Source organism: Petromyzon marinus, chromosome 54, assembly GCF_048934315.1.
Source record: "Petromyzon marinus isolate PM22_M1 ecotype Great Lakes invasive population chromosome 54, UKy_Petmar_22M1.pri1.0, whole genome shotgun sequence".
Classification (NCBI taxonomy): Eukaryota; Metazoa; Chordata; class Hyperoartia; order Petromyzontiformes; family Petromyzontidae; genus Petromyzon; species Petromyzon marinus.
Genome location: NC_133720.1, coordinates 3,943,756 through 4,064,443, shown reverse-complemented (window position 1 = coordinate 4,064,443; position 120,688 = coordinate 3,943,756). Strand labels below are relative to the sequence as shown.

The following is a 120,688-nucleotide window of genomic DNA, read 5'->3' as shown; positions in this document are numbered from 1 at the left end:
TTATCACCGTTGTCGTTATCGTCAGCAAACATCTTGTGTTATTGATTTAACCCGGGCTGCAGAGTAAACACTCCTTAGAAACAGATTCAAACAAGCTTGCGAAAGACGCATCAACAAATTGGTGACGCTGCAAAAATGAACGTGAGCGTGTTGGGCCCACGTCCTGAAATCGGCGCTTCAATTTGCATTGCAGAATATTCTTGCTTGTGACGAAAGTTAGGCGATAAACGTTTGCCCCACCCACAACTGGGTCTGTACCTCAAAACTTAACCGTATTGAGTTTTGAACATCACAATCGCCGCATTGATAATGTGGCGAATGCTGTACGTACAGAGCAAAGCTCGGAATCTCGTGTCTTGAATTGAAAGTGTGCTTCCAAACGTACACAACATTTCTGAAAAAGAAGAATAGGTGTTACCCTTTCTGGAAATGAAACAGGTGGTTAAGACGTTCAAACACCAAATAAATACACTTTGCAAGGTATCTATTTAGTGGTAGCTATTTTGCAAGGTATCGTTTTTATTTAAAACAATTATTTAACACCTGTATTATTACTCTTTGGTTATTTCGGTAAAGTCACGTAGTGGGTATAGAAGAAAATTTCATCACAACGTTTCGGGCACAACACAAGCGTCCGTCATCAGGTGGGAAAGCATGGCCTGCTGCTGAGGCAGACTGTTTTAAAAAAGTTTTAAATGAGTGTAGCTTAACGGTCATAAAGAAGTGGGCGGGGCTAGTTATGTTAATGTGATAAATTAGCATGTGACTGTAAGAATGGAGAGCGGCCTCCTCGACGAGTGCATGGAAGTGGCTATGTTAATGTTAGAGATTAGCATGATGTTAATGTGAGATCGAAGAGCGGTGCAATCCAAAGGCATGAGAGTGCAATCCAAAGGACACGTGAGCATGAGAGTGCAATCCAAAGGGCATGCGAGCATGAGAGTGCAATCCAAAGGCATGAGAGTGCAATACAAAGGACATGTGAGCATGAGAGTGTAATCCAAAGGACATGTGAGCATGAGAGTGTAATCCAAAGGACATGTGAGCATGAGAGTGCAATCCAAAGGGCATGCGAGCATGATAGTGCAATCCAAAGGACATGTGAGCATGAGAGTGCAATCCAAAGGACATGTGAGCATGAGAGTGCAATCCAAAGGACATGTGAGCATGAGAGTGCAATCCAAAGGACATGTGAGCACGAGAGTGCAATCCAAAGGACATGTGAGCATGAGAGATCTAAGAGAGAGACATAGAGAGAGACACACACAGGGAGTCGGAAATAACAGCTGACATCGGCAGGTAGGATGGAAACATCACAGCCAGTTAAGACTTTACCTGTATTATTGCCAGAAAGGGTAAACCCTTTACTTTTTTCATACGTTGAGACTGGTAAAAAAAAAAGGTCCCACGATACTACGCAAAAATTATTCCACGAATTGTCCCGATTAAATGACTGCGTGGTTATTTATTCACTGCCGATAACGCATCTTGACAAAGCACTCGCTGCGGTGCTCTGGATCTGCACGAGTACGCCAAGGTTTTGTGCTTAATCGCCCATTCAGAGAGACCGCCACCGCATCTCGCGTGTAAATCTTTCCCTGATCAAATCGGGCGGCAGGAGCGCGGCGGAGTCGTTGATTCTCGTGCCTCAGAATGTTCCCCCGGGTTCGATTCCCGACTCGGGCTCGTTTTCAAGTGTGTGGGAAACCAGTCCGGTGTACAGGAGATCGGGGGTTCGATCCCGACCCTGACGCCTGCTGCTGTATATTTGGAGTCTGTGGTGTCTCTCTCTCTTCCGTGGTCGCGCGGATTTTTTTCTCCACATTTAGAATCAACATCGCGCGTTTCGAGTATATATCGCTGCTACAAATTCCCACATCATAAGCCACTTCTTTGAGCTATCATTTGTGGCCAGGTCACTTCTGATAAAGAGCTGTATAGCCCAGCAGGGCGCTTACATGGTGAAATAAACAATAGTGTTTGAACAGTAATGTTTTTTTAGAGACGCAATACCGTACATCCATTTCGCAGAAAATACCCGGTTAAATGAGAAAAGGGGTAAATTTGCTATTCAGGTCATTTGTCGAACCATTAATTCCGCTCATTATCAGAATGACTGCTGGCGCTTCGAGTGATTGCGGAATAACTTATGACGTAATTACGGCACTGAAGCTCGGAAGGAATGTAATAATAATATTTAGTGATTCTTACGTCTAAGCCAATAAGGTGTATCACAAATAGGCACAGTTCATGTAAGGTTGATTTTTGCATTTAGGGAGTTAGAAGGCTGGGTGGGAGCCGGGCGGACGGGGCGAAGAGAGAGAGAGAATGTGAAAAAAAAACATTTGAGGAAGTGATTAGATTAGGCTTGATTTATGGGAGATTGAATGAACGCTTTCAAAATATTTCCTGTCCTATTCATTCATTTCACTCTCTTAACTATTATTATAATCTACTGAAAGGGTACGGGAAAGTAAATTCGACGCTGAGAGCCGGGTCGGCGTTGTGTGTGAGCCGGCGTTTATGTGGCAGTGGGTGTGGGGGGAGTGATGACGCACTGATTTAGAGCACTGTGTCGTGACCCTGTAAACCAACGTTGCATTCCCTGGCCGCCACAAAGAGCTTCATAGCTCATCGTATTCCTCCAGTCTAAATATTCTGATTCTCAGTATAGCTTGACCGTGCAATCCACTCCCACAATATTAGCTTATGCCCTGCAGAAAAACAAGAAAATAGATATAAACCACAACTCAACGCAATCGACAATAACACTGTGGCTTTCGATGGGAATGCATGTATACAATAGGTGGCCATATCAGGCAATCTTCCTGCTTCATAGCACATGACTCGAGAGGCCAGGGAGATATAGAGTGGGTAGCATTGGAGACTGCACTGTGCATCATGAGACCCTTATGAGAATTACAATGATTTTAATTTTTCCGATGAACAGTCGTAAATGGACAGAGGCATAGTTACATATTCATAGATATTGAGTCACAGAGAAACCATTCAAAAACAAACAAAAAAACCATGAAAACAAAATTAATGTTTAGTTTAATCGAACGCAAATTAATACGTGTAAGATACTACAAATAGCTAAATAATTCAGCGGACAATGTCTCCACATATTTACCTGTCCACATAAAAAAAACACGTGAAAGTATTTCTTACACAACCTATCAGCCGCCACGCTCTTCTGGGAGTGCAGAATTTCAGCAGCATCGTCTCAAGACAAGCAAAACTCTGGACTGGCTTTGACAAACGGTTGCCTCATCAGCAGAGTCACCCTTGCTTGAATCAACGGTGGTGAGCTCTCAACCTTTACAGGCAAGGACGTGAATGGGGTAATGTTGTCTGCTTATTCATTTGACTCTATATATGTGCCCAGCGTTTTGACAGTACGAGTAACATAGAGCAGAGATATCAGTGGCACTTCTCATTGCAGCTGACGAGGTCAGCATGAGATGGCAGAGTGGACAGGGAGGGGCATGGCAGGAACACACAGCTCCAGATGAGGAATAATCTGGGCCCTGGGCCAGTGGCTGTATTTAGAGTCTTCTGCAAATCCGCAAATGGCAAGACAAAACAAATCCCATCATAACAGAATAATGGTGCGGGCCGGAAAACCATAGATTTTTCAAACAACACGCAGAAATTAGTTCCAAAAAAAGGCACACACGTGCTATTTGTACATATGCAAAACAAACGCCATCGGCGTTTCCCTAATCATAATAATAGTTTACATTTGTAAGGCGCATTTCGTCCAAGGATCCCAATGTGCCTTGTATGGAAACCAGGAAACGACCAAAACAACAGGGAAAAGGCAACTTTAAAGAGGTTAGTTTTCAGGGGCAGATTCAAATAGCACTAAATAATTCTGATTGTCTTATTGTCAGAGGCCAACGCGTTCCATAGTCTTGGAGCCGCACTGGCAAAAGGCCGATCACACCAAGGAGCGGAGCCTTGCCCTCGGAATACTAAGATGAAGAAGAAGGAGCTCAGAAAATCTCAAGGACCTCATTGGTGGTGTATAGAAGTGGATCACTTCCTGTAAGTTATGTGGGGCCTAACCCATCGACAGCCATGCAGGTCAGGCAGGACCTAAAGAAGTGCATCGTGGTCATCTTGTCTTAGATCACCATCAACATATATTACTGCAAAAGTTAACTGACTGCAGCAGGCATAGACAACCGTGATTAGGACTAATTAGGACTAATTCGGACTAATTAGGACGATAGTCGCAAATTATATCACTGCTGCAAAGTCTGCCTCTGGCAACCATAGAAGTCGGCGTTTCGTCATCGCAAGGCCCGCGGGCCACGGGCGTCCCTGGTGGCCTTGAGTGCGTCCACTAACGTGAGGCCCCCTCCGACGATACATAGATGGTGAAACACCACCCTCCCCTACCCCCCCATCATGTGGTCAAACCCCCCCCTCCCACCCCCCCATCATGTGGTCAAACCCCCCCCCCCTACCCCCCCATCATGTGGTCAAACTCCCCAATGGTTTCAATGAATGCGTGGCGGCGCCTCACACGGATGATGTCTTATCGGCAAAAGTGGCCCCCTCCGAAAAAGAGTGAAGAACGCTGAATATAAGATGCGGAGTTCCCCATATCCGCACCATGCCCCCCCCCCCTCACTGGCTTGTGTCATGGAAACAATCATCAAACCTGTAAAAGATGAGAAAATTGAATGATGGTGCAGGTCGGAATAAAAACCCGTGGGTTTCAAACCACACGCTGATGCGTGTTCGAGACACACAGACATCGCGCATTATGCAAAAACAAATATCAGCAGTTCCTGAAGAACTGCATTCAGGAACCGCTCATAGCTGTACTTCCAGGTAAAGCCCATTGAGCTATGTAGCTCTTTGACAGAAGCGACATGGCCACAAATGATAGCCCAACGAAGTGGTTCATCACGCGGAAATTTATAGCAGCCAAATAATTCTACACGCGTGACGTTGATTCTAAATGTAGGAGGGAAAACCGGAGGACCCTGAGAAAAATTCACGCGATCATGGGGAGAGAGACACGCAAGCTCTAAATATACAGTGGCGGTGTGCTTGTTACACGTGTTTCTCCGTGTTGCTTGACGTTTGGAGTCTTTATTCAGCACCGTGTGAGCTTGTCTCCCTGCCTTCATGTCCTCTTAACCTCCAAATCAATCGTACATCCCTGGGCGTGCATGGGAAACATGAACATCGTTATTATGAATGCATAATTCATGGTACGAATCAATAATTCAATGGCCTTTATTACATCCTGAGGATCCATTCGATACGAGCTTGGTCTTGTGCAGGAATTGTTTTGGGTGAACGTAGGTACAATATGTTAGGGACAACCCAGCGAGCATGCCAACATTGACCCATGGTTGGCATGCCAACGTCGACACATGGTTGGCATGCCAACGTTGACACATGGTTGGCATGCCAACGTCGACACGTGGTTGGCATGCCAACGTCGACACATGGTTGGCATGCCAACGTCGACACATGGTTGGCATGCCAACGTCGACACATGGTTGGCATGCCAACGTCGACACATGGTTGGCATGCCAACGTCGACCCATGGTTGGCATGCCAACGTTGACCCATGGTTGGCACAACGTTGGCATGTGGTTGGAACCTTTGGCCCAATGTTGTCCCAACGTTCCATGTTTACTAGAGGTTAGCTTTTTGTTGTTGTTGTTGTTTACAGTAGAATTTTCACATATTCATCTCACTGGGGACTGAGGATGAGATGATTATGTGAAAATGTCAAATATGTGAACACCATTATAAATTGACAGTTACATCATGTGCTTTTCAGAATCATAATGTTTATTTATACTGGGGGAATCCGATGTGCTATAAAGCTCCTTCTCACAGATGTCGAGTTGTAATGCACAAGCTGCTTTAAACGCGGGTGGAAAATACGTGACCCTACTTTACAAAGTGAGCGAATGTACGTGCACGAGATTAAGAATGCATGAGCGTGCGTGAAACAGTCGGCATTGTGAACATCGCTAGAAAATGAGAGTTGCAGGACCGATGCTGCACAGGGCGTGGGTGCTTTATTGGTTGGGGTGCTTTTGTTTGACACCGGTGAGCATCGCTACCGGGCTGATATATTATAACAATAATTTTGTGTTAAAATCGAATTAAGTCCCTTTTTATTCAAAGATAATGTATTTGCAAAATCGATGGGCTGGATGACATTGCATACGACCTCCCCACCCCCCCCCCAATTTAATCTTACTTACGAGCAGGCCACAAATCTACGCGTCCTTTATATTGTTATTTCCGAATAAGTACATTTTGGGACGCCGTGGATGAGGTACATCTCCAAACAAGCTACTGCACATGTCACGGACTCCCTCCAATCGCAGTCAGTCACCATCTGGACGCCTATTGCCAAACGGAATCTGCTTTGGTGTAACGGTCAGCACCCTGGACTTGTAACTGCAGAGCTCCGCCGATACGATTCCACCTCCCGGCACCACAGTTAAAGCGACGGGAACATTTCTTAACAACCCTCCACACCTCCTACCCCCGGCAGATCACGTACGGTGGGGTAAAATTTGTGGTTTACGCTCAGCGCTTTGAGATCCTTGATGAGAAGCGCTATATTAATGAGGTCTGGCCAGCGTGGAGGAGTAGGCCAAATACACTCTGCAGGGGCTTCCTAGAGAGCTCCCTCGAGTATGGAGGCCCATTCCGCCAGCAGCGGTGACAGCGAGACATTTGCAGGGCTGTGCCTTTGCCATTTTTTTTAACCCGATTTCAACTCTCGTTAATGCCGTTACCAATTTGTGTGCAATTTAAATCACGTGATCTGCTTATGAACGTTTCTGAGTTATATTGTCGTAATGGTAAAACGCATTCCGTGCTATGTTTAATCAACGTCAAGAAGGCGTCTCTCCCTGATCAATTGAGAGAGGATAGGATGTGTGTGTGTGTGGGGGGGGGGGGTGATGTTCATCCCAATTGGTGGAAATTCCACATTCCCATTGTGGAGCTTGTCCAAAGCAACCCAACCACCGTCGGGTTTCATCTTTCAATATCTGTTCTTTTTTTACAAATAAAGTTTCGGCTTCAATATTTTTGCTTCTATGCCACCCCCCCCCCCCCCCATGCACCACCCCCCCCCCCCTTTAGTGTAATTGTGCCATCGGAATGAGATGAAAAATTTATTCGGAGGTCTCAAGGATCAGCTGGACGTGTGTCACACGCATCATCGGAGTCGGGATCGAACACACAACCTGCTGCATACCAGGCGAGGGAGTCAACATTGCTGGAGGAATATCACATTTAAAAGGTGCTGTGTAGAGCTGCTTTCGTGCAACACTTTGCACTCCGATTGTACGTGTTTTCTCAGGGAAAATTTAGATAATTTGCGCGCGGCAAATGCTTCCGCGGATTTCTTGATCGCACGTTTTAAATGTGTTAGAATTCGACTTGTTTTCCAGCTAGAATTCTATGCTCACATTTTAAACGCAGACGTTCATATTTCATTCTGCATTTTTTGTAGCATAAACAAACGAGCGTCATTGTACGTTTAATGATTTTAAATGCAAACGTTTGAACGTACAAATTAAAATGAGAAACCGGCCCTTAAAAATCAAAATATCTGAAAAAATGTCGTCCCAAAATTACCCTTAGCACATACCCCAGTTTGGGCAGGTGCACTATTTGTATTTTTAAAAGCTCCTTTTATGAAAAATATTCATTTAAAAATCCCTTTAAAAAAATAACAATAGTTATTTGCGTGTTTACCACGGGCCTTTGACAAATTTTGAGCCATACGAGTGCTTCCGTGCCATTTGAGGCCATCACCTGCAGAGACGACGATAACAATGACAATAATAACGTTTAAAAAAAAATCTGCGGAAGCATTTTTCGTGCGCAAATTATCTATTTTTTTTTGGGAGAAAACACGTACGATCGGAGTGCAAAATATTGCACCAAAGAAGCTATACAATTATTAAATGGCCACTAGAAACGTGGTCACTTAATCCCAAAACTGGCAAAATAACATTAACTGAAATTGACAAATGAAGTTAGAGCTTACGTGGATTTTAACAAATCATTGTGCATTACTGCCCTCCTCGGAGAGGCCATAATAACAGCACTAAGCCGAGCAATTTTCTTCTGTAAGGGAATTTAATTACATTCAATTACGGACGGCTGTTTTTCAGCGGTGTATCGGTGGTCAATAGAGGCATAGGTAGGTAGGTGTATGTATGGAGAGATGATGGTGCTGGGGGGGGGGGCATTTTAGGATATTTTTTGGGCGTATGGCCAACGTGTTCCTGACATTTTCTGGCTGTGACCTGAGCTGTCCTTGCCCCGGGGGGACCGGTTATACAACGCAACAGCTTGCCAAACAAATATTATTGTAGCGTGAGACTCGCGATCTCACCTCTTCGCGTTCGGCTCTTTGTCAACCCACCGCCGGATGAAGGGCTGCCCCCGCGGCATGTCAATCGTGGGGGTCGTTTGGCCATACTTCACCACGCCGGTCAGTGGCGGGTTGGTGAAGTGGGTGGGTGGGGGTGGGGGGAACCCAGGAGCGGTTCAGGTATCGCTCGCCGCTGTCAGCCGGCGAATCATGTCGATGAATCATTACACGGCTAATGGGGACTTGCATGACAATGGAAATAAACATAATAGATCACCGTGTGATGCACGACGGCCCAACATTACAACAAGAAAATTGTCCGTAATATACTCTTTGGTTCTATTCGGTAAAGTCACGTGACTTTACCGAATAGAACCAAAGAGTATGGATGCTTGCAGTCACGAAAGCTTTAAATCTAGAATTGTCCGCAATATATCAACATTGCTACGGGAATTGTATTAACAAAAAAAAACGATTATTATTTCTGTAACAAAAAAACTACTCCCGTGTCTCGACGAGTCATCAGCAGCTTAATCAATAATCGATGGATTTTCTTTGGAAACGCTGGCCCTGGGAACTGTGGTGATGCCCCATTTATAGATAGCACACGAAAACGATACAGTGAGGAATTCACGCTGGCAAAGCTTCCCGCACGGCAGTCTCTGCTGGCTCGTTCAACCCTCGTGATTCTCCCCAAGCTCGAAGGGTACGGAGGCCTCTTCACCCCCCTCCCTCCCCGTCGCGCACACGGCATCCAAAGCCGCCTGTTGAGAATAAATGAAGAGGATCGTTAGAGATCAGCTGGGGGGGGGGTAATCTATACGCGGGGATGCCCTCTCCGATTCATCTTTGTCACTTTAATGTTCATAACCCACACACCTCCTTCTCACCCTCTCATGCAGCGCGGTCTCGTAGCGCGTTCCCCGTCGGTGGCTGTGGGGACGGGGGAGGGGGCGCCCTGATGGCAGCTGTCCTTTTGAGATACAAGGTGAACCCAGAACATGGCCACAAGGCGAACCCAGAACATGGCCACAAGGTGAACCCAGAACATGCCCACGAGGTGAACCCAGAACATGGCCACGAGGTGAACCCAGAACATGCCCACGAGGTGAACCCAGAACATGCCCACGAGGTGAACCCAGAACATGGCCACAAGGTGAACCCAGAATATGGCCACAAGGTGAACCCAGGACATGGCCACAAGGTGAACCCAGAACATGCCCACGAGGTGAACCCAGAACATGCCCACGAGGTGAACCCAGAACATGGCCACAAGGTGAACCCAGAACATGCCCACGAGGTGAACCCAGAACATGGCCACGAGGTGAACCCAGAACATGCCCACGAGGTGAACCCAGAACATGCCCACGAGGTGAACCCAGAACATGGCCACAAGGTGAACCCAGAACATGGCCACAAGGTGAACCCAGAACATGCCCACGAGGTGAACCCAGAACATGGCCACAAGATGAACCCAGAACATGCCCACAAGGTGAACCCAGAACATGGCCACAAGGTGAACCCAGAACATGCCCACGAGGTGAACCCAGAACATGGCCACAAGGTGAACCCAGAACATGCCCACGAGGTGAACCCAGAACATGCCCACGAGGTGAACCCAGAACATGGCCACAAGGTGAACCCAGAACATGGCCACAAGGTGAACCCAGAACATGCCCACGAGGTGAACCCAGAACATGGCCACAAGATGAACCCAGAACATGCCCACAAGGTGAACCCAGAACATGGCCACAAGGTGAACCCAGAACATGCCCACGAGGTGAACCCAGAACATGACCACAAGGTGAACCCAGAACATGCCCACGAGGTGAACCCAGAACACGCCCACGAGGTGAACCCAGAACATGACCACGAGGTGAACCCAGAACATGCCCACGAGGTGAACCCAGAACATGACCACGAGGTGAACCCAGAACATGCCCACAAGGTGAACCCAGAACATGGCCACGAGGTGAACCCAGGACATGCCCACGAGGTGAACCCAGGACATGCCCACGAGGTGAACCCAGAACATGGCCACAAGGTGAACCCAGAACATGGCCACAAGATGAACCCAGAACATGCCCACGAGGTGAACCCAGAACATGGCCACAAGGTGAACCCAGAACATGGCCACAAGGTGAACCCAGAACATGCCCACGAGGTGAACCCAGAACATGGCCACAAGGTGAACCCAGAACATGGCCACAAGGTGAACCCAGAACATGCCCACGAGGTGAACCCAGAACATGACCACAAGGTGAACCCAGAACATGCCCACAAGGTGAACCCAGAACATGGCCACAAGGTGAACCCAGAACATGGCCACAAGGTGAACCCAGAACATGCCCACAAGGTGAACCCAGAACATGGCCACGAGGTGAACCCAGAACATGCCCACAAGGTGAACCCAGAACATGCCCACGAGGTGAACCCAGAACATGACCACAAGTCTGCCAGCGGTGGAGGGGAAGGAGAGGAGGATGTGTGGCTAGGGGGGGGGGGGGGGGCGGGGGGGGGGTTGATGTTCCTCTGTGGCTGTCCAACAAATTTATTCGCGGGCAATGTAATCCATACAAATCCGGAGGAAGAAGCCGGCGCACGTGATCGAGGGGATAAGTAGCGGCGGCCAGTGTTGTCTTGTCAACGGCGACATCCACCTGCAGTCGTGACCAGGGCGGTTCGCCGGGGCTGGGATCCGGGAACCGGGGGGGGGGGGGGGGGGGGGAATGGGCTTTGGGTTCCTTGAAAAATGTTTTTTCTATTCTTGATTGTTTCGGTAAAGTCACGTAGAAGGGAAACAATGAAATAATAAAAATGATAAATAATAAATAACTTATTCTTTTATTGTTTCCCTTCTACGTGACTTTACCGAAATAACCAAGAATACGAATCCCCGCAGTCACGAAAGCTTTAAATCAAAAATGTGTGTGTTTTTTTTTTCTGTTTGGTGTTTTAACAAATTAACACAAACTGTTTTATTGCCAGAAAGGGTAAAACCTATTCTTATATTTTGACCCTGGCAAAGGAGGTCCCACGATGTGGCTACCCGCCTCGAGCTCTTCAGTGCCCTGATAGTGGCATTGTCTTTGTGCTGTTCGCCTTTTGGCGTCCTCTGGTCTAACGCCGTTAGAGACGAGGCTCACAAAGAACGCTGTCTCCGGTGTGGACCAATCAGTTTCAAGGACAATGCGTCATATTATCGGAGTATGTTTTTTGTTTGCATTCTGACCACAAGTTTTGTGGTTAATGCAGCCATGATGTCTTGTAAAAAGGTTTCAGTTTGGTGTTTTAACATCTTAACACCTGTTTTATTGCCAGAAAAAAGGGGAAAAAACCTCTTATCAAGGCTCAAAATAAATCTGTCTCTGGTGTGGACCAATCAGTTTAAAAGACAATTTATCATAAACTACCAGAGCATGTGTTTTTTTTTATTTGCTGTTACTGCGTGTTAATGTGGTTAATGCAGACAGGATTCCTTGCAAAAGATTTCTGTTTGGTGTTTTAACATCTTAACACGAACTGTTGCTTTATTGCCAGAAAGTGTAACATCTATTCTTACGCTTTGGATATGTCAGCGCTGTACTCAATCCGGGGTGGGGGGGGGGGGACAACGCTGATCTCGTTAGTGACGACGTTAGTGACGACGTTAGTGACGACGTTAGTGACGACGCTGCTCTCGTTAGTGACGATGTTAGTGACGACGCCGCTCTCGTTAGTGACGATGTTAGTGACGACGCAGCTCTCGTTAGTGACGACGCCGCTCTCGTTAGTGACGACGTTAGTGACGACGTTAGTGACGACGCTGCTCTCGTTAGTGACGACGTTAGTGACGACGCCGCTCTCGTTAGTGACGACGCCGCTCTCGTTAGTGACGACGCCGCTCTCGTTAGTGACGACGTTAGTGACGACGTTAGTGACGACGCCGCTCTCGTTAGTGACAACGTTAGTGACGACGCCGCTCTCGTTCGTGACGACGCCGCTCTCGTTAGTGACGACGTTAGTGACGACGCCGCTCTCGTTCGTGAGTGAGCCACGCCGATGATCGGCGACAGCGGATCGCTTCGGGCAAGTCGGCGCACTCAGAATTTTTGTTCCATTTTTGAAACGCTTGCTGTCGCGCGCGGGAAGGTCTCTCCCTCTCTCTGTCTCTGTCACCGACGAAACGAGGCTTGTGGGGGAGCAGCTGCGCGAAGCTTGGCTCACGTCTCACGTCCCACCGGTGTTTGCTCCGGAATTGCGGCCGATTCGCGTGATTGGCCCCCTCGGCTTGCCGCTGATGTTGCTAAAAAAAAAAAATCATCATCATGTGTTTGCGGTACGAAATACAAAAAAACCCACGGGTGTTTATGGAAAGGAAGATGGGGAGCATTACGCAATCTTTCCGGTCGTGCATAATATGTACGGCATTATGCCCACGCCTAGAACGCGAGTACACGACATGCTGTCTCTGCAAAGTGCAACCCAGGACCGGTTCACACATCACTCACCACTGATGTTGGCTGTGGCCAAGAATCAGACCTATAATGCCATCGTTTTTGAGGCTGTACCTGCATTGCAATTACTAAGGCAGATTTAAATTACTTATTTTTTTTTAGATACAGCGTGGTATTTGATGATAATTAAATGTACGTTTAACTTGTTTTCCTTTGAAATAAAAGCTAATGTTTACATTGCGATTATGATTTGCTAGGTTATATATATATATTTTTAATGCACTTATCTCTTATTGTTTATTTATTTTATTCATATTACTGTGACTTGTTGCGTTTTTGTCGGAGAAGCAGCGGCGGCGGCGTTGTTGTTGCTGTTGTTGACGAAACACGATTTAAGAGCTCATTGGCTCACAGGGCAATTGCAAACAAAGTGAACTGATCTATAACTTGATGAGGAGCTTTCGTGACTGCAGGAGTTATTCTTTGTTTTTTTTCGGTAAAGTCACGTAGAAATAAGAAATAATAAAATTACATAATAGCGTACGACGTTTCGATTGCAACACAAGCAATCATCGTCAGGTACAGAAGAGCTAAATTTACGAGAGAGAGGAGACACATAACCGCAGATATATATACAGACACAGATACAACAGGGGATACAGAGAGAGATAGACGGGGGGAGCACACTAAATCAAACAAGGTTTAGCATTATATTCTTAGCTCTTTCGGTAAAGTCACGTTGAAGGGAAACAATCAAATAATAAAATATATATAAAACAATACATTTTTATTATATTTTTGTTATATTTTATTATTTTATTGTTTCCCCTTCAACGTGACTTTACCGAAAGAGCTAAGAATATGAATTACTGCAGTCACGAAAGCATTGCTTGCGTTATATGGTTTCCAAATTTTGCTAAACTTTGTTTGATTTAGTGTGCTACCCCCGTCTATCTCTCTCTGCATCCCCTGTTGTATCTGTGTCTGTATATATATCTGCGGTTATGTGTCTCCTCTCTCTCGTAAATTTAGCTCTTCTGTACCTGATGATGACTGCTTGTGTTGCAATCGAAACGTCGTATGCTATTATGTAATTTTATTATTTCTTTACTGAACTGAACTATTATTTACTTTGATTTCTTTGGCTAATATTTGCAACAATGGATGAGTCTTACAACTTAAAACTAGCTACAGAGAAAGGTCAGCTGACTTCACATTTAGGTTGGCAAACAGGAAGAAAAATAAACAACCCGGAATGGATGCAGGCTTATACCTGAAAGAGCATTATCATAATACTCTCTGGTTCTTTCGGTAAAGTCACGGACGCTTGTGTTGCGACCGAAACGTCGTGTTCTTTTATTATTATTTTTTCTATCTACGTGACTTTACCGAAAGAACCAGAGAGTATGGATTTCCTGCAGTCGCGAAAGCCTCAAATCAAGAGCATGAAAATAATGTTTAGCTTCGTATAGCGTTGTTCATGCAAATTGCATCTCACAATCGCTGAAGAACAAGCAACAACAATTGCCCGAGCTCTGCAGTTCTCCATATATTCAGTTGTTTCAGCCAATTGGTGAGTGTTAATACGTGGGAGGGAACCAGAGCACCCGGGGAACACCCACACGTGCGAGGGGGCAACACTCTATATCCCATACGCAGAGGACAGATGGCATGGGTCCGCACTGTGCTGTACCACCTCTCTCTGGCGAGCCGGTTGTATGGCCACCTCCTCTGTGCCCATGGGAAGGGAGTTCCGCAACATTTGTTCAATCCTGTTACCTATTTGACCTTTTTTTAAATTGTATTTTGCCAGGCAAGGCCCAACTGAGCTACGTATCTTGTTTTCAGAAGCGACCTGGCCACAAATAAACAGCTCAACAAAGTGGCTTATTGTGTGGAAATGTAGAGCAACAGTCAAATACTCTGGTCGTACGTTGATTCTATGTAAATGCGGAGAGAAAAAAAACGGAAGATGCGGAGAAAAATCCACGCGACCACGGGGAGAGAGACACGCAAGCTCCAAAATATACAGCAGCAGGCGTCGGGGTCGGGATCGTACCCCGACCTCCTGCAAACCAGGCGAGGAAGTTAACATCTCCTAGCAACCGTGGCGATTCGCCAACCTCTGCGGCATGCACAGTGGCGGTTTACAAGCATGCGCCACCACCGGCTCGGCTATCACCATACTTAGCCATTATACTGGTAGGAAGCTCCTGGTTACACCACCAGCCCACAGGGGATCATTGTGTCCGTCCGTCGTTCATCCAAAAATGGGAGGGGTGGGGCTGGGTGGGGAGGGGAGGGTGGGGAGGGGCTGGGTGGGGAGGGTGGGGCTGGGTGGGGAGGGTGAGGAGGGTGGGGAGGGGCTGGGTGGGGAGGGGCTGGGTTGGGGAAGGTGGGGCTGGGTTGGGGGTGGGAGGGGTGGGGCTGGGTGGGGAGGGGCTGGTCACCCCGTGGTGCCCTTATAAAACTCAACGTTTAACCTACTCACGTCGGCTTGTTGCCCGCCCTCACAGTCGGGAACATTTGCGGAATACACCACGTGGTGCCGCCGTTGACCCTGGCCATTGACCGAGCAACCCAACGTTCCTACCAGCTCCCTCCGCAGGGATGTGTTCTATCGACTGCTGGCGGCAGAAGGTGGGACCCCGCAGCAGCACCTGAGTCACTGGGGGAAAGATCTGCTGATCGTATCTCTAAAAGTTAATTAATCGAATGTTCGTAAGTAGAGGAGTCCCCGTACAGAGCTTGACGGCACCGAGTCGGTTGAATCGTTGTTGGTAAGATATCTCAAAGCACGTATCCCAAAGGGCGCGAGTGATCGACACCTCCCCTGACTGCCCTCGACGTAAGCTCCCAACGCTCACGAGGTTGCTGTAAATTATGCACCTGGCAAACACATTGCGTTTTATCTGAATTGGCACAACACGGGTGAATAATCATTCGGCAACGGTCATTGTTGTCCCGTTATAATGTCGCGAGACAGTAACGTGGACGATCCACTGCGGGGTTCTCAGAAATGAGAGGCCGGGGTTTAGGGGGTTTAGGGGGTTTAGGGGGTTTAGGGGGTTTAGGGTCAGCGGTTTTCCTCCTTCGGGACACGGGGTGGTGGCATAATTTTCATGACAGAATCCTTCCTGGAGGCACGCCGGAACGTGGCTTTGAGGAACGTTCAGGAAATGTCGCCAAATGTAGGTGACGTGATAGCCGAGCGTAGCGCTCGTCCACTGTTCCAATTCGCACGAGAGCAAAACCGTTCAACCGCTGTGAAGGCACCCGGTCAATTCTACGGTGCGGTCTTCTTTACGGGGCAACGTTAATGTAGCCTGTTGCCGTAAGGCGTGATAACTGCGTGCCGTGTCACAGCCCAAATCCAAAATAGAACAAAAATTGAGAACATTTTAAGCTGTGCACGAAAGTAAGAATAATATTCATGACTCCATAATGGAGGGTTTTTTTTTTGGATTAGATAAATATCAATGTGTCGTTAAACCCGCCACCAGCCGACACAGCCAATTGGTACGGTTTGTCACGTAAACAAATACATGGCAATTCGTTACTAGTTCTGCACACAGGTGTGTTGAAGAGTAAAACCCACAACAACATTGCAATTCGAGAACGCTGACATTTCCCCAGTAATTACAAAAACAACAACAACCTGCATCATCAGGCAACGGCCAGAGTTGCGTGTGAAAAGGTCGGATTAGTGAAAATCTCCGCTATAGTAAAATGACACTCACTCAATGCACAAATACCTGACTGGGTGTGGGCGCATAATTGGCCGGGGTTGATTTGCTGAGACTGTTGGATATGCAGCGTTGTGCTGAATACAAATACGGTCGTGAGAAATTATAGCAGAAAAATGTATTTCGAGACACCAATCCGAGGTTGAACTGAACGCGACTTTTAAAATAAAGAGTTAAAAATGCAAAAACTCTGGGACAAGATTTCAGAGTTTGCGAATGTTTATTTGTTGTTATTTTTTTCCCGTAATAGTTTTGGGTTTGCCCATTTTTCATTCATAAAATGGGATCATAACTAATGAGGTATTAAGAAAAGCAGGAATTATTATATTGATTGCTTTTTTTTACACGTTCAGTCTAGGAAAGGTGTCAGGCCTAAAGATTACTTGTACACTCGCTAACACCCAATGGATTTAATCGCTGCTAGAAAGCGAAAACTCGCAGCGCACATTTTTAGAGATGTCAATTCTGATCATTCCTGTCACGAGCGACTTACAAATGCGTCGCTTGGGTTAAGTTGGCATCGTAGTAGTAATAATAATAATACTCGCTCTCTGCTCTGGCGTCGTTAGTAAGGGAGGATATTTGTGTGCTTGTTCTCTAACCCTAATTCTCAGCCCTAACTTTATCCACAACTCACTTCTTGATAAAATAATAATAATAACATATACCGTATAATACCGTGTACAACGTCGTATCGCTAACCGTTACATATTCGCCAAGAAATCTATTAATCCAGTGAATGCGCAACGTTGGGCCAACTTTGGGCCAACGGTTCCAACCACGTAGTTGTGGTTGACCGGTATTACATGGAACGTTGGGCCAACGTTGAGGTAACGGTTCCAAACACACGTTGGGCCAACGTTCGCCCACCGTTGGGCCCAACGTTCCAAGTGTACTGGTTAATTGCCCACAACCGGCATGATGCTCTATCGACGTGCACGTATGCAAACTTTTCACCTCCAGTAACGCAGCCTTAATCTCCCTTACTACTAAATTATAGTGCAATGTTTTTACCACGTTTAAATAATTTTATTTTTTGTTCCACTCACCTATTTGCTCGTGGTGTTCGTGCTGGGCATGTTTGCTGGATCGGACCCCAGCGATTAAGATATATGCGACGTTGTACCGCGCGACTTAAAATGTTTTATTAATTATGTTTATTGATCCACCCACGCGTCGGGGTGGTGCATAGCGGGACAGGTGGCTCGGACAGACATCCACCGCGGACGCGTAGCACCGTAGCGTCACGTGGGACGTGCTGCGTCAGATCCCTTCTCTTCGGGGAGGGAAGAGGGAAATAGGTTGAGTGGGGGGGGGGGTCCGTCTATTGGCAAGTTGAGTCAAGTAAACTCAGAGTCTCTGGAGTGGCATTCACGAGGGGGCCCCAGATCTGGGTGAACGCCCCTTCCCTATTCCTCAGTTTCAGACTCGGGTGTTCTGAAGCTGATCGGGCGAATAGGGAGAGAGAATAGGGTGAGAGAATAGGGAGAGAGAATAGGGAGAGAGAATAGGGAGAGAGACTAGGGAGAGAGAATAGGGAGAGAGAATAGGGAGAGAGACTAAGGAGAGAGAATAGGGACAGAGAATAGGGAAGTTGTGCCAGAGGGTGGATGAGGGGGCCCCACGATTCTTCCAGGAGCTCAGGGTGGTCTTTGTAACCGAAATGTTAAATGCTTAGATAAGGGTGCGTTCGTGTCTGGTGATACCTTGGGGTTTAAGGCCCAGGATGGAGGATTTACTGCCAGGTAATATCTCGGTGACAGACATCACGTTGTACAGATCGGTTATTTGATCATAGAATGTCCTGATGGTGGGACAGTCCCAGACAATTTTGACATTTTTATTGTCTCAGTTGTCGTCTCTCTCTCTCTCTCTCTCTCGAACAATGCTTGCCAGGTTCTCGTTCCTATGAGGTGGATAAAATATATCACCGTGGGTGCTTGTGGTTTCACGGAAGATGTCGGCACACACTTGTGAAAAAAATAAACAACGATTTCAAACAAGGGACAAGTTGTACCATCTGGAAAAAAAAAATAATCACTCCATCTTGAAGAAAATAAAATGAATGCAATTCATGACACCGGGTGATAATGGCACTGTACGTTGTGTTTTCGGGTTGCACCGCGCATTGTTTGATGTTCGATGTTCACTCCTCATGCTGGGAAGCTTCTTCAGAATTCAATTCAGCTCCTGAGGAAGTTCCAAGCACGTTGAGTGAAAACATCGGACGTCAAACAACACGCGGCTCATTGGATAGCCGGCAGTCATACGCTCGAATGTCATTCGATTCAGACTGAACGGTAATGCTTATGCAAGTGGAGACGTTGCAAAGATTTGTCACGTTTCAATTAACAAATTATTTGGTGATGCTGTCGCTTCTGCGTTGGCAGCAGTGCACACACACACACGATTAACAAAGCAAACTCACCACATTCATCACCAATAATAATAATAATAATAACTCTGACCTTCAAATGAGAAGTATATAATATGCGACGTTTTGGGCAATGGCTCTTATTTTATGTGATCTGCATGAGGGCCATTTTCTGAAATGTCACCTGTGATAAACATTGTTTTCCCTGTTAAGGCAGTGTTATTGACGAATGTGTGTGGAATTCCACGTTTCATTTAGATTGTTTTGGGAGCGCTGAACGTTAACAAATACAGTGAGGGAAAAAAGTATTTGATCCCCTGCTGATTTTGTACGTTTGCCCACTGACAAAGAAATGATCAGTCTATAATTTTAATGGTAGGTTTATTTGAACAGTGAGAGACAGAATAACAACAACAAAATCCAGAAAAACGCATGTCAAAAATTTTATAAATTGATTTGCATTTTAATGAGGGAAATAAGTATTTGACCCCCTCTCAATCAGAAAGATTTCTGGCTCCCAGGTGTCTTTTATACAGGTAACGAGCTGAGATTAGGAGCACACTCTTAAAGGGAGTGCTCCTAATCTCAGCGTGTTACCTGTATACAAGACACCTGTCCACAGAAGCAATCAATCAATCAGATTCCAAACTCTCCACCATGGCCAAGACCAAAGAGCTCTCCAAGGATGTCAGGGACAAGATTGTAGAACTACACAAGGCTGGAATGGGTTACAAGACCATTGCCAAGCAGCTTGGTGAGGTGATAACAGTTGGTGCGATTATTCGCAAATGGAAGAAACACAAAAGAACTGTCAATCTCCCTCGGCCTGGGGCTCCATGCAAGATCTCACCTCGTGGAGTTGCAATGATCATGAGAACGGTGAGGAATCAGCCCAGAACTACACGGGAGGATCTTGTCAATGATCTCAAGGCAGCTGGGACCATAGTCACCAAGAAAACAATTGGTAACACACTACGCCGTGAAGGACTGAAATCCTGCAGCGCCCGCAAGGTCCCTCTGCTCAAGAAAGCATATATACATGCCTTCTGAAGTTTGCCAATGAACATCTGAATGATTCAGAGGACAACTGGGTAAACGTGTTGTGGTCAGATGAGACCAAAATGGAGCTCTTTGGCATCAACTCAACTCGCCGTGTTTTGAGGAGAAGGAATGCTGCCTATGACCCCAAGAACACCATCCCCACCGTCAAACATGGAGGTGGAAACATTATGCTTTGGGGGTGTTTTTCTGCGGGGACAGGACAACTTTGCCGCATCATAGGGACGATGGACGGGGCCATGTACCATCAAATCTTGGGTGATAACCTCCTTCCCTCAGCCAGGGCATTGAAAATGGGTCGTGGATGGGTATTCCAGCATGACAATGACCCAAAACACACGGCCAAGGCAACAAAGGAGTGGCTCAAGAAGAAGCACATTAAGGTTCTGGAGTGGCCTAGCCAGTCTCCAGTCCTTAATCCCATAGAAAATCTGTGGAGGGAGCTGAAGATTCCAGTTGCCAAATGTCAGCCTCGAAACCTTAATGACTTGGAGAAGATCTGCAAAGAGGAGTGGGACAAAATCCCTCCTGAGATGTGTGCAAACCTGGTAGCCAACTACAAAAAAACGTCTGACCTCTGTGATTGCCACCAAGTACTACGTTATGTTTTGCAGAGGGGTCAAATACTTATTTCCCTCATTAAAATGCAAATCAATTTATAACATTTGTTACATGCGTTTTTCTGGATTTGTTGTTGTTATTCTCACTGTTCAAATAAATCTACCATTAAAATTAGAGACTGATCATTTCTTTGTCAGTGGGCAAACATACAAAATCAGCTGGGGATCAAATACTTTTTTTCCTCACTGTATATACAACAGTTGCTGGTCGATAGGATGTGCCAAAAACACTTATTTTTTGTAGAGAGACACGTATACATTTTAGGCGTATTATCGGCTAATTCAGCTCGGTTGGCGAGATGTTAACTCCCTTGCCTGGTATGCAAAAGGTCGTGGGTTCGATCCCGACCCTGACATCTATGTATTTGGAGTTTGCGTGTCTCTTCCCGTGGTCGCGTGGAATTTTTTCCGGGTCCTCCGGTTTTCCCCGCCACATTTAGAATCCACGTATTTGGCTGGGACAGATTTCCACATGATGATAAGCCAACTTCGTTGAGCTGTCATTTGTGATGGCCAGGTCGCTTCTGGAAAAGGCCCTACCTGGTTAAAAAATAGTTTGAAATAGTTTATGGTTCAACATTGTTCATGATTATTTTGTTTTGTGTATTCAACAGTACGTGTTGTGTTACACACGTGTAATGCGTTAGGCTACTTCATTGGTGGAGTTCGGGAGGAGGAGATGTGAGAGAAGGAGCTGGTTAAGGCAAGCTTTCTTATTACATTTAGTCGCATAAAACTACATGCATCGCTATTCCCTGCCGCCTTGAAAAAAAAAACACAACCCTTGTTCCCAGTCAACATGCCAACGCCGGGCCAACGTTGGAAAATGGTCAGAATCGTTGGCGCAAACGTTGGAACAACGTTGAAGCAAAGTTCCATGTTTACCGGGCTCTCTCTGTGTGTGTGTGTGTGCAAAAACAAGTCGACGAACAGAATTGAACGGAGCAAAAAGTAGGAGTTTGACTGTGAACAAAAACTCCCCATCTCAAATATTCACATGCCTCTAAAAAAAATCACACTTCAACAATCCCGTTTTTTGATTGTACGCACAATTTTACTTGTCAATCACATTCAGCTGGGTATCTGCAGTTAACAGCTCTCACCCCTCCACGTACCACCTCACGTTTGAGCATCACCCCTCGCGGAGAGCACGCTTGAGAACTGAAGGACGTCAAAAGTACAGCACCACCATACCCTCTGGGTTATACAACACACTTTCCACGTCCTCTTATTTTCAAGCAAGAGTCCGGTCGGTGTGCGTGCGTGCGTGCATGCGCGCGCGTGTGTACCTGGTGCGGTGTGTAGTAAACATCGCCACTCGGGAGACAAAGGCGGCCGGGCATGGTGCTGGCCACCCCCCCCCGTGTGCCGTGCCGGCCTTCACAGGTGTTACTCGCTAATAGCACTTGCCCCAAGTCTGTTAAGGCTACACGGGGGATCTTTGTCTTTGTGTCCGCGACCAGATTCGTAGCACGTCATTGACGCCGGGACGCAAGAGCGTCGCATTGTTGCGTCGTAGCGTCTCATAATCCGGCGAACACGGCAAACAAACTTCACGCGGGAGGAGATGCATCGCCACGACCGAAACCGCGTTCTCATTTGGCGGTGCGTTTCACGGTTCTCAATCCAATCGCCGGTGTTCTTGAAGTTCAGTTGGGTACTCACTGGGTCACAAAACAAAACAAAAAACACGCTCAGCACAGTCGTCGATAACGGATAAGATCGTGGCCTTACAAGGAAATAAATCCATCAGAGGCAACGTTTCAGGCAATGGGGGCTTCCCTGTTCGTGTTCCATGACGCAGAACCCATTTTGCCTGAAACGTCGCCTCTGGTATATTTTTTTCCGTCTAAGACCACAGTGTTATTGACGACTGTTTTGAGTTTTGTTGTTGTTGTTAATTGTGATTGCGCACCGCTGCCAATGCAGTATCGCCAAACAAAAATGTGAGCTTGGCTGTGTTCACTCCAGCGCTGTCCTCGAGACAGTCTGGTCCCTTCACCTGATGAAGGTCACTTGTGTTGTGGCCGAAACGTCGTGAATTTTTTATTTGTTGTTGTTTTTTACGTGACTTTACCGAATAGAACCAAAGAGTAAACAAAAATGTGTTTAAGTCGGTCACAGCCCCGAGGGCCTGCTTAGCCACACACACGTAGACTCGTGACACAGGGCATACCTAAGCGGTTGTATTTTTGTTGCGTTTAGTTTGTTGTCGTTCCCCCCGCACCTCCAATTTGCACGGTTCTCTACGTACGGTGTGATAGAAGTTCCAACATACACCACACACAAAATGGACTATTGGTGCTGCGTTTATATATTCGGCGTTTTTTTATTTTAGTCAACTCTCAATCTGTGGATTTCACCTGGTCGTGGATCTCTCAATAACATCGTTGACTTAAGCCGTCAAGGATTTAGCCCCACGAATATTAAATGCTCGAGTGACAGCGTTCGACGATTTTTTTTCCCCCACCTGAAAATATCATCAGATCAGGCAATCGGTGAAGTGGGTAAAATCTTTGCAGATTCATCTAGGAGCAGATTATAACACGAGCGCAGCCAACTGCATTCTCGACCAAAGTGACTTGTCCATCTCATACCCTTTGATTCGTTCGGTAACGTCGTGATTGATTTTATTTTCTACCCACGTGACTTTACAGAAAGAACCAAAGAGTATGGATTCCTGCAAGTCACGAAAGCTTCAAAATCAACATTGTTCATCTCAGCTTGAATCTCCGTTTATCCCCGGTACTCTTAAGTTATATTGGTGTCAGCGTTGGGGCCTTGTAAATGGGTACATCTCTGCATACCAAAAATTGCCCTAAGATTGATACCACGGGGCAAAAGTAAATCTGGGCCCCCCCGGAGACCACGTGGCGAAGGACGAGCTGCTAGCAGCGATCAGCCTTTCTTGGGAACGAGGCTGAACATGTTGCCAAGGGCTGGAAGAAGTGGGAGATAACTCATTGCGGCCTCGTGTTCCACATGGGACGAAGAGGATTAACTAACCAACTGATGAACTGGTTGGTGCAGCGATTGTCGTCACTTGTGGTGCTTTCATGATTGTTACCCCACGTAATAGTCAAGTCAAATCTTTGACTAAAAAAAAATCAATATTCGTGAACACTGCATTTGTGGATATGGTAGGAATATGCATGCGGGTATCACTTTTAGCAGGTACGTTTATTTTTTTCACTTACAGTGGTAAGTGTTGACCGCCGTTAATATGTGTGTTTCTCCAATATGCAAACCGAAACAAAAAAAATACTTCTCAATTTGAAATCGCAATTGGCTTAAATAAATAAATAGATACACGTAAAAAGTAACGAACACAGTACACGCAACACATTCACCCAACCCCCCGACTCCCCAAAATATAGGCATCTTGTAATATATTATGATATGATAGTTATTTTACTGTAAGTGATTTTCATGTAAAAATATGACTTTTAAATAAAGTTAGCTTTCGTGCCGGTGCAATAAAAACACATCTCTTTCTTTCCTGCCCCACATAATCACAATTGTTTGTTTCCTGCTTTGTAACGTTTTCGAAAAAAATGCCTATTATTTTAGCTCTTCTGTACAATAATGCACGAATCAGTAAGTGTACAGTACATACGGTATATACAGGGTCTCCCCTGCTTACGAACGAGTTAGGTTCCAGAGGTCTGTTCGTAAGTCGACTTGTTTGTAAGTCCAACCTTACTCCCGTCGATTCCAAACATGTTTGTACGGCATGCACACTGAACACGGGGAATGGCTTTAAAAGCTGTATAATCTCCTCTAGATGTAGATGCCACTGGTTCTTCACGTTCTGAAGATGTAGATGCCATCACCGCCATCTATTGCGCCGCGGTTGAACTTACGACTCTCGGTTCGAACGGGCAACTGGACATTATGTGCTGGACCTTATGTGCTGCGAGAAGGGGGCCTTTACCTGTTACATAACGTGGGACCGTTTTTTGTCCAGTATCAAAGTATAAAAAAATAAGAATAGTTTTGACCCTTTCTGGCAATAAAATAGGTGTTAAGATTCCTCGTAAAAGGTTTCCACTTGGTGTTTTAACATCTTAACACCTGTTTTATTGCCAGAAAGGGTAAAACCTGTTACAAATTTTGTTACACCGTTTATATACTTATTTTTTTGGGGAGGGGGGGGGGGGTGGTGCAGTGTTATTGACGAACGTGCTGAGATTTTGTTTTGGTTGTTATTTGTGATCGTGTACTGCCGCCAACCCAGCAGCAGCAGCAGCTTCATCAAACGAGGTGTTTCATTGACAAGACGTTAAGCCACTGCTCTGTCAGTGGTACATGCGTTGTCCATGATTTGGCCATGTTCGGTATACGAAACAAAAACGATCTCAAACGATGTCAATTAATAAAGACGGTTATTATTGTGACGTTTCGTTCTTTCGTACGGAGATCTATGAATACAATCTGCCCCTCGTGAAAGGGATATTACTTCGTTAAATCAAACAAAGCAATCGACAATCATTGTCACGTGCACTGCTCCACCAATCTGGAAAACAAGCGAAAACGAGGGCCTGAGAGTTGGACGTTGGAGAGCGGCTGAAAAACTTTGCCTGGCTTGCACTTCAAAGGAACGAATAACAGGCTCAACATGCTATTGGGAATGGCAATGTTTAATTCAGGAGTTCAGCCATGAAGGGCAAAGCGCGTGCCTACGTGCAGTGGTGGCACTCAGGCGTAAGCAAAAGCTTAGGGCCCAAGAAACTCATGAGGACCTAGATTAATTTATACATTTAGGGGTGAACCAGATATCAGCTCGAATTCAATTTCTAGCAAATATATATTTTTTAAAAAACCTAACAAATCTCTCTTTCTCACCTCGTTTCCGTCCGTATATCGCTCATCCTTGTCGAATCCAATCTTTGTCCCTGGTCTGCTTCGCTCTCATTTTCACTTCACCTCTGTCCTATTCCATTTCTCGTTTCTCTTATCTCACTGCATCTCTATATTTTGGGGTGCCACGGTGGCGAGATGTTAACTACCTTGCTTGATATGCAGGAGGACGTAGGTTCGATTCCTGCCCCCCACGCCAGCTCACGTGGATTTTTCTCTGTGGTCCTCTGGTTTTTCCCTCCACATTTTGAATCGACGTCAAGCGTTCAGAGTATTTGGCTGCTATAAATTTCCACGCGATAAGCCGATTCGTTGAGCTATAATTTGTGGCCAGGTCGCTTCTGAAAAAGAGCTACATAGCTCAGTGGGTCTTACCTGGTAAAATAAAAAAGTTATATTTTGTCTACATTCATTTACATTCTATACATTCATATCATCGCATTACAGCTCTTAAATCTCTGTATATATATAAAACTCCCATCTCACTGGGAGTTTATAAATTGAAACGTGGGGGGTGGGGGCAGAGGGAGGAGAGCCAAAAAAAATAATTTCTGCTCAGGCTCCCCAATGTGGCATTGTTTCTTTTGTCAACGTGTTCACATCTTCGGTGGGATAATTAAACAATTCAAAACCAAAAAGACATGTTTTACGATGTACGATATATACGTTCACACTGCATCGTTGGCATGCTTGTTCATTTACAGTTCCTCTTCTTTACATGTGTTCAACCCAATAACTTAGACACACACAAAAAACATCAACTGCATAAAAAAAAGTGATTTATCAGACGTGAACTGAAAGTTCTGCATTCACCACTCAATGTTCAGAAAGGGGGCCACGAATTCCCCCCTTTTTTTTTCCTCCACGCTGCATCAAAAACCTGAAAGCTTCGTCTGCGTCGACGATGGCCGCCCCCATCTCAATTGGTGGGCACTTCGGTGTTTTTGTGAGAGCGGAAACTCTCCCTGTCGCCCACTTCATTTCCTCTCTCGGTGGCAACACGACGCGCAGTTTCCTCCCCGTACCCTACGCCAGCGATGGTCCTTATTTCCATCGCCCTCACTCCGTTTCCCAACACGGCGGTGGCGCCGTTCGCTCCGGCCAACTTTTGCCCCCTGTCCTGCGTCAGCCACGTGCTCGTCTGGTCCGTCCTTGGTTTCGTGCGGCCCGCGAAGCCCTCCTTCCTCTCCGCTCTCTGCTCCCCCCTCGAGGCGGCGCCCATCGCCACCCCGCGGGACTCCGCGCTTCTCTCCGATCCCATCCCCCGGCCCTGCCTTGCTCCCTCATCGGCCGACTTCTTCCTCCTCGCCTTCCGGCCCTTCGGCTGTTTTTCCTGCACACCGCTGCCGCCGATGCTCTCCCTGTAGGTGGCGTCGTCCGTCTTGATCTCGATGCTGTGCAGGTGCACAGCGATGACCACCGACTTGTTGCCCATCGCCCTGCCCGGTTCCTCGCAGGCGCACGCCGGGCCCCAGAACTTGCGCAGCACCACGCTGGCCGCCACACGGAACCGGTCGCCCGACAGGAAGAGGATGAGCGGGTCCATGATGCAGTTGCAGCTGGACAGCAGCAGGCACCAGTAAAAGACCTGCGCCACCATCTGGTGCAGGCCGCAGTTCTTGGGCACAAGCAGCTTGACGGCGATGAGCAGCGAGCGCATGATGTGCACGGGGATGAAGCAAATGGCGAAGATGAGCAGGATGACGATCATGAAGTGGGCGGCGCGCTTGCGCGTCTGCAAGAGGCGCGGGTTGGTGCTGGAGCAGAGCAACTTGCGCGCAATGCGCACGTGGAACACCAGCATGATGCCGAACGGCAGCAGGAAGCCGAGCACCATCTCGACGGCGTTCCACACGTTGAAGTTGCGCATGAGCCACGGCTGGTTGAAGCTGAGGCAGCGCGTCTGGTTTTTGTGCTCAAACGTGTGGAAGATAAACGGCATGCCCGCCTGCGGGACAAGCGCAAGGAACCAGAGGGCAACGCTCACGAGCTTGGCACGCATGAGCGAGCGCCGTCGGCTGAGCGAGCGCAGGGGGCGCTCGATGACCTGCCAGCGCTCCACGCTGATGCACGTGAGAAAGTAGATGCTGCCGTACATGTTGGCGTAGAAGAAGAAGACCACCATGTCGCACATGAACTCGCCCAGGACCCAGTCATTGAGCCGCATGTGGTAGTGCACCCTCAGCGGCAGCTGCACGACGAAGAGGAGGTCGGTGAGGGCCAGGTTGAAGAGGTAGATGGTGTAGCTGGTCCACACCTTGACGTGCCACCACGTCACCCAGATGGTGAAACCGTTGCCCAGCAGACCGAGGATGAACTCGAGGATGAGCACGGGCGGCATGACGTTGGGGAGGAAGTTCTCGTCGATCCAGCACTCGTCCAGGTCGTCTCGCTCCTCGTCCGGGGCCCAAACGTCGTCCCCCGAGGTCTGCGGCGACACCATCTTTTGTGACTCTTCGCTCCACTGAGTCTGTGGGGAGGTTGACAATGAGATGGGACGGGTCACGCGTTAAATGAATACACCACTGTTGTCCCATGAATTGCATCCATGTATAATTGTTATACTAAGCCTGCCCTAGGCCTCAATATTCACCAAGTGTTATTGTTGACCTATAACGTGAATTAATCACCTGGGGACTGCACTTGTGGCTCTCATAAATTACATGATGTTGTTGATATCTTATTACGCGGGCACCACTGTGGCAAGATGTTAACTCCTTCACATGGTATGGATGAGGTTGTGGGTTCGATCCCGACCCTGATGCCTGTATAATGGAATTTGCATGTCTCTCTACACATAGTCGCGTGGCCTTTTCTCTGGGTCGTCTGGTTTTCCCCTCCACATTTAGAATAAACATGCTTTGAGAGTACTTGGCTGCTATACATTTCCACATGATGAGCCACTTCGTTGCGCTATCATTTGTAGCCAAGTCGCCTACTGAAGAAGAGCTATATAGCTCAGTGGGCCTTTACCTGGTAAAATAAAAAGAGGTCAGTTTATATATTGTTTTATTCTCTCTTATACAACCTGGGTAAAATATTGTCCCATTATCTATTATATTATTAATTTAGTTATTGGAATGATATCTTACAATCATAACGTCCAAGAAGTGTAGAGGATGTCTCATTCTTCCTCACACACTCGCACCACACAAACAACACGTGTACCTTCCACACTCTACATCACACACACCACATGCATCGATCATGCACACAGGGAAGGGTCGGAGGTCAGGGGTCACTCACATAATGCACACAAGGCACGCTCGGGCAGGGAATAGAGATGGGGGTGTGAGCACTGACGTGCAGGTCACACAATCCAATGGGTGAGTGGTTGGAGAAAGGTGATTGGTGAAGAGGAGGTTTAAAAGGGACTGGACAACGTGGGAATGAGGTTGGTTTGACGACTAGCGTTGCTGTGGTGTACGAGCGGTCACAATGAAATAAATAAATTGAAGTACACCAGCCCAAGTCTCATTTTAATCTGGTGGCAGCAGTGGGATATCTCGGCTCAGCTTGGGGAGACCCAAGCAGAAGACACTCTAGGCTCCGAGGGTGAGCACTGCTCTGAAACGGGACTCGTCCGCTGGCACATCGGCAGGGTCCGAGGCAGCCGTCCAACCAACATGGGCACCTACATCCACCAACCTGGTGGGGCAGACTCACCACCACAGCAGACCATCATCCAGAGATCGGAGGATGGATCAGCTGCTGGAAGCAGTAACGGTGCTGCTTCGCCGGCTGGGGCCCGAGGTGGGACAACGTGGAGGGCCTCTAGCCGCATCACCACCCCAGCAAGGCAGCGGAGGCCTCGTGCAGCCTTCCCAACACCGAGCAGCAGCCAGCGGCGGGCGAACCACCACTGACACCGCCGACAGTGTGTCCTGCGCAGGACCAGGGAGCAAGCCCATCCCACCCTCCGAGCCCCCGTCGACAGCACCAGCTCAAGAGCGGGACCATCCGAATCACAGCGGAGGGCAGCCGACCAAGCAAGGGACAGCAGCAGAAACCGGGACCACCAAACGCAGGTGCACCCCAACCAGGATGACCAAGGGAATGTGGACGGGGCCGCCAGTTGGGCACGATGGAGAAGTTGACGTCCAAAACAGGGGATTGGCGTGCTTTTGTTCGCCGTTTCAAGACAGCAGTCCGAGGACTGAAGGGGACAGAGGAGGAGGCCCAGGCAGCACTACCCACCACATTGGATGTCTCAGCACTGGCTGTGTTCTCCCGGATCCTGCCTGCAAAAAGCAGATCCCTAAAGGTGGTTTACAAGGAGATAGTGGAGGTGTTTGACCTCCCGTCTGGGGCTCGGCAAAAATTCAAGAATCGGCAGCGGGACGCGTCCGAATTGCTCCTGGTCTTCAGAACCGAACTGCTGTTGCTGGCAGAAGCCGCATTCTCGCAGCTTGATGAGCCAGCCCTGGACTCGCTGGTGGCGGAACGTTTCCTTACCATGGCAACAAAAAGGAAGGGGTGGTACTGCCATTGGTGGAGGAAGAAACCTTCACCTCGCTTTGGGTCACAAGGCATCTCCATGCCTAAGAGGAGATGGCGGGACCCACGCAGATTGTGGTGAGCGTCACTGAACATTTTGGCGATGACGGGGAAACCCTGAGCGATCGAGACACCAGAGCCACCAGGAGAGAGGCTTATGGGAGAGAGGTGGTGGCAGCCCTGCGACGACTTTCAAGGACGCCTCGAGAAGCAGCACGTCCGACCACCACGCTGGGCACCTCAGGAGGTGGAAGCGACATTCCTGGGCAGGGGCGAAGTCATCTGTCATCGCTGCGGTCCCGAGGGCCACATCGCTCGTGGATGCCGCAGCAGCACGGTGGGGGTCGGGATGACTAGCCAGGATTGCCGGGCTTCACCAGTGGCTGAGGTGTCAGCACCTTTGCGAGTGCTGACACCTCAGACACCCGGCCGGAATAATCAACCACATGTTCACCTGTTCACGCATCTCCTTCGTCAGGAGGCTCGTCACTAGTTCCCATAGCCGGTCGGGCCCCATGGCTGGTCACGGTCATTAAGTGGCATCGAGTAGCTAGAAGGGTAGTGGTGGCCACAGCCGGAACATGTGCATCTTTGACTTGTAGCCAGAGAGACAGCGTCATCTCGAGCCATTTCAGGATAGGTACATAGCCACGAATGAGGGAAGTATGGGGATCATAGAGCAAGTGGTAGTGCCGGTCCTCATCGGGGAGCTGGAGACACGGGGACTGGTACTGGTCTCCAGTATGCTCATGCTCCTGAGCATCCTGATGGAGGAAGGCTGTGTAGACCATCAGGAGGGCGGTTGTACTTTTTGCGTCTGAGCGGAGAGGGAAATCAAGTTCCGTGGGTTCATGCTCTTGCGCGTACCCCGGTCTTGATCCCGCCAGGTGCTCAGGTCTTGGTGCCTTTGCGATATTGCACCCTGCTTGTCAATTCCCAGTCGGATTCGCCACTTGTAGTGTCTGCGATGCCATCTGTGGCTGCTCACCAATGTTTGGCAGCAGCTGACACGCTCGGGCGCAGCAATCACTCGCTGTTTTTACAAGTTCTAACATGGCTGACACCCCCACAATGGTACAGGAAGGGATGTTGTTTGCGGAGTTGGGGGAGCTCAGGACCTTGTTGTACTACCTCACCAATGTGTTTAGTAAGGGTCCCTATGATGTGGCCGCACTACCGTAATGGAATGCCACATCAATACGAGTGACGCATTACCCATAAGGCAGAATGCCTATAGAATGAGTCTTACGGAAAAGGTGCATCTACAGCGTGCAGTGTAGGAGATGTTGGAGGCTGACATCATATTGCCACCTACGTATCCATGGAGGGCACATTTTGTCCTGGTCAAGAAATCGGACGACACCCTGCGGTTTTGCGTAGACTTCAGATGCATGAACAAAGTCACCTTGGCGGACGCTTACCCGCTCCTGTGCATTGATGACACATTGCATGTGCTCACAGGGCCTACATTTTCTCCACTCTAGACCTTTTGGCAGCATTTTGGCAGCTACCACTGGATGATGAATCTAGACCAAAAAGTGTGTTCAGGATGCCCCAAGGTCTTTTTCAATTCAACTGTCTCCCGATGGGTTTGCAGACAGCTTCTGCCACGTTCCAGTGGTTGATGGCGTTAGTACTTGCGGGGTTACTGTGGGAGTCCTGCCTCATCTATTTAGATGATGTCATTGTCTTTGGTTGCATGTCCGAGGAACACTTGGCTCGGTTGTGACAAGTCTTTTAGAAAATTCGTGCCATGAACCTTATATTGAAACCCTCCAAATGTCATCTGGTTTGGTACTTGGATCATGTCGTTAATGCATCCAGGGTCACAATCGATCTAGAAAAAACGGTGTATGTACGTGATTAGCCCACTTCCACGTCTGTAACCAAGGTCTGCAGATTTGTGGGGTTCAGGTCGTACTACCGCCGCTTTGTCGAGAATTTCCCCACAATTGCTATGCCCTTGCCTTCGTTCACGACAAAGGGACAGATGTTCCATTGGGGCCAGGAGGAGACTGACGTGTTTTTGACGCTGCGCCAGCGTCTGACAGAAGCTCCGTCTCTAGCATTGCCCGATTTTTCGCTTCCCTTCGTGTTAAATAGAGATGCTAGTGACGTGGGTATTGGGGCCATTCTTTCCCAAGTTCAAGAGGGTAGGGAGGTCGTGATCACGTACGGGAGTTGTGTCTTGTCACCGGCCGAACAGCAATATTGTGTTACCCGCAGCGAGCTGCATGCCGTCGTTCACTTTGTTCAACAGTTTCACCCTTATCTGTACGGCCGCGAGTTTACTGTTTGGACGGATCATGCGGCTTTACAGTATTTGCTTCGCATTGACAAGCCGGCGGGTAAAATGGCTTGAAGGACTGCGGGAATATTCATACCGAGTGGTGCACCGCAAAGGGCTGAGACACACTCTTGCCCGTTGTGTTGTCCCGGTTGCCGGCCCCCGTTACGTGCACCTGTGGCGACGGGTCGCCGCTATGTAAGCCTGCGGCCGCGTGTGCCCCCGAGGTTGTAGCCCTAGTTCCTGTCGGGGTCTCGGACCAGGCATGGTCGTCGGCATCAGTTGGCTGCGACATAGGGCTGACACCGGGTGAATGAAGGGACCTGCAGCAGGCGGACACTGCCTTAGCGCCACTCCGGCGGCTGGCTGAGGTGGCGAGAGATGCCGAGCTTCCCACTTCAGGGAAGTTTTTCGTTACGTGGACGGGCCTGTTGAAGCGCTGGCACGTGACTGTGGGCCGCAGGTTTTTGGTGGTGCCCTTCACTTTCCTCACCACATGTTTTAACGATAACACCCTTCATATTCTGAGTCTGAGATTCTCGCCCTGGCCAAGCTCCAGGCCCGCTCCTAGGCTGAGCCGGAGTAACTCGCCAGCGGCAGGCCACCGAAAAGGGGTCAAGAGGTCATCACACTGACCAACGCCAATGAGTGTTTAGGTTTGCTGTCTTCCCCCCCCCCCGCACCTTTCCGATTAGCACAGTTGGCTCCACATGGTGTGAAAGAAAAGTTCAATGTACAGTACACGCGTTGAAGAAGGGCAGAACATTTTTTTCCCTACCCGCCAGATGAAGGAAATCACAGTGCTGGTCACATTAAAGCCTTCCAGTTGGCTGCACTCAGATTTTGTCGCGCTATCAATTTTCTGAAGGTAACAAACGATATATATATTTTTTTTATTTTCCAGCGCGATTTCCAACAGTTCTGCGAGAGGCGATAAACAACGCTTCAAACGATTTACCTCGACTCAAAACATAAAAAGAGCCGGCGCTGTTATTCTGTGTCTGTGACATTGCCTTGACGATTGGCTGGGATGATGTCCCGAGGCGCCTCTCCGCTGTTCTACAAGCGCGGCTCGAAATCTGGTCGCCCCGAAACTAAACTCGCAACACCCCCCATCCCCCCCCGACAAACTGCATCAGTTAATGTCCTGACGCTTGTTCGCGTCGTGCAAAACGAAAGCTGCACTCTCTGCCGCCAATCGCTCCGATCACGATAACAGTGCTACGACGCGAGCTTGCGTCTTCATAGAACGTCCCCCGCTTCGGTAACGGAACGCCGGATATTAACTCAGGGGTCGTGCGGGGTCACGGCTCGGGTTGGGTGTGGTGGTGGTGGTGTTGGTGTTGGGGCGCCAGCGTCGTGGTGACGTCACCGCCACTTAGTGGTTGCTGTTGTTGTTGGTGTTGTTGGTGGTGGGGTGCGAGGGGGCGGTGGGGGTCAGGCAAAGGACAAGTGACCACGTCCAGAGAGACAACTCAGAGAAGGGCACTGAGAAAGGGAGGCGCGAAAGGAGGGTGGGGATTGGGGGGCGGGAACCCCGAAGAGATACAGATTCATTATAGAGAGGGGTTGTTTTTGTTAAACGAGATACAGATTGGCGGGAAAGAGGAGAAGAGGAGAGAGCGTTTATGAGGAGGAGAGGGTTAGTAGGAGAGGGGGGAGAGAGCGTTTATGAGGAGAGGAGGGGGGGTTATAAAGAGGAGAGGGGAGAGAGGGTTTATGAGGAGGAGAGGGGGGGGGGTAGAAGGAGGAGAGGGGCGGAAGAGGGTTTATAAAGAGGAGAGGGGGGGGAAGGGTTTATGAGGAGGAGAGGGTGTAGAAAGAGGAGAGTGAAGGTGTAGAACGAGGTGCCCTACAAGTGTCCGTGTTGGTGTTGACAGGATCAGTAAAGATCCCTGAGCCGGACGGTTCGAGGTGTGCTATTATCATTAACAACAATAACAACAACAATAACAACAATAATAACAACAACACACACGCGTGAACAGAACTCCAGTGTGTGCACACGCCGACGTGCGCCGAGGGGTTCACCCGTGGCAGTGCTCGGTGCGAGGAGGAGCAGAGAGGGGCAAGCAACAATAATAATAATGTTAATAAACTTCCACTAATGTCTCAGGGCGCCTTGTAAGAGAGCGTTCAGGAAAGGCGACGAATGGAATAAAAAACTGATTTTGAAAAAAAAATGACCGAGGAGGCATCGGCAAGGAGAGGCCGCTCGAGTCGCTTCCGAACAAAGGCGGCCACCGCACCGCGCGCTTTCTGTGGCCGTCTGGAACGCTCTTGCTTCCGACATTCGTTCGCAACTGGAGGCTTATGGCACTTTTCAATAATTTCTATTGACGGCTCTTTTTATTTATTTATAAAAATGGGAACCGCTTCTTGTTGGTGTCGTGTTGTGGCTGCATGGCTCTCGCGTGCGTGTGCGGCGTGTGTGGTGCCGCAGCAGCGAGGCCGTCCGGCCGACTCCGTGGCCGCGACGCCGCCACCTCCGAGCGACGGGGCCGACGCTGCTCTTCCCTCACCACCCCCCACATGAACACCCCCACACACCCCCACATAGAGCCCCGAGTGGAGGTCACCTGGCCGACAGGTTTTCACCCAGAAGCCCTCTCATGGGACCAAGCTTCACGGTTTCCTGCGACCAGGGAATTGGGCGACCTCCCCCGAGGCTAACGTACACCGCGGAAAAGTGACTTGGGTTGTAATCACGTGGTCACGACGGGGCTGCTGAGCCACCATAAAAAGGGCAGGGAAGGTAGGGGCAAGTCAGTCGTGTTCTTCTGGGGTCAAGGATCGGAGGAGTCATCGTGCCTGCCACTGGATCGTCCGTGAGACGAGTCGCAGCGCAGCCAGGCCACGTTTCCCAGCGAGGACTACGTGCAGCCTCGCCTGTCCACGGCTTCCTACACCTCGGAGTCGAACCGTGAGTACGCAGGAGAGAGGTGAGATTAAGGGGAATATCCGTAGGGAGAGCGACTAGGGAGAGACGGGACAGATTGTGTCCTAGACCGCCGGGAGATAGGTTAGACCTGCCCTGCTGGCCCACACTGACACGGGTAGTTTAGCTTCGTTATTCGCGGAGAATAAATCGCCAGTGGTCAATAAACCTTGTCGTGTCGTCCCTGCGAGTGCTGAGAGGAGTGCACGGTGCTGTGAGCCTTCTCGTTGTGGTATCCTGTGTTCGCGCACGAGCGTGTATTCTACCCGCGTGCGTGCGCTCGCCGCTGCGTGTAGCTCGTAGTTAACGTGTACGCGAGGTAGACGGGCATCGTGCACGCGAGATGACCCGTGCCGCCTCTGCTTAACGTGTACGAGAGGTGCACGGGCGGCGTGCACGCGAGATTAACTGTATAGCTCGTGGTTAGCGTGTGCGAGAGGTGCACGGGCGGCGTACCCGCGAGGTTGTTCACACAGCCCTTTAAACCGGCTCCGGGGCATCTCCTCCAATCGGCTGCGCGCGTACGAGTGACGCCCCCGCCCTCTGACCCCCGACCCCGGGTCCCGCGCGTGCGATTGGTGCGCGGCGCCGGGCAGGTAGCCGCGTCGAGTTTTGGTGGCTGCGGGCGCGTGAGCGCCTGCGTACGGCGTGCGTAACGTTTAGAGGAGCACGCGAGGGGGAGTGTGTGTGCGAATTGATCCCAGGTGGCTAAGCGCCAGCCCCGAATCATGCCCCGAGGGGCCGCAGCAAAGGGGGGGGGGGGGGGGGGGGGAGTCGGTGAGCAGTAACCCTCCCCAGGATACGGAAGAAGGGAGCAGTGGATCCCAGATCAGCGAGGAGATGGGGGCCAGCCTCCCCGACACGTGCACCTGTCCTGGTGTTCCCAGCACTGACCTCATGTTGAGACCGAAAGACTTCCCTAGGCAATAAAAGCCACGGTCTGTGTCGGTAGCGTAATAACAACAATAATAATAGTATACCACTCAAGGCAATGCATTGCCATCCCGCACCCTCCGATTAGCACGGTTGGCCACGTACGGTGCGAAAGAAGTTCACCATACGTACGTACGTAAGATGGGAGAGATTCCAGGCAAGGACAAACGAATGAATGAATGAATTAAGGGGTGGCCAAGTGCTTCCTGTAACTCCATGAACAATCCCGGACGGAGCCCCCAGAGATGCATGGGACTGGGTATCTGCACACGACAGATGTAGCTCGTACGCCTCAACCGGATTAATCTATAGAAGTGATTCCCTGGTAAACACGGAACGTTGGTCTAACGTCGGCGGAACGTTCGATAATTCCGGGGCTATCGCTCACCAGTGTGCCGTGTGTGTGTGTGTGTGCACCAGAAATGACCTAGCAACCGCAGCTCGCCTATAAATCTCCGGATGTGTAAGCCGAGTAAACACGGAACGTTGGACCAACGTTGATCCAACGTTGGTCTAACGTTGTACCAACGGCTCACCACCCTCATGTCAACGTTGGCCCAACGTTGGCGTGTTCGCTGAGTGAAGGTGCTTTATATATATAAAAAAATGAAACACGATGTTTACTTGGGTGCAGTCACTGAAAACTTCACTCGCAGTTGCGCTTGGCACACGTCCGTGTCTGTTACGTGTGCGTGCAACCAGGGCCGGATCAAGGCGTGGGGGGCTTTAGGGGCTACAGCCCAGGGGTCTCCTCCAGCTGGAGAGCCCCCCCAGAGATGAAGTGAAAAGTTATTTCACTTGTGAATGCTGAGTTGTATTTGTTGTTAGCCTTGTAAAAGTACATTTAAATGTTTCTTTCATTTTGTTTTCCTTTTGATAAATATTACTGGGGGGGGGCTCACAATACCTGCAGCCCAGGGTCCGACAGAATCTCAATCCGGCCCTGCGTGCAACGTATGTCTGTAACTTTATATTTGACTATGAATGGTGATTTTAAAATGTAAAGTTGTCCAAGTCAACTTTGGTTATTGCACATTTATTTGATTAAGTGAGGCTTATGTTTGTGCACTGCATTAGATTACTGCTGCAATGTTGGCTATCATTGATCGAATTACATGCTTTGTTTGTGTTTACTCCGAGTTCTAATTGCTTCCTTGTACTTAGTTTTTAAACTAAACTATTGTTTTTATTTTACCAGGTAAAGCCCACTGAGCTATTTAATTCTTCTTCAGAAGCGACCTGCCCACAAATGATAGCTCAACGAAGTGGCTTATCACGTGGAAATGTAGAGCAGTAGCCAAATACTCTAAAAGCACACTGATTCTAAATGTGGATGGGAAAACCGGAGGACCCGGAGAAAAATCCACACGACCACGGGGAGAGAGACACCGCAAACTTCAAATAAACAGCAGCAGGCGTCAGGGTCGGGATTGAACCCACCACCTCCTGTACACCAGGCGAGGTAGTTAACATCTCACCACCGTGTTTTGTTTCTGTGTGTGTGTGTCATGACCCAGGTCACTATTGCAAACGAGAATATAATTCTCTCTTCGAATTCTCGCCCGGCTAAACAAATCAAAACTCACAACTTCAAGCTAGATGCTGCGACGGAACCGCATTTGTCGACGCACCAAAGGTTGGCAAATCCGCGGGTCCACCCGGGCCACGTTTACGCGTTGCTTGTGAGAGAGATCGAGCCACTCCACCTTGCCAGAAGTCGTTCCCACCTCCCCCATGTCCAATGCCAAGGGATTTGTGGCGCAGTGTGCCAACGACCGCACCGATTCCTCTGTTTCTTTTCTCCACATTTCCGCAGCAATTTCTGTGGAACTGCAGTTTTGGGTTGTCTGCTGCTGCTGCTGTTGCGCTAACGAAGCGCGCTTTTGAGCAAACACAAATTTCACACGAGGGCTGACAGGCACACCGACCGAGCGGACACGGCACACACGTCTCGCGCGCGCGTCCGCAAACACTAAAGGGCCCTCCGTCACCCCGAGTCACTCTATTTTTGTTTAATTTCACCACAAGGTAAAGGCTCCTATGAGCTAGACGGCTCTTTAGTTTTTTCAGAAGTGGACCCTGGCCATGGCAAAAGGATAGCTCAACGGAGCGGCTCATCGTCGCGTGGAAATTTATAGCGGCCAAAGACTCTAAACTCGTGATGTTGATTCTAAACGTGGCCGGGAGGCGGGGGGGGGACCCAGAAAAATCCACGCGACCGCGGGGAGAGAGACCTGCAAACTCAAACTATACCACAGGCGTCAGCGTCGGGATCGAACCCAAGGCCTCCTGTATGTCGGGCGAGGGAGTTGGTGAAGCAAACGCTGTTTGAGACCACCTAATTAGGCAGGCAGGAAACTTGCTGGATTAGGTAAAAATGCATCTCCTTTCCCCTTTGTGCTTCTGAACAAGTGCGTCGCAAGAATGACAGCGCTTATGATGGAATCAATTAATCTAGAGGAGACCAAGAGCAGATTCACAAGGTAGTAGTAGTAATAATATTAATATTTTTCAGCTTTTTGTCAAGCCATTGTGGCAAGGACCAGTTCGGATATCGCTCACCACTCACTTTTGCCCTGGCTCTGAATCGAACTCAGGTCACCAGGTTCACCTCACGGTGCACCAACCACAGATTAAGATACCAGTGCTGTACTTCACTGACACACATATATTGTGAATGTCTATGGACGTGACCTGCGTTTCTTAAGGGTTTCGAAGCAGGGGTTGGTGCGCTGCGCTCTGAACTCGGCAACCTGAGTTCGATTTCCGGCCATGGCTATCGGTGGCGAGCGTGAGATTGGAACCAGTCCTGCACCTCACACCCGACATCCCCTTCACCAACCTGCAATGACTGGCTTGGTGAAGTATGGTGAGCCAACCCCGCCCCCCCCCCCTCCCGATTGACATGGCATCATCCAGCAATTTTATTCATCGTTCCAATTGACAATCGAACCAGGTCCCCACTACCACTGCACACGAGTCACGTTTAAGTTCATTCAACTGTTGGACGTATTTGTATTGTTGTTGTTGTTCCGTTTGAGCGTGATGATTGGACACGGTGTACCCAGACACATCGATGAGCACAGACGGAGGGCACAACACACTGACGCGATATATAAATGAGAGTTAATAACCCTCTAGAGCTGCGGTTCCTTAACCTTCACTGCAGCCTTGCATCCCTTTGGTTCACAATGGTAAATAAATGTACAATGTTGATAGCTGCATCGGGATTGATGAAACAAAGTAAGTTGTAACGCACGTGCTCCGTGCTAAATTTGTGTTTCGACGATTCACCTTCTAAAAAAAATAAAAATCTGGCCGTGTCTCGCACCCCCAGAAAGGGCATCTCGCACCCCCAGGGGGTGGGTGGAGCGTGCACCCCCCGTGTCAAGAAGAACCACTGCTCTAGAGGGACTCTCTCCAGAGCTCCCTCTCAGTGGGGGCCCTTCCGCCAGCAGTGGTGCGAGCAACCAAATTGCAGGGCTGCGCCTTTGCCGTTGAACGACCGCGGCACTTCCGATTGGCACGGTTGGCTACGTAACGGCGCGAAAGAAGTTGAACGCACACCCGCATGCACACATAGGTGCATACGTGCGTTGCAAACCAAGGACGGGTGTTTGGACATCCAAAGCCACGTGCGACGAACGCACTGCTTTTCGCACGTGCAGGGGGAGGCTGCAGTCTGCCCCGATGGGCCAGATGTCACGTGCAGAGGGGGGCCGCGTTGAGTGTTGTGAGCGGCGTTGTGAAGCCAAGTGACCATCATTGTCCACCGTGGCCCTAAGGTGCGCGTGTTAAAATACAGACCCAGTTCGACGGCGCAACTCACAGACGGAAGAATAAACAAACCGCGATCTGTCGTGTCAACGTGAAGTTAATGGGCAAATCAAATGTCCAAATTCTCTCGTTTCACTTGTGAATGAGCGCGATTATAAATGTGTTTTCTTAAAATATCTACCATTTTTACATTGAACAATTGTGCACAGCACGATGGGGGAATTATCGACATATGCAGCACGTGCCCCGAAATATGTAAAACTTGCATAGCACTCGATAATGGACTTGTAATATTTAAATATCGGGTAATGCGAGTGTCATTAACTCCGCACGGGGTCCACGACGGGATGAAGGCAGGAACGAATGAATGACGAATGAATGAGAATGGATTATATATTACGAACTTTCAAACCAATGACCACGAATGGTGTGTGCGTTTAATTGTCTCGAATGACTGTGCACACACCTAACGTGTACACTCAGCGGTGATGGATCACATTCAAGTCGGAGCATCAGGGCTGCCACTATTGTCGTCAAGATTAAGTCAGACGCCGCAGAACGCATTGCTTGATCCATTCAACATTTACCCCGAAAAGGAATTGCGCCAACCGTTTCCCATCCCATCATCATCGTCGTCGTCGTAATAAATCTACTGCTGGATGAAGGCGTCGCCCAAGTCGCCACCATCTCTCACACACGAGCTTATTTCATCGCTCCGTCTCCTTTGGCGGACGTGCTTTAGTGCAGCGGTCCCCAAACTTTTTGGCACCAGGGACCGGTTTCAGGGACCGGGGGGGGGGGAGTTCATCATTGGGTCTTTCCCCTTTTTGAAAGAAGCTCTCCAGCGACGTTTGGTTCTTTACTCATTTTGGCTACTAGGGGGTTAGCGTGCGAGTTTACCAACACCACGTGACTGAGACTGAGTGCGCAGTGCGGGAAAGAGGCGCGGACGGAAGTGGTAAATAATAAAATAATGGAGGCGGGCCACGCGCGGACTCACCGCTCTCACCTCCTGCTGTGCGGCCGATACTTCGGCTGCCACTCGCATCACAATTCTTGACCATCAGCCACCCCCCTTTCCGTGTTCTGTCCGAGCCTGCTCTTTCCTTTCGTCACAGTTTCAATTATTTTTTTGGGTTAGATCGCGTAAATATAAATGAGTCGTTAAACCCACCACCACCCGACACAACCAATTAGTAAGAGTCGTCACTTAAACAGAACATGCCAATTAGTTACTAGTTCAGCACACCGGTGTATTGGAGAGTAAAGCCACGTTTTGGCAGGAATTACCACCAACCTCATCAAGCCCTCGCTTGATGAGGCTGGTTGTCGGGTGGTGGCGGGTTTAACGACACATTGACATTTACGCGATCTAATGCATAACAACCTCTACAATTTTGATGTTTGAATTATGTATTTAACCCGAATATAAGTTCTCATTGGATTCCTCCAGTATAAATACAGATTCTGATTCTCTATCCCAAGTGTTCCTTTTTCTCCGCCCAACGGAATGGAAAGTGCACCAAAAAAAACCCAGGAAATATTAAACGACCTCTTGTGCAGCCCAACAATATATGACAGCGTCCCAAATTAACCACCATTAGGCCCCAACAAGTGAGGGCTCGGGTGAAAATAGCATTGGGATTTTTCTTCCACTGCTCTAAGAAATTTTTGCGGGTTACCTTCTTTGGCAATTCTAGATTTAGGCATTTCTACTAAATGCTAAGATTCCAAAATGTATATTTAACCAAATAAATAAATAAAACTATTTTATCATCGCCATATGTTCTGTATCTGCACAGAAAAGGACATTTAGTTTTGCTCACCCATTGGCTTTCCATAATTACGTTAAACTGCAGCATTTGGTTATGGCTCAGCAAACTCTGACGGTTTAAATTATTTATATCATAATAATAATCCAGACTGCTCTTCTGCAGCACGTGATGGGGTTTGTTGTTGTTGTTATTTGTTATGAACATCTCTCAGTTGGATGGGAGCTACTGCCTCGTAATGCGTCGCATACTGGGATTGCCTCCAGGCAAATAAAGGCAGAGGTGCAGTCCTCGAAACGTCTCCCTCGCTTCACTGCTGGCAGAAAGGGACCTGCAGAGGGAGCTCCCTCTGGAGGTGTATTCGGCCTACTCTTCCACACTGGACCGGGCAAACTCTCTGCGGTGTCGTCATATATACTGCTGGGTGGACAGAGGGACAGATGGACGGGCCAACCTGGATTTGAACCCAGGATTTCAGTGGTGGCAGGTCAGCTCTCCGACCTCCCTGTGCCGTGTTTCAAGACGTGGTTACGTTCTTCATCATCATCATCATTGTCGTCAGCCATGATCAATCCGCTGTTGGATGAAGGCCCCCGAAACCTGTCGCCATGTCTCATGTTCCTGCGACGCAGACACCCATTTTAAATGCTTCACGAACTTCCGCGCCCGGAGGTCAAATCAAACGGGCAACCGGCATCCTCTGGATCGCAGGGCCAGTGTGATAACCGTTACCTCACAGCAACATCCATCATCCCCTTTGCCGTGGGACATTTACAGCAAAGGATGTGTTGTTTGTGTGTGTGTGTGTGCCGAATTCAGGTTTGAATCTGCATGCCATTTCGCGCGGGAAAGAGGGACATTGAACGCAGAGAGAGAGAAAATCGTGAGGCAGGCGAAGGGATGTGGGATTTCTGGATATGCAACGTTACCTTATCCTGTCACGCCGACCCACCACCCCCGCATGAGAATTGTCCAATCAAGCCCAGATCCTTACCGAACGTACGCACATACACACACGCGCGCGCGTACATTTATATGCAAGCGTCTCTGTTCGAACGCATACACAAGCACAGGGATTATTTTCTCACGGAATTTTTTTTGCGACATCCCCAACCACCACCACCACCCCCCCCCCCTCTTGCTGCTTCCCCGAGCCCCTGAAATTGTTTCCGGAGCTAAGCCCCGGACACCTCCATGCGGCTGTGTACGTAAATTTTGCGGGCAATCGATGAGGCAGCTGCGAGGTCTAATGCCCGGTCTCCGACAGCAGCCGAGCCTTTTGTTAATTTATCTGTCTCGTGAAATGGTCACGGCGCGGGCGAGTAAAGAGGGGCCACGGTGGTGAGATGTCAACTACCTCGCCAAGTGTGCAGGAGGTCGTAGGTGCGAACCCAACCCTGACGCCCGCTGTATATTTGGAGTTTGCGTGTCTCCCTCCCGGTGGTCACGTGGATTTTTCTCCGGGTCCTCCGGGTTTCCCCCCCCCCCCCCCTCCACATTTCGAATCGACGTCACGCGTTTAGAGTATTTGGCTGCTATACATTTCCACATGGTGATAAGCCACTACGATAATCTATTATTCGTGGCCAGGTCGCTTCTAAAAAAAGAGTTATATAGCTCAGTAGGCCTTACCTGGTAAAATAAAAAAAAACATTCTTTGGTTCTTTCGGTAAAGTCACGTAGATAAAAATAAAATAAAAATATTAAAAAACACAAATAAAAACCACGACGTTTCGATCGCAACACAAGCGGTCGTCATCAGGAAAAGTTATTTTTTTCTACGTGACTTTACCGAAATAACCAAAGAATATGAATTCCCGCTGTCACGAAAGTTTTAAGTCAAAATACAAAAAAAAACGTTTAGTAATATTTTAATGAAAAATTCGTTTAGATAGCCTGACTTGGCACGAAAGAACCCAGCCAGCTGAGTAACCATTGCCGACAGCTGTACCGCGGGTGTCACAGCTTGTCAATGACGCGTTCGAGCAGCTGTTGGAAGCTCCCTCCAATCAACAACAACAACAGGAGGCGGAGGAGCGACGCTCGGCGCACTGGGCAGCGAACCCAAAGCAGGCTGGCACACGAGAGAGCACGGATGGTTCTTCCATTAGCATGAACAATCTGTTAGCCCACGGCATCCTAGGTCTGTGCACTGACTTCCTGCCGGCAAGCCTTAGCCACGCCACGTGGCCTCAAAGCACACCGAGCCTAGGAAAAAATTGACGCGCGATGGCGTCCTTAGCGTTTGATAGTGAATGTCAGCTCAGTGGTGGTAGCATTCATCCAAATCACATGTATGTACGTGATTGTGACTCGCGGAAAAATATTGTAATGAGTTCAAGATTGCCGGTATCAAAGTATGAAAAAATATGAATAGGTTTTTACCCTTTCTGGCAATAAAACAGGCGTTACGATGTTCAGACACCAAATAGATAACCTATAGCAAGGAATCATGGGTTGCATTAACCACACGTATTCGTGGTGAACATGCAAACGAAAACATGCCCTGATGATAATTATACATGCATTGTCTTTTAAACTGGTCTTCACCAGAGACAGCCTTCTTTCAGAGTTCAAGTTCATTTTTTTGTAACCGGTTGAGGACTCGCGATAAGAGGGTGGGTTTTCATTTTGCTCGGGCGAGCTGGGTCACCAAAGTGGCAAAAAGCGAGAACAAATTAAAGTCAGAACGAAAACGACCCTCGTCTCGCGTGAGCATTTGAAAAATATTGGTAAACTTAAATTCCATGCGGCGCAAATTGTCCGCGCGCCTTCCAGAACCGAACACGGCGCAAATGACAAAAGCTACGCGCGTTATTCTTGAAGCGACAGAAAGACACCGTTTGGTGTAAAAATAGCACGTGCTTATCAATTTTAAGAAATCCTAAAGCTCTAAACAAAATGTTGTGCCACCGAAAATGATGGCCCTGGATTTGATTGGTTTTACTCAAGGAGTGTCGGGTCACCCCAAAGTCCGTCGTGGCTTGCGCTACACACTTACAAAGACTGGACAGCATCCCCCCCCCCCCCCCCATCGTCAGTGAACCAACTAATTGGCCTGTCGTGGTGTGGATGTGCGCCATGCAAAGCAGTCGACAGCCCCCCGCTACTCCTTACGAGTACTGCATACAATACCTTATCCACATTCTCCAATGATCACTGTGTGATGCTCATGTTTAGTGGCAATCCCGACAACGGCAATAACGAAATACGATTCGGATTTAATACCGTGCTCACCATCATCATGATCACAGTTCCTTGCTTTGAGCTCAGCCATCAAACAAAGACGGTCAGCACGTCGCGGTACTTTCAGATGCGCTTCTGCGGTGGTCTGGAAGGCTCTTCCTTCCGATATTAGGAAGCAACTGGAGCTATGCACTTTTAAATCAAGATTTAAAACTAATTTCTTTGAAACTGCTTTTTGTGTTTAGTTTGTTGTCCTTCCACCGCACCTCCTACGTACGATGCGAAAGAATCTCAACATACGTACGTACATACACCACCCATGATCAATCCACTGCTGGATTACAGACCGTCCCTAGGCCACCACCATATCAAACGATCCCTGGGGTGTCATCACCCACGTGGCACTCTGCCCACGAGCCGATTTCATCGCTCCGTCTCCCTCGGACGAGTAAATGCCGACGGACAGCGCACAAGCGTCGAATTGCATCCGCATCACGAGACGCTGCGTAAAAAAGAGCGAGCGTCTTGATCGTACAGAGAGAATGGAGGCGGTCGGTCAAAAAATGGATCATGTCCCAAGTTGCTCTTTAAGCCCTAAAAGGCCACGCATTACACGTTCACGCAAGAGGCACAAAGCCCACAGAATCTGTGCGGGAATCCACTCTTGCCCTGCCTTGATTACTGTAATTGCCTTTGTGGACCTTGTGATCTCTTGGTAGAGACTTGTGCCTTTTTGTGCACGTGGTGGATTGGTAAAACTATAATTGTCACTGGCTTCACATGTTTATCTCTGGTATGTATGGAAATACATTGTGTGTGTGCATACACACAGAGTAAATGTACTGTAGTATTATGATCGATCTCTGCTCTGAAGAAGGGCCACTGTTCGAAACGTCTCGCGTTTTAGATTAACCTTTCCTCTTCAGAGCAGCGTGGTTGACGAACGTGGTGAAGGTTTATGAAAATGTTTGTGCAGTTAGGGAGCAACTCCGATCGCCACGTGTCCCGGTTTGACCCGGACAGTTTGGGAATTGGCGGCTGTGTTTTCTTGTGGCAGGATTTGATTTGTAAGGATACCTCGTGGAATTGTGTTGATAATAATAACAACAACAATTTATATCGTGCCGTAACATGGCAATCCATTACAAGGGCGCTGATTAATACATTGCATTATTACTGTCAGGGCCCTATTTTAAAAGATTAAAATTTCAGGACCACCACTCCATTTGGAAGTTTCTAGATCAGCATTGCCCGGCAAGATTAAATATGCCCAGTACATAAGCACACATCACGAGCAAAGTAGTGATTTACTCAGTGAATTACATTCACCAAACTTCATAATTATCAGGGAAAATAAGTGTCACAATGTGAATTCCTAGGGTCGTCTTTTGAATATTTCGTGACCCATGAATTTGCATCCGTGTGGGCTGCCTGCGTTTATTTTTACGACCATTAAAAAAAGTATACAGCTGTTAATGTGGTGATTTTTTTTACATTCAGCGTTCTCAGTACGTTCGTTGGGGGGGGGGGGAGATTGAGTGGTGGCGCAGTGGTTTAGGACGCTGTCTCTCTGAACCCATCAACCGTTGAGTTCGAGATCTCAGCCACGGCTCACGTCAGTGGCGAGAGCAATATCTGAACCCGGTCCTTGAGCATCCGACTCCACCAAACTGGAATGACCAGTGAGGTGAAGTTTAAAACGACAAAAAAAAACCCAATACACAAAGTTAGTGCATTGGGAAAGATCTCTAAAACATTGTTTAAAATGCTACGTTCGTATTTTTACGACCGAATAATCTAGCGGTTTGTGAGCTCCCCACCGAGCTAGTTTGTATAAGGGTAGCAGTTAAATCTCACAGCCGTCCACTAATTTACGTGATAAATTATAAACACGTTTTCTACTGTTAATTTAACAAAAATAAAGATTAAAATGTAATGTTTTACTCTTGCCACAATTACAGAGGAATACAACTAATCGATTTGGCCTCCTCAGGCTTCCAATTTCAAAAGTCTCCACTGAACAATATATTCACAATAACTCTGCAATGACGCGAGAGGTTGGGGTGGGGGGAAACAAACGGTGTTTGATATTACATTCACTTCTCGGTGGTATTCTTGAATCCGGCACTTGCAAAGTCCAGACGATCCAAAAATGCCCGATGCCAAAACCTCTCACTCACACCGGCAAACAAGAGGACATTGCCCCAACCCTGCAGGTTCCATCCACTGGCTCCCAATGCAATAATGGGTGAACTGAAATATCACTCATGTTTGTCTTCAACAGAGCCTCCATGCACTCACCCCAGCCTACCTCTCTTCTCGCTCTACTCCCCCCAGTAGCCGGTCTGCCTCTGCCCAATTTGAGGTCACTTCCTAGGCGACCTCCCTGTGTGGAATTTGCCCCTCCCGTCCGACGAGGACCATCATCCCCTTCTCCTCTGCCCATGACCGTGTGTATGTACCGTATGTTGAACTTCGTTTGCACCGTACGTAAGCCAACCGTGCTAATCGGAGGAGCATGTATTCTCCTTTTTCTCTCTGTTCCTTCCTACCCCATACATCCTTCCCTCTTACCTGCAAAAAAAAACCCACCAACTCTTTACCCTCCTAAATGTATGTTTCTCACCCTTGCAGTGTTTTTTTGTAAGAAATATTCCCCCCATGTGTATCCCATTTGTGCGGTAGGAGTGTCGTGACGAGACGGTGTTCGTGAGGATCTCGCGCAGAGCAGTGCACACCCCCGTCTTGCCTCAGGACGGCCCGCAGACACAGAAACGACAGCGTCACATGCGATACACGTGACCTCTGATCCAAACCGTCACGGGCAGTACAAGAACAAGCACTCACTTCCCCATCCCGATCGGCCACCGAGGGTAATATTCGTTGCACGACAGTCAAAAACGTTGATAAATGTCATTCTCAGCGCTGAGAGTTGGCCAAATTAAGCGCACAATAAAATGTAACGTGATGGGCTTTTGTTGTTGTTGTTGCGTGCAGTCATTGATGACTGGGCTGACTGCGACCATCATTACCTCACTACACTTGAAAAGGCTGGCGCGCACACGAGGTGGCGGGTAGCCAGCACCACGCCCGGCCGCCTTTGTCTCCCCGAGTGGCGATTTTTACAAACCACACCAGGTACTCATCGGAGGCCGAGTCACGAAACCACCTGGATTTGAATCCAAGATTTAGGCGGTGCCAGGTCAGCGCTCTGACCTCTCTGTATCGTGTTTTAAGAGGTGGTTACATTCATCATCATCATCATCTATATCATCATCATCAGCCATGATCAATCCGCTGTTGGATAAAGGCCCCCCAAAATTTGTCGCACTTTCTCATGCTCCTGCGACGCAGACACCCAATTTAATAAGATTCACGAATTCGCATTGCGTCGCAAAAGTACCTAACGCAGTGCCGGATTATCCTGGAAGCAAAAGTAGCTACATATGTAGTAGTAGCTACTCCATGTGTAGTAGCTACGGGCCCCGCACTTTAAAGGGCCCCGCGCTAAATGCTTTCATGCTATCAATTCCGGTTCAGTGATTCTGCACTTGCTCTATTACGACTGGGTGTTTAAGGTGAGCGATTTGTCGTATTATCTGGCTGTATAGCAAATGGAAAAATACAATTACTTTACTATGCAAGTTAAAAATGTGTGTTTTAATATTTAGATTTTTTTTTTATTGAGGACCCCTTTATAACAACATGTGCTACAAGCCCTGCACTAGCTTCATCCTTGCACTGATGTAAGACATTTCCGGTAATGTCACGAGAGTCTTCAGTGACGGTTTTAATGCGCGGAACAGATGGAATTCCACCGTCTCCATGTATCCACATGTGTCGCAGAAAGCATGCCTCCCTGCTGCGCGAAACTTGGGACAAATCGTATCGCGCCAAGGAGCAGCTGGACGACGGCGCGGTGAGACGGAAGCCGAATAAGAATACAAAGCCGGGGACACATCACCATCGGAGAGACACAGACAGAGACAGAGAGAGAGGGAGAGAGAAAAAGTGATTTATTAAAACACCGATCTAAAGCAAAAGTCTGATCTGGGTTGAAGAACTCGCGACATTTCGATTTGCTAACCAAGCACTCTCCCGGCTGTGCCACCCGATTGAACTGTTTAACAATTTAATTTAACTCGCTTTAAATAAGGTCGAACATGAAGTGGTTCTAGACGAATAACCCTGATAGGTTCCGTAAACTGACAAGGCTACCGTGCGTTTAAGCGCTTCTCGGCTAAACGCACGCGTGTGTATAAAACATGATAATTATATTCTGAAAAATAATGCAGCCACCTTCAACACGACGCCCTTCAATTCCAAACATTTGGAAGTAATGTCAAAGGTATCTGTGGGACCTTAGTGGCCGCATAAAAATGATGAAAACATAACAATTGGCTTTGCTCCCTTTCTGGCAATAAAAGCAGGAGGCATAAAGATGTTCACACACCACAGTAGATATACCTATCACAAGGCGTCACGTCTGCATTAAGCACAGATTCTTTGTGGCAAGGCATGCAAACGGACATGCTCCGGAAAAAAATATAATAATAATAAATAAATACGTAAATGCTAAGATGCGCAGGGATGCATCGGAAGAACGAGTCTGCTGCTGCAAACACCGCGTCTCTGTCTAGGCTGATGTGCTTAACGCTTCAATCGTCTTACAAAGTGAGAGTCCGTGCCAACGCTACTTCTTTTCTCTAAAATCGCTTGCACGTGTGTGTGTGTGTGCGTGTCTGTAAGTGGGGAGTGGTGGTGCAGCGGTCAGCGCGCTGCGCTACGAAACCCGGCCACCCGAGTTTGATTTCCCGCTCACGGCCAACAACATCAGTGACAAGGTCGACTCAGCCTCGGTGTGTGAACATCGTCGGTAGGGAGATAAAGGCGTCCGGGCGGGCGGGCGGGCATGGAGGTGGCCTACCCACCCACCCAGTCGTGTGCCGTGCCGACCTTCATCGATCCCGCTACTAGCTTGACAACACTTGCCCCAAAAGTCTGTGAAAGGCTACATGGGGAGAGGGGGGGTGGGTCATCTGCGTGCGCGCGCGTGTGTGTGCGTGCATGCCTGTGTGCGCGCGCGTGCGTGTGTGTGTCTGTATGCGCGTATGTGTGTCTGTGTGTGCGTGTGTGTGCATGCCTGTGTGTGTGTGCGTGTGTGTAAGCACACGGGTGTTTGTTGTCAGCGGATGTTCGCAGCGCTGCGTTGCGGCCGCCTGTGTGACAGCGGTCTGAACGAGGAGATAAAAGGTGGGAACGGCGGTGGGCGTTGAAACTCTTTCGCGGCGCGGGTCAAACGAGCGAGTGCAGAAGATACGGGGGGTAGGGGGGGGGTACTTCGATTGGGCGGAGGGAGGTAGCCACGGATGATCGAGAGAGAGAACTGCACAAGCAAATTGTCTTATCCTCACATTCTACACCGCGATGTTCAGACTGCCGTGGGCTTTTGTGATCCTTTTGTGACATGGTTTGTTCGCTTGTGTCACCAGTTGACGTATTCTCCGGATTCTCAGACGCACTTCTCCTCCCCACCCCAAACCCCCTCCCGCCGTTTCTATTTTAAAAACTTTCGTTCAGGGGGTGCGCCATACGTGGGTGTGTGCACGTGCGCGTGTGTGCGTATTGGGGGGGGGGGGGCGGTAGTGTAGCGGTTAGCGCGCTGCCCTGCGAGTTCGATTCCCGCTCACTGCCAACACCGAGTGACGATTATCTGAACCGGTCCTGGGCCTCCCCTAGGTCGACTCGGTCTCAAATGAGTATCTGGTGCGGTGTGTAAACATTGCCAATGGGGAGACAAAGGCGGCCGGGCGTGGTGCTGGCCAACCCACCCCCTCGTGTATCGTCCGTTAAGGCTACACGGGGAGATCTTTGTTTCTGTGATACCAGATTTGTATAACTTTATTGACACCTGGTCGTCTTATGTAATGTGGAGAGTGCGATATTATCTTGATCTGTGGGATCGGCGCCCAGCCACAAAACCCAGACGCGCTTCTATTCCAGCGGCACGAAGAGGCCCCGAGTGACCCCACACAGCTAAAGGCGCAGACCTGCAAGAGCTCGCGCGCTGCACTGCGAGCAGAAGCACCTACCGCCTAGATCGGTACATAGCGGGCATTTGGCCTACTCTTCCACGCTGGCCAGCCGTCTTCGAAGAGGTGAGAGAGTTACCCACACTTTAACCCCGCCGCGCACGAGACTTACAGATCGGCTAACTGTGGTGTGCCCATTGAGAAGAATTCTGGTCACGTACGCCGCTGGGTGTACAGAGGCTCCGGGGAATTCACGTCCCTTTCGACTGCCGCGCCGAGAGATCGAATCGAACCGCCCAACCTCTTCATTGCAACACCGGGTGGTGTTGTTAATCGTAAGGCCACGGTGACAACACCCGAGCACAAATCGCCCACTCAAAGGGTCTATCAACTCGACTTGCGACACGGTGAGACCACTTGGGCTGTCTCGTGCCCTGTTCTGCTCTGCTAATGAGAAAACGCGCAGTTGTTTTTTTTTTCCTCCATTGCCTCTTGTGCTGCACAATCCTTCAAAAAGCGAAGCCTTCTCCCCCACTCCCACCCCCCTCTTCACATTGAAACGCATCATCAAATTATGGGCGACAACATCAACGACGAAACATTAAAAATTGCGTAATTTTCAATTTGGGCCGGATGTTCTTAAGAAGATAGGAATCATCGAGCCTGCGAAAATCCCGGCTTCGTCTTCACGTGGGAGTCCCTCGTATCCGCGACAAACCCTACAGGGCTCTCGCCACACTGCCTGCTGGCTCAGCGGAGCGTAACTTGATGCGAGCAACTCGCGTGTTTGGCCCTCTGAGCCATGGCGATGCCATCTCGACAGCGACGCATCGAGCTGTTGTTACGCAGCGGTGTGTTGCTTCGTCCACTGCAGCCCCCGACGCATTCGCAAGTTTGTCTTCGTTTCGTTCCACAGAGCGGCGGGTTCATGATCTCAACTGCTTGTAAACGACCCCTAAACGCGGGACGATGTCAATTTTTATTTTTCTATATCGGAACAATGCGGGTTCGTTTGAGTCTACAGTACATTGAACACGTATGTATTCTTTGGGTTGTTTCGGTAAAAATTCACGTAGATAGGTTCAAAGAAAATAACAAAAAAACGACATTTCGATCGCAACACAAGCGGTCGTCATCATGAAATGGGGGTTAGCCTCTAAAGGCAAACTGTTTATAAAGGATTTATTTTTTATTTTCTTTGAACCTATCTACGTGACTTTACCGAAAGAACCAAAAAATATGAATTCCTGCAGTCACGAAAGCTTTAAGTCATGAACACGTGTACTTTCGCAACCTATGGCAATCGTGACAAAGTTTGTTATGGGTTAGATCGCGTCCATCTAAATGCGTCGTACGCCCCCCACCACCTGACAGAGCACATCAGTAAGCTTCAAATCAAGTTTCACATCAGTAAGGTTTCTCACGCCGTGAACAGAACGTGGCCAATTGGTTTACCACTTCAGCACCACCGCTTGCGTGTGGGGAGGGCAAACGCACAAGCAGCATTTACAATTCGAGTACGACGTTTCGCTGGCGATGACGACAACCGGCATCAGCAGGCGGTCGTCAGGTGATGCCACGTGCGCGTCCTGCTCTCCAACGCACAACCTGGTGGTGTTGAGGTCTCAACGCATTGCCACGTGGCTGTTCACAACGTCCGCACACCGAACTCCTCAGGGCTGCGTCCGGGTGGAGGTGGGTTAGGAAAATAATCGGTTTTCTTTTTCACCCTTTCTGGCAATAAAACAGGTGGTGTTCAGATGTTCAAACACCATATAAGATAACCTTTCGCCAGGCATCAAGTCTGCATCAACCACACGTACTTGGGCCCGAACATGCAAACAAGCATGGCTCTGGTAACATTATGCAATGCCTTTGAAACTGATTGGCCTGTACCAGAGACAGCCTGCCCAATGGCCTTGTCTCACCGGTGTCAGACCAGAGAACGCCAAAAGGCGAACGGTAAAAGGTCGGTGGGTGTACGACACACTTATATGTACGCGATCTAACCCCCCCAAAAAAACGTCATCATGAATTTATTTATTATCACGCAGCCAGCCCGAGTGAAAAGCGCATTCTCCAACTCGTTTCCACACAATTTCTCTGCCCTGTCCATCAATGTACCGTGAAGAAGAGCCATTGCATGAGACATCACCTGAACGTAAAGTGAAATCTCCAACTCGTATCCACCCCATCTCCCTGCCTTCTCAATCAATGTACCATGAGAAAGGGCCCTTGCCTGAGGCGTCATCTATAATAGGGCAGGGGGGGTGGTCTCACTCTTGTATGCCCACCGTTGTATTGACCCTTGTGTTGGGGTTTGCACTTCGTGTGAAAACATTCTCGATTCGTTCTCGTGATCCGCGCCATTGTTAAATCACTGGATGAGCGCATTGGAATGCTTTAACCAATGATGACGGGGACACAATCTGAGAGAGTGGTTTCATAGAAGACCGTATATATAAAAAAACATTATTTTATCATTGTGCATCAAGAATCCGTTTTTTTTTACCGACGTATCCTTAAAAGGGCAATGTTATTTTGACTTTTAAAGTATAATACTGTAATGATAATAGCGTTTTTTTCTTTCAAATACGGTCATTGCTTTAGTAATCGTAAGTCCCATCTTCTTGGCTCGTTGTAGCTCAGTATGCTGATGCCGAGGATGGCATTTAGACCTTTTAGCTTCACTCGAAATGTGTTTATGTTCGTCGAAAGTTTTTCTTAAACTAGATTCACGATTTAATCAATGTATACCAAACCATTTCACGTTGCGCAAACATTTGTTTCAGAACTCTACGAAAAACGCGAATTAAATTTGCTTCGTGACGTATTTTTCTTCTTAACCCTCCACGAATTTCTGAGAAGCGAAATTCTACATCTCAACACGCAATACTGCCATTCATTTTGCCAGAAGATCAACATCAGCAGCGACAACAACAAAAACAGCAACAGTCGCTACTGACACTTGAAGACACGACCAAATAAAAGAGAGAGAGAGAGAGTCCGTGTCCATTCCCCCCTTACCTTACTCTCTTTGCAAACGCAGCCAAAATCCAACGGCACGAGCAGAAGTTTCACGCATCCCGCTGAATGCCAGGTTACGAGCCATCTGCTGCCTAACCTTCGCGATAGCAGGTGGCAATGCAGCGAGCTCATTGACTGACTCCCAATCAGCCCCTCCGCAGCGCCACCCATCATTCCCCTCCAGCGAACAGCCCTCCCCATCCCCGCTCCCCGCTTCCCCCCCCCCACCAAAGACAAAGATCCCCCGTACAGCCTTAACATACTGTTGGGGCAAGTGCTGTTAGCGAGTAGCAACTACTGAAGGCCGGAACGGCACACGAGGGGGTGGGTGGCCAGCACCACGCCCGACCGCCTTTGTCTCCCTAGTGGCGATGTTTACACGCCGTACCAGGTACTCATTTGAGGCTGACTCGACCTAGGGGGAGGTCCAGGACCGGTTCAGATAATCGTCACTGGGTGTCGGCCGTGGGCGGGAATCGAACACGGCTCGCCGGGTATATAGCGCAGCGCGCTAACCGCCACACTACCGCTCCCCATCATCTCCCCCTACCACCACCACCGCCACCACCGCCACCACCACCACCGCCACCACCGCACACCCCCTCCGTCTCCCAGGCAACCAAAGTGCCTGGCTCCACGCAGATTATCGGGGCCGATCCACCACAAGGCGGTGATGTGCACGCGTAAACCAATTTTACTTTGAGCAATGTTTGTACACGTGAGCGGTGTTCCGCTCAGCGGCACAACACGCTACGATCGGTGTGTGGAAAAATATATTTATTTTTATCCGTTCTTTGCAGGGATACATACTTTTCCACGCGTATAGAATTATGTACGGTGGATTTATTTTTTAATTGTGGCTTTTTTTCATTTTAGTTTTAAACTTTTGATTTCTCAAGCAACCGTGTTTTACTGGAGTGAGTAGAGTGTTTTTGGCTGTCCAGTCTCAAACCGAAACATTTATCCAGCGTGGAAGAGTAGGCCAAACACCCATGTAGAAGGAGGATGATCTCAGAGCTTGCCTCTAGCCGAGTCCCCTTCCGCCAGCAGTGGCGTGACCGAGCAGTTGCAGGGCTGCGCCTTCACCTGTTTTTTTTTTCAAAGCGGAGCTGTACATATCCTAAAGTGGTAAATAGCACTCACTAATTTTTCGTCGGGTTTTCGTTCGCCGTTGTGGTGTACAGCTGTGCGGACTTTCTGCATCATCATGCTGACCAGGCCTATAGCCTGACCTTGTTCGAAGCGGAAGAGTGGTGATTTGGAGGCGGGTGACAATCGACGTTCAGCAAACGTTGATTTTACTGAGTAACAATATTTGTGTATTTTGTGGGTAGTAAATGTCATTTCCTAATTTCTTATGCCTCAAAAGTAAAGAAAATGGCTATTATTCCCCACAAACTTTGCTTTTGTGACCAGGACAGTGATATTTTGAAATTTACTAATTTTCAATGAGAAAACGGGCGAATTTGTGTCTTTTCGTTCACATAAAGTCACAAAAAAACATATGAATCAAAATTAACATATATTTATACTAAAGTAATTTAAAAAATTGGTACAAAAGATTTAGACAACAAGGCGCACTACCACAGGCGGGACTGGCCACAGCGGACCGAGTTCTCTGTGGGGAGTAACAACGTCAAGTGGGAGCCACTGGTGGACCCCCAGAAGGTGCTGATGCCACCACTGCACATCAAATTGGGCCTTATGAAACAATTTGTCAGAGCTGTAGATAAGGAGTCGGCAGCCTTCAAGTACCTTCAAGACTTCTTCTCTAAGCTGTCTGAGGCAAAGGTCAAAGATCCTGGAGTGCAATGAATTCCCCAAGAAGCTCACTAGTAAGGAGAAAGCGGCTTGGGACAGCTTTGTCGCAGTGGTTCGTGGCTTCCTGGGCAATCACAAGGTCGAAAATTATGTGGAGCTGGTTGAGGCTCTGGTGAAGAACAACGGCACAATGGGCTGTAGGATGTCCCTCAAAGTCCATATCCTTGATGCTCATCTTGATAAATTCAAGCAGAACATGGGAGCGTACTCGGAGGAACAAGGCGAGCGCTTCCACCAGGATATACTGGACTTTGAACGCTGCTACCAAAGACAGTATAACGAGAACATGATTGGAGACTACATTTGGGGGCTGATTCGTGAAAGTTATTTACAGTATAATTGTAAATCTCGAAAAACTGCTCACTTCTAAATATTTTGTAGTAATTTGTTTTATTACTTTAGTATAAATACATGTTAATTTTGATTCATATGTTGTTTTTTCTGACTTTATGTGAACGAAAAGACACAACTTCGCCCGTTTTCTCATTGAAAATAGGTAAATTTCAAAATATCACTGTCCTGGTCACAAAAGCAAAGTTTGTGGGGAATAATAGCCATCTTCTATACTTTTTAGGCAGACGCAATTACGAAATAACACTTACTACCCAGGAGCAATAATGTTTTCAACAACAAAAAAGTTATTACCCGCTCAAAACGACATTGACGTGGTGCTCATCTGCCGTTTACAGCCCTGAACCAGTTATGTGAATTCCACATTCCTATGACGGGAGCTAGTCTGTCCATAGAACGACTACTGTGTGAACTTCCCCACGAAGTGGTGCTCGTTTTAGCGACCGCGCAAGGATGATGGGCTGAGTCATCCTCCACCCCGGCCTAACCAGGATTTTAACCTCGTAAACTTCCGGTCCTCTCGCGCCGACCGCTGAGCCACTGGGCCAGTTAAACTGAAACCTTAAAGTCCGATGTTCGATGCTGACCAGAATGAGGAACGATGCGATCTGATTTTGTCTACGATGGATTCCTCCATAGATCTCAACCGCTTGTGTGTACAAGGTAACGATTATCTGAACCGGTCCTGGGCCCTCCCCTAGGTCGACTCTGACTCAAATGAGTACCTGGTGCGGTGTGCAAAAAACATCGCCAGTGGGCAGTGGTGCTGGCCCCCCACCCCCTCGTGTACCGTGCCGAGCTTCAGTGGTGCTCGCGAACAGCACTTGCCCCAATAGTCTGTGAAGGCTATGACGTGGGGGATATTTGCCTTTGGGGTGTCCGCAAAGCCAGAAAACTTTGAAGAGCAACCAGTAACGGTGTTTAAAATCGTAGCAACTTTTTATTTTCTTTTTTACGACTATAGAACATTCGAAGAAGGGGGCAGCTGTGGGAAGTTATCTTCTTCTGTACCACCCCCCCCCCCCAATTTGGACCACCCCCCACGCCCCCCCCCCGCTGTGATCCCGAGGCAGTGTTTTGATTCTGGCTGGAGTTTGTGTTGGAAGGAGGCATGACATTAAATTGGAGTTTGGGTACGGAATGGACAGATGTTGTTCCAACTCACCTCCGCTGTGGAGAACACCGTCTCCTCTCAGCTTCCCTTCCCCCATCTCTCTCTCGCCAAAGGTAGCACGATTGGATAACACTTGGTTTCCTTCTCGACGGCACAGATTCGTGTTTCATTCTAACTAGCCTAGCTTTGGAGTGGAAATGAATGCCTTGCTTAAAAAAAAAAACTTTAAAAAATTGGTCGAGCCAACTTTTCTGGGTTTTTTTATTTTTTTAACGAGCAGCCTATTTCTTGACTTTTATCGTAATATCTGTGCATTCCGTCCCTCTAGCTACGTCTGCACAGCACGTGGATTTGTGATGGTTAATGTGATGGTTAATGCTGTAAACGGCAAAGACGCAATTATACATTGGTGCTGATCTTGACAATGTAGTACAGGATGTAAAAAGTCAAAAGGCTAATCATTTCCTGCTCAAATAAGCATTGAGCCAGCGGTGAAGATTCCACATTCCTATGGTCGGGTCGAAGACACCCATTGAACAACAACTGTTTGTTTCAGTGGTACTCATTTTTGTGTTTAGTTTATTGTCCATCCACCGCACCTCCGATTAGCACGGTTGGCTACGTACGTGCAAAATAAGTTCAACATACGTAAATATATTGACCTTGGAGAGATGATGGCCTGAAGTTAACCTCCAACCACGGAGTGATGACGGGGAACTCTGGGTAATACAATCTCCGGTCTCTCCCAGTGTATGTGTTTGAATTCAATTTGTTATCCCTGTTAGATCCACGCAATCGACTGTTGACTCAAAAGCAAAATCACTTCTTGGGTGGACTCAGAACCTTTATTGGGTGGTGCACTGCACGGAATTTCTGAAAAATCCTCTGACGAACACCGGCGGAATTGAAGATGGCCTGGGGTGTCCGAAGCTGGAAGACGAGGGGGTTTACGCACTATCGGAATCTTTATTTTATACTGGAGGAATCCGATGAGCAATAAAGCTCTTTTTGTTCACAGATGTCCAGTAGGGGGGCGGGCCAGAACGTTACAACAACAAACAATACAACAGCACGAGAAGGAGTGCAAAACATGGGAAAGGTAAACAAATCACTTTTAAAAGACACGCATCTACAAATAAACCTAAACTTATTTTATATCTTACCAGGAAAAAAGCCAAATGAGGGATTAACTTCTTTTCCAAAAGCGACCTGGCCACAAATGATAGCTCAACAAAGTGGCTCATCATCATGTGTAAATTACTGTGCAGTCGAGCGTGAGGGCCAGCCAATGCTGACACGTGGACCTCGCGACGTCGTGGGTTTGATGTTCTTTGCCACCAATCACTGCGTGAAAGTAACGCTGGTACGAATCTTTGGTTATCTTGATGCGCAGGGGTTGTTTCCCCCCCCTCCCCCCCGGTTGTGGCTGCATTGCTCTCCCGCACGTGTGGAGGTTGCACCTCGGGTTGTCACCTGTCCTGGTGTTCTTAGCATTGACCTGTTGTTAAGGCAGCTGTCACCTGTCCTGGTGTTCTCAGCATTGACCTCTTGTTGAGGCAGCTGTCACCTGTCCTGGCGTTCTCAGCATTGACCTCTTGTTGAGGCAGCTGTCACCTGTCCTGGTGTTCTCAGCATTGACCTCTTGTTGAGGCAGCTGTCACCTGTCCTGGTGTTCTCAGCATTGACCTCTTGTTGAGGCAGCTGTCACCTGTCCTGGTGTTCTCAGCATTGACCTCTTGTTGAGGCAGCTGTCACCTGTCCTGGTGTTCTCAGCATTGACCTCTTGTTGAGGCAGCTGTCACCTGTCCTGGTGTTCTCAGCATTGACCTCTTGTTGAGGCAGCTGTCACCTGTCCTGGTGTTCTCAGCATTGACCTCTTGTTGAGGCAGCTGTCACCTGTCCTGGTGTTCTCAGCATTGACCTCTTGTTGAGGCAGCTGTCACCTGTCCTGGTGTTCTCAGCATTGACCTCTTGTTGAGGCAGCTGTCACCTGTCCTGGTGTTCTCAGCATTGACCTCTTGTTGAGGCAGCTGTCACCTGTCCTGGTGTTCTCAGCATTGACCTCTTGTTGAGGCAGCTGTCACCTGTCCTGGTGTTCTCAGCATTGACCTCTTGTTGAGGCAGCTGTCCTCGAGAGTCCGAAAGCCTTCCCTAGGCAATTAATGCCCCGGTCTGCGTCGGTAGCGTAATAACAATATTAATAGTACATCAAATTTCGATATAAAGCTGTCGTGACTGCAGGGATTAATATTCTTGGTTCTTTTGGTAAAGTTACGTAGAAGGGAAATAATAAAATAATAAATATATAAAACAATAAAATTATCACGACGTTTCGATTGCAACACAAGCAATCATCATCAGGTGTGAAAACCACATAAACATTTCTTGCTGTGGTTTTCACACCTGATGATGATTGCTTGTGTTGCAATCGAAACTTCGTGAGCATTTGATTGTTAAATTTGTATTATTTTATTATTTCCCTTCTACGTGACTTTACCGAAAGAAACAATAATAATAGTGCACCATTCAAGGCAATGCATTGTACTTTGAAGAAGTTCAAAGTACATACAAATATTGACATGCAATTCCGGTATTGTGAAATATCCCTCTGTCCATGTTATATAACTTTATATATATATATATCTTATAGGTGGCAACCCCAGTTGTACCGTATAACGTCCGACGTTTCGTGCAGGGAGCTTCTTAAGGCACCGAATCGACCGAAGAAACTCCCAGCATGTAGAGTGAAACGTCGGACATCATTGCCAGACAAAGTACCAGAGAGCTAAATGTTCGTTTTCTACATTATATTGGTCAGGCACTGCTCTAAGGGTAGAGACACAATAAATAAACGCATATCTGCACAGAGGGGTTACTGTGACGCCACGTTTAAAAATATGAAACGATAGCTCTTTGTATAAATTAGCATTTTTTACGAGTAAATTCTATATACTTGGTTCTTTCGGTAAAGTCACGTAGAAGGGAAGCAATAAAATAATAAAAATATAAAACAATAAAATGATCACGACGTTTCGACTGCAACACAAGCAATCATCATCAGGTGTGAAAACCACAGCAATAATTTTTTCTTCAAATTTTCTTGCTGTGGTTTTCACACCTGATGATGATTGCTTGTGCTGCAGTCGAAACGTCGTGAGAATTTGATTGTTTTATATTTTTATAATTTTATCGTTTCCCTTCTACGTTATTAAAATTTCCCTCCCTTTATTATTTTCCTTCTACGTGACTTTACCGAAAGAACCAAGAATATGAATCTCTGCAGTCACGAAAGCTTTAAATAAAAAAAAAACAGTTCATTATTATTAAAATTTCCCTCCCTTTATTATTTCCCTTCTACGTGACTTTACCGAAAGAACCAAGGATATGAATCCCTGCAGTCACGAAAGCTTTAAATCAAAAGAGTAAATTCTACGTGTATTACTCCTTGCGAGAAAGGGAACACAAAGCAAAAAAATTCTTAACCGTAAAAAAAAATCTCAGTCCTTAATCAAGTGCGCTGCCTTGGCTAGAAGGAATGCAGTTGAGCCGACATGTACGGAATGTGTAGGCTAAGCCTCCCCCTACATAGAAACAATAATAATGATAATGCAAACACTGAGCTGGTATTTTGGACTAACTCTTGTTGTATTTAACAACTCGAGCACGCCTGGATTAAAATGCGGTGATTTCATTGCTTTTCTTATGCACCGTGGTGGCCGGGTGGGCATTTGGGTTAAATTTTATCGACGTGTGTTCTGCTTTTAAAAAAATAGATTATATGCTTTGAGCAACGAAGGAACTGAGAAAGCCTTTGCAATTAACATCAGATAAAACCGTGGACAATGACAACATGGGAAATCTAACAAAGGTAGGAAAACACAACAAAGCGTGCTCAGCGACGCACGGAATTCCACCGACACCAGAATCAGAATATGTATTAATGCTGGAGGAATCCGATGAGCTATAAAGCGCTTTCTCACAAATGTCCAGGAGGCCAAAAGGAGCACATCGATGGGACGGCTCAAGAAGCGAATACCAGTGTACAAATTAATACACAATAGAGGTTTTTTTTGGGCGTTAAACCACGTAAATATATAAATGTGCCGTTAAACTCGCCACCACCCGACACAGCCAATTAGTAAGGTTTGTCACGTAAACAGAACGTGGCCAATTCGTTACTAGTACAGCAACACCGGTGTGTTGGAGAGCAAATCCACAACATTTACAAGCTGAGTATGACGTTTCGTCAGTAATTACAATCAGCTTCATCAGGCGGACAGCAGCCAGATTTGTGAAGAAATCCTCCCGTTTCGTTCCTTGAATAGAGGGGTGGATGTGATGACGTCACTTGTGAGCTCTTCACGTGCGAAGGGGCAGGGGGGGGGGATTAATGAATGCATATAAATTACAATGGGTATCCAATATAAACTAATAATTAACAATAAGTTTACATTTTGTAAGGCGCTTTTCATCCGTAGAGTCCAATTTGTAGAGACGTTAAATTGACATTAAGGAAAGTACTCAAATAAACTTTTTATTTCATTTTACCAGGTAAGGTCCCACTGAGCTGTGAAGCTCTTTTTCAGAAGTGACCTGGCCACAAATGATAGCTTGACGAAGTGGCTTATCACGTGGACATTTATAGCAGCCAAATGCTCTTCAACGTGTGATGTTGATTCTAAATGTGGAGGGTAAAAAATAAACCCAGGACCCGGAGAAAAATCCACGCGACCACGGACAGAGAGAGAGAGAGACACGCAAACTCCAAACATACAGCAGGCGTCAGGGTCGGGATCAACATCACGAACCTCCTGTACACCAGGCGAGGTAGTTAACATCTCACCACGGACAGAGAGAGAGAAACACGCAAACTCCAAACAGACAGCAGGCGTCAGGGTCGGGATCGACCCCATGAACCTCCTGCGTACCAGGCGAGGTAGTTAACATCTCGCCCTGTAAATCGGGCGAGGGCAGAACACGTTGCTAGACGCGATGCTGGCAGATGGACGACGAGGCTGGTGACGTAACGGCATCTGCATGGGAAGGCGGAGGGGGGGAGGTGGACGGGGGGGAGAGGGGGGACAAGAGGGGGGGTTGCATGGAGCGGGGGGGGGATTGGCAGGGGCGGTGGGGATGGAGGGGGGGGGGGGACAGGGTGGGATGGAGAGGGGGGGAATTAGAGGGGTGGGGATGGGGGGATGGACGGGGGGTGGAGAGGGGGGGGACGAGAGGGGAGGTTGGGAATGGAGGGGGGGGACGAGAGGGGGAGTGGAGGGGGGAACTAGGGGAGGACAGTGGGATGGACGGGGGGTGGAGAGGGGGGGAACCAGAGGGGAGGCTGGGGATGGAGGGGGGGACGTGAGGGGGGGTGGAAGGTTCGAGGGGGGGGGGACGAGAAGGAGGATGGGGGTGGACGGGGGTGGCGACGAGAGCGCGCCCACCGAGCTCCTAAATAGAGTGATGGTGATGTAATCACTGTAAGCCTCTCAGCTGTGTACTGTATGTTGAACTTCTTTCGCACCGTACGCAGGTACACACGACTCAATCGCGAAACGTAGTGCCTTGGTGATGGCCTTGCGCGATAAGAAAAGGCTCAAATTCCGGATGGGACCTGACGGGGTTGACTTCATCTCAAAAGTTGACTTCATCTTTTTGAACCGCGCGGGCAAAGGTATTGGACCCACCCCACCCAGAACCCCCTGCGCAGAGGGAATTTCGTTCAGGCCTCAGGGGCTATGCGGTGCCCGGTAATGACATCCTCCTCAAAAGGGGCCACTCTTCACAAGAGTTGCCTCTTTTTTGTTGTTGGTGTGTGTGTTCAGCTCTCCGAGCGTCTAAATTCCTCATTTAGAGTCGACGCTGCCTTTAAGCAAACTTCGGGGGGTGGGAGGTGGGTGGGTGATTGATGGTGGTGCCCCATTATAAAGATGTTTATATAATTAATTTGCTCACGCATGCCAGCTGTCTCGGGTTTAATGGGCGTGAATGAAGTCGTGAAGGGTGATGTGGACGTTCTGCTGATGAATGGTGCGGTGGCTGAGCGTAATTGATCACTGAGGTCAGCGGCAATGTTGCCGTCAAGACTTGTGACAGGGATATTTTTTAAAATCCATAACACAGTTGTTTTTGGGTTAGATCGCGTAAATATACAAATGTGTCGTTAAACAAGCTAGCACCCGACACAGCCAATTAGTAAAGGTGTGTCACCTTAACAGAACGTGGCCAATTCGTTACTAGTACAGCAACACCGGTGTGTTGGAGAGCCAAGCCTCAACATTTACAATCTGAGTACGACGTTTCGCCGGTAATTACAACTAGCTTCCATCAAAATCTCCGCAATTCTTTTTTTACAGACGTCCAGAAGCCAGGTTTTCATATTCCGCTCTTTATTTGGGGGTTTTCAATCAATTTTCGCAGTGTCTGTGCGTTGCTGCTATTTTTTATTGTCCCGATTCCATAACCCATGCACTTCCAATGCGCGGAATCGGGGAGCGTGACTCGGTGCTGAATGGTCATCCCTGTCAAGTTGCGACGAAACACTCCTCCATCGAGCGCACAATCAATCATGCGCTGATATTAAATCCCGCCTGTCGAAGGAATATAACACACACACAGACACACATACGTTTACAGCACAATGCAAACACGCACACCGCTGCGTGACGCGCGTGCGAATGAACAACTCGTCCGGTTGTTTGCTTCGTTTTTGTGTTGCAAAAAACACTTTTGTGACCACATTGCAGGCAACCCTTCCACGCATTGCAAATGCAAATAGGTTGACGACGTTCCAAAACGCGATGCTCATTTACTCGGGCGATGTTCGCAACGTCTCTCTCGCGACGATGCAAATCGCTCGCGAGATCATCCGTCATTACGCGCCAATGTTGAGACAAACCCCCGTAACTGCCGCTCATGCGTTCTGCATTTTGGCTCTCACCGTCTCCCTTTGAGAACGTATCAGTCGGTGTGCTTTAACAACCGCAAACGAGAGCCCCCTTTTTGAGAATCATTATCTTTTTCTTTCTTAAGGGGAGAATTGCAATTCCGTCGTTGGGGTATGGGGTAGTTATGTCTCTCATTACTCTTGTAATGCACCTTTTTTTAAAGAATGAATGAAGCGTTAGAACACAATGTTCCATTCTTGAGAATTTGCCATGGGATTTTTAGCATCCGCTCTCAGAGACAAGTGAGCATTTTGCTTATTTCCTACAAGGGTAATTGGGACTTATTTCAAATGGCTGATTTTGTTCAAACTGGCCCAGTGGTGAATATAACCATAATACATTTATAGAGTTTTTCATTTTTTTATATCCAGCGTCATTCGTACAAATATCTCTAAACGTTGTAGAATGTGTAAGGAGGGCCCAGTGGACGCACAGAGGTGCGGGAACCCGAGGACAATCGGGAAGGCTATCTAGAGCAGGCGCCAACGATTGCTCAGTTCTGTGGTGAGATGTTAACTACCTCGCCCGGTATGCAGGAGGTCGTGGATTCGATCCTGACCCTGAACGCCTGTATATTTGGAGTTTGTGTGTGTCTCTCTCTCCTAGTGGTCGCGTAGAATTTTCTCAGTGTCTCCCTCCACGTTAAGAATCAACATCACGCGTTTAGAGTATTTGGCTGCTGTAAATATCCACGTGATGACGATGAGCCACTTTGTTGAGCGATCATTTGTGGCCAGGTCGCTTCTGAAAAAAATCTGTACAGCTCAATGGGCCTTACCTGGTAAAATACATTTTAAAATGTTTAGTTTAGTTAATTGGGATATTTGGCCAATTCAATTAGTTTAAAAATATATATACTAACTACTATGGCTCATCAGCCACTCTGTTGCATTTAGAGTAACAGCGTCGCATATCCGCCCCTGGCCAATTTAACCGTCGCCACCCAGCGCAATCTTTGTGCCTGCTCGTGTCTTAAAATATGTTCCTCGATGCCACGTTTCCACACGCATTGAATGTGGCCTCAGTCTCACTTTCTCTTCACTTCTCAAGTAAGGCGAAGCACGTCCCCACGTTTAAAGCGCCTCCGATTGGCTACGTACGGGGCGAAATAAGTGCAACACACACACGCGCTTGATTTTCATCCACCCACACATTTGTGCACGCTGCTGATTTTCTATTGATGTTCATTTCGTCCCGACGAAGGATACACATTTCGTCTCGGCCTTCGTTTAAGGAAAAGCCCGAAGGCTCTACGAGGCCGTCCATAAATGACGTCTCGCACCTAGGGTGGGGGGGGGGGGGGTCAGACGTTTGTGACGATGTGTGACGAGAGGGGGGGGGGGTGGTTGAGAAATGTGACGTCACGTAAAAATGCGCAAATTTAAATAAATATAGACAACACATACGCACTACAATGACAATAGTTTAGAGCGATTTGAAGCATGTTTTAATTTTGTGGGGCGGGGGGGGGGTGGTCAAAAATCGTCCAAAATCGCGTGACGTCATTTATGGACGGACCCTACGATCCCGCTGACTGCGGTTAAAACCCACGCGTGAGGGTCCTTTACCTTTAACAAGGGTACACAGTGAACGTATGCGGCGACAGTGCAATGCCACCTGCATGAAAGTGATCCCTAGAGCGAGTACATTTTGAGCCGGCATTATTTGTTTTTGATTTGAAGAGAAAGAAGTGGATCATGTAGCGAGCCCTGTTTCCAAATGGTGTCCGTTGTTTTAGCCCCCCCCCCCACCCTCGAGCCACATTTCCATACCCGTCAACCCCTTATCAGTGCCCTACCTTATTACAGTCCAATTCAGACCTTATTGGTCACCCCGTGCCCTTAGAAATCTCAACTTTTATCCTACAACACAAACAAATAGATGTTTTTTTCTTGCCCGTATTGAAACGGCTGTACGCCGTATGGACCCGAAAACTAAATTTCCATGTACAAGAATACGCGGTAATTTTTCGCCGGATCGCACTGCTGTATATCTTATTTTTGCTTTAATACTATCAGTGCCTGACTATCCTGGAAGCAAAAGTAGCTACATATATAGTAGCTACGGGCCCCGCACTTTCAAGGGCCCCGCGCTAAATGCTTTCAAGCTATTAATTCCGGTTCAGTGATCCTGCACTTGCTCTATTACTGCCTTCAACATTTTATGAACGACTGGGTGTTTAAGGTTAGCGATTTGTCGTATTATCTGGCTGTATAGCAAATGAAAAAATACAGTTACTTTACTGTGCGAGTTAAACATTTATGTGTTTTAATATTTAAGTGTTTTTTTTAAACGTAGGGCCCCTTTACAATAACGTTTGCTACAAGGCCCCGCACGAGCTTCATCCGGCACTGCAGCCACCCACCCACCACCTTCCGCTCTAAGGCGGCGTCAATGTACAGCAGAGCGACTGAGATTTGTCTGGTCCGTGGCTTGTGGCGCCAATGCCCGACAACATCACCGTCGAGTCCGCCACCAACCGCGCGCGCAACCACCCGGACGGTATCGCTACAAACCCGCACAGCAGTCTACCGCAGCCGCCCTGGATTCTAACATTCAACTATGGAATCATCTGTACACACTGCTGCCCCCCCCCCCCCCGCTATGTCATAAGAAAGAAGAAGAACTGCCCGACACCGCATCCCGACAGAGACAAACCCACAGTGACAGAGGCCGTGAGGGCAGTGTGCCTGCCTGCCACACACCTCTCCCTCCCCCTCTCTCTCTCCCTCTCTGTTTGACACGCACGGGCACGCGCGCGCGCGCGGGCACGCATCCCGCGGGCGCGCGCCGTGCATTACGCAGGCGCGGCCGGCATGTGTCAGATAAAACGGGCAAAGCAGCGCGCGCCGAGACAGCTGAGGACAGGACCTCAGTGTCCGCAGGTGGCATTACCATAATAGCAGCAATGTACGGTACTAGGCGGGGTGGTGGTGATTAGCCACCTGGGCTGCCACCACGTTCGGTTTCCTGATCACGGATAGAATCGGTGGCGAGTGACATTTGAATCGGTTAGCGAGGGCTCCTCCACCCCCTCTTCACAAACACGTACACCACTGACCAGAGCGTTGAAGTACGGCCAAACAACTCCCATGATCGCCTGGGCATGGGGAAATTCTCTTCATCCAGCAAGTGGATGGACTAAGGGGCGATAACAACGCAGTGGACGTATCATATTTACAGAAGCATAATGGCCCTAGAGAGGTCCTTTGCGGCTTCAAGCAAAATACATTGCAGCGAGACTATTGATGCACGGGGGGATTGGGGTAAAAAATTAAGTTCCACTCTCCAGTTTCAGTGCCCTTGCGATGGCTTTTCAATGTTGCGTCGCTACAGAAGTGTGCCATCATCGCATAACTACTGATCGCACAAATGCTACCGACACTTCCTGCCCGTGGGCGTGCCCGTACCCCTCACTTGCCAGGGGGATGACGGTGCAGCAGGTGTGGATTCCACCTGTCCCATTTGTATGGGATCGAGTGTTGCCCCCTCGCATGTGGTGGCTATTCTCCAGGAGCTCCGGCAACAGGGCTTCTAAAAACTGCAGAGCACTCGAGGATGGAACCATTTCTACATATACACGGAGGATATTCATGAAGGTAGCAATCAATTTTCAAATAGCTTGACAGCAATTTGAACGGCATGGTTGAAATGTTGGGAACATATTTCTTAAGTAAAGTACTTCATGTTCTGTGGTTTGTCATCCCTTGGGCCATCGCCTGAAATAAAATGCCTCCCTACTCTTTGTTTGTTATGTGACTTGAGTGAAAAATACCTAGATAAAATATTAAAACCTAGTACTTAAGAAAATAACCGTGGCTCTCTCCAGGCTGCAAGAGCCTCGGAGGGGCGATGCAAACTAAACAAGCCCAGCAATCCTCCAAACTCACTCATCCCACGTTGCCAAAACAAAACAAAAACCCCCCCCATGCGAACCACCTGCACGTTCCTATCACAGAGTCAAGCGGAGCTTGAGAAGTAGCCAGGAATAGCGCGCGCGGGGAGCGTGTGATTGTTCCCGTACGATTGCACCGGTTCGCTTAGAGCACGCGTTCGTTACGAGCGAAAGAGAGCGAGCAAGAGAGAGAGAGAGTGCAAGAGAGAGAGAGAGCAAGGAATGTTTGAGTTTTAAACCACTTTTATTGCTGCCAGCAGCAAAAGCACTGCAGCTGATTTCGATACAAATCACGCCGAGTACAGCGTCACGTGTGCACGTCACAAACACTAGCCTCGTCACGTGCACTGCACATGGCACGCTCAACACAAACATGACGTTGCTCCGCACGTGCGACAAATAATCTCGTTAACAAGGAAAATTAATAACGTCGTTCGCAACGGTGCGGAGGGCTTGACCAGTGCCGGATTTCAAGGACCCCGCGCTAAATGCTTTCAAGCTATCAATTCCGGTTCAGTGATTCTGCACTTGCTCTATTGCTATAGTACTATACCGCCTTCAACTTTTATGAACGACTGGGTATTTAAGGTTAGCGATTTGTCGTATTATCTGGTTGTATAGAAAATTTTAAAAAAATACAATCACTTTACTACGCCATTAAAACAATTCTATTTTAATATTTGTGCTTTTTTTATTTAGGACCCCTTTACAACATATGCTACAGGCCCCGCACTTAGCTTAATTCGACACTCGGCTTGACCGACCCTCCCCCGTTCAAAAAACACGTGCGCGTCCCCGGCATTGGAGTGGTGCACGTGACTTCAGCTGGAGCCGTGCCTTGAGCAGGCCCCCCAGTCGTCGGTGTCGCTTTAGAGGCATCTTTTTGTTTCCTGCTCTTGTTAACTATCCATCTTTGCTTGGGCACAGAAGACGTTTGAAAGGGCACCTCCAGTCTCCTGCAAATGGACCCCAAAAGCGAGCAAGAGAGAGAGAGAGAGCAAGAGAAAGAGTGAGCGGGCGTAAGAGGGGGTTGCATTCACCGCACACACACACACAGAAACCACACACACACACACACAAAAACCACACACTCACACAAACCACACACACACACAAACCACACACACACAAACCACACACACACACAAAAACCACACACACACACGAAAACCACACACACACAAAAACCACACACTCACACAAACCACACACACACAAAAACCACACACACGCACTCACACAAACCACACACACACACACAAAAACCACACACACACACAAACCACACACACACAAAAACCACACACACACACAAACCACACACACACACAAACCCGGGACACTCTTGCCTCTGGCTCCTCATCAATTGAACAAAGCCCGGGGGGGGTCATGACAAATCTCTGGAGGGGTGGGGTGCAGGTGGAGGGCGACCGCTCATCATGAACCGAACGCAAGTCATTTGATAGGAACAAAAAATCATATTTCCTGACAAGATTAACTTTGGTGAAGTTCTGCAAGCAGCGTTTTTGTTCAATTTAATTACCATTATGTAATAATACCATTAAGTATTAATACCATTATTTTAATGAGGTTAAGACCCACCCATGGTCTCAAAGTCGTTTTGGTGATTAGCATTTCGGGCAGAAATGTACAGAAATGCGTGGAATCATCGTGAAGCGGACACAAATATGGCTCGTTCACGACGTAAGATTACTCGGTTAAACTCTGGGTCAAGTTGATTAAAATTGGACGCGTTGCCTTTACCTGGCTAAATTGACGTCCGCAGTGCTTGGGATATCCCTTGAGCTGTGGTTTAACGAGGAATCGGCAAAAATCAGCGTCGGTGCAGCTCAATCACTTGGCCCCCTGCCAGTCACGCGAGCGAACACATGGTCTACAGGAAGTCTTACAATTCGTCACAGCGACGCCACTATCACAAAATGCGCTATCGACATTCTGACACTCGTGCACAGAACCCGAACGCCAGAGCTAATCAGCGGAGGAACAAAACAATAAAAAAACCAACAACGCATTCACTTCATAGCACGAACTGAATATAAGCACTTTTATCCGTGGCAGGAAACAACCTCTGACCTTGTTGGGATCAAGCGCCGTCTCTCTATATATTTTTTTGTTGCGTTAAGCAATCAACAGATGCTTGTCCTGTCAATGTCTCTTATCAAATTTACAAGGATGCTGGGCTCGCCGATGCATGCTAAAAAATGTTTTGTCTACCCATCAAATTCATCAATTCATATATTTCCTTACATCACATGTTCAACAGGTTTTTTTTTCTCGTACATGCTGTACGTAACCCAGTAAACAATGAACGTTGTTGCCAACGCTTACCCATCGTTGCACGTTTACCGGGCAATCGGTTCACATCATTGCTTGCAGTCACTCGAGGCGCTGCTAATGAGCTGCAATAATTGCTTAACATCGAATTGTATAACCCTGGATGGGAACAATTCTTAAAATGAACGAGGGAGGGGAGTGGTGTGGGGCTGCTGCCCACGCCGAAAATCTTCATGAAAACGGGAGATTTTTGTTTTGCTTCTGGGTCGTAATTCCGCCTGGAAAAATCTCAGAGGGAATGTGAAACTCTAAATTGAAAACTCGATGCGCACTCACGGAAGAGGCACGCGCGCACACAACACGCACACACACACGCACACACACAAAACGCTCACACCCGCACACACAACACACACACAACACGCGCACACATACACAACACAACGATCCCCCGTATAGCCTTAACAGACTGTCGGGGCAAGTGCTGTTAGCGAGCACCTATAAAGGCCGGCACGGCACACGAGAGGGTGGGTGGCCAACACCACGCCCGGCCGCCTTTGTCTCCCTAGTGGCGATGTGTTTACACACCACACCAGGTACTCATTTGAGGCTGAGTCGACCTAGGGGAGACCCAGGACCGGTTCAAATAGTCGTCACTGGCGTTGGCCGTGAGCGGAAATCGAACTCGGGTCGCTGGGTTCATAGCGCAGCGTAGCGCTAACCACTACGCTACCGCTCAGCACACACACGCACACACACACGCGTCGTTTTTGTTGGAGTAGTCGCACGATGGTTAGTGCGCTGCATAATGAATTCCGGTGCCTCGAGTTCAATTCCTGCCCATGGTTAACATCAGCTGTGAAGTGCGGTGGGAGGGCAGCGGAGGGGGATGCGGGTGGGGGCGCCTGGGGTGGAGTGTTTCTCTATGGAGTCTCCTACGGTTGCCTTGTGATGGTGATTAACGCGGCCTTACAGTGTGTTCCCGATTAGAACCGCGATTGGGATAGGATCTGTCACGGAAAGCTCATTTATAAAAGGAAAACGTATTGACTGCGTCCAAAATGCATTTATTCAACGCAAACAATATCCAGGACGTGGGTATTGTCATCCTGTTTGCAAGCAGGAGACGTTTTTTTGGGCAGATGCGTTCATGCCTATCTGTCCTCTTTTATCATTTTTCTCCCTGGAATGGATCGACAAGGGGCTGCAAATGGTAACTTTGAATAAATGGCACTTATTTCACGGTTTAATGCCGTGCTGTAACGGCGCGCGCACGTGACTTGCTATCCAGAGGTAGCCGGTTCGATTCGATCTCCGGCGCGGAGGTTGAGACAACGGGGACAATTTTCTTAAACACCCACAACTTCTTACCGTCCACCCAGAAGTGTCTAACCGGCGGCACCACCACGGTTAGTCACTTGGCAGATTGACTGTGGTGGGGTAAAGTGTGTGCTTCCATCTCTTCCAAGACGGCTGGCCAGCGGTGGAAGAGTAGGCCAAATATCGTCTAGTGGAAGTCGTCCTGCCAACTGAACTATAAAACGGAGCCAGACGTGATCTTGATATGAAGAGTCTGGCGGGTCGACTGCATCTCACCACGCAACTATTTATTTTATGATTTTTAAAAAAAAGTTGATTCAATAAATAGTTCAGTCTGGCTCAGGTCTTGGCCAACACATTTGTTATGGTTTAAGTTTTGTCATTTCCTCGCCTGCGCTAAAAACAAAAAAAAACCCGAGCACTTCCTTGTCTACAGATTCAGGGACGCCACTCCATCAACTTTGCCCTGTGTGCAAATCAGTGGTGTTGATACGGCCTGAATAATGACGGGGTGAGCAGTGGTGTATGCAATCACACATCGGAAGCTTTCTCACTCTGCCGAGGTATTAAAATAAATAATTAGACACGGGCGTGGGGGGGGGGAAGTATAATTCACAAACTTCTTTTGCGATGGTTTGTTTTACAATTTTTTTGGTGGTGAGAGTGTGGAGGAGCCTAATTTGTGGGACGTAGCAGCCTGGCTCGCTCATTCATTTGTTTATTTGGCGAGGGCCTCACGCGCGCGTGTCTGGCGTGACGGGCAGGTGAGGCCTCGAAGGTAAATAAATGAAACAATGGAGTCAAGCGTTAAACAGAGCACCCGAGTGGAAACGCGAGCGATCGCTCTCGTCAATAAAAGTGCACCGCCATCCCTTGAAGTTTAAAGAGGCGCGTGGCGTTCTCCTTCGTGCAGGGCACGACGGGCTTCCAGTTCTCCTGCACCCCCCCCCCCCCCCACACTTTTACCTCCCCCCCCCTCCACCACTTTTACCACCCCCAAATTTCACCTTCCCCTCCCCCACATCCACCCCCCCCCACCCACTTCACCCCCACCGTTATCCCCCGCCAGGGTGGGGTGAGCTTCAGAGTTTGCCAGATAACAGCCACTGAGCGCGCTATCCCTTGCCCATGACGTCTGGCCGGCGTGGAAGAGTAGACCAAAGTCCCTCTAGAGTTCTCTCTCGTGGAAGCCCTTCCGCCAGCAGCGGCGCGAGAGAGCAAGCAAGGAATTGCAGGGCTGCGCCTCTTCCTCTCGTCTTACACCCCTCGTCCTGGATTTTCTCACACGAGAGGGGAACAGCAGAGGGGGTTTTCTCCTGGCACTCGGGATTGTTGCCTCCCACGTGCCGAATACTCACGTGACGAACGTCAGTATCGGCGAGTTTTATAGTTTTTAAAATAAAATTGTTCCTGGTCACCTCGAATCTAACAAAAACAAAATTAGCCCTTGGTGAGGTGTGGATATAATTCAGCAGAGGGGAAGACAAAGGCGGATGTTGTGCATCGTGGCACGGAAATGTAATGACAGTCAAAAGGTGAGCGGTGCTTGGAAATCAATTTACGTGTAGAATACGTGATTTTATTTAATGTAACGTAACACAATACTGCATTGTAATTAATTAGTGTATTCACACTGCACATCTTTTTTATCATGAATTAATGATGTATATTAAAATACTAATTATCTTCATAATTTGTCACGATTTTATGGATATAATTATCATCGTTATGACATGCAAATTACTGTCATCAGAACTATAAATGTAGTCGAAGGCACGTGCTTTAACAATTGGCCTATTGTCTCATGTCCGTACAGCCATTAGCCTCTGGTATATTTTACACGCACTGAGTAATTACAATTAATCCTGCACTATTATTTAAACAAAAACGCTATTGAATATACACTTGCGGGGTTATTTCATCAGGGTGCTTACAGATTCCATGTAAACGTGGCGCGCTGTCTGAGATATTGATTGGTGCTGAGGTTAAAAGGTGTCTGTCTGTCTGCTACATCAACTCGGTGTTATTCAAGGCCAGCTCCACACAGTCTTTGGAAGAGGGTTTGTTTTACTTTCTCCCGCACGAAGATACTTTTGAACATTTAAAGGATCATTCTTGTACGTATTTGGATTAAGTTTCAGATAATAAAAAAAAACTCTAGGATTCTGTGGGACAATTTCTCAGAATTTTTATTTTTACGAATTAATACATCGATCGCAGAAACCACAGAAGTGACTAAATCGGAGTGACGTCATTTCTATATGACGCCATCCATTTGGATGAGTTACGAAACAAATTTTTTCGGGTTGTCCAAAATCTTGTACAGCGTCTCGGCTCAACACAAGATAATACGAATAGTAATTCACCTTATTAATGCGCATTCCGTCCTTGGACTCCCATTGCGCCAAGATTCAATCTGTAATGGGGAACACATCACAAAACATGTACATACATACACGCATATGTCTGCTTTCCAATCGATCTATTTTGTCCCAACAATCCAGAGGCCACCGGTTCAATCTCCTGGTTCGGCAAGTTTCTCAGATTCAAACCCACCGCGCCTACTGGCCACCCCCAAAAATATTTCTAAATAGATTCGCCACAGCCAGTCGCAGTCACGTGTGGTGGGGTAAAAATGGGTACTCCCACATATTTTGCTTTAAAGCTTTCGTGACTGCAGGGATTCATATTCTTTGTTCTTTCGGTAAAGTCACGTAGAAGGGAAACAATAAAATAATAAAAATATAAAACAATAAAATTATCACGACGTTTCAACTGCAACACAAGCAATCATCATCAGGTGTGAAAACCACAGCAAGAAAATTTGAAAAAATTGGCGTTTTTTTTACGTTAGCACCACGGAGAGCGATTTGGCAGTTATTCCGATGGACGAGTCCATCTATGTTCGGAAAAGAGGGGGGATACGAAAATAATGGATGCGGTCTGAAAGCCACCGTAAGCGTGAACAATCATTTCGGATCTTAATTGATTGTTCATGCTTACAGTGGCTTTCAGACCGCATTCATTATTTTCGTCTCCCCCCTCCACTAAAGCTACCATTAATGGAGGCCCTTCTGACAGTAGTGGCGTGGTCGAGCAATTGCAGGGCTGCGCCTTTACCTGCTATACCAACTCACGGAAGGATAGCTGCATTCGTCTTGTTTATAAGATTAACCAAGTGGCATTTCCCGTGCATCATTGAATCTCAAATCGTCGTTAATTCATAAGTCCTTTATTTAACCAGGTGACAGCCAATCGAGGCATCTCAAAATGGATTTTTTTTTTTTGCAAGGGAAACACCGTAGCGTCCTCTGGTTTACGCGGTGTAGTCACGTGGAGGAGTGTTCCACTCAGGCTCCCTGATTCATGACACTGGCACAAAACGGTCTCGACTCTCTTGCCAATAATCACATCACCACACGCACAGGGCGGTGGTGGTGGGGGCGGGGGGGTCACCTTACAGCAGCGGTTCTTTCTCTTTACTGTGTAGCCTGCACCCCTTTGGTTCTCATACGTTAAACAATGTAGAATGTTAATAAATACGTAGGGTTGATGAAACAAAGCAGTTGTACTTAGGCGCCCGTGCTTAATTTGTTTCTTCGATGATTTATCTTCTAAAACAAATCTGGCCATGTCTCGCACCCCCCCCTCCCCCACCCCAGAGAGGGCATCTCGCACCCCCAGGGGGTGGCCTTCATCCCAGGTTAAGAAACCACGCTGCTGCATTACAGCGAGACGTCTTGCTGTGTGAGCGATCGGAGGCAGACAGCATGAGGGTGGTGAACGCCAATGCAGAAGTGGAGACGCATCATGGGGGTGGGGTGGGCCGTTGTGCCATTGAAACAGCTGCCCCTACAACAACTGGCAGCTCGTGGTGGTAATCCGTTAAAGGTGCAGCCCCTGCAATATCTCGCCAACGCCACTTGCCGGCCAGGGCGTGCACTGGGGGGAGCTCTATCCCAGTGTTCTTCACTAATTTCAAATAATATCAAAGTTCATTTGCCATATGCACGGGATACAGCGTAGTGTAACACAGCACAACGACACTGCTTACGTGCAAGCTCTCCTCTCAAACAGTGCAGGGAGCTCTAAAAAAAAAGCATATCCATGAAGACAAGAAGGAGCACAATAGAATACTATTGAAGTTTGCATAATAGAATACAATATGATACTATTGTGCTACTTAAATATTCAGAGGGGGGTCACTTTCGCCGATAAGACATCATCACTTCAGCAAAAGAAATGTATTGCTGTGGTTTTCCCACCTGATGATGATTGCTTGTGTTGCAATCGAAACGTCGTGATTTAATTTATTTTATACCTACGTGACTTTACCGAAAGACCCAAAAAGTATCATCAGTGTGTGAGGGTCTCCACACATTACTTGAAACCATTGGGGGTTTGTCATGAGCACGACAACGATGATGATGATGATGATGGGAGGGTGTTTTCACTCTTTGTGCATTGCCAAGGCCGTGAGGTTGCTCACCTGTGGCCCGCAGGACCTATGCAACGAAGAACGCCGCTCGAGACCGACCGCCCGCATGGCATGAGCGGGACATTGCAGGGAACTCACGAGAGGTGGGAGTACATGCACTCTACCCCGGCACACTCGCGCTGCCGTTTGGCTACACAGTGGTCTCCCTATTTCTACTACTGCGTTCGACAGAGGCAGAGAGAGAGAGGGGGGGGGGAGTATTTTTTTTTACAAAATTGTCCGTTATTTAGACTGGCGCGCCAGGAGGTCGAGTCGGTGACCTCTGGATTGCAAATCCATTGTGCACACCAGCAGGCCCTTCCCATGCCTTGTCGGTTGAAGGGGGTGATTTGACCGCGCAGCGCTCAATATGCTGGTCAGTGCAAGGTGGCCCGTGACCAGTTCAGATAGCAACTCACCACTTGGCGTTAGCCGTGGCTGGAAGTCGAACTCAGGTTGTCGGGTTCCGCATCCTTGGAGTTGGTGCGCCAGCTGCTGCCGCCGGCACTCGCGAATGCGCGCGTAAATATTTCGTGAATTCACGCTGCTCGGTGATTTACATGCGGTGATTTGGGCAAACGCCGGCTTATGGAACGAGGTGGGGGGGGGGGGGGGGAGGTGATTGCTTATGATTCAAATCAATGCAAAAGCAATCGGGTGAAATTAATCTGTAAAAAAAAAAATTTCGTGACTCTGTAACCCAAGCGCATTGACTTCATCTGGCGGCATTCTGCTGCTATAATTGGATGTCACCTGGCCGTGCCAGTGCATACGTTTAGGAAGGGTGTGTGGCCCTAGGAGAGACGCGGCTTATAATTAGAAAATGTCCCACATTCTCATCGTACGCACCCACAAGCTGACATTGGCATCGTCCATTTGCCTTTTATAAGTGCCGATGCCATCCTCGTGCCAATTACGTTTCTGTGGCTTTCCGTGGTGAAGATCAAGTGGCACTTAACAGCCCTTTTTGTGAATCCACTTCTGGATGAAGGCCAACCCCACAGAATCGAATATGTATTTAATCCGGAGGAATCCGATTAACTGTAGAGCTCTTATTCTTGGTTCTTTCGGTAAAGTCACGTCGAAGGGAAACAATAAAATAATAAAAAATATATAAAACAATAAAATTCTCACGACGTTTCGACTGTAACACAAACAGTCATCATCAGGTGTGAAAACCAACGGCAAGAAACATTTGAAAGAAGTGGCGGTTTGTATTTTTTTTTTAAAACGTTGTTCGCATTTACTTATTTATTTCTAAACGTTAGCACCACGGATAGCGACTTGACAGTTTGTTTAGAAGAGCTCTTTATTCACAGACGTCCAGTCGCGGCGGGCTAAGAACGTCACAGCAACGAACAATAAAACAAAAATCACGACAGGAGTGCAAAGTACAGGAAACGTAAACAAATCACCCAAACACTTAAAGATTACAACTCGACCATCCCCATCCTCGCGAACAACGCCCACCGAGGTGTGTCGGCCGTGCTGGTTGTTTGACCATACTTCACCGTGACGGCCACGGTAGGTTAGTGAAGGTGGTACCGAGGACCGGGTCCCCGTGGTCGCGTGGATTTTTTTCCGGATCCGTCCGGTTTATTTCCCTCCTGGCTGCTGTACATTTCCACGCGATGACGAGAAGCCACTTCGTTGAGTGATCATTCGTGGCCAGGTCGCTTCTGAAAAAGAGCTACACAGCTCAGTGGGGCCTTACCTGGTAAAATACAATAAGTGGAATAGCTAATTCAGGAGGTGTGTGTGTGTAAATATTGTAGTTTGTTCATGACAATTATGTCAAAATCCTGCTCTCGGAGTCAAAGTACACAGTGAAGTAATGTATCTGCAGACAGTGTCCACGTCACGGTAGGAAGGAGCCCTGGAGGAGACAGCAGAGGCATTGCGTCCTATGAATATCAAAACGACGCCAACCAAAGCGATGCTCAGGGTAGTAGTGAGTGGTGGTGATAGTGGTGGTGGAGGAGGCGAAGGCGGAGAGGCGACGGATAAGGAGAAAGGACAGACGACGATGGTGTATCAGCGACGTGGGTGTGGGGTTGATGCGCCGCTAATCGGATAACTGCGTTGTTGATAGTAATAATAATAATAAAACGACGACATATCTGCGAAACAACGTGCAAGGGGGATAAGTAAATCAGGGTATTACTGTATTGTGTTCTTCTTCTTTCGTGTGATTTTTTTAAGGGATTGCAACAGATTACAAATTGATGCCGAGATTTCATATGCATTCGACTGCATCAGGAGTAGGTGGCAACTGATGAATTACTGTTTCGAATTAAGCAGATGAAGCTGTTGACTTAACGAAACAGGAGAATATCTCCACAAATCTGGCTGTCGCCTGATGAAGCTAGTTGTAATTACCGGCGAAACGTCGTACTCAGATTGTAAATGTTGTGGCTTTGCTCTCCAACACACCGGTGTGCTGCACTAGTGACGAATTGGCACGTTCTGTTTACGTGACAAACCTTACTAAATGGCTGTGTCGGGTGGTGGCGGGTTTAACGACACATTTATATATTGACGCGATATAAACCAAAAAGAAAACTGTATTATGGATGATGAAATACTACTAATAGTAATACAGTATTGTAGTAATCTTTAGCCAGGGAAATCTTACTCAGTTTCGAGACTCGCCTTCTAGATGGTCACGCATTGGGAATATTTTTTTTGTCAATTCCTTAAATGAACGTTTGGCTTCCTGTGAGAGGAATTATCATGAAAACAAAACCCAGACAAAGGGGGTCACACTCAAATCTCCACACAGACACATTCAAGAATCCGATGCTGACATACCATATTCTGGACGTTTCGCAGCCTAAACCTTCAACAGCTGGTATTCTCCCCATGCAAGTACTCGGCATGCAGGGTGATTTTACACGTCGGTGATTTGAATATAGGATCTGTGTGGTCGCGGAGTACTGCACATATGCATGCCATTTTCACCCAGCTATTTAATCTGTCGGTTAGATCAACACAATTAGGCTTGCATACGTGTATAGGAAGCGTGATCCATTTATAGACACTCCACTAAAATAACCAGTGATATTATAGAGAAAAAACAACACCTCTTGGTTTCAAAGCCTCGACACGGTCTGCATGTCCGTATATTGAACTTATTTTGCACCGCACGTAGCCAACTGTGCTCATAGGAGGTGAGGTGGAAAGACAACAAACTCAACATAAAAAGGAGTCTAAAAAATATATATATAGTTTTCAATCTAGGTTATTTAAAAGTGCGTCGCTTCAATGGCTTCATAATATCGGAAGGAAGAGCGTTCCAGACGGCTGCAGTGGACCGTCTTCGTTCGATCGCTGGCCAAAAGCCGCTGCGAGGATGGCCGGAGTTCGCATGATGGTTTATACTCCTTAACGAGATCAGCAAGTTGTCGTGGTTCATATTCTTGGTTCTTTCGGTAAAGTCACGTAGACGGGAAATTAATAAAATAATAAAAATAAAACAATATAATACAATTCTCACGACGTTTCCGCCACAACGCAAGCAGCCGTCCACAGGTGAAGAAACAGAGCTGTCGGAAAGACAGCGTCTTAATGAACACTGCTAAGCTTGGCAGCGTATTTTAAGCTGGGTGGGAGGAGGAGAGCACTTTGACAAAGGAGTTTACATATCAACAGAGGAATTTAGCATATCGATGACAAATGCAGATATGGGGTTAGTCACTCCTTGCGGAATCTGTAGGGGGTGGGTTGTCCCAAAGTCATATTATGCTCGTGTATTATGTAGGATTAGCAGTAATGAAGAACAGTTCATATTCTTGGTTCTTTCAGTAAAGTCACGTTGAAGGGAAACAATAAAATAATATATATAAAACAATAAAATTCTCACGACGTTTCGACTGTAACGCAAACAGTCATCATCAGGTGTTTTATATATATTATTATTTTATTGTTTCCCTTCAACGTGACTTTACCGAAAGAACCAAGAATATGAATCTCTGCAGTCACGAAAGCTTTAAATCAAAAAGAACAGTTCATTATTATTAAAATTTCCCTCCCTTTATTATTTCCCTTCTACGTGACTTTACCGAAAGAATCAAGAATATGAATCACTGCAGTCACAAAAGCTTTAAATCAAAAAGAACAGTTCATTATTATTAAAAATTTCCCTCCCTTCATTATTTCCCTTCTACGTGACTTTACCGAAAGAACCAAGAATATGAATCTCTGCAGTCACGAAAGCTTTAAATCGAAAAGAACAGTTCATTATTATTAAAATTTCCCTCCCTTTATTGTTTCCCTTCAACGTGACTTTACCGAAAGAACCAAGAATATGAATCACTGCAGTCACGAAAGGTGTAAATCAAAAAGAACAGTTCATTATTATTAAAATTTCCCTCCCTTTATTATTTTCCTTCTACGTGACTTTACCGAAAGAACCAAGAATATGAATCTCTGCAGTCACGAAAGCTTTAAATAAAAAAAAAACAGTTCATTATTATTAAAATTTCCCTCCCTTTATTATTTCCCTTCTACGTGACTTTACCGAAAGAACCAAGAATATGAATCACTGCAGTCACGAAAGCTTTAAATCAAAAAGAACAGTTCATTATTATTAAAATTTCCCTCCCTTTATTGTTTCCCTTCTACGTGACTTTACCGAAAGAACCAAGAAAATGAATCACTGCAGTCACGAAAGCTTTAAATCAAAAAGAACAGTTCATTATTATTAAAAATTTCCCTCCCTTTATTATTTCCCTTCTACGTGACTTTACCAAAAGAACCAAGAAAATGAATCTCTGCAGTCACGAAAGCTTTAAATCGACATTGTCGTGGTTCATTTTCGGCAGGCACTTTGTGTGTAATGAGTGCAATCTCAGTGCACTAATTGATTGAATCGATCAAAACTTCCCTACTCCGTACGATACGGAGCCATCGCTTTCACGGTGATCGAGCAGCTGTTGAGCAAGGGGAGACATTCAGAGGGGGTCATTGGACATCGGCGGGGGTATCTATAAATGGATCGCCCCGTATAATCTGCTCAGATTTAGCGGGACATTGCGGGCGTTTTGAGTCCGTGTGGACACAGTTAACGTTCACCGTGAGATGTCGATTATAACTCAACAACAGTAGCTGGAGCCATATACGTTTAAAAAAAATAACTCGGCGGCCAAAACATTTCTCAGGAAGGGCACATGACCTCGCTGTCCGTCGTTGGACGGAGGCCAGGCTCCCAAAAAAAATATTTCAGAAAATCCCTCCGCGGGGGAGAACATTCCAAAATGACTGCCTAAAAAATTGCATTGGCTTGTGTGCAATCGAAAAACAAAACGTAAAATATAAAACAGACGGAGCGGAGATACAGAGTGTAGAAACAACCTGGCCCACGATGAATCCCACTCACCCCCACCCCTTCGCCACCCCCCCCCCATCACACACACACACACCGGGAGCAATTTCAATTCGGTGAGATGGTATTGAAGTCTCGGGCCCAAACAATGGGAGATATCGCAAATAACACGTGGAACTGTCACTTTGAGATCGTGACAGAGGGCCTTTCTCGAGCAGTTTAACACGTAGGGGGCTTTCACGACCAATATTATTAATAATAAAGGTTGCTGGGTTAGATCGCGTAAGTATAAATGTGTCGTAACCCTCCACCACCCAACACAGCTAATTATTAAGAAATTTGTCACGTAAAAAAACACCAATTAGTTGATGATTTTGGCAAATCGCCCGATGATGCTGGATGTAATTACCAGCGAAACGTCGTACTATCGAAATTGTACTGTAAATGTTGTGGATTTACTCTTCAACACACCGGTGGGCTGAAGTAGTAACTAACTGGCGTTCTATTTACGTGACAAATCCCTTACTGGCTGTGTCGGGTGGTGGAGGGTTACGACACATTCTAGAGCCCTCTGGCCCTTGCTCCCTATCCCGATGGAGTGTAACGTGCGGACGTTGCGAAGGCTTAAAGTTCAATTTCTCAAATTGACAACGTTGCTGAAAGACGGAGTAATAAAAGCGGTATATACTGTAGCAGTGGAAGCGTTTTCCTGTTTTTCTGCGTTATTGAAATGAGAGTTGTACCGCTTGTATGTATACCGTGTAGCAATCAACTCACAAATCTACCCTTCAAAATTTAAGCGAATGTGCATAACACCCTGAACAGTAATCGAACTATAAAATAATAATTGGGCTGACTTGCCTGTGGTATTATCATTAATAATATTCATCTCACAAATATGCGGCGTGACAAAATAATACGTAACACCACTCGGCACGCTAACACGTCGTTATGACCGTATGCAAAATTACTTTATAGCCTAAAATGTAATTGCTTTCCATATTACAAACACACGGGCCCATCCATAGTTCTGAATTTAAATAAGAGCGAAAGAAATGACCGTAATTGATGTTGCAAAAAATGTCGAAAAGTGGATGTGATTGGATTTTACAACAACAACAAAAAGCGATGTTTTTGCTATATTAACAAATTGGTTTTTCATCCTACCAATAATAATTTCGAAATATATGATTTAGAGAGGGAGAGGCAGGGGTGAGGAGGGGGGGAGGACACGTGGTGGCAACAGTGGTTAGCGCACTGCTCTACGAACTTCAGTGCCTGAGTTCAATTCCCGGCTATGGCTAACGTCAGTGGCGAGTGATGTCTGGAACCAGTCCTGCCCCCCACCCCTCTCCCCCACCAACACCGCGCACGAATCAGCACGGCCAAGTACGGCCAACAAACCCCCGCAATTGACACCTCGCGAGGAGGAATTGAAAGCCGATTGTAAATTATTGTCGTGTTATTATACAATCCATGTAAGATAGTCGTATGATAATCACTGTGCAAACATGCTTTGTGCATGTAAGCGCGCGCTGTACAGCTCTCTGTTGTGTTCAGTTCCTGCAGAAGCTCCAAGCACGTGGAGAAAAAAAACGTCGGACATCATGCCAAATAACGTGGTACAACCCGAAGAGACATCCCAGCGAGAGGGAGAGAGAGCATACATACAAGCGAAGCCATCATGTTTTGAGAATTAATTTTACATAAAAAAGATTAACTATGGTGTGAAAACAACATCCATAGACATGTGCTGACCGTACAGGTCAGCGAGACAGGTGGCAGAGTGACCCCAAGGCATTGTGCCCTGGCTGGAGTGCAACACCGAGTCATCCCTTGGCGTCTCGTCTTCCTGAGATGCGATCAACTTCCTCGTGCTCGGTGTGTGTGTGGGTTTGATGAGTTCGCTCTCTCGGTCTGATCGCCAATAACTCCGCACAAGCCGACGCGGGTTTTCCACCATTCGAGAACTTAACCAGGCTCAGAAATCCTGCTTAGCTTCAGACATCCTGACCAAACTATGGCATATTCGCGGTGATTTGGTTGTACAGTCTTGTTCTCCTGTAACGCGGGAGTAGTTGCGTTCCTGAAGAACATCGTGTTATGTAAAAATCGCGTTATAATAAATAATAATACAGGGTAAAGCACAGTCCGCGATAACGCGTGAGATGCGTACGCAGGCCCCCAACGGAGACCGATGCGCGTGGGTAGTATCTAGAAGCATCCAGCAGCATCCCAGTACCTCGTGCGACGATGCTACGCCTTGGGCAGCCGTACGACCGCGTTATTCCTACTCGCGCGACGTAGCTCCGTTCGTTAGATCGCGTTATATATTCAATTCGCATCCGTGTTATAAAAACAACGTGTTCCCTAATACATTGTATCCAATTCGCGTTAAGAAACAACAACAACACGGTATAGGAGAACTGACTTGTATCTATTTTTCACTTGAACCCTGCTTGTAGAACTCCTCTCCTGGGTTTATTTATTTTTGTCATCGTGAGGCCCACGATGAAAACTGGGCTCTATTTTTTTTCGAGTGCATTTGTCAGGGTGTCAGGCAGGCAGCCAGGGTGGTGTAGTGGTAACTTTCTTAGCCTCATAGCAACAATACGTGGGTTCGACTCCTGACTCGAGCACCTTTCTGCACGGAGTTTGTCTGTTCTCCCTTCCTTTTCAGCATGGTTTTTCCTCATAAAACAACAATAAACATGCTTTGTAATTGGTATTGGCCAAACATTCCGATGCTGAAAATGTGGCAACAAATTACTCAATTGGGATTACACACACGTAGCAGAAACATCGCCCCCTACTGCAAAAAATAAAACCTGGCAGGATCCTCCTGGTGAAGAGTTTCAGCGAGGCTTTCCTCGGGAAAGAAGCGTAAATAAAAATAAAAATAAAATTGTAAAAAAAAATGTTGACGAGTTGCGTGCCACTCTGCTCGTCATATTTACTATGCACGGTTTATTTTCCGGCGGAAACAATAAGCGACATGCCTCCCAAGTGAGACGTGGGACGTTAGATCAACATCGGAGCAACGGTTACAACCAGATATCAATGTTGGCTCAACGTTGAACATTTTACGAGGCGGATAGGGCTTAGGTGATGGCTTGGCCCGCTGGGATGGAGGTCGAAAAGGGGCTTTTAGCACTGGTTTATCTATTCAAAGGGAAACCCAATTTGGCCGGTAAAAATTTTATACCACACCTCGTACCAAACCAACTATTGACAACAACAAAAAAACGATTGGATTGTTTTGTATGAAAGTTACCTACCCAACCCCACCCGTTACGGACGGACAGACATATGGTAAACACGTCACATTAAAGGCAGGGAAACATGGAAAAATTCGAGTATAAAGCAACAACATTCAGCGATATGTGAACAAAAAAAAACAATTAAAACATGCCAACATGTAAAATGCAACAGGCAATGTGTTATAAATGTTTAAATATACAAACACATTTTCAAAAGATGAGATTCGTAACGCAATCAGCATATAAGTCGTTGAAATTCATATTGCCCATGAGTGATTCGATCTGTGAAATGAAATTTGAAGGACATGGACGGGACGATAATTTGACCACAGTATCATCATTACACCTTAACTAAGGCTACGACGAGCATGTTCATTCTTTTTTTTTGAGTATCATTCATGGCTGAGATTTGTGGAAAGAAACGGAACAATCGTTCGAAGGAACGAGGTGAGAGAGGCGTCGTTCCAGTAAGCACGCCAACGTGGCCACGTGGGTGGATCCGTCGGCCCAACAACGTTGACCCAAATTAAGGTACAAAGTTCCAAGCAGGTCCCCCCCCCCCCCCCCCCCCCTTACTGGCGTTTTGGGATTTTTTTTAAAAAAGGAAATCAAGCAACGACACTCTGCTCACGCGTCTCTTTCAGCAAATTCCAACAATTTCGTGGAAGTTATTTTTAAAAAAAAAACGTCGCTGCTTTTTGCAGCCTCCATCGACCGTCGGCAAACATAGCTGTGGCCTCGTTAGCAATTGAAGCGTTGCATTAGTCACACCGATTTCTTTTTTTTGCACACTGCAGGAACAAATGTTGAATGACATTTCGAGTTTCGAGGATTTTCTTTTTGCGCCGACCTCTTCGCTTCACACCGTGCCAGCCAACACGAGACAATAATAATTCTACGGTAATAATTGATCGGAAGCTTTCGTGACTGCAGGTTCTTTACTACCTGGCCTCAACCAGGGACTTGGATTCACCACGCCCGGCCACCTTTGTCTCCCCAGTGGCGATGTCTACACACGCCACACGAGTTACTCGTTTGAGGCTAAGTCGACTTAGGGGAGGCCCAGGACCGGTTCAAATAATCGTCACCGGTGGTGGCTGTGAGCGGGAATCGAACTCGGATCGCCGTGTTCGTAGCGCAGCGCGCTAACCACTACACTACCGCTCCCCCCACACACACACAGACACACACAGCGCGCTAACCACTACACTACCGCTCCCCCCACACACACGCACACACACAGCGCGCTAACCACTACACTACCGCTCCCCCCACACACAGACACACACAGCACGCTAACCACTACACTACCGCTCCCCGCACACACACACAAACGCGCGCGCGTCCATATGTACACATACACGCGCTTGCAGCAGACACACACAACTTTCAGGGTGCGTACGGCAGTAAACGACTGAAATAATAAAGCAATGCTGCGTGAAGAACGCCTTAGACCTGCAACTCATTTGTATGGCACTTTACTCGCGGAGGGTTGTGGGGGGAGTGCGTGATATCAGCTGTCGCACTCTGTTACGATTCCGCATGCGCGGGTCACATGACAGATGTGACGTCACAGCTCACTTGCCGTGCAAAATATTTGCATTAGTGCGCCCCCCCCCCCCAAAAAAAATATATAAAAGTAATTTTTTTATAATTTTTGCATGGTGTACAGTCTGGAAAGTACCCACAAGGCAAATTTCAAGTTTGTTGCATGTCGGGAAGTATGCTAAAAATTTTGAACAGACACATATATTCACAAATTTCCCTTTTATATAGATTATTCAATAATAATAAATATACAAAAATAATTACACAATCATAATTATACAATAACAATTCAACAATAATAATTATACAATAACAATTCAACAATAAAAAATATACAATAATCACACAATCATAATTATACAATGACAATTCTACAAAAATAATTACACAACAAAAATTACGCGATAATAATGACGCAATAATAATTACACAGTAATAATGATACATTTATAATGCTAAAATAATGAGAACAACTTCAACTTGTAATGCAATGCACAGTGTTTGCTCACTCTCGTCGAGAATGAATGACTCAGAGGCACAAGGAACCACGGTCAAGCGCGACAGGCAGCCGCGCGGTGAGCCTGGCGTCAACAATTGCCCAAGCTCTGTGGTCCTCTATGTATTAAGGTGGCATCGACCAATTCGAGCTCACATGCGGGAGGAAACCGGAACATCTGGAGAAAACCCACGCGTGCGAGGGGGAAACGCTCTATCCCCATACACACGGAACAGGTGGAGTCCACAGTTTTGCCGCACCTACTTCTACTGGCTTCTCTTTCGACGCCAAGGAGAAGGGGGGGGTTTGCAACATCTCTGCGCAATCCACCAACCATCGCCTCCACAGTTGCTGGACCGCAGGCCCACGTGGCATAGCCACCACGGCCCGGCTAAAACGCACCTGAGAGCCGCGACAGCATAACCACGGCAGCGTACGCAGAGTGTCGTCCTCGCACGGACGTCCGCTGTTTGATTCCCAACTGCCAATTGGCATGCCGTGTCCAATTAAATGCGATCGCGTGCCGCCCACGATAAATTGCCTCGTAAAGACCCTGTAGAATCACCACTGAGGCAGATTGCCCAGGGTCGTGCGCTTCCCTTCCCTCCACTGAACACGAAGATTTCCACAGGGTGCCGTTATAATCAAGTGATCGTCAGAGGGTTGCCATCTCTGGTTAAAAAATAAAATGGGACATTGCACAGGAAGAAGGATATCTCTCGATGGGAAACGGGGAGGACAACATTGAAATGTTCATAATCGAGCTTTTTTGGGGTTAGATTACGTCAATTTGAAAGTGCCGTTAACCCACCACGACTCGACACAGCCAATTAGTAAGGGTTTTCACGTGAACAAAACGTGTCAAATAGCTACTACTTCAGCACATCGGTGTGATGAAGAGTAAACGCACATTTGTAGTTTTTGTACGACGTTTCGCTGGTAGTGGCTGGTTAACGACACATTTTTTTTAATTTGAGCGATCTAACACAAACACCTTTATTATGACTAATATCGATCGCGAAAGCCCACGTGTTAAATTAACATTAAAACGCGTTGCCTTAAGTGATCAGCCTTCATTCGTATATAATTCTCGTGTGCCACTGACGAAAAACGAGGGACTCGTAATGTCTCACGGAGACACGGATATTTCCCAGGACAGCTATCGCATAAAAAAGGGACCTTCCTGGGCAAAAAAAACCACAAGGACAGGTGACAACCCGAATGGAAGACCACAATCATGAGATGGATCACAGCAGTGCCGGATTAAGCGTGTGCAGGGCCTGTAGCATGATGGTATAAAGGGGCCATAAAAAAAAAACTTAAATATTAAAACACAAATGTTTTACTTGCACAGTAAAGTAATTGTATTTTTTTATTTGCTATGCAGCGAGATAATACGACAAATCGCTAACCTTAAACACCCAGTCGTTCATAAAAGTTGAAGGCAGTATAGTACTATAGTAATAGAGCAAGTGCAGAATCACTGAACCGGAATTGATAGCTCGAAAGCATTTAGCGTGGGGCCCTTGAAAGTGCGGGGCCCGTAGCTACATGTGTAGCTACTTGTGCTACGAGGACAATCCGGCACTGGATCACAGAGCACTGATTACCACCGTATCGTGAATTTTGGGAAGTATTCTGAAATTTCACCACCCCCCCCCAAAAAAAAAAAAACCCCCACACAGAACTACTGTACAGGATGTTTAAAAAGGATGTACCCGATTTGAAATCGCTATATCTCTGCAGCCACTAACCGCCCATGAATGAAACTCTTACCACTTGAAAGGGCGGGGCACAGAGAATCAAATGATTACCGCGAGATGCCTCTCCCAGCGCACAAACAGCCCCTAGCCTCTAGTCATTCACAAGACAACGCTGCCTCAACGTTGGATAGGTCGCACGGGACCCCAAAACTTGGCGCTACAATCTTGACCCCCAAGATCCCCAGAAATCACCACACCCTGCGACTTTTTCTTGTGGGGATACGTCAAAGACCCGTGGTGTTTTTGTGCCACCATCAGCGACTAATCTGGATGACCTCAAAAACTGAATCACGGCAGCGGTGACTTCAGTGGATGAAGACACTTTGAGAGGCGTTTGGGACGAATTCAACTATCGTCTTCAAGTTGTCCATACTGTAGGGGGAGGGCACATAGAGCATTTATAAAATGGTTGGTAAAACTTGATAACTCATTAAACCGCTTGTAACTTTTTGTCGAATTATAACATGTTGCCATCGTGAAACACACTGCTTTGAAATTGGGCCCATCTATTTCGAACACCCTGTATTCCGCCACGGCTGTTACAGCTGCACAGATGTCTCCTGCAAAAGTGCACATCGCAATTTGGCCCTCCTATCGTTAAAAAAAAAAGTACGGGACATTGGACTTACAATGGGCGAACCCTGTACGTCTCTCTCAACAATGGATCTGTGGCGGCGGGCGGGCGGTCGCGTGCAATTTGCTTTGTTCCTCCCGCAGTGCATTGTCGTCGCAGGCGCTGAGACGAGACAGAGAAGTGATGTCGGACACACAAAGACAGAGATCCCGTCCCACCACGTGTAGCCTTAAAAAGAGACTGTTGGGGCAAGTGCTGTTAGCGAGTTGCGCGTATGAAGGCCGACGCGGCACACGAGGGGGGTGGGCGACCAACACCGCGCCCGGCCGCCTTTGTCTCCCCAGTGGCGATGTTTACTCACCGCACCGGGTACTCATTTGAGGCCGAGTCGACCTAGGGGAGGCGCAGGAACCGGTTCAGATAATCGTCACCCGGCGTTGGCCAGTGAGCGGAAATCGAACTCGGGTCAGCCGGGTTTGTAGCGCTAACCACTACGCTACCGCTACCCACGCGCGCACAGACATACATACAACACAAAGTAAGCGCTACATAAACGACGCATTTTGTAAGAAGAAGAAGAAGAAAAAACGAAAGGTAATTTATTTTTAGCAACGGGTGCGCGTCCACCCCCGGGTGACCCCCCCTCCTCCCCTCGCCCCCTTCTGCGCAATTTGAGAGTCGAGGACTCGGCAGGGCCACGCCGGCGACTATCACAGCGGCGATAGCACAGGGGAAATCATCATCATCATCATGCATGCATGCGGCGCGCCAAAGGTTACCCGTACGCAATTACGTGGCCGAGGGGCGCTCCTGCAGCTGTCGCTCGTTTCCACTGGCGCCACCGTCGCCTTTTGTGCGCCGAACATTTAACAAAAAAAAACCACCACCAGGTTTTTTTTTTTTGGGGGGGGGGGGGTTTGGCGGTATGTCAGCGGTCACGCTTCCAGGACGATGGCCCCCCCCCCAACCAACCCAGTGAGCGCCCACGGTATTACTATCGTTACCTGTGTCCACGTGCTCCTGTTGCCATGGGGACCAGACATCATCAACGCAACTTTGGGGACACCCCAGACTAAAGATTCCCCTCGTAGAAGGCCTTTTTTTTAATTACACGCTTTTTTATTAACTCGCTCTGTCTGTTGCTGTTGTCGTTGTTGTTGTCGTCGTTGTATCTTCAAATCTTGTAACTCAATTGTAACCCACTTCCCAATGTGGTATCGACTGCAAACTTGGTATACCTGCGTCATACTGATGACAATACTATATTCTATCATTAAAAAATTAAATTCTATGTTTTTAAACATTCTTTTTTATATGTTATGTTTCGGCTTGGGTCTAATTGTCCACTGTCAACTGACGTTGGCTGTAATTGGCCCACGGCCCCCTTGCGTTGTGGCCAAGCTTCGGGGCCACTTCCTGGAGTCGTGGAGTTCTTACATTACTAGTACATTTCATTAAAGCGTGTTTTTAAAAAAAAAGTTTACTAAAAAATATTACTTATTTAACGTACCGCTATGGGCAAGTAAAACTATTGCAACTTTTTGTTTTATTATTTTACCAGGTTAAGGTCCGCTGAGCCAATGTAAGCTCTTTTTCAGAAGCGACCTGGCCACAAATGAAATAGCTCAAAAGCAAGCGGCGTATCGTCGTGTAGAAATCTATAGCAGCAGCCAAATAACTCCGAACGCGTGATGTTGATTCTAAATTTGGAGGGGAAAAACCGGAGGACCCCGGAGAAAAAATCCACGCAGTGACCACAGGGAGAGAAACACCGCAAAACTCCAAATATACAGAAGGCATCAGGGTCGGGATCTGACCCACGACCTCCTGCGTACCAGGCGAGGGACTTCACATCTCGCTACCACGGCAGTAACCTGAAGCGGGATTACATTTCACTCTGGCCTACTCTTGTCATAGGGTCGTAGGACTTACGCGACACTGTAATTAAACTCTCTGGTTCTTTCCGTAAAGTCACGTAGATAGAAAAAAATAATAAATTAAAAACATGACGTTTCGGTCGCAACACAAGCGGCCGAAAGAATGAGAGAGTATGGATTCCTGCAGTCACGAAAGCTTCGAACCGAAAGTCAAGCGTGGGCACTCCCAGATTTTTTCAAGGCGTCTGACCAGCGTGGAAGAGGAGGCCAAATACCGTTTCGAGGGGCCGTCTAGAGATCCCTGTTGTGGAGGCCCTTCCGTCAACAGTGGCGTGAACAAGGAAGTTTCAGGGCTGCACCTTTACCACCTGTTATGAGTCACATCCTGCGAGATCGGTGGCAGGGTTATGCATGTCTGTCTGTATTTCGAACTTCTTTCGCACCGTACGTAGCCAACCGTGCTAATCAGAGGCGTGTGGGGGGGGGGGGCGGGGACACTAAACTAAATACAAAAAGAAAGCAGTTCTAAAGAAATGAGTTTTGAATCTAGATGCTTTTCAAGTGCCATCGGCTCCAGCGGCGGCTTCCTAATATCGGAAGGGAGGAGCGTTCCAGACGGCCGCAGAAGCGCCGCGCGGCGATGCGGTGATGGCAGCGGAGTTCGCGTGACGATGGTTGACAGCTCGTCGACGAGACGAGCGACGGCAAAAAGAGGGGCTTGCGGCTTGCTGTGGCTGCGGCGTCGACCGGATGGAGAAGTGCGATAAGAGTTGGAACCGGAGCTGAACCGTGGCCATCTTCGCTTGACCGTTAGCCTGCACGCAGCCGTAAACCGTCCCAACAAGATTACTTTGATTTTTATCAAGAGCGCCCTGCGTTAAAAATAGTCTCGCGCCGTAGATACTGTCGGCAAATCGCATTACCGCGGCAATATGAATAAAATAAAATAAAAAATCTCTGCGCATTGTTGAAGGAACCGTTCCGAGTCCGTAATTTAGTTTTCGCAGAAATGATAATTCGCTTGTCGTGTTGGTGTCAAGATGCGGGCAGCAGAGTGTTCGTAATTGATAAAAACATGCGTCGATAAGGAGACCCTTCTCCAGCAGTGGATTGACAAAAGGGCTGTACAGTCTACCCATGTATGTTTTGTTGAACTTTTTTCGCGCCGTACGTAGCCAAGCGTGCTAATCGGAAGTGCGGGGAGAAGAACAACGAACTAAACACACACAAAACAAAACAGTTCAGTTCATTCCTAACCCCGTACATATGGCTGGCCATCGAACAAAGAGGGTCACCGCATCGCGCGCTTTGAGATGCGCTTCTGCGGCCGTCTGGAACGCTCTTCCTTCCGATATTACGAAGCGCCACTGGAGGCTTACGCACTTTTAAATCGTCTACATTGGCAAACTCATTCCTTGAGAACCGCCTCTCGTGTTTAGTTTGTTGTCTCCCCCCCCCCCACCACCCCCCGCACCTCCGATTAGCACGGTCGGCTACGTACGGTGCGAAAGAAATTCAACGTACATACATGCTTGTGTACTAGGTTAAAAAAGCGACTATGAAGAGCAACGGACATAGCAGCCGCTCTGCGGCGAAGTGGCAGTCAGTCCAGTGCATCGAAGGTAATGGAGCGTTGCAGCCTTTCCTAAAATACAGCGGGGGTAGGGATGTCCAAAATGTCTTATCTTAGGCCTGCTTTTTTTGCTGGGTTAATCTGAAAATCTAAAGCACATCCCGAGCACACAATGATCTAGGTATCTTAAAGACAAGCAACGACAGGAGTGCGATTGCGGGTCCATGCGACCCAAACTATGGGTAATAAAGTAAACCCACTGCAAGCTGCGCTCCTTCAACAGAGAACGAACAGCAAAATGACACCAACTCACAATCTGTGCCCTCTTGTCGTGGCCAGCAGCAGACCTCGACAATGGCACGTAGCTCCTGAACCACAATTCCGTACGCAAGAGATAGACACATCGAGATACATAGAGAGACACACTCTGCGTGTGTCTCTCTATGTGTCTCTCCCCCGTGTGTGTCTCTCTCTGTGTGTGTGTGTCTCTCTCTGTGTGTCTCTCTCTGTGTATGCGTCTCTCTCCGTGTCTGTGTTGTCTTTCTCTCTCTCTCTGTAAATGCGTCTCTCTCCGAGCTTGCATTCACACCTGATGACGGTTGCTTGTGTTGCAATCGAAACGTCGTATTCTTTTATTTTATTTCTACGTGACTTTACCAAAATAACCAAAGAGTAATTCCTGCAGTCACGAAAGCTTCAAATAAAGTTTGGAGTTACATTGTCAAGAGCCCATACGTGTGTGGCAAAGGTCGCAGAGATGGTAATGGATATCCTTTTTTTTACTTTAGCTACTATGAGATGTGGGTATTTGAAGAATAATGTTAACCTTTCCGAATAAAACGCTGATTTAATGACATTATCACATTTCGATTTAAAGCTTTCGTGACTGCAAGGATTCATCTTCTTTGGTTCTTTCGGTAAAGTCACGTAGAATGAGAATAAAATAATAAAATAACACAATAAAATTCTCACGACGTTTCGGCCACAACGCATGATGATGACCGTTTGTGTTATGGCCGAAACGTCGTGAGAATTGTATTGTTTCATATATATTTTATTATGTTATTATTTCCCTTCAACGTGACTTTACCGAAAGAGCTAAGAATGTGAATTACTGCAGTCACGAAAGCTTTAAATCAAAATTTCATGCGGTCTGAGTTTTGATTCCAGACCACGAATAACACCGGCTGCGAGTGGTTGGACGATGGTAGAAAAAAAAACCCGTACAGTAATCGTCCGTTTGCCTCTTCTTGCAAACAATAAGAGTTAAAACGATATTTAAAGTCCGCTTTAACGTAGGCAAGACGCATGGCGACTACATGAATCAACGCATCCATGCCTCCCGCATGCAATCTGTGATTCGTGTTTGCTGCCGCAGAATGTCGGATCCGGTTCTGTTTTCATTCCATTTTATGGGGGCATCATCTGCGGGTACAAATTGGAGCAACTGCGGTGAGCGAGTGAACGCACACGGCCTAACGAGCCCTCGCATTTAAAATGCGAGTTTACGGGTAAAGAAAAATATATTTTAAAACAGTGACGTACGCACGTAATTTAAGCGGTATGACAAATTCGCTAAACTGGCGACAAGAGAATACGGGGGGATGAATCGTGCAGTGAAATGGCAACGCGGGTTTATATGAGGGAAGGTTTTTTGTTTGTTTGTTACCGAAAAGAAAAAAAAAGAAGCCAAAGCTAGCAACAGTGATACGATTCACAGTTGATCATCGATTATCCGGCTAGGGCCCCCAAGACCGCGCGATTATCCGGCAGTCCTGTGGGGCCCTATCCGGCGAAACCGCTCCAAATGGCTGTTACCAGGTGAGGCGATTGCCAGCACCACGTGCGTTTGACAAGACAAAGTGGCTAACGCTCGATTTAGGTGTCAAATTATTACATACGGTACATTATACACTACATACAACTGCTTAAACAATGAAAATACTGCACGTATATGCAATTTTTCACGACTAATTACTGCACAGTAATCAGTGCCGGATGAAGCTAGTGCGGGGCCTGTAGCATGTTATAAATGGGCCCTAAATGAAAACAAAAACACGTACATATTAAAACATATTTTTTTACTTTCATAGTAGAGTAATTGTATTTTTTCAATTGCTATACAGCCAGATAATGCGACAAATCGCTTACCTTAAACACCCAGTCGTTCATAAAAGTTGAAGGCGGTATAGTACTATAGTAATAGAGCAAGTGCAGAATCACTGAACCGGAATTGATAGTTTGAAAGCATTTAGCGTGGGGTCCTTGAAAGTGTGGGGCCTGTAGCTACTATAAATGTACCAGCTACTAGGCTAATCCAGCACTGACAGTATTAACGCAATATATACAGCAGTACGATCTGGCAAAAAAATAACATATACACAACAACTAAAAACATAGTTTAGTTTTCATTTCATTTTCATAGTTTCATTTATTTGGTATAGCCCTGTGAACTATTCGGCTCTTGAATCGGGTACAACCACAACAAACAAAAACATGAACAAGAAAACATCTTAAAGTGACTTTGTGCATGTGCAAACAGAAAATCCAGGAAAAAACATCAAAATATTCCTGAAATAGCACCGTACACCAACACTGTGTGCAAAAATCCCAGTGGGATGCAAGTCAAACAACAAGAAAACTTAGATTAAGGCCATCAGTCTAACTCCGTACTACAATAAACAAAAACATGGCCAAACCAAAAAACTTTTAGAAATCACCAAAATAAAGCCATAAATGCAATGTAACAGTGATCATAGGAACTGCGACCGAATTTTTAACAATAAACTACATAAATAACATGTAACACCAAACCCTAGAGCCACAGCTGGCTGCATGAGTCACTCCACAAACGACAGGAGCATCAGAGTATCACATTTTTCAATGCACCTTTAAGATCAGCACACTAAATCAAAATACAGATAATACTTTGCAGCGGTCATCCGGAGCGAAACATTTTAGATGTAGTAGATTGTTGGTGGACAGGAAACTGCTAATTTGGTAGTTCAATCATTTTTCAAAATTTTCATCAATGGGGACAAAATTGAGATAGGTCGGTAGTTATTGGGATCATCTTTAGGGCCCCCTATGTGAAGTGGACGGACATAGGAATGTTTCCATTCTAGAGGAACTGATGCTTCTTTGATGGACAGGTTGAAAATATGGGCTATAGGTTTGTATATTAGGTGACCAACAGTTAGTAGAGCAAAGACGGGAAAACTATCTGTTCCGGTAGAGGAGGACCCTTTGAGGTAGAACAGCTGTTTCAGAACATTACTTTCGTGGATTGGCTGGAAACTAAATTCATTTAATGTTTGGACAGGGGTGTAGGAATTTGCATGAGCAGGGGTGACTCCCAATACATTATCAAAAAGATTACCAGAAAAATGAAGGTTAAAATTGTCAACAATTTTTTTGGGGATCTGAAAAATATTCCCCATTTCGGTTTAGCTCAACGGGCAGATTGTCTGTTTTGGATGCCTTTTCGATAGATTTGATTGTTTTCCCAAAAAATCCTGGCATTTCCATGTGATTCCAGGAGAGTGGAGGAAAAATTGGCATTTTTTGCATGCCGTATTTTTTTGACGCATCTACTCCTTAAAATCCTGTATTCTAGCCAGTCATTGACCAAATTACTTTTCTGAGCACTTGCCCAAGCCTTGTCCCTAGTTTTCATGAGCTTTGTTATCAAAGGATCATACCATGGTGGGCGGTTGCCTTTAGTTTTAAATCTAACCAACGGAGCATGTTTGTTAAGAATGTGGAGAAACGTGTACCTGAAGGTCACCCAAGCCGTAGTCAGGTAGGGGATATCACAGACCTTGTCAATATCCGAGTGAAGCACATCATTAGTAAATGCCTGAGTGCTGAAGTGCCTCAAAGAGTGCTTCTCAACAATTTTAGGGGGGGCTTTTGGTCTGGCTGATGATCTCACCCCAATAATGTGCAAACATAAGCTATTTTAAATAATTATTAATTATATATAAAATCCGACTACACCCCCCCACCCCCCGAAGCTGCCGGATAATCGATGAGCCACCCTATTTATACATATTTTATATATTACTAATGATTTCCCTTAGTTTGGAGTGTGTCTTGCATGAGCTTCTCGAGTTGTGCCGCCACACGTGGTGTTGTTGTTGTTTGTTGTTGTTCCACGCAATGTCCTTTGTTTCCCCCCACGTGTGCAGGAGCTTCATCAGGAATTCAGTTCTTGAACGATCTCGAAAACAACAACAAAACACCTGAGTTTGATCATCTGGCCATGGTTGACATCGGTAACGAGTAATACATATCCTGACGAACAGCATTCTGGACTCTGCCCGTTTTTGTTTTAAACCAAACCTGCCCTGACCGGCGCGGGGAAGTATGGTTCAAACAAATCCCCACCTCCAAAAAACCGGCACGGGCAACAGAAAGCCTTCCATCCTTGCATTTGGAATGCCAAAAATTGGGCTTTGTTATTTGAAAATGCATCCAGTTCCTGGCGAAGCTCCCAGCACGCCGAGCGAAACGTCGGACCTTATGCTGGAGACCGAAAACGCGTGTGAGAGAGAGCGCGAGGCGTACAGCACATTACACGCAGGAATCTTTTTTTTTGTCCCAAGCTGCCGAATTTTTGCTTTCCACGAGACCGGCTTGAAATGCAAATTTAGAGGAGAGAAATAGCCGACGCTCGCATGAGTTCTGACAAAGAATAGCCTCAGATTAGGAGGCCCTGACTATTGATGGGCAGCAGAGGTTCAGCGAGTCATGACGTCGTCTGTGCCCACTCACGTGCGTCGTCTGTGCCGACTCGCGTGATGTCGTCTGTGCCCACGTGACGTGTCGTCTGTGCCCACTCACGTGACGTCTGTGCCCACTCGCGTGACGACGTGTGTGCCCACTCACGTGACGTCGTCTGTGCCCACTCACGTGACGTCGTCTGTGCCCACTCACGTGACGTGACGTCTGTGCCCACTCACGTGACGTCTGTGCCCACTCACGTGACGTGACGTCTGTGCCCACTCACGTGACGTCTGTGCCCACTCACGTGACGTCGTCTGTGCCCACGTGACGTGTCGTCTGTGCCCACTCACGTGACGTCTGTGCCCACTCACGTGACGACGTCTGTGCCGACTCACGTGCCGTCTGTGCCCACTCACGTGACGTCGTCTGTGCCCACTCACGTGACGTGACGTCTGTGCCGACTCACGTGCCGTCTGTGCCCACTCACGTGACGTCGTCTGTGCCCACTCACGTGACGTGACGTCTGTGCCGACTCACGTGACGTGACGTCTGTGCCCACTCACGTGACGTGACGTCTGTGCCCACTCACGTGACGTCTGTGCCCACTCACGTGACGTCGTCTGTGCCCACTCACGTGACGTCGTCTGTGCCGACTCACGTGACGGCGCCTGTGCCCACTCACGTGACGTCTGTGCCCACTCACGTGACGTCTGTGCCCACTCACGTGACGTGACGTCTGTGCCGACTCACGTGACGTCTGTGCCCACTCACGTGACGTCTGTGCCGACTCACGTGACGGCGCCTGTGCCCACTCACGTGACGCCTGTGCCCACTCACGTGACGACGTCTAGTGCCGACTCGTGTGACGCGGTCACTCCGCCTGTCGACTCGCGCTCACCGGCATTCACTTGCGATGATGTCGACGTTGGAGTCGCCTGTTCCAGTCATGCCACTTTAGATTTTTCATTTCTTTGCATCATTCATCAAAGTCATCGTCGGCCACGGCTTATGCACCGCTGGATGAAGGCACCACCCAATCGGCACTCCATCTCTCGTGGCCCTGTGATGTAAACTATCCACCCAGCACCTGCACCGCGAGAGGAGACAGACCCACGACGTTCACAATTCGATTACGGCGTTTCGCTGGCGATTACGGCCAGCTTCTCCAGCACACACCGGTGTGTGCTGGAGAAGTGACTAATTGGCACGCTTTGTTTTACGCGACAAACCGTACCTATTGGCTGTGTTGGGTGGTGGCGGGTTTAACGACACATTTATATTTACACGATCTAGCCCCTGCACCCCCCCCCCCCCCCAAATACCCTTGTTATTGATAATATTGGTCGCGAAAGCCTACGTGTTAAAGAGACTTCATAGACTCACACAGAGACCCATAGACTCATACAGAAACTCATAGAGTCACACAGAGACCAATATAGTAACATAGAAACTCATAGACTCACACAGAGACCAATAGAGTCACACAGAGACCCAGAGACTCTTAAAGAGACTTCATAGACTCACACAGAGACCCATAGACTCACAGAGACCCATAGACTTACACAGAGACCAATAGAGTCACACAGAGACCACTAGAGTCACACAGAGACCCATAGACTCACACATAAACTCAGACTCTAACAGGGACCAATAGACTCACACAGAGACCCATAGACTCACAGAGAGACCCATAGACTCACACAGAGACCAATATAGTCACATAGAAACTCATAGACTCACACAGAGACCAATAGAGTCACACAGAGACCCAGAGACTCTTAAAGAGACTTCATAGACTCACACAGAGACCCATAGACTCATACAGAAACTCATAGACTCACACAGATACCAATAGAGTCACACAGAGAATCATACAGAGACTCATAGACTCACACATAGACTCTAACAGGGACCAATAGACTCACACAGAGACCCATAGACTCACACAGAGACCCATAAACTCACACAGAGACCAATAGAGTCACACAGAGACCACTAGAGTCACACAGAAACTCATAGACTCAACACAGAGACCAACAGAGTTACACAGAGACCCATAGACTCACAAAGAAACCCATATACTCAGACAGGGAACAGGGACCCATAGACTCACAAAGAGACCCATACACTCACTGTGCTGACTACGAAATCATTTGCATGGTCAAATTGTAAACTCGTGCAAAAATATTCAGTTGCAAACAAACTTAATATAATTATAAATGTACTTATTTATCCGACAAGGCACCCTGAGTCGTACAAATCATTTTGGGGACGGTCCTGCTGCTACGTTGGGTTTTTATTTTAATATGTTTTCAGCCAATCAATGATTAGTATTAATTACTGTACCTACGTGGGAGGGGGCAACGCTCTATCCCCGTACAAATAGAAACAGATGGAGATGAGTCCACTTGCTGTACTGTTTTCTCCTGGTGAGCCAGGGTATGGCACATTAACACCCACGGGAAGGTAGTTTCACAACATTTGATCGGTGATCCACCAATCGCCGCTGCCTCCACACTGCTAGATTACAGGCCACGTGCGTAACCACCACCGCCCGGCTTTGGGGCCGTCCATAAATGACGTCACGCGATTTTGGACGATTTTTTACGCCCCCCCCCCCCTTCGTCACACGGCGTCACAAAAAGTCAGACCCCCCCTCAAATATGACGTCACAAAGTTCTGCCTCCCCCCCCCAAAATAAAACATGCTTCAAATCGCTTTGAACTATTGTCATTGTAGTGCGTATTTAATGTGGCGCTGCACTCTGATGTTGTAGGGGGAAACATTTATTAAAAAGTATATTTAATTAAGTAGAACGTGTTGTTTATATTTATTTAAAGTTGCGCATTTTGATGTGACGTCACGTTTCTCAACCCCCTCCCCCTCGTCACACATCGTCACAAATGTCTGACCCTCCCCCCCCCCCAGGTGCGTGACGTCATTTATGGACGGCCCCTTTGATGGGAATCGTGCCTTCCCCCTGTTTGTGAGCAGCAAACCTTTGTGTTGTTGATTCGTCTATTCACAAGTGTGCTGCAATATAAAAAAAAACTAATTAAAAAAACAATAACGTAAAACCCTCAGTCTCAATTTTAATGATGTAGAGGCTAGCATGTTTTAATCGTAGTCTGCATCATATTTCAGTCAATAGAGTTAAAACCTTCAAGATTTATGGTGTTCGCGCCGGCTTCCCAGCAGTAAAATCGGCAATAAAACAATAAAATATATTAACAATACATTTACTGCACTTTGTTAATTCACTGCTGGATGAAGGGCCTCCCCACACTGTGCCAGTTATGGGGGAGAGGGGGGGGGTGATTGACCATACTTCACCAAGTTGCTGAGTGTGGGCTGGTGGAAGGCGCGCCACGGGCTGGTTCACATTCAGTATCCCACACACTCCTGTACTGAAATTCGCCGTGGCAGAGAATTGAATTCAGGCCGCCGGATTCCCTGCCAAAAAAAGTATAAACTGAGATTTCAAAAAGCTAAACTTTGGTGTCTGTACAACACACCTTCCTTGCAACGATGTTATACTATTTCAAACTTTTTTATTTTATATTTACCAGGTGGGGCCCTCTGAGCTATACATCTCTTTGTGAGGAGCGGCCTGGCCACAAATGAAAGCTCCACGGAGTGGCTTATCATCATCATCACCACGTGGAAATGCATAGCAGCCAAATACTCTAAACGCGCGATGTTGATTATAAATGTGGAGGGAAAAACCGGAGGACCCGGAGAAAATCCACGCGGCCGCGGGGAGAGAGAGAGAACACGCACACTCCAAATACACAAGTGGAACTAAATGGCTAAACCTAAACTAGAAAGCGCTGTTATTTAACTCCCACTTCCAGCCCCGCCCACTCCCAGCCCCGCCCACTTCCAACCACGCCCACTTCCAGCCCCGCCCACTTCCAGCCCCGCCCACTTCCTCCGTCCAGCTTCACGTCCCTCTCCTAGCGTCCACTCAACGCTCCCCTCCCCCTACCCCCCCTCCCTTGCCCCTCCCCCCTCTCTGACCTATATAACCTCTTACCACGGCAACTCTCTCCCACTTCAGCAAAAGAAATGTCTCGCTGTGATTGCTTGTGTTGCAATTGAAACGTCGTGATTTATTTTTTATTGTATTTTATACCCACGTGACTTTACCGAAAGAACCAGGGAGTATATATTCCTGCAGTCACGAAAGTTTCAAATCTAGAAAGCGTTGTTATCTTAATCTGGAGTTATATGTTGCACGGCAGCTAATTTGTATGTTGTGGGCCAAGACTGTTTTTCAACATATAGCATGATAGATTTGTCAGACTCAACAATGTTTACACATTCAGCTGCTCGCCAAATCTAGCTCGCTGATCGCTGTGGGAAAATGGCAAAGCACCACAAGAAGTCTGAAGTTTGAGGGGCTCTCGTTTGGGGTGAACTATTTTTTGTCAAAATAATTTTACGAACAAGACGATGCAGGTACACAACACAGGGGATATGAAAGGAGGCTGACACCCGCACAACCGCACAATACGAATTACAGTGCAATGGTGACCCGTCTAAACCGCACGTTTCAATAAACTCTCCAACCCCCTGGTGTCTTCCTAAGCTCTGATACCTCTGTAGGAAAAACAAGGGGGCGTTCCTAAATGCCCTCATGAATGCTCTTAAGAATTAACACCCACTGCAGGAGATGCAGTGAAAGGGTTCCATGTTTGGTGGGAAGCTCCTCCCTGCCGCTGAGTTTTGCACTTAGATGCTCGAGAGCGGCAATTTTTGACAATTTATTGGCCCATTCCTGCAGTGTTGGGGGAGCGGGGTTCATAATTACAGAGAAGAGAACTGTCTAGCTCTTTCCAAATCCACTGCTGCATGAAAGGCATCCCCATGTTGTGTTGATCACGTGTTTTGATTTTTAACATACTTCACCATGCCGGTCAACATTGGTTGTTGAAGGGGGGGAGGGCAGCCCAGGACTGGTTTAGTCGACACAGATGTTGTTAGTCACGGCTGAGATTCGAACTCTGGTCGATGGGCATTTACAGCACAGTGCGCTAAGCACTGCACCGCCACTCAACCAAGGCTGGGCTTTATGGAAGTGTCAGCCTGGAGTGTCCTCCTGATAGCTGATGGGACACACAGCAGGGGAGAGAAACCCGAACATTACCAAACATAGGTTAAATCCACTCGAGTCTTCATTTTACCAAGACGGAAACGATTCGTGCAGACAAGCGATTAAACGTGGCCTTATTCATAAGGGTGACTTTGGTTACATCAAAGCAGTCAGTCGGTTGGTTTCGGGTGAACTCATATTGAGCTGACAATCTGGTGCTGCTCACCATCGGGGTGCCGCGGTGGTGAGATGTTAACTACCTCCCCTCGTATGCAGGAGGCCGTGGGTTCGATCCCGATCCCGACTCTGACGCCAGTATATTTGGAGTTTGCATATTCTTCCCGTGATCGCATGGATTTCTCCCCGGGCCGTCCGGTTTTCTCCTCCACATTTAAAAATCAACGTGCGTTAAAAAGGATTTGGTTGCTATAAATGTCTGCGTGAAAAGCCACCTCATTGAGCCATCATTTTGTGACCAAGCCGCTTCTGAACAAAAAAACTGTACAGCTCACTGTGCCTTACCTGGGAAAAGTAAAAATGGTTTATAGCTACAAAGACACATTTTTTTTATCAATTACGAAGATTGAGACATCGAAGATCGCGACATAAATCAACAGATCGCGAGAGGAATTTAAACTAAACTGGTAGCAAATCAAATAAACTGGGAACAGCAAACATGTCAACAGTTGTCAACATAACAACGAAAGGAAATTGCACAGCGGATGAAATAGAGACATCATTTAGATCGCAACCGCATAAAAAATAAACTAAAAAATATTATTTAAATTAACAGAAAATGCGCATGGGTTCCGTTGGATAAGTTCTGCAGTTCTGATTGAAATTCTGAGTCGGGGGGGGGGGGCTTGCAAATGCAATTGGGATGCAATCGGCTCCACTCGGTGTTTGATGAGCCAGCCGACCCCACCACACGATGGTTCGAGCTCTCATTAAGTGCCCCATGCTGGCCCCATCAATTCCCCGATTAACGCAGTCCCGGCGGTCCGCTCACGTGACCACGACAGCCGTAAAATGTTTTAGCATTAGGGGGGGGAGGGGAGATGATAATAATAATGTGTCTATCGGGTTACTTCTTTAGGTGGTGTGACGAGGGTAATTCCCATGGGAGAACGCCTGTGGCTTTGGCTCTTTGGACAGGATGTCTCCCACTGCAAAATGCTTCGCGCAGCCAAAGCGCAGAGGCAGTCAACATGTCGCGAGTCACCCACTCCAAATTGATGAATTGTCATTGCATGTCTGTATGTTGAATTTCTTTCGCGCCGTACGTAACCAACCCTGACTAATCTGAGATGCGGGGGAAGGACAACAAACTAAACACAGAAGTTCAGCTTAGTTTCCTATCGAGTGATAACGCCGAATGTCACTCGCTATTCTAGTTGAGAATGTGTTTTTTTAATATATAAATTATCCGGTTTGCCTTTTTGTATTGGAATCGGGGGATTAATTTCTCAATAAAAAATATATTTTCAGGGCCGCTGGTAAGTAGTCTGCAATAGTCACGTGAATAGTAGCCACTGCCATATATCCCATAGGAGCGAGGCGTACTGAATGTGGTGTGCCGGGAGTGTGACTTATTGCCCGGGTCGTTGATCAGGACAGGTGTGGCTGAAACTGAAGAGCCCGTGTGGTGCTGTCTATTTAAACCGTGAACTTTCGTGTAAAATGAGAGTTGTTACACCTCCATGCGCAAAAGAGAATAGCGGATATATATATAAAAAATAGCAAATTGAGCTTTTAAACGATGGGGGAATGCTTGAGAAGCAAGCGAACGCACGTGTGATATAGAATACTCTACAACTTGTTGGTGAGAGGGTAGGGTCTGAGAACGTCCGTCGTAAAATGACAGATGCACAAATCATACCTGTCAACCCCTTGTCAGTGCCCTACCTTATTACAGACCAATTCAGACCTTATTGGTCACCCCGTGCCTTTATAAATCTCAACGTTCGTCCTACAAAAGTCCCATCACAAGGGAGAAACACAAACAAATGGACAAAAAACATTTTTGCCCGTATTGAAACGGCTGTACGCAGTATGGACCTGAAAACTCAATTTCCCTGTACAAGAATGCGGGGTATACCGTATGGGTTGACAGCTATTGCACAAATACTGAACTGACTGGTGGAGGGGGGGAGGGGCTGTTAATGGGTCAGGGCGAAACACGCGACGGTCGGATACGCGACGTTGCACCGTCCCGCGAAAATCAAGGGTTGCTGCTGCTTCACCGCTGCGAATCATGAGATGACCTCTCTCGTTCATCCCTCGCACCGCGGCTGATGCTGCCAGTGCGTGTGTAGCGGCATTGTTACGCGCAACATGTATAGCTACCTGCATAGCAGTATTGTACGACTACAATAACCGTTGACCAGGGGTTAGGGGGCCACAGCCCACTGAGGGAGGGGGCTGGGGGGGGGGGGGGAACGGTTGGAGCCAGGCCCTCTCGAGAGACAGGACGCTTGGGAGAGAGGAGGATACAAGGGGCAGCAGCAGCTCTCCCGGCGTGAGTCAGTCCGCACTCACCTCAAGACTCAAGACATCGAGATATTCTTGGTTCTTTCGGTAAAGTCACGTTGAAGGGAAACAATAAAATAATAAAATATATATAAAACAATACAATTCTCACGACGTTTCGACTGTAACACAAACGGTCATCATCACCTGGATGTGTTACAGTCGAAACGTCGTGAGAATTTTATTGTTTTATATATATTTTATTACTTTATTGTTTCCCTTCAACGTGACTTTACCGAAAGAACCAAGAATATGAATCACTGCAGTCACGAAAGCTTTAAATCAAGACATCGAGATAGTTCCCTGGGACTTCCGACCTCCGGCCCTTGTCAGTGCCAGGTCCGAACGGCCCAGTGGCGGTACCCGTTAAGCAGAGTATAGTGTGAGGAGGGCACACTAAGTGTGAGGACGTATCGTCCTGTGTTAGGGGCGTTCTCTGACGTTAGAGTAAATAAATAGTGTTGCCTACAAAGAAGTCTCTGCCTCCTTTGTCAACACTACACGTGCGTGTGCGCGCGTGCGCGCGCGTGTGCGTGGGAAGCGGTGGTGCAACGGTTAGCGCTACGCTTCGCCACGAACTCGGCCACCCGAGTTTGATTCCCGCTCACGGCCAACACCGGTGACGATTATCTGGGTCCGGGGTCTTGGGCCTCCCCTAGGTCGACTCAGCCTCAAATGAGTACTTGGTGCCGTGTGTAAACATCGCCACTGCGGAGAGACACAAAGGCAGGCCGGGCGTGGCTGCTGGCCACCGCACCCACCCCCCAACGTGTGTCGTGACGACCTTCACAGGTGCTACTCGCTAACAGCCCTTGCCCCAACAGTCTGTTAAGGCTACACGGGGGATCTTTGGCTTTGTGTGTCTTGGGTGTGCGAGTTCTATTTCAGGTCCACCCTGTGACAGCGCGGGACGTGCAACAGCCTCCCCCCCCCCTCCCGTATCGCGGTGTATTAATTGAAAAAATATCGATACCGTCCACCCAAGGAATTGATGACCCGGCGTTAATATTTAACGGTGTCAGGACGATCACAGATAACGACAGGAATCTGTGCTCCGTGGAGGGAGCTATACCCTGTACGACATCGTTGATCTTGCTCAACGGAAAACCTCGCTCCCAAGCCTATTGACACAATTACTGCGTCATTCAATGAAAATGCGTGCAATGACTCGCGTTGTCTTGCATTGGTATAGGCTTAGAATCAAGCTTAATCGCTACAATCGTAGTTAACGCTGAATAAGAATATATTTTTTTTTAAAGAATAGGCTTCACCCTTCCCGGTAACTTTCTGACCCGCCCCTACAGGGCATCTCTGAAAAAGAGCTTCATAGCCCATCGGGTTTCTCCAGGATAAATAAAAATTATGAGTCTAAAAATTCTGAAGAATACAGGTCATGTTAAGATGTTCAAACACCAAATGGACCATCCCATCGCAAGGCATTAAGTCTGCATTAACCACACGTGCTTGTGGTCAAACATTTAAACATGCAAACAAACATGCTCCGATAATCATGTTTGCATTGTCCTTGGAACTGATTGGCCTACATCAGAGACAGCCTCCTCCATGGCCTTGTCTCAGCACCACCGGCATTAGCCCAGAGAACAACGCCAATAAGACGAGCAGCACAAAGACAACGCGAACACCAACGCGTTCATCGCTAGCCTCTTGCCATTTCCCAAAGCCCCACTTTTCAAACCACTGCTGAGCAGCACCAGATTGTCACCCACAACACTCAGCAGTCAATCATTTATTTGCATCCTTTTAATAGAAATAATAATAGTGATGGTGATGAAGATTTGCACTTATCAGGCGCCTTTCACAATGCCCCAAGGTGCCAATGAGCCATCAGCAAAGCACACGTGGGTTGGGGTGGCGGAGTAGGGGGGGGGGAGATGGAGGGGGGGGGGGTCAGGGGGGGGGCAGAGCTGATGCATGGGTGAGCAGTGTATAAGTATTATTAACGACACGCTTGTTTAGCCGGGAAAGCCTCATTGAGTCTCAAGGCCCCCTTTGAGGAGGGTCGTGGAAGGCTCTCCCAGCACGTGCCTGGTGATTGCTCCGTCGTTATCCAATCGAGCAATTTGCGAGCAATTTTGGAAATCTGGCAAATTTCGACCGCGTAGCCGGCAAACGCAACGACCTATTCTTCCGTGACGTCCACTGCCCAGGAGACGGCGCGTATTCAGAATCAGAATATGCATTTATACTGGAGAAATCCGATGAGCTACAAAGCTCTTTTTCACAGATGTCCAGTAGGGGCGGGTAAGAACGTTACAACGACAAGCAGTACAAAACATGATAGTCGTGTGAGGTACTAGAAAACTAAAAATTTAACTATCATGTAAAGCCCACTGAGGTATTAACTTATTTTTCAGAAGCCGTCTGGCTACCACAAAGGATAGCCCAACAAAGTGGCCCATCATTTGCACGTTTAAAGCACCGAAACAATCTAAATAATCTCAATGCATGATGCATACACCCCGCACGCAGTATTAACCAGCGCGGCCTGCTCGGCTTGAACCGTGAACCTCTGCAACAAGCGGCGAGTGCACTACTGCGTGACCAAATATATCCTAATTTGGTCTTGTGGCAGTGGTGACAACCGTACCCAATTGTAATAACCGCAAATAATTTTTACCCTTACTCCCATTTACAATCCCCGCGTCCTTATCCCGGTATATACACCGTACCGAATCCTCCCAATTCTGCACTCAATGTATATATGGGTTTAAAGATCTGCCCTTGGATACCGCACCGATAGAGATCGTGAACGAGTGATGAGACCGCTCTGAAAGCAAAAAAAACACTCTGCGCCTCTTCAACCGTTCACATTGCGACGGCGAAATGTGAACATTGAGCAGCGGTGGCAGCGTCGAATCCGATCGCACAACCATCTCAATCGCGCTTTGCCCTTATTCTAGGCGAAGCAGGTTTCAGTTTCATTTCAGTTTCATTTATTAGGTATAACCCTGTGAGCCGTGCGGCTCTTGACTCGGGTGCAATCGCAACAAAACAAAAACACGAACAAGAGACAACATCTTAAAGTGACTACACGCCAACAGAAAAATCCAGGAAAAAAAAAACCCAGCAAAGTCTTCCAGAAAAAGCACCGCATGTCAACGCTGCGAGAGAACGCGCGCGTCACCCGTGGCCCTGCCGCCTGAGTGCGCGGATCCCACTGGGGACCAGAGGACATTGCCGTGGCAAATCCCATCAATTGTAAGTAAAAAAAAAACGATTATCCGTTGCAGGTGCCGGTCTATCAGTTTCATCGCAGCCCTGCGTTTTTTTTAAATAAATACACGTTAAAAACAAACAAACAAAAACCCACAGACGGTTGCGTTTCCACTTCCTGAATTTCCTCTAGGGAGGTAGGGGGACGTCACGAGGCCGTTAAAGTAAAAGGCGCAGCTCCTGCAATTGCTTGTTCACGCCCTTGCCGTGGTGCAGACGTGCTTCGAAAGTTAGGACATCGTATAAGCGTCGCCTGGTGTGCAGCAGATCGGGGGTTCGATCCCGACCCCATGGGTGTATATCTCTTTAGAATTTCCATGTCTCTCTCCCCGTGGCCGTGTGGATTTCTTCTCCGGGTCCTCCACTTGTTCCCTCCACATTTAGAAACGTGCGTTGAAAGTATTTGCCTGCTATACATTGTCGCTTGATAAGCCACTTCGTTGAGCTATCATGTGTGGCCAGGTCGCGTCTGAAAAATAAGCAAATATCTCAGAAGGCTTTACATGATCAAATAAACGTATTTATTTTTAGTGATTGGCTTACCTTTCTCATACTTTGCACTCCGATCGTGTTTTTGTATTGTATTGTTGTTGTAACGCTTTGACCAGCCCCTACTGGACATCAGTGAAAAAGAGCTTTATAGCTCATCGGATTACTCCGGTATAAATATAGATGATTATTTCTGATTGTCAATGTAATTGGTTATCGCTGTAGTATTTGTTTATAACTTTAATCATGGTGTCATAAAATACGTATTTGGGCAAATGGATAACTATGATCAAGATATAACGATACTTTACAAAACATACGATGTGATTTATCGTACGATATATCGTACGATATAAATATGTATCGTAGTATCGCCACATCGCAGAAGCCCTAGTTGTCACGCTCTCTATGCCCTAAAGTACCCAGACACCTGGCCACAATTTGACTGTGTTAGTGGCAGGAAGTGAATTTTCTTGCTGAAAGCTGCAATTCTATTTGGACCAGCGCTGTCCAAAGTACAGCCCGCCGGCCAAATTCGACCCCACGCGCAAGTTAATTTGGGCCTCTTAACTAAAAATAACTCTTTGCCTTTTAAAAATGGCCACCCTTGGCTCTTAAACGACATTGGTCAGCGGTGTCGGCTTTATAATCACAATGTGACAACAACATCAACAATTAAAGTTTGTACGGGGTCTCGATGTAATCACATCACAAGACGCTTTACAGTCCAAAACAGATTCTCGGATCAACATCGTCATCATCATCATCAGCATAGCCCAGTGGTGGTGGCTATGCACATGGCCTACATGTAATCCAGCACCGTGGAGGCAGCGAGGGTTGACGGATCACCGCACAGATGTTGCAAAACTCCCTTTTCGTGGGGGGCATTGAGGCGGTACAACAAATGTGAACTCCACCTGCACCCTCTGTATGGGATATAGTGTTCCCCCCTCACACGTGCCGGGTGTTCTCCGGGTGCTCCGGTTTCCTTACGCACGCAAACGCTCGTTGAATGTTCGCTGACACCTCACTATATATGGGACCCCGGATCTTGGACAATTATTGTGGCTGCCTTCCAGCTTGTTTGTGTTACCTCGTGCCGCGTTTTCTTCAGCGATGCACCAATTTCTCTTAGACGACCCCAGCACCGGTCAACCAGGCCCTCCGCCAACACCCTCGGCACGCATGTTTAAAGGAGTTCCGGCCCCCGGGGTAAGTATTTAACCCAGACATTATTACGTCTTCAGCACGGCATGTAGCACTGCAGGGAACGACTTCGTTCAGGGCGCCCCGAACCCCTTCCATCCGCTCCTTTTATCCGCTTCTCCGTCCTTTCTCGAAATTTCTGGCGGTCTTTCAACCGATCCCCTCACTCAGTTCGATTTTATTTTTCAAAAAAATTTACCCTCTGACGACCGAACCAATTTGAATGGCTGTCTCAACCTGCCAATCAGATTGTGTTTAACACTTCTGAGAATTTGCAACAACACCACAAGAAATGCGCTGCCTCCGGGCTCTGGAGATCATCTGGATAAAGATTCCAGGCCACGTGTTGACAACGATGGCGAACAAGTGGGAGACTCTTTGACCTTATGAAGCTATTAACATTACATTTGTTATCATGTTACAGTGTAGTATCCGTTTTTTTCCATTAAAAACGATAGTCCCATATAAGCGTTAACATTTTTTGAAGCACCCTGTGTTTATTAATTGCGTTCGCCTCTCAAGGGGTGGCACGGGGACACGGGGACACGGGGACACGGGGAGACACGGGGACATGGGGACACGGGGACACGGGGAGACACGGGGACATGGGGACATGAGGACACGGGGACATTGAGACATGGGGACACGGGGACACATGGAGACACGGGGACATGGAGACATGGGGACACGGGGAGACACGGGGAGACACGGGGACATGGAGACATGGGGACACGGGGACATGGGGACATGGGGACACGGGGACACGGGGACATTGAGACACGAGGACACGGGGACACGGGGACACGGGGACACGGGGACGTGGGGACACGGGGACACGGGGACATGGGGACACGGGGACATGGGGACACAGGGACGTAGGGACGTGGGGACACGGGGACACGGGGACACGGGGACATGGAGACACAGGGACGTGGGGACACGGGGACATGGGGACACGGGGACACGGGGACACGCGGACATGGGGACACAGCCATATATGGGCTCTACAGAACTGTTTTTTTCTCTCTCATTGGACAAGGTGATTGCTGGGTAAATGATGGGGCATCTGGGATAGCCCAGACGATAAACGAGGACAGGGTATAGACTGTGACGCACACTGAGAGGAGGATTTCCCTCTTGAGCAGACTGCGTAGAGGGCAAAGTGTACTAAACAATGCAGAGAAGACACACAGCGGCCTGCCTCGGGGAAAGCAGCCATAATACACTCTGGTGGTGACATTGACATTGGCCAGCAGTAAGCGCGTTCGCCACTTGTTGCAGAGGTTCACGGTTCAAAACCCAGAGGCCGTCCTGGTTAATACTGCGGTCTGAATCAACCAGTAAAAATACTGCGTTCAAGATTCCCTGGCATCGTTCGCAAGGGTAGGCCATCGTGTGGTGGCAACAGGGTCCACAATTTCCAAATGGGGCTACTTCAATAATCATCGGCCCCTACTGGCAGATTCATGCCCCAGGTCACCCGTGCAAACGAGACTGCCCTCGTCGCTTGAATTCTCAGCGGGTTAAATACAATGAAACTTGAAAGTTAAACTGGAAGAATGTGCAGGTGGCAATATTAGAAAACTTTACTGCACTGTAGGTTTCGGCAGTTGTGTTCTCCAGTGTGATTCACTCTCGAGCGTTAAACAAAAAGAAATTGGGCGAATTATATTCAGCTCCCGAAGAAGCTCTCGGCGCGCGTAGCGAAACGTTGAACGTCGTCGTGCCGAGCAAACGCGCGGCACGACCGGAAAACAGAACGCATCAGAGAGAGATAAGAAAAGGTATCCCACGGAGGAACCGGGGCCTTACATAGAACTCCTCGGTGGTACTGGCTTAGAGTCTCGGAAAGGGGCATTATTTTCCTTTCGTGTCCTGCACCCCCCCCCCTGCCCAATCCACTCCCTCCCCTAGGCTGCTGTGGTTCTGGTAGATAAGAAGGGTGAATAATATCGTAATTATTAAAAACTCTGCTTTGTTAAGGATGTGGTCTAGCATGAGCGCTCAGAAAGAAAGAAAAACAGATTAACAATTCATCATTGGACAAATCCCACTGTTCAAATTATATCTTTTAGTGAAATTGAAAAATGTAGCTGGAATAATGAATTGTTACCACTTTGCTGTCAAGGGCAGAGCAAACGATCTGAATATTTTCGCGTCAACCTGTGGGCTTGTATAGAGTTAAAACATATTTTTTCAGAATTTGGATATATTTTTGGAGTGATTTTTTTTTTACATTCGCTGTCGAGAATGCTCAGGCAACAAAGCAAAATCATAGAAACTGCATTTATAAATATCTATGGGACCTTTTTGCCAGTATAAACAATGATGGTGGGGGTGGGGGGGGAATATGAAAAATAATAAGAGGTTGGTTTGTATTTTCTGCCACAAGTTTATGTGGTTAATGTAGACTTCATTCCTTGCAAAAGGTATATCTTTGGTGTTTTAACACCTTAACACCTGTTCTATTGCCAGAGAGGGTAAACCCTACTGTTCTGCATGTATAAACATAACTGTGAATCTTGATTTGAAGCTTTCGTGACTGCAGGAATCCATACTCTTTGGTTCTTTCGGTAAAGTCACGCAGGTAAATAAATAGATCACGACGTCTCAATCACCACACAAGCAAGCAATCGTCCTCAGAGATCCCACCTGATGACGGTTGCTTGTGTTGCGATCGAAACGTCGTGATCTCTTAATTCTTCTACCTACGTGACTTTACCGAAAGAACCAAAAAGCAACATAACTGTGGTTCTCTACAAAGCATTTTAGTTCATGCAGAATCTAAAGTGCGTGGTTTTTAACTTGCATCGTTCTTAACTGCTATTTGGTACTTGTACAGAATATGGTACAAACACAAATCACAGACATTCTATTGACCGCTGAGAATTCGAAGTGGGCTTGGTCAGGGCTCGTCATGACTGTGTAATGACGATGGCTGATGGTCAACAATGGTTTTGGGATGACAACGGAGAGAAGAAACGCGCCCGAGAGGACGATCACTTTGCAATTATTATAGAAAATCTCACGTGCCGATCCCTCTTGCCACCAATGTGGGCCGTGTCCAGGACATGAACTCGGGTTACCAGGTTCATCGCACAGTGCACTAATCACTGTTCCACAACTAATGAACCTGTCGGTAATGGTATTACTGCATTATTAAGTACACCCGATCGTATTTACGGATGCGGGCACTGATGGATGTGCTAGCTAGGGTAACTTAAGTGAAGAAAACAACGCACATATTTATTTCCTACGGTCGTGAGCTGTGTACTGACGCCATTCAGTCATCATAGCAATGAGAACCTCGTTTAATATCGATCATTTGGTGATATTGCGTTCGCCGTGCTTCATAAGCATGGCTGAACCAACAAAAGAAAACATACACACACACATTCGTCAATAGCACTGCTCTAAGTGCTGCTTTGTGCTTTAAAGAAGGGCCACTGGCGGAGATGTCGCCGACTGTGTCGTTTTCATTCGGGGGCGACAGTGCCATTGACGAATGTGTCGCGTCGTTCGGTTTAATATCGCAGTGGTCGGGCGGGTTTCAAATGTGTGAACACCATGGTGGCGGCGCTGGATCTGTATCTTCGCCAACCGTCTCAACAATTCTGTGATGAAATTTTAAAAACCAAGAATCCTGCTCTGAAATCACAATTTCACTCTGTTTACTCCTCTGTTCAATGGCAGGTCGTAATCGCAGTCCCCAAAATATATATATATCAAATTAAAGTTCAGTATTGTGGTGGGGTGATGTAAGTGACGTCTTCCCGGGAGCATCTGTGTTTGTGCCACTTTACTCTGCGTGTTCCAGTCAGCCAGTGGCGCTTCAAGATTGATTTATTGAGACTGGCCCAGTCATTCTGGTGGGTAATAGTGGTATCTAGCAAAGTGCGGGCAATCCAGTACAATGCAGAGTTACATGAAACACTAAACTCATCAGTTGTTTTTATCGTACCAGCTAAGGCTCACTGAGCCACATTTCTCTTTTTCAGACGCTACAAATGATCGCTCAACGAAGTGGCTTATCATCGTTGTGGACATTTATAGCAGCCAAATACTCGAGACGTGATATGTTTCTAAATGTGGCGGGGAAAACCGAAAGACCCGGATAAAATTCCACGCCACCATGGGCGGAAACATGCAAACTCCAAATAAATAAAACATTGCAGTAGCTGGAATGGGAATATTTTCAAAATAAATATCCCTCTCGCGCTATTTATTTATTTCACTGTCAATATGAAGTGTGGGAAGAAATATGTTTCGCAAGCTGTTGCGAGAAATTGACAATTATTCAGGGAGACGTTAGCATGGAATGTGAACCTCTAGGTGCTTGGCTCACGTGAAATTCCATTCTGTTTTCCGCTCGCTACAGCCTCAACCCTGGTCTCACTGGGCCCACGTTTCGACTTGCAAAAGCGTTCCCCGTGTTTCCACAGCTTGAGCCTAAATCACAATTTTTCTTGAGTCCTTTCCCAACCCACGGATGAACGAAGACCTCCCCGTGTCGTTTCGGCCATGGGAGTTGTTTGTCTGTACCTCTCCACACGAGTCAGCGTGTGCCGGTGAAAAGGGAGCCCCCCCCCCCCCCCCCCCCTGAGACCGGTGCGAGATATCACTCGTACGCCGGGTTCGCAGCGCAGCGTGCGAACCACTGCCAAGACCTGCACCTTCATTTCCCAAAGGTACTGCTGTATATGTAGAGCTATTAGGCCACAAATGTTCCTGCTGGTGTTGTGGTTCCCAGCGCCCACGAAGCAGTGCTTCTGGATTCAGCAGCTTCGGGGCAGAAGATGAACGCGGTTGGCCCCAAACACCGCTCCAGAATTCCGCCTGCTCTTTTGCACCTGCAGATGGGATGATTTCTCGGATAGTGTTTGGATGCGACTACATTTCTTCGATTCGATCTGTCACGATTAAAAAGTAAGGGAGGGCATTTTTTTTGCATTCACCTCCACACACCCCCCCACCCCCTCTCACTTTGTCTGCCCACAATTTTTCCACAAAATTCATCGTCCAAATTACAATCGGATCTGCCCCCTGGCTGCGCTGCGGGTCATGCGTTTGACGTAGGCAGCAGCTCTTGTCGGTGTCAGCACGAATTGAATTGGAGGATCGTTGAAATTTCATTGCCAATCGCTGCCCCGGCAACGGGACCAATCGCGCCCCTTGGCAGCTTGAAGCTGGATGAGGCGACTCGTGTGGAAGCAATGGCGCACAGGAGTACGCTGGCATTAACCGCGGAAAAATGAGAAACACGACACACCCGTTTGATTTCCCCGTGGAGCTCAGTGAAAAAGCACGACCGCTCCTAACACTTGCAAGTGTTTTGTTTTTAACAACAATCTTCGCACTACGCTCGTACGGTACACTGCAGACAAGACTGACAGCTTCCTCAATCGAGGTTGCCACCGTTGTTAATGTTGACTGTTCGGGTTATAATGGAATCATAACACTTGTGTAATGATTCACGTGTCTTTTGTTTAGATTGTGTTTTGAAGGTCCCCGTTACGTCACAAAGTGCGGGAATGGAATGGGATTGGGGTTGAGGGAACGTGAGCCGGTGTGCTTTGGGGCCGTCCATAAATGACGTCACGCGATTTTGGACGATTTTTGACCCCCCCCCCTTCGTCACTTGACGTCACAAAAAGTCAGACCCCCCCCCCTCAAATATGTCGTCACAAAGCTCTGCCCCCCCCCCCCCCAAAATAAAACATGCTTCAAATCGCTTTAAACTATTGTCATTGTAGTGCGTATTTAATGTGGCGCTGCACTCTGATGTTGTAGGGGAAAACATTTAAAAAATCTATTTAATTAAGTATAACGTGTTGTCTGTTTTTATTTAAAGTTGCGCATTTTGATGTGGCGTCACATTTCTCAACCCCCCCCCCCCCCTCTCGTCACACATCGTCACAAATGTCTGACACCCCCCTCCCACCCCAGGTGCGTGACGTCATTTATGGACGGCCCCTTTGCCTGAACAGAAAATGTCCCTTCTGGATGTGGCATGAATGTGGCAGTTAAATTTCGATTTAAAGCTTTCGTGACTGCAATGATTCATCTTCTTTGGTTCTTTCGGTAAAGTCACGTAGAATGAGAATAAAATAATAAATTGATAAAATAAAATAACACAATAATATTCTCACGATGTTTCGGCCACAACACAAGCGGCCTTCATCAGGTGAAGGGACGAGACTGTCTGGTAGGACAGCGCTGTCTGGTAGGACAGCGCTGTCCTACCAGACAGTCCCGAAACGTCGTGAGAATATTATTGTGTTATTTTATTTTATCAATGTATTATTTTATTCTCATTCTACGTGACTTACCGAAAGAACCAAAGAAGATGAATGTGGCAATTCAGTGTTTTGAGGGCTTTTAGCTAAATACCATTACAATTGCAGCGGTTAGGTTTTCCAGGAAAGAAATGTTGCAACTGTGTCCATCTAAGGAACCGAGGCGATGCTGGGAATGGATCAGCTGCTCCTCCAGAATTTGTATCAGACAAGACATTTTTTTTTACACATTTTCTTCACTATTTGTACTTTATTTTACCAGGTAAAGCTCACCGAGCCATGCAGCTCTTTTGTCAGAAGCGACCTGGCCACGAATAATAGCTCAAGGAAGTGGCTTATCACGTGGAAATTCATAGCAGCAGGCAAATGCTCGACACCCATATATTTAAATGTGGAGGGAAAACCCTGGAAGACCCGGAGAAAAAATCCACGTGACCACGGGGAGAGAGACATGCAATCTCCTAATATACAGGCGTCAGGGTCGGGATCGAACCCATGACCTCCTGTTTTCCAGGTGAGATAGTTAACATTATCGCCACCGTGGGAGGCAACCTAAGTTTGAATCTCTTATAGACGGAAACTCCTTTTACCACTGTCACGCTCAGCTTTTCAAAAAGCTCTCAAACCTGCTCTCGTCCACCTTTTGACGTCATCACTTTGATGCTGGCATGGAATATACACAAAGCCTTGGGCCGAAACAAGAACGTAATTCGTCAGTGCGCACGACTTGCTATGACGTCGATCAAGAAATATAAACAAAACGCAAAAAAAAAGAACACAATCTGAACCGTGTCCAACTAAAGCTCGGAGAGATTGATGTTTGGACTTACAATGATGGACGAGAAGAGTCACACGTGGGATTAGAGAACATACGCAGATTAATGTAATCATTGAAACCGTTAAAAAATGTAAGCTGGGGTTTGGGCAGGATAGGTTGCCAAAAGGGATGATGGCTCATAGTCAAGATTCGTGATGCAGTGGTGGATTGACGATGGCTGATGACGATGATGAACTTATTTAGCCAAGTATGTCTGGGCTGAGCCTCAAAGACGTCGTTTTATTTTTTTTTATTTTCAGGAGGGTCCTTGCGATAGTTGAACCAGTTCGTTTTAAGATGTTCCTATGTGGTCATCTTACAGAAAGAACATTCATCAAGAGATTATGCAACTCAATCGGCTTTCACCTAATCCAGTGGAGTACATCCGATCACAAAACAAATGAACCTCCGTGAGTCCTTTATGCCCGGTTAATAAAAATGACTCAAATGAGGGTGCCTCGGTGAAGGGAAATTAATGAATTGGCCCAATCAAATTATTTTTGTTGAGGCCTAAGAGTGTTGACGTTCACGGAAGGCTGCGTTGCACGACACAGTTTATTTATTCAGATGGAAGATTCCCGTTTTCTCAATGTAAAAACAAGACAGAACAGCACAAGCAGATACGCAGATTCTGTAACGCTTTCCGAGCATGCAATTGGACGTATTCGCGGCACACCGGTTGCAGCATAACGCACCGATCCTCAAATAACACTCTGACGATGTATTACAATGTCGCTGTTGCACTTGAGTGAGCTGCAGGGCTCTCGATCAGAAGTCGCCTTAGATGCAGCAGCTGCTTTCCCATTGCGAACGCGTGGTGGTGACACCACGAGTCGAAAATCCTTTGATGCCACCGCCCGCCAAGAACTGATTCCGGACATGAATCGAGGAACCGTCCGACCACGTGCGGGCCACGACTCAAATCTTGACTTTGGAACACGGAGCAGCCAATCGTCATCAGGGATGGGTGCTGCTGTGCGACAACTGACTGCGGAGCTTCGTGTACATCCGCTCCTGTAAACGTTCCGTCTTTCCGACTGATTCGACATCACAACAACTGATTTTGACGCAGCACCACCACCGCCACCATCCACGCAAGATTGTCTGACAGTGGGTTGCGATCAGCTGGAAAATTTATAATTTCCTTCGAATTTTTTGCTGGAAAATGTATAATTTCCTTCGAATTTTTTTTTTTTTTTAAAATGTTTTCTATACCATGCCACCACCAGTGGGTCGTCAATACGTTTATTTTATCCTCGGAAGCATTTACTAAGTAGGCGTGCAGACGTTGGTCCAACGTTGGTTGACGTTGACCCAACGTCGACCTGTGCATTCCTCCGACGAGGCTCCTTGCACACACGAGGAGATCGTTCCTTCTGCTGTGATGCTCCATGGCTGTCGAATGCCCTTGAACAGTGTTATGCGTGTGATTCATGTCACGTGCGGTATGCAATTGTGAGTCGGCTGGCCAGGATCGGGCAAAGATTGTGCTCACAAGAGAAGAGCACAGACTTGGGTATGTCCTAGGTTATCACTAAAAACAACAAAAAATATCATATCCGTAAAAAAAATCCCCGCAGAACTCCTGCTGGACATCTGTTAAAAAGAGCTTCATAGCTCCTCGGATTCCTCCAGTCTAAATTAATATTCTGATTCTGAAATAAAGATCCTGATAAAGTAAAACATATATACTATTAAGAAGAAATGCAATAATTAAGATTTAAAGCTTTCGTTACTGCAGGGATTCATATTCTTGGTTCTTTTGGTAAAGTCACGTAGAAGGGAAACAATAAAATAATACAAATATAAAACAGTAAAATTCTCACGACGTTTCGACTGCAACACAAGCAATCATCATCAGACGATTGCTTGTGTTGCAGTCGAAACGTCATCATCAGATGATTGCTTGTGTTGCAGTCAAAACGTCGTGAGAATTTTATTGTTTTATATTTTTATTATTTTATTGTTTCCCTTCTACGTGACTTTACCAAAAGAACCAAGAATAAGAATTGCAATATATTTTTTTACAATCTTAATATCTCGTCATTGAGTCTCATGCTGTCTGGGGATATGATTCCCATTATCCAACCAAGTTTTTGAAACACCATTCGAATCAGCCGAGAGACGGACACTTGGCGATGTTTAAACAACTCCGCCTCAGGGCGCAACTATCTTCTCTAGCCTCTGATTTCGCTTGCTTCGTGTTGTCTTGCTCGTGTTTTTTCCACCCACCTTGGCCGACGACATTGCACATAACGCCTTGAGTAATGTATAGGAAGACGCTTTATAAACGTGATTATTTATTATTAAAATCACTCACAGCTGCTGTAACCAAAGGCTAGAAATCGTGTTTAATCGTTACCGTAGGTCTCTGGAAGTCCATTAATGTTCAATTGACAGCAGGTGGCGTCCCTTCATAGAACTTTGTGAAGAATTGCCAGGCAGCTGAAGAGATGCAACTTGTCAGCTCCACGTGCACTCACTCGGTGGTCTTGTTGACTACGTACGAACTCATCCTAAATCCTACAAACATTCCTTCGCATTCTGACATTGTCGCCGCAAGAGTGGAGCACTTTAAATAAAAATGTAAATCAACCCAAATTTTATGCAAATAAAAAAAATCAGCCCCACCCCCTCACAATTACAACGGGTAAAACATTGTGTGAGGTCATGGGATATTCTATCTCAATTAGTTTATCTCCACATAGAGTATATTTTGTGTGTTTGTAGTGAGTAAGGTGTATTAATAAAATTATATTCATGCGAGGTTTTGCCTTGTTTTACATTCCCACTTGCGTTCACTTTTTGCCACAAATTTAGAGGGGAAAATCCTTATTTTTAGTAAACATAACTTAGACTACAGTACTTTGTTTTGAAAACCAAGGCAACAGTCATTCCCCATCCACTACTCGATTATGGCCTTCCCATGTCGACACCATTCCTCATGGTCCTACCGCCACTTCTCATGCCCCTGCACGTCGGGCTGATCTCATTTCCCGCACCTCCGAATAGCACGGTTGGCTACGTACGGTGCGAAAGAAGTTCAACAATGCTTGCACGCACACACACACACATACCTTGCTCCATCACCACGGTTATTCATCCTCTTGGGCATATTGCCTTATTTGAGCGCCATTCCATCGCCAGTCTTGCCCATCGGCCTTCATCCCCTCCAGCCACGAAGGGTCGTCACGCTCAAAGCACGCTCTCATTAATTTTGCGTCAAACTAGGACCCACGTTATCATTTTGCCGTTCATCAGCGTTGATTCAAACAGGGCCAACTGCCGATGAGCCACTGTGGAGTTCGTCAATAGCGGTCCAGCGTTCGCTTGTCCTTCCATGCCATGGGACCAATGAGTTGTGTAAAGAATACTTAAACTATTTTTTTTGTTTTAACGGAGATGGACATGTGTGAATGAGATACGGTATATTGTATGCGTATCTATTTTGTTCCGTTCCTTCGCGGTCAATATGTCTCGAGTTTGTTGTTGTTGTTCCCCGGTTCATGCCTTCCTTGTTCCTAATCTCACTTGGATTCTCAGCGGACACCTCTCGATGCTTGCTTGTGCACATTTCAGCTTGTTATATTTGACAACCAGAGTAATTAGTGTACATTTTACGTTCCCTTTTTGCAATCTCTTGCATCTTATTTGTTGAACGAGTGCCTTATTCAACTTATAATTACGTGTACTTTGTACCCTGCTTACTGATACGTGGCCTAAACGATCAGCTTTC

General features: G+C 47.4%; 1 protein-coding gene across 1 annotated transcript; it reads right to left on the bottom strand.

Moving 5' to 3' along the window:
• Positions 1–24,751: 24,751 nt before the first annotated feature.
• Positions 24,752–54,142, bottom strand: LOC116954156 (P2Y purinoceptor 3-like). Its single transcript, XM_032974627.2, has 2 exons — positions 53,928–54,142; positions 24,752–27,948 (listed from the first exon to the last, which is right to left on the bottom strand). Exons 1-2 carry the CDS (start codon positions 54,126–54,128, stop codon positions 26,398–26,400), a joined length of 1,752 nt encoding a protein of 583 aa, XP_032830518.2. The 5' UTR covers positions 54,129–54,142; the 3' UTR covers positions 24,752–26,397.
• Positions 54,143–120,688: the final 66,546 nt, after the last annotated feature.

Coding starts and splice junctions, on each gene's coding strand:
- LOC116954156 (XM_032974627.2), bottom strand. CDS start 54,128: ATGGGGAGGGCTGTTCGCTGGAGGGGAATGATGGGTGGCGCTGCGGAG. Junction 27,949..53,927: donor GCGTTTGCAAAGAGAGTAAG/GTAAGGGGGGAA, acceptor ACCTCCCCACAG/ACTCAGTGGAGCGAAGAGTC.